Genomic DNA, 144,179 nt, shown 5'->3' with positions numbered 1-144,179 from the left:
GTCTGACACCTCAGGGGAATCATTCAGGACTCTCAATTGGTTTGATGGTTAGTCATCTTATTTGAGCAAATATCTGAAAGTTTATATGAATGATTGAGAATGACAAAGACAAATACGCATCCGAGTGAATGGTAGATCTGTGAATATAATTACAGTTTATTCAACAAAACTGAATGACTCAAATTGTTCCTGGGAACGTCCTCCCACTACCCAGTTAAAAATAGAGTGATGTTCTCATTTAGCGGTGTCTGACAAGCTGTTGTGACACTTTGTGTCAAATTATGCTCTCAAATTACCATGTAGCATTGAACAAAGCTGTTCAATTAATCATTGAGCCAACCAACTGTCATTAAACTTAACATTTAGGGGGCCTAAATCCAGAAAATCTGTGGTTGCATATGTGAATATAAAATCTGATGACTTCACACCTCAAACATTACTCAGCTGTCTACTCAGTTTTTTTCACTCCCTATTAAAAGTTTAACTTTAATCATGGTGTAACTATAATGACAAATTCTTTACATAATTCTGTGGATCATGTAGTTTGTACTAACAATAATAGCCCAGCTGTAGTAAAATGGCATTTGTGTTTTTTTTTTAATTTATTTATATATTTATTTAATACAATGAAATTGTTGTCTCTTCTGTCCCACATGTACCCTGTGGAAGTGTCACCTTGAGGGGTGTCACTTGAAACAAGGGCCAATGCCTGGACTCAACAAATTCACCTGTAATTATTACTTATTATGGAGGAAGGGATGAGTTTAAATAGACCACGTTCTGGAATACTGCAAATGGAGGAAGTGGTGGCTGCGGGGAGAAGATTGCATAGAAAGATCAAAGGGGTAGGTGGGGTGGGTCAAAACAGTGGAAGTGAAGAAAGTGATGGAACTAATGAACCTCGTAGTGATGCCATCACTGGAAGAGACGTCCGGTGAAGAGCCCCATAGAAAATGAGACATATGTTATCTCCCTTTGCTTTACTAATGCCAGCAAGTATTCAGAGGTGGAGAAAAGGGGAGGGCTGGACTTCATGTCTACTGAAACGCAGAGGACACACACACAATGGTAATGAGTTGGTATCTTCTCTGAAGCTTACGTTCAAATGTTTTACAGGACAAGAAATGGTTCTTCAAAGCTGTTATACCAAACCAAATGGCTCACCACAGAAAATGAAGTTTCCATGATGAAGAAGCTTGCCGAATACATACTCTGATAATGCATATATTAATTATAAAGTCCTGCCTCTAATTTACAAAGCATTACTTGGCCTTGCACTTCAAGATCAATGATTTATTGGTTTCATAAACATACACACTGCACACTGACATGAAAGAGGTATTCTGGATTTAAAAGAACCAACTTCCTGCCAGTGTGATTCACATACAGCCTCCCCCAACCTGTGAGCAGCTGTCTTCCTCTCCCTTCTTACTATTCCAAGAGCTGTGAGCATCTATCACACAGACTACACAGGGAAATCTCTACAGCCAACCTCAACTGGAAATAGCCAGGCCTGCCTCCATTTGTCCCTGCATTGTTGGACCAGGTCCTGGTACTTGGTGGCTTTCCTTTCTGAGGCCTCTTCACATCCGTCTTCCTATAGGACTGTCAGCTCAATCACGATGATCCTCTTCACCTCCTCAGACCATATGGCCATGTCAGGCCTCAGGGATGTTTGGACGACAGGTAGAAAGTGTAGTTTTCTTCTTAGGTCCACCCACATCTCCCACATTTGTGCTGCCTCCAGGAGGCTCTTCTTGGTCTTCTTGGAGGAAGGTGGCTTCTCCCCCTCGCTGATGAACTGGATGAATGGGGCTGGTCTCATATGGGTCTGATGCATTTTCCATCTCTCCTGCTCCAAGATGTCAGCCAGTGCTCTGAGGACCTTGTCATGATGCTATCTATATCTCCCCTGGCTAAGTACAGTTTTGCACCCCGCCAGTATGTGTGCCAACGTGACTCTCCCTTCACATAACTTGCACAGTGGGTCCTCCCGCAGATTATATCAGGAAAGACAAGTGAAAGGGCTCCAAATTCCAAAGTTTAGGCCACATGATCTTCTGCTATGGCAGGTCCCACTTTGTCCAGGCTCCTTGTGATCCACGTTCCACAACCCTTGACCTTCGCCCTTCCTTCTCCAGATGTTGGACCATGGCTCTCATATATATCAGAAAGAGGAAGACAGACAGGGGAGTCCTACTTCCTTTGCTGCAGAGGGCTTCAGATGGCATAAAACAGGGTAAATGAGTCAGGACAGTGGCCAAATCATACGGTATTTGCCATGTGACCCTGTACTGTACTGTACTGTTGTCCTCAAACTAATCCATTTTGATTTCATGTTTAAACTTTTTTGAGGATGTGTGTTCTACCCACTAAATAATTTTCTTGCTTTATAATTTGATGGCTTCCCCTCTTTTTGTCATGTAGTGTAAAAAAGGGTATTCATTATTTTAAAAAAAAAAAAGAATAGTCACAATAATATGAATGACAAATAATCTTTTTCATGAGTATTTTATTGATTAATTATGTATATTTTTGACATGTTACCACCGTCCCTGGCATGTGTTACAACTGTCCCAGTGTACAGGGACAGTTGTAACAGTGGAGTGACTGTATTTAAATCAATTGTGTAACCTGTACATATTTCATAAAACCACTTAAATACATTGTTTCACTAGTCGACACATTGACGTTTATAATATAACAAATGGATTATTACAGTGTAAATGGTTTTTGATTTATTGGGAAAATTGCAAAAAGTGTCACAACTGTCCCTGGTCTCCCCTACTTGGCTCTCACCATACACTCTTAAGTATAATTATAGTTCTGCTGTATACAACACTTGTCCAGAGTACAGGAATGTGGTAATGCTGATGAGTTAAACAGACTGAAACTGGTCATCAAAAACTATTACAGAGTTTTCTTCTCTTGTATACTGTATCTTCTTGTACATGCACACACTCAATGTCTCATTGGAGTTTTGGAACACACACTGAAGGAACAGTCGACAGAGATCTGAATTTGAGGAATGCACTATAACCAAGGAGGTTTAATGTTTACCATGGTCACCATATTAGCTTAGTATATTAGGATGCTAACATTTCCTAGTTATCAATAAATACACAACTGGGGCTGATGGGAATGTCCATCCATCCAACAGTTGTCAAGATTTCACACTGGACCAAAAGTATCAACCTTTTGGTTGCACTTCTTGAAAAGTCAGGGCATCACCAAAGTCATTAAGATTCATCCTCTGGTGGCCACAGATGTCTGAACAAGAAGACATCACAATCCATCCTTTGGTTATCCACATATTTTAATCTGATTTTCAGTCTGGTGGACCAACAACCAACAATGCCATGCCAAGAGCCATGCCAATTGTGTGGTTAAAAAAAGGTAGAAAGTTTAAAATGTTTCTCGACGTATTTCCAGAATGAACAAGAGCAAATCATTTAAAGTGGCTATAATTGGCTCAACAGTAGTTGCCATAGTTACAGACACATATTCACAATACATTTGGAATAGAGGCCTTTCCATGAGCCCATATATTGGAACAGAAAAGTCAGAATTTCCAGTTTTGGATTTATAACATCCAGTTAACCTAGTTATTTTGCAAGACAAGGATAGCCTGACACCTGGATTCCAAATTGAGACTTCTTTTTCTCCCTTCAGGTGATACAGAAACAGTGTCATCAGTGTGGGTCTGAAATCAGTGTTAATAAATAAAAGTAACTAATAAAGTATGCCTTTTCTTCACTTTAAATGCACACATTTCACATTAAATCAGCATCTCCTCCATTTTTGTGCCCTACACTACAAGAGAAATCAAAGAAAAGGTGGAGACCGTCACCGTCCTTTTCTATGTCCCTGAAAACACAGATTTGATCCTTTCATGTGATCATGTGAGGAGAGGATCCAAAAGCTCTTTGATGTTTGCTACAGTGATCAGACCCATTCTTCTGATCCAAATGGTTTCTTTTCCAACTCACAGGCACAAGTAATACTTGAAATCTTCAACTGCAACATTTTCAATCAAGGATGTTTTTGTGGAGAAGACTTGAGCGATGCAAAAAGACAGGAACAGGAGTTTGACTTCTTCAGATGCAACATGCATGTGAGAGATGCAGAGATGCTGCGCTTTGTACTCCACATACTGTCAATGTATTATTCAGCAGTTCACTGTGAGTGGTTGCTCTCTGAATGGCACTGAGAGGTCAATGGCTCATGGAGCACCATTAGCATCTCAACCCAGGGCTGACTGTGTGTGCATGTGAAGGGGAGAGAAAGAGAGAGACCTCTGCCACAGTTAAATGTAAACATTTTCAGGCTGTCCACAGGGAGACTTATTCAATTTCTTCAATTTCACCTTTATCTACACAGGGCCTTACTGAGGGACCATTCTCTTTCCCATATGTGCAAACAAACAAAACACAAGATGAAAAATAAGTATTCACTGGTGTGCACAAACAAAACTAAAGGTCTGAAACCACAGGAGTGGGCTTTAGAAGCAGCCATGTACACTGTAAGAAAGTGTCAGATACAATGTACAACCAACAAATCTTCCAAATTAAAATACAAAATACGTTGTTGATCCATGCACCAATGATGTACATACCAGAAAGATACATAAAAGCATTTTCTGATCTGATGCCCCTATCAGCAAGAAAATATCATTTGCCTGTGCCTTCCAAAACTGTTACAAATTGCTGTTGAAAAATAAATCCAGAACATTTTATGATGTGACAACGCTATGGTCGAGTTCTGCATAGGTTGGACCTCCTACCTATGTGGACTTTGCCACTCTATAATAATGTCACCTGATTTACTCCTTTGTTCCCGACATAATTACTTTGACTGCTAGATGGTGCTGACACTTGAACAGTTGTAATTAGTTTGTCTCAGAAGTTGAGACACAGTGCCTTTTTCAAGTTACTGTTCCCTTTAGCTAATGTCTGATCATCACATAACAGAATAGTTGACTAGAACAAGAGGTTGACTAGAACTTTAAGGTACATTTTACCGACAGCAACATGTTCTTTCATTTAATAATTACTTGCCTCTACATTAATGTAAATTCATTATTTAGCAGTCCAGGTTGTAATGATAATGTCTTTGTAGAAATTTGTAGAAATGGTTTATTAGCCCAACTGGTTTAGGAAAATGGAAATTATGAGCTAACTATGAGCTTTATCAAAAAGGAAAGTTTTAATCCTACTCTTACACGTAGAGAGGGTGTCTGCCTTGAGGACCCAAACTGGATGATGGTGGAGAGGAGCCTGATAGTTGAAGGCTCTGCCTCCCATTCTACTTTTGGAAACTGTAGGAACCACAAGTAAACCTACATTCTGGGAGTGCAGTGTTCTAGTGGGGTAATAGGGTACTATGCACTAGGCTCTTTAAGATATGACGGTGCCTGACCATTAAGGGCTTTTTAGGTGAGGAGAAGGAATTTAAGTTCTATTCTGGACTTTTACAGTGAGCCGGTGCAGAGAAGAAAAAATGAGAGAAATAAGATCTGTTTTTCTATTTTTTGTCAGTACATATGCAGCCGCATTCTGGACCAGCTTGAGAGTCTTTAGAGACTTGTTGGGGCAGCCTGATAATAAGGAATGGCAATAATCCAGCCCAGAAGTAATCAATGTGTGGACTAGTTTTTCTGCATCTTTTTGAGACAGGATGTGCCTGATTTTTGCAATATTATTTAGGTGAAAAAAGGCAGTCCTTGAAATTATTTTATGTGGGAGTTAAAGGACATATCCAAGCACAAGAACTTTACTTTTGTCTGAGTTTAGTAGTAGAAAATTTAGTAGCAGGTCATCCGTGTCTTTATGTCCTTAAGGCATGCTTGGAGTTTGGTTAACTGACTGGTTTCATCTGGTGTCATTGATAGATATAATTGGGTATCATCTGCAAAACAATGAAAATGTATGAAGTGTTTCCTAATAATATTACCTAAAGGAAGCATACATAAGGTGAATAGTATTGGTCCAAGCACAGAACTTTGTGGAACCTTGTGTGTCTAACTTTTGTGTGCATGGAGGATTCATTGTTAACATGTACAAACTGGAATCGATCTGATAAATAGGACTGAAACCATCTTAATGCAGTTCCTTTTACGCCAATTAAATGTTCCAGTTTCTGTAATAGGATGTGATGGTCAATATGTGTCAAATGCAGCACTAACACATCTAACAAGACAAGTACAGAGAGAAGTCCTTTGTCTGATGCAATTAGGAGGTCATTTGTAACCTCCCAAGTGGATTCTTATAGGGTCGCATATGCTTCATGACACAGCCAGGTTTTAGTAAGACAAAATAAATCAATATGATAAACATTTAATTCTCCTATTTTGTTGTACTATTGCAGTAGTGGTGTTAATTAGGGGTCAAAGCAGCAAAGCTGGAATCCTATTGTATTTTTGTTAGGATTATTATTATTCTTATTATAATTCTGCCCTAAAAGCACCTGGGGCTCAGAAACCGTAACAGTTGCAGTTCCCAAACTTGGAAGATTGGAAATCTCATGCACTACTCAGCCAAAAAGAAATTATACTGATTGGCCAGATGCTGGCACTATAACACAAACTTTCCGTTTTGGCCTATAACTTTTGAATCATTTTTCCCTGGATTCTGTGGATCCAGACAGATCTATCCATATAAGCCATGCCTATTTGCTCCTTCATAGATTTTCCACCATCTTGAATTTTGTCCAAATCTGTTTTTTTGCTACTCCTCCTACAAAATTTTGAGCAATCAGCATCATATTTGGTACACAGGATATCTGGACCAAGCCAGAAAAAAGTAGGAGTCATTAGTGCTGTGACAAGAATATGATCCCTCATCGGTTTCCCACATGTGAACACTGCCAATTTTGTTTTAAATATCAAAGCCAGGGGCCCAGCTGCTCGTAACGAAACCCAGGCAACTAACTTCAGTTCAGGCTGAATTAATTCAAATATGTAGTTTTAACTGTCAGAAAATACAATAGTACAACAAAATAGGAGAAAATACATGTTACTTTTATGGTTAATCAAAAGATACACCTGCACTTATTATTGTAAAAATATACTTTGAGTACAACAATGAACTTCTGCTGTAGATAGAAATATAGATAGATAGGTCACAGATCCCCAGAACCATGGGAATGATACCGTCAGGGCCTGCGTCCTTGCCTTGGTGGTGTCTCTTATTAAGTCCAATGCTCTTATTAAGTCCAGTGCTTCCACCAGTCCAATTGTCTCCTAACCTGGCCAGTAGTCACAGTAAGGTGGAGGACAGGCACTTCAAAGGTGGGGGGTTTAGGTCCAAGGAGCTCACCAGGGGGATTGAGGGGGAAAGGGTGAAAGATTGGGGGTGGTGGAGGTGTGTGGAGCTGTGATGTGTGGTGGAGGAGACAGCTGAGGGCTGTGAACTAAACCTGTTGAAGACACAGTTTAGCTCATTTGCCCTCTCCAGGCTACTCATTGGTTGTCTGTCTCTTACCTTGAACCCAATGATTTCCTTCATTCCAGTCCACACATCCCTCCCTTTGTTCTGTTGGAGTTTGGTCTCCAGCCTCTTCCTGTAGGACTCCTTGCACTCCCTCAGCTTCACCGTCAGGTTGTGCTGTACACTCCTCAGTTCTTCCTTGTCCCCAAACCTGAAGGCTTTCTTCTCCTTATTCAGAATTACTTTCAGGTCACTGGTGATCCAGGGCTTGTTATTAGGGAAGCAGCGTACAGTCCGGGCTGGCAAAGTAGTGTGTTCACAGAATTTGATGTATTATGTGATGCAGTCTGTCATGCTGTTGATGTCCTCCCCGTGTGGCTCACAAAGCACATCCCAGTCTGTAGACTTAAAGCAGTCCTGCAGTGCCACCTCCTCACACTCCTTGTGGATACAGGCTGCCGTTGGACAAAAGGGACATATATTTTGGTGTCAGCAGGACCAGGTTGTGATCAGATCTGCCAAGGGGGGGAAGGGCTGTGACACTGTATGGACTCCTAGCTTTTGCATACAGGAGGTCCAGTGTTTTATTGTCTCTAGTGGGCCAGTTACCATACTGATGCAATGTTTGTAATGTTTTGTCCAGTGTGATATGATTGAAGTCCACAGTAATGGTTACAAAAGCATTGGGATACTGAGTTTGAAGTCTTGCAACAGTGGAGTGAATGGTGTCGCAGGCTACTGCCGCATCAGCTGATGGAGGAATGTAAACAGCAATAACAATGGCGGACGAAAACTCCCTCGGTAAGTAATATGGATGCATCCCAACAGCTAGCAGTTCAATGTCCGGGCCACAGAAACATTCCCTCACATTAACATGTCCAGCGTTAGACTCACATACAGTGCAGTCCCTCCTCTCTTCTTCCTTCTCCTCCGTATAATGTCCCTGTCTGCCCGACCAGTCCTGAAGCCATGTACAGCTGCACTGTGGTCCAGGAAGTGCAAGTGCAGCCATGTCTCCATGAAACACAAAATGCTGCACTCACGGTATTCCCTCTGGGTCTTAATCAGCGTGCCAAGCTCATCCATCTTATTGCTCAAGGACCTCATGTTCCCCATGATGATCTCTGGAAAGGTTTTTATTTCCTCTTCTTCGCTCTTCACTTAGCACACACACAAACAAGAAAATAAAGTGACAAGTGATAAAAAATCAAAACACACAATGGGAGCTGCTGTTACAGGCTGCCACCCAGCACAGCGCCATTTTACTCTTGATGTACCTCTGTTGTTGGGTGTGTTTTTCACTTATAGAGTTGGACCAGGATTCACAATGGCCCTTCAAGATGGATCACTCAAATGGACATACCAAAGCTTAGAATCTATTTTCTTGAGAAAGAGATTTCATTTAATATGACTTTCTTGCTTCTTTTCAGTTTTACTGGTTAACAGTGTATCTCTGTTTGTAGTCCTTACCTTAATCAATACATGATATAAAGCAGTCTCTTAATAGTTTTTGTTTTTAAATTAATTACAGAGGATTTTTACTTTAGATTTAAACTTGGAGACAGTACTACATTCTCAGAAATTGACCCACAGGGATGATACAATTGGGAAATTGATTTGTACGAAGCAATAACATACTACAGTCTATGGGTTTAGAGTTGACAGGTGCTCCTAATAATTGATGGTCTTGCCTCATAATCATCAGGTTTTCTTTTCAGTGTCAGAGTTAATCTTGTGATAGTTGTCTGTACATTCATGGTCACAGTGGACACAGGAACAGCTAATAGTTCATTCAGCATGATTTTTCATTGTGACAATTTGCCAGAATGTAAGGCTAAAGACAAAGTGCTCATGTGCAGCCCACAACAAACTCACATTGACTCTGTGGCAAACTATAGTGCCAAAACTTAGATGCTCTGAAATTATTCCCAAATAAAAGACAAATAATAACAATAGAAGTGATAACTATTAATATTATAAATTTTTTGACATTACTAAACCTTAGATGCTCAATCAGCATGGTTCTTATATCAACAGAACACTGACATTCTCCTCTTCCTATTCATACACAGATATTTTCCCTGTGTTCAAACTCTGTGGACATACAGTGACAAAACTCATACAATTTTAACTTGCACAAAACTATTTTTTTCATAAAAAGTGTTCTAAAACATGCATAGTACAACTCATATGCAAAGTGATGGCATTTCTCAGTTATTCTGTTGTTGTGGGCGTGACAGGGAATGATGACAAAAGATGCAGCACAGGCAGACTGTGCCAAGTTCAAGGTAATGCTGCACAAACAGCCTATAATAGCCAGTAAAGTTATATTATTACTATTATTATGATTTATCTTTATTAATAATCATACAGTTTCCTCACTGGCTGGTGCAAATGTTCTGTGGCTCAGCAATAGTCTGTGGCCAGGAGTTTGGAGTCATTGCATTAGTACCACTGGGCTAAAATTTCCACTTCTATAAACATAAAACATAATGATTGTAACAAAGTGATTTCTGTGAACTCTTTCCATGTTCAACACCCCATGAGCCCTCCTCTTGTTTCACCCTCAGGCCAAAATGTCAACCATAAACACAAGATATCTCATACTAAAACATGCATATTATTGTGAAATTTGCTGAGCACATTAATGTTGTCAATGAGATGAACTATTTTGACTTTAATGACCTTGTGACCTTTCCTCAGGCACTATTCATGGGACAAATATCTATAGCCTCACTACTGGTGAGAAGAACAAACTCATCAGTTTGTCATTTGCACTTTCCTACATTTTTATATAGTGAGGTGTGATGAATAATGTAGCCTCAGATTTTACCAGAAGGGCCCAACGACTTGATTTTGTTACATAAAAAGTAGGATTATGCAGCTTTCAAAAGCTGAGCATTTGGTGAGGAGGAGGTGTGAGGAGATTTCTGTATCTAAACACAGAAGTAACATGCACGTATATACCTGACACTGGATTTAAATCTCATCTCTGTCATCCAGCAACAAACTGCAGTATTACAGCCTTGAACAACAACGGACACACTTCTCAGTGGCTATGCAGCAACCCTGTAACTGACTGACTGTATCCCATCAGCCAGTTACTGACACACACACACACACACGCATGCGTACACACACTCTGTGGGGGGAAACTGAGAGATTATCTCCTCTACCAACCACCCACATCAGTACTGACCTCTACAGAGTCCCTGAGGGAGGGTTCTGCCACGGTTGTCATTGATCTCCCAACACACACACCATGGTTTTGATTGCAGGTTAGGGGAGGGGACTCACAATCAATAAAGTACAGTTATCTGCAGCACACTGATATCAGAGGTAATAATGTGTTGGAAATCACCAATGTTAGGTTTAATTGTTTTAAGGTCTATAAAGTTGTTGTGAAAGTCTGACATGATTCAGGCTAATAGACAGTTTAAAGTATTCTATTCTGGGAGTGTTGTTTTGCATGGTGAGGTTAACTCTAATGAGGAGGCCAGAAAAATGTGGACTTGCTACAGGATTATTATTTTTCTGATTGCCAGAATGTCCAGTGACTCCGTGTGCTATGTCTGAGAGCCTGCGGTGTTTTTACTCACTTGTTAAACTGCATGGTAGTAAAAACACCACAATTATCAATATCAGTTTTTTTGTATCTGCATTTACATGTGAATAAATGACATACATATTTGGTTATAACACCTAGTAGCAAAAGTAAAACATAACCATCTATAGTGTAGTTCTGAATAGGCAACAACATTCCTATTGTTCAGCTTCTCTGCTACCCAATTTGGACGGTGGTGAATGAATGGCATGAATTTGTTCTAACCTGACACTTGACACTAACTTGAAACCTGTTTGTGGTGGTGTTGGCTTGAAGCTAAGGAAGCTAAGCAGAGGTGTGAGGATGTTTGTCTTGAAATACAGGCTTTATGTTTATGGATATCCTTTTTTTGCAGTTGTTTTCACTTCTAAGAACTGCCAACACCAAGTGCAAAGTTGTATTATATCAATTAATATTGAGGGCCACCACCATATCTTGTTGCCCCCTGCTGGCCTGTTAGTACAAATGCCCAGTATGTGTGCTGAACTGCTGTGTCTCTCACGCTTACAGCGTCCCCACAGGAGGCATGTCTGCTGCGGCGCTTCTGCCACTGGCAGCCCTATCTTTCCACCGCTTTCCCTGTCTATTTCTGCTAAGAACCGTACGCGTCACGCAGAGAAAATAGGCGAGACCTCAAATCTCTAGATGACGCGACGCAGCAGCCTTGACTGCAGGGCTGTGTGGCTGCTCTAACCTGTTAACATGGGCGCCGAAATGAAAAGTAAGAGGTTCCGCGATGCACACATGCTGCTCACGCATCCAGTGTGTCCCAGGCGTAAGGTGGTTGAGAATGATCACGCCTGTAGGACTTCCAGATCCAGACTGACAAGCTAGTGATGGCTAACCAACCAGACATTGTGTTGATCGACAAACAACAGAAGAAGGCAGTGGTGATAGATGTAGCAATCCCAAGTGACAGCAACATCAGGAAGAAAGAACACGAGTAAAGGCAACAGTGGTGCCAGTGGTAATCGGAGCACTGGGGGCTGTGACCCACAAACTGGGAGAGTGGTTCCAGCAGATTCCAGGTACAACATCTGAGGTCTCTATCCAGAAGAGCGCAGTCCTAGGAACAGCTAAGGTACTGTGTAGAGGACCCGAGCTTGAGGAAGACACACCACCACCACCACCCATGGGAGGGGGGTGAGAGAGGGAATTTTTTTAATTTATTTGTTTATTTTTTAAACAACAACAAACACAACAACAAAAACTCCATTTATTTAACACTGGTAATCCTCTCCACAAAAGAAAGAGAAGAAGAAAGAAAGCGGATACAATACACAAAAACAAATTCTGCATGGTTCACAACAAGCATTATTCCTATTCCTAGGTCCATCAATATTTATTCATTTTTATCATAATTATGTTATGGATATAAGCCAATTAAAAATAATTTAAGGTCCAACTGAATTTGTTCGGAAATAATTTTCTCACATGACTCTCTGACCTCTTCCCAAAATGCTTTAATCTTTCTACACTGCCAAATGCAGTAAAATAGTGTTCCTTTAGCCTCTGTGCACTTAGTGCATATGTCTAGTATATTTTTTATCATAATGATTTAATTTTTCAGGAGTTACATAAATTCTCATTAACCAGTTAAAGTGTATTAATCTGAGGCGTGTGTTTACTGTCCGAGTGTGAATTGCAGCACAGGCAGCATTTCCAATCCTCTACTGAGATTTCAGTTCCCAAATCTTCGCTCTAAATATTTAGCTTAAAGAGTCAACTCTGATGAGCAGGATGTGAGCAGATTATAAAACTGTGATACGATGCCCTTTCTTAAACAGTCCTTTGTCATCAACATTTCAATAAGTGACTGTGGTGGTCTCATAAATGTATAATTTTATTTCACTTTTACCAAGCTTCTCAGCTGTAGAAGTTTAAAGAAGTGTTTTCTATTCAGATTAGATTTACACTTCAGTTCTTCAAAAGACATCATAATTCAAGCCCTTTAGAAGCCCAGAGTTTAAATGTAGCATCTGTTCTTCCTGGTATAAAAAACTGATTACCCTGTATTGGGCTATATTGTGACAAAGAATTTGGTTCTTTTATATGCCTTCTCATGTCATACCAGATTTTAATCACGTGTTTAACAATTGGATTGCCAGTCTGCCTTTTTAGTTTTTTCTCTGTGTCAGAGTATATATACATGGGAAGAGGCAGTTTTAGATCGTAGGATTCCATTTCTGTTCAATGGGGAGTGTCATTTGTCGAGAAATAGAACATAAAGGACCTCAGCAGTGCAGCCCTGTAATACAACTAGTTTGGACATTTTAGGCTCCCTTGATCAAATGGTAATGCTATTGCTCCAAATAAATCCCACAAATAATTTTTTGATTTTTGAAAACAAATCTGTCGGCGGTGGCAGAGGAATGTTTTGAAAAAGATAAAGTAACTTTGGTAAAACACTCATTTTTAAAATATTAATTCTACCATTCTACAAAAACAGCTAGGGATGTCCATCTATCAATTGATTTATTAATTCCTTTAATCAAAAGTCGATAGTTAGCACTAACAACATTTTCTATCTTTGGCACAATCTGAATCCCCAAGTAGGTGAATTATTCTGCCACATTAAATTGGATCACTTCAGAATTAGGGTTCCTGCTTTCATTTTGGCTAAGAAGTAATATTGCTGACTTTGTTTTATTCACTGCATAGCCTGAAATATCGCCAAATGTTTTTATTAACTGTAGTAAAATTTTCTTAATTTCGTAATAAAAAATTTATATCAGCATACAGCGCTAGCTTGTGTTCATTCTGTTCAGCTGTTAATCCGTAAATTTGTGGGTGTAATTGTACTACTATTGTAAAAGGTTCAATTGCTAAAGTGAACATCAATGGGAACAGTGGACAACCTCGGCAGTGGCCTCTTTTAATATCAATTGATTGTGGAATATTCCTATTTGTCAAAATTTCTGCTGTTGGCTTTTTATATATCAGATGAACCTACTTTCTTCCACTTACTTCCCAAACCTTTCCAGAACATAGAACAGAGAGGGCCATTCAACCCCTTTCAAAGGTCTTCTCTGCATCCAATGATAGAAGAGCTGTATCTGAGGTTTCTTTGCCGTTATTTATAATATTTAATATTCTTCTAACACTATGAAAGCCCTGCCCTCCAGTTATAAATCCATTCTGGTCTCTATCAATAATTCCTGGCATCAAGTTTTGTATTCGTCTTGCAAAAATTTTATTATATTTTAAGGTCAGAATTTAACAAGCATATTGGCCTCATATTCTCACATTTGTTAGAGGATCATCTAAATAATCATCTTTATTGGCCAAGTATGTTTACACATACAAGGAATTTAATACAATTTTTATTTGTTTTTAGACAAAACCCATGAAGGATTAAGCCGATTCATTTGAAAAACAGAATGTTTGATTAAATAAACTGTAATGAAAGGTCTATATTTAAGAACGAACTGCAACAAGAGTCAGCACATCCTTCATTAGTTAGACTCCACTCTTATTTTTTAATATTTTGTGTGCCCACCTTTATTTTTCTGAACAGATTGGATCCTCCTGGGCATGGATGATACCAGTCTAGAGCAAATCTGTGGAGAGATGTCATTCATTCATGCTATGCAACTAATCTTCTAGCCAACCACCCAACCCACCTCCTCCTAATGTGGAAGTGACCGAATATAAATGTCATCTGAACTATGTTACTTTCCCTGTGATACGTATTGTAGAAATGTTGATATGCTACATCTTAAACATATTGAAATTTAGAGATTAAAGGTATCCGTGGTTTGCAGAAACGTACATTGCCAACATTTTATTCTGGTGACTGGGCTGAATTTTTTCACTTTTTTCCTCTTAAAAAACTCTTATGTGATTTTTGCAGTGTGTTTTGGATCATTGTCATGTTAGAAAAATCCTCTCATGCCAACCTCCTTGAGACTGGGAGTCATCTTTTCACTCAGTATTTGGGTATACAAACTTACATTCATAGTGCCATCTATAAATGTCATCTCCCCTACACCTTTTGCACTCGTGTAGCCCCATATCAGTACACTCCCACCTCCATGTTTCATGGTCAGCACAATACAGTCACTCCTGGCCAGGTCCATGCCAAACTTGCTGGACCTCATCTGATCTAAACAAATTTATTTTGGTTTCATCTGACCAAAGAATGAGCCACCAATATTCATCAGGCTTCTTTTCATGTTCTTTGGCAAGGTTTAATCTTGCAGTTCTGTGCCGTTTTGTAAGCAATGGTTTTCTTCTTGGACGTCGTCTGTAGAGGTTGACTTCATGCAATGTCCTTCGCACTGTTTGAGCAGTCACTGAAACACCACTTTGCACAGATAATTCTTGTGACAAGTCAGAAGCACTTGCCAGTCTGTCTGTCAAGGATGTGTAAATAGGGAATTGTGTATGCCGTCATTTTTCAAGGACGGCCACTGCACATTCTAACAAAAGGTGCGGTGGTGACAGGTGGTCACAGGTGTCATCACTTTTGTTGCACTGAGGTTGTAGTTTGAGGCCTGTGTTTTCAATTTAGTCTATCTAACCTGTTTCTTTTTAATTATAAGTAATATCAAATACCTTACATTTCACCTTAAAATACATCAATTACTACAATGAAAGATGATACATTTTTTTTTATTTTTGAGTCATTTCCTGTGATTCATAGAAAACCTCCTGCATCTTTTTAGTATTGCACTATAGGGGCATTTGAGTGGATACAGTGATTCGTGACTTAAATAGAATGTTGGAGGAGGGTAAAGTGGGGGAGGGGGGCAATGGCCCCTTGGTCACACTACTGTATTCTTTACTGAGAATACACTATGTCATTATCTTATGTGCAGTATAAGATAATACACTATGTCATTATCTTATACTGCACTGTATTACTGTTAACTATTCTCTTTCTGCTCATCTCTATCCTCCACTAATTAGCAGGCCTAACTATTTTTTTATTTATATTCTTTTTTTTAGTAATTCTGCTACAATAGCTTTTAACAAACACATGTTCCTCCGTCTTACAACTACATCTGGCAAGGTCAGAAAAAGAAAGACCAGAATGGAAACAACACTTGAAGTCTTTGCTGAGACGATTAGCAGTGCCCTCAACACAGATGACACCGAGCTTCACTTGAGGATGCAACAGCACAACATGAGCGTTCACACAGTTTCTTGAAAGGTCAAATCACTCCCCACATCCACCTTTCTACCAAGCACCAGTCCAGCCTCCACGCCTTTACAACCCAAGACAACCGCTGCCTCAACATTCCTTCCACAACTTTACCTAACCCCCTCCATTCCGTATGGCTTCACGTCAGCCTCCGCCATTTAACAACAAGACAACCAATCAGCCTCTGTCCTTCCTGCAAGATCTGGCTCAACCTCTACCTTTCAACCAAAGAGACAGAGCGCAATTAGGTCCCAACCACTCCAGAGGGGAAAACAATTTCTTGCTCTCCACTGACATTATATTGTATGAAGATGCCTCCTTGTCACTTCTGTCTGTTAGCAAACAAAAGAAAAATGCCTAAAAGCTGCTGTGTGTTGGGATGCACTACCAGCAGGATAAAGAACCAAGAACTAAGTTTTTATAAGCTGCCAAACCAAAAAACTGAGCCTTTAAAGAAGACAAAAGTGGATAACGTTACATGCTGTGTGCGATGCGGTGGAAGAGACAACCTTGACCCTGAGCTGCACCGACAGCCTGCAGCTAAAAATGACATACCTGGATACGCTGCTAGTCACAGAGAACACACATGAAAGTAAAAAACAGAACAGTTGTTTTAATTGAAAGGTATGCAGTGTTTGTAATAGATGTTTAAATCACAGAATAGCTAACCTGCATTCAGCTGAAATGCTAAGTGTAAAAAGATCCTGAATGGGAACTGATTGCATGCCTGTGCATGTAATTTCCTGTCTATGATTACAAAGTGTACTCACCATATCAACAGTGAAAAGCGTCATGCCAGCCTGTTATGTGGTGGAGTTTGCTATACAGTTGTGCTATCTCTTCCGTAGACATGATGTCAGTCCTTGCATTCATGTATTGCATCCTAATGTGATGGATTTCAGCATATGCTATAAACTACCTTTTCCTCTCTGGTAGAAATAGGGTGCTTTGACATGAAGAAATCTAATGTTTTTAGCTAACTACAGCCCTTCAGCCAGGCACATCCACTGTTCTACTGCCCCCTAAGCACACTGAGTTTACGCCTGCCGTATGAAATGTGCCATATATAAAAAAATTTGACTTGACTCTAGAGGATGAGGAAAGCTAAATAGTTTGAGGAATTAGATCAAAATATTGTGATATGTTTTCAGTATTACAGAAGGATACACTTTTGCACAAGTTTAGCAATTTAAAGGTTCATTATAATTCCAATTTGACACCGTTCTTTCACCTATGTTACAGTTTTGATGTTGCTATGTAGTGTTATTAAACCTGCAGAAATCAGAATAGCACTATCGGTAAACAGAATCATTTCGTTTTGAACATTTGAGTTATGAAAAGAACTCCCGCGCGCTGTCTTGCTTGCTGCTGAAATATTTATTACAACATTTCAGTCTGTCAGCATGGGCAGCATCACAACACTTGATGCTGCCCATATTGCTGGGATATAAGGCTTGCTAGGCTTCAGACAGGGCCGCTCTGTTACACCTACAGTCACCTTTTCTTTAGAAAACTGACACTCAGGCCACTGAGGGAAATGAGGTTTCTGGCATTTTTGAGCTGACCCCAAGGTTGCATTACTAATGATGATCTATTTCAACAGATGGAGCCTGGTAATCTTTGGAGATATAGATGGATTCAGCAGGAAGGTTCTTTGAGTTGCAAACAACAACTGTTCTGACACTCTTCTTGGCATGTTTGAGGAGGCTGTTGAACAGCATGGCTTACCATCACGAGTACAAAGTGACAAAGGAGGGGAAAGTATATGCAATGTATATGATTGAATGAAGGGGACCTGGGAGGGGATGCCATATCACTGGCCGCTCTGTACATAATCAGAGGTAAATGACTTATAACATGCATCCTCAAACCTGTTTATTGTAGGACATCACTTAATCACTGATCACTTCTCCAAGTCAAGGTTTGTTCCAGTTTTCAGTTTTCCCTCTACTCTCACTAGCAAAAAAATCTGTGAGGAATCTGAGGAAACATTTTAAAGGGTGAATGAAGCTTACATAGTTATTAAAATTACATCAAGATAATGAGACCACCCAGAGCACAAAACAAATATCAAAGCACACAATATCTACCTTGTTACTCTCACCAACTTATCTGATAGTCAATCTAACTATCATCCAATCGTCTCTTGTATCCTGTGTCCTGTAAAGCCCTCCAAAAAGGATAAAAATCCTAAAAATAAGGGAGAGTCTCTGGAAAGAAGGGAGTGTAGACAACTATGTGTAACTACTAACTACTAACAAATTGTAAATCTTTAATACGTAAGAATTGAGAGGCTGTGGGTCAATGTTTGGAAATGCGTGGCTGCCTGTACTACTGCTTCTTCCATCACCTAGAGGAGCAGAACTTGCTAGACCCTGACAGTGAGCTGCAGTTGTTTGTAATGAATCATGTTTATCAGCCACAAATTCAGCAGAGCCTTGAAAGGTATATGAATAAATAAATCATTAAAGAAAGTGTGGACACCATGGAAATTTCAAAATATCTCTAGTCCACCCCTGGTACTTTCTATACCTTCAGAAAGTATTGACACTTTACATGATACCTTTGTGACGGCCCTTCAGCTTCAGCAGGGCCTGCTGTGTGTGTGTATGTGTTAACCTTTGTTTCTCTGTGTTGCCATGCAGGTCCCTGGTAGGCAGAGTTCATCAGTACAATTGGGAGCACCTGGCCAGTCTCCCAGGGGTATTAAAGATCTGGCTGTCCCAGTCTACAGGCTCTCTGTCTATTCCTCTGGCACCATGTTCTTGTTTGGTTGGCTTCGGCTGTGTTACTAGTTTAGGTTTTACATCGAACAACATCCTCCATTCATTACCCACCACTCATCCATCTGCTGACACACTGATAACACTGATTAACACACCTTATAACTTAGGTATATTTTGGGTTATTGTATGTTAAGTAATAAACCTTTATACCTTCCAGTTTAAAAACTGTGTATCTCCTGCTTTTTGTCATAGCTCACCCGGCCACTTTATTAGGAACACCTGTGCGATCTAATGCAATCTAATACAACAGCTCTGCCATAAATTCTACATTTACGAAGCTCTTACATTTCCAGTTTTTGTTGACATTGTTAGAAAGGTGATAATTCTACTTTGTTTATTATTGAGGTTGTAGTGGGTGATGGTGGTGGTGTACACTAGTGCATTATACTGAAAAGTGTTCCTAATATTTTGCCCCCCTCATGTATGTTAATGGAATGGACAAAATACTAGACACCAATCAGTATAATGCACTCCAGTACACCATCACCACCACCCACTACAACCTCATAAAGAGAGCAGCAAGTGGAAAATTTTATATTTTCAATTTTATAAGTCAATTTTTTTTGTTGTCTTTACTATTTTTCTACAATGTGGAAAATAATAAGAATAAAGAAGAACACCTATTAGCAATTGCATCTTTTGACTAGTACTGTACATCCAAGCCCTACTAAAAACCACCTTTAACAACACTGACCATCGAAACACTTTGTAACTTTAATGTGAGTCAGAATCTTAACAAGTGAAAATAGCTACTCTTGGAACAAAGTATGAGCAAAATTGTTTCAGGACATGGCAATCTGTCCCCCTAGATTCAACTGGGTTCTCATACATTTTTGCTAATCAAATTGCTTGACTTTCCATAACTATGAAAGTAATAAAGTGCAATATCCATGAGCTATTTATTTTTATGTTCAAATTATGTGAACTTCTAGTTGCTGGATAGCTAATTATTTTGGCAAGTTATAGATAGTTACAACTTGCCAAAATAATTATTCAACCACAAGAAGTTCAAATAATTTAACTCTAACAGCTGCCAAGTAGAACATTCAACATTTACTAATAAAAAAAATAGATTAATTCAAAAAGACTTCATTTACAGGCATAGAAAGGTTTCTGAGGGAAAAAAGTGGAGCAATTGCAACACTTCTGTCCATTGTTGTTGTCCCTTGTGGAGAGGAACATTACTGGCCAAAAACTGAGGATTTTGTTTCAATTGTGGTCAATCAATGCCTTTAGCATTTTATGTAACTTGAATGACATGGAACCACTCTCCACCCCTTCAACAAAATAAATTAAAGCAATACAAAGCCATACTCATTGACTTCAAGTGCCTCCAATAGCTTCTCTCTGAAGATGCTGAACTCCCTGTGACATAGTGGGACCATCAGGCACTCAAAACAAGTTTGAGATGTGAAGTGGCTTTCTGGAGTGTACACAAGAGAAAGGCTCTGTGGCAGCATCTTCCACCCTGTCCAGAACTTCAAAAATTCATGCAGAACTTTTTCCCCAGCTAGAATATAATTTATACAAATAATCAGCAATCAAATTATTCAAGATATTGAGATATTGTTTTAATTTAAGCTAAGTCATCCTCTTACCTCCATTTATGAATGTTCTCATGAAGCCTGAAACTAGAGTGGCCTCTTCATCTTCTGGAGATGACCAACCAATTCTCTCCAGGAGTAGTTGGAAATAAGTGGACAAGATAAAAAAACTGTAAAACCAGGACTGGTAGAGAGAATGACTGTGACTTTATGGTGTGTGCAGAGGAAGATATGCTGATTCAATGCATATACAGAGACAGTGACATGTGACAGTGATAAAAGAGAGAACAGACCTCTTTTTTCCTCTACCTACATGCATCAGTGTCTGTAATGTCTGTTGACATATTACAATTAATGTCAATAAACAATGAACGTTGAGAAGGATGTGTGGAGTCTGCCTATTACCTCACAATTAGAAAATTTGTCTGAACTAAATTTTAAATCCAAGGGTTTTTTTTGAGTAATCACTTGTATTAACATCATATGCCAACATAGACATACATGACCTGCGTATAGCATAAAACAACAGCATAATGTGTAGTTACCAGCTTTGTAAATGTTTGTTTACAAGAAAACTCCACCGGTCACCTTGACTGTTCCATTTCAATTCTTGACTTCATTGGGGAAAGTACAGCAATTCATACACAAATTGATTCTTTTTCAGGTAGAAATGAATCAAATTCTTTTTTGACATTGGAAACAAAACCTGAACTGAAAGAGGAAACATCAGCATTGAAACACTTATTAGAAAAAGTTGTATTGGCACAGAAACAAGTACTGGCACTAAAAAAGGTTCCACTGAGAAATAAAACATTGGCATTAGAAAATTACTATCTTATTTCATTTTGAAATTTTTTGCATTATGATGTGTTTTTCAATGTCAATCTTCAGATTTTTTCTTCATGTCTGTCTTTCTTCAGTGCCTATCTGTCACCGTTTTGGTGTAGAGAAGAGGGCCCTGCTGGGACTGCATTACCTAGTGTGCAGTGCGGTCTGATGATACCCAAGGGCGATGGTTTTGAGCCAGACTGTTGTAATTTTTGCTCTAGGACAGTTAATATGTCACTTAAGTTTTATATTTTTATATTTTTTCAGGCAAGAAAGTAACCGTGTAGATTCCAATATGTGGTTTTGGTTGGGTTTATCCAAATAACGTCCCGTTTTTACATCTGCTGCAATGTTTTGGAGATGTGAGGAGCTGCTGGCCGGGTAAGACCAGCCGGTCATGTCGCAGCAGCAGCCCGAGTCCTGCGTAGTCATCCCAGAGAGAACATGATCTGATGATCTGATCTGTGCAGCTCTTTGGTGTTACTGCTGGCTCTTATGTCTCCACAGCAGCATTTTGATATATGATCTAATTCCTTTTGGAAGATAAATGTTGGTCTCACAGATGAAATCTAACAATTGTAGCTGCCACATTAGTTTGTCTGCAGGTAAAGTGATGCTTCATGTTTTTACTGGACAGAACAACAGTGCTGCCTCTGGGGCTCTATATACACAGATAGGTAACTAAAGCAGTACTACTCATTCCTTCCACAATTATTATTAGAGTGCCTTTGGCCAGGCACAGAACTGCTGAATGTGGAACCAGTCAGAGACAACAACACTGTTGTTCTATTTATCGGCACCAATTGAGAATGAGAGAAGCTGCATGTACAGCAATGTGTCTTAGGGACAAAGCAAGGTTATTATCTGTATCATTATAATATTCCCACACATGTAGCAAGTGCTGTAGTAAGGTATTATGTTCCACAGTGACAATAATGAGTTTGTCATAGCAGTGCCCCCAACCAAAATTCATAATCAGCATGTAAACAGCTACATTAACAATATACTGTATATGCAAAACCTTTCAATTAATTTACAGCTTTTAACTTATGCGGCTTTTAACATCACACACACACACACACCTTTGGTGACTCCATTAAGACTAATGATGGCCCAAGCAGCTATCATGTGTAACCTCTATAGCTGGTTGCCTACAATTAAGATTTATGGCATGCTGCAGGAGTTAATAGACATTAAATATCTAATGTGTGTGACTTTAATGTATTATGCCTCAGTTTATGCCATATTGCTCAGTAAGACCTCCACATTCCCCAGAATCTGTTATCTGTCTCATTTTTTGTCTCAGGTAAATACAAGCAATTAATAAAGATGGGGTGTTTCACGATGATTCATTTATATCTGCACTGATGACTCATATTTTGCGGGGAAAAACAATCTTTCAGAAGCCCCCCCGAGACACTGTTACTCATACAGTAAAACAAGAGGAGAGGAAAACACAAGAGAAAGAGCTAGCACACCATGGCAACAATAATCAACTAGTTTTTCTCTTATCTTTCTGTGTTTTGTAGGATTAAATGACTGAGCTTTTTATTTATGTTTGAAGACAGGCCTCCATATCATTTAAAGAGGCCTGTATAATTAAAATGTGAGTTAAATTGGTCTCTCATCACAATTTTCTGATTTAAATAAATTAAATTAAATGTAGCAATGTGTTATCTTTTTGCCGACTAGAAATAATTTTTTACAGACATAATATTCACAACTGTGTATGAATACTTGCTGAAGAGAAAGTGAATATCAAAATGTATTGCATATACAAAATCAAACAAAACTGCTAAATATAGACTGGTAGCAGTTCAGAGATTACAGAAAGACTTGTGTCTGACATCTGTAACCACACCCAACAGTGATGTCACAGTGTACTGACACACCTCGCAGTACACATCACTGCAGGTAGGCAAGATGTTAAACCATTGATTGTCAGCAAAAACAAGACTTTTATGTGAGTGGTATGTTACACTTTAATAACATCAATAGAAGTAGCAAGCACCAGATACTAGAATGTGACACATACTGTCAATTGGTTATTCATTGGATAGAAAAAACAGTGGACACATTCACAAGGTAAATCATGTCTGACAATATAGTATAAAAGTATAAAGAGTATAAAATAGATACATCACAGCAAATATTATACATTATCTGACATCACCTAACTTTTGAGTCCAGAATTTGTAAGTCAACAAGTCCTCCCAACTAGATAAAGATACAGTAGATACAGTTGTTTGTCTTGTTTTCCTTCCAAAAAGGACTCCTGTATCAGCAGGATGACATTGTTAATCAGTACCTTTCAAAACTATTGCAAAGGGTAAGTAGGTTAAGAAGGTATGTTTACACATAAAAACTGGTAGGAAATGATCATGGTCATAGTTAAAAGAACTTGAGTTTAAGGTTAGGAAGAAGATTGCAATTAATACAAAACCAATGTTGACTGTTAGTATGAACAGCGATCTAAATTCCTGCACACATAAAATTGCTGAAATTCGGTTAGTTCCAATGGAATCATTGCAATCAGTGGATTCACTCGAGGAGGCAGTAAATCTGCATGGATTTTTTGATATTTGTGAATTTGTGCCAAAAGAAAGCTGTCTTGACAATGCTGATCTTTGAGAGAATGGAAAGTGGGAGTCCAAAAAGGAGGAAGCTATTATAGCTTCTCAGCTGTGCTGCACCATTCACTTTTGTTTAACCTCCTGTATCAGGGTAAAAATTGTTCCACAAAAGAGCAGGGATTTCCAGACAGTTATGAGACAGGAGTCTATGGTATAATGCACCTTTGGAATAAACTGTGAGAAGTTATTTCCCCGTTAGGGACGGGGCTAACAGGCTAACAAAATGTATGGGGAAAGTAACAGGAGAGAGGAAATATAAGGAAGCTCCAGGAACTATTGTGACTGACTAGCACTAGCCTGTTCAGGCCTGCTAACAGGTTAGGAGTTAGCTTGCCAGCTACAGTAGTTCACCAGCTAGCCCTGCAAGTAGTCATTACATCACCAAGCTTCCAGATCCACTTATTTTGCATGCACTTTGTGCAATGTCACTTTGTGATGTAGACACAGCATTAGTCACACTCGTTGTTGACCCCAACATCAACCCAGACTTCGGGGTTGATGGATGGATTTTGGTGCTGCACAAGGTTTTAGTGGCCCTAATAATAGCATCTTGCAATTTCTGTCTTTGTTCCTGAACATGAAAGAAAAAAAAAATTCCACTTGTTTGTGATATTTGTTTCTGAGGAATATCACTGTTTTTTTTCATCATGGTGGGAGAGGCCCCAGCTCCCTCTGATGCTGAAGGAAAGTGGATGAATAGAGAATAAATAAAAAATGGTAAATGGCTGCATTTATATAGCACTTTTATCCAAAGTGCTTTACAATGTTTCTGTTCCTCTCTCACTCATTCCAGGTCTCGTACTGGAGTCTCCCAGATCATAGACAACTGCGCTGACTACTGAGCTAAAACTTTACTCAGCACCTCATTGCAGACAGACCTCTACCTATTTATACATCCATAACACAGCGACAGCACACCCTGTAATGTGTAGGGAAGAACCTCAAAAGTGATTCTTGCTTTGCAGTTTTCATTTATTGCCTATTTTTTACAACCTAATTTTGTGGAAAGGAGAAGGGGAACAACAGGTTATAGAGGGTCCCTTGGGAGCACTTTGCGTGTGTCAGTAGCTCCGCTTCATCACTCCCCAACTCTGGGAGTGATGTCTGAATTAGGTAATGTGCGTCATGTAGCAGGTGGATGTGACTCCCCTTGTTGAGACCTGCTGATAGACATAGCAGCAGAGTAGAGGAGAGAGACTGAGATAGCGATGTTATCGACCTGCGCACTGGTATTTGACTTTTTTATTCTTCTCAAAAGCAAATAATTTTTGAAATATTTGTATGAAACAAACATTCGCAAAAAAACCCCACTAGTTGTGCTTTGCCGAATAACGTATTTGTTTTCGGGCACACACTCATCACGCAGGGTGCTGGTGCAACCATCGGGAGCAATTTGGGGTTCACTATCTTGTTCAAGGACACTCCAACATGCGGGCAGAAGGAGTCGGGGATCGAACCACCGACCTTCTGATTAGTGGATGACCTACTCTACCTTCTGTGCCACAGCCACCCCAGAATAAAATAGATATTTTGTCAAAAACACTTTACCGCAGCCTGAGTGTGAGTCCACCCATCTGATTTTGACCAGATTTGCTTGTCTGATAGTCTTTGTCTGTATCAGACAACAGGCTGGCATGGAGACAGGAAATTATATTTTTTTAAAGATGTGATGGATGGGTGAAAACAGGGAGATGAAAACCCGACAGCAATGTTCCACATTACACTGAGCATCTGTAGTAGCAATAAAGGCTGAGTGAAGAGAAGAGCTCCATCTGGACAGATATGAGTCCACACTGGTGTTCCAGTCCCTGCCCACTGTGAACACTGAGGAGTGCTCATTGAAGCTGCTATCTGTAATGCTTCCCAATTAGCAAGTTACTAATCTATCTGTTTGTATGGTGGAGTATGGTTTATGGTATGATTTGGTCTCCACCAACTGGCTCTTTAGTTGTTAAATGCTACACTATGTTTAGGGATGTGTATCGAGAACTGGTACTAAATTGGTACTGGTTCCTGACTGGTTAATACTGAAATATTGATAAGCTCCTGGACAAATGGTCCTGCTATCGGTATTTATATCTAACATAGCTATTTTTTTAAATTCCTAACTGTCCCTTAATGATGATGAAGCTGCAGGTGTCAGGTGCTTACATTTGACGTGGTGTAACTGTGTGTTTACATTCTGTGTTCTCCAGTCGTGGTTGACAGGGCAAAACGTTCAAAAGTGTGGGCTCACTTTACTACATTTAATGAAGATGCCACTAAATGCAATATATGTATATATGTGTATGTTCTGCTGGCAGCCTCACCTCTCTGTCCTCTCCTCTGCTCTCAGAGTGGACAGCAGAGTAGAGAGGTAGACATAGTGAACAAGGTGAAATGAAAGATAATGTTTTACTGGAGTTGATAACAACAACACTCATTACTGTAAATGCAATAAAAGCTTCGCAAGTAACAAGCCAATAAGTACTTTATCAAACGCCTGTTCAACAAGCATAACATGTAGTAATATTAGTAAGTAATATTTTCAATAGCTTTGTCTGCAGTCTGTCATTCATCACTGGTGTGTTCTACACAACAACAGTGTGCTGGTTAAGCTAATTGTGAATTGTTATGAACAAGGTAAAACCAAAGCTGTCTGTGGCCAAACTGTTTATCTTAGTTTGTAACGTATATTAAAACTAATCAAATTCTTGTGAACTTGTGAACTAAAGGCAGGTCTTCCTTCTAAACTTCACCCAGTATTTTGATGTCAGAAATATTATTTATTTTACTGACATTTTAGATTAGGTGCCAGTGCGATAATATTCAAATTTATTTAGTGACTTTGCTTTTGCAAATATTAGCCTACTGCTGCTGCTCTAGAAACAATATTTAGTTGTATTTGTAGCAGTCACCCATTTGTGGGACTTGCTATCATTTCCCTATCTCCCCGTTCCAAATTCGAAAAAGATAGTTGCATGTCTGGGTTGATTGGAGGGTTATGCAGATCACCTGTGTGCAGAGTGTGGGGACTGGCTCCCAGGTGGTGATTGAGAGCAGCTGGGTGCATTCCCCTCTCGGCCAATCAGGGTGTGACGGCGAAGAGAGAAACTGCACACCATGGTCACTGTGTTCTTTCCTCTACTGGTTGCAGACCTCATTTGAAAAGATTGTCAGACAGAAACTCTGGTCTGTTTAGGCCCTTTTGTGTTTCTTTCTGGTCTTTTTCTTTCTGATGTGAGGGTACTTTTGGAGGGAATACCATAACATAACCCAAGTGTCCAGCATTAGTTTCCTAGTGCCATCGTGCAAGAATGGGCTTGCCCCATGATAGCCTAAACACCTGCAGGCTTTATTTTTATTTTTTTACACATTAAAGCGGCATTATTTCATTAAGTGGACGTTTCCCATTGTGCAACACCTTGTGAGGTTCTCCAATTGAATATTATTTGTTTTTTTGTTTTTTTTATTTCTTTATGTGGCTGGGAGCTGGTTGTCCGACTTCTTACAGAAGTTCAATGGGAATCAGTACCGCCACATATTTAAAATACAAATCAACTCTAATCTTGCTCTGAATTTCTTCTTTTTTTAAAAATTTTTTTAAATATAGTTTTTTTAAAAAAGCAATTCTTAATTAATGAAAAAGAACTAATAAGAGTATAGATAAAGAACTGGACCAATAAGGAGAACTGATAAGAGCCTGTGGTGGCTGAAAACAAGGTTGCAGAGATCTGAGTTTGCAGGCCAAAAAACCATATATCAACGAGTTAAAATGGGTTAAAAATCTCTGTAGAGTTGAGGGGAGCCACCACGAGTGACATGTTTCACATTACATCATTTGAGGCATTTTTAATATTTGAAAGTAATGATTAGTGGAGCTTTTAAGGGATAGTCCAACATTTTGTTCAAGCTTATTTGCTATTTGCTCTCTTTTCCAGAGTGAGATAAAAATATTGATGTCAATCTCATGTCTGTGTGTTAAGTACAGAGCTGGATTCGGGATGTGGTTAGCCTAGCTTAGCATAAATACTGGAGGCAGGGGGAAACAGCTAACCTCTGCCTCAAAGTAAAAAATCCATCACCTCTGACATTATGTCTACACATAGTGAGAGCAGTGCAGCAGCAGCTTCAGCACACATACTCATACACAATAACTGTAGATGTGTGTATAAAATGGAATAGGCTTGAGTTGCAGTTACATGCATACATTGCAAGTAAAAAGTGAGCCATTACGCAGCCTGTTTAGTGAGTTGTGTTGATTTTAATATAAAACGTGTCTATTCCATCAGATGTGTGTGTGAGATGGACAACTTAAAAACATGGCTGAAGCATACAGTGTAAAGCTCACTAACCCGTACATAAACATTTGGTATTTTAGGAGCAGTTATTGAGACCAAAACCTGTCCACACACAAGCTATAGGTGGACATACTGTACAGAAGTACTGGGTGGATGGAGAAACTATCATTTGTTCAGAAATGTCTCCCACAAATAACTTTAACAAAAACAAAAGATACATTGGGCCTTATCCTAAAACTCTACTACTTTTCTGTGAGGTTTGCTCATACAAGTGTTCCAACCCAGATTGAACAAACTCTCTGAACTGCCCAAACTTGTCGTAAATTTCTTGTTTTTGGCCTGATAAATATCACCTGTTCATGAGGAGGTAAACTTATCAACACCAATAAAATTACTGTATAAGGTGACCTGTTCTGCTCTGTTTATGGGGAAGTTTCGTTAACAAAAATGTTACCAAAGAGTAAAAACAATTACACCACAAAGCCTTAAGTTGGGTTGTCAGAAATCAGACAAAAACATAATTTAATTAATGATTCAAAATTTAGGAGTGTCAGCAGTACGGGACCCAAAACTAGAAAATATAAGCCGCTAACATGTCATGAGAGCAGCTCTGCACTCTATCTATAACAAAGCGGTCCATGACTGATATGAGAGGTGATCATGTGACAGTCACAGATATGATATGATATGTCACATATTATGACAGCCTACAGTAGGTGATGTTACACTGTCAGCTGCAACACAAGATGATACTGGACAGACAGCTGCAGAATAATTTTGTTTTAATTATATATTTGTTTTCAATGTATTTAAACCTCAAATTCATTCAGATTAGGACATTAGAATTACTCTTGGAAATAAAGTGTGTTTCCCAGCATATTAAACTATTCCCTTTAGGTATGTAAGTCAGTTGATCATGAAGGAGGAAAACTATTACTATAATTATACTATATTACTATAAAAACTATTTATTTCTTAACATTGTCAAATGTGAACAGAGAGCCATAGTATTTTTATAAAGCTGGACAGTATGGGAGCACTTTTATTCATCAGATTGAATCCTCAGCCTCAGAAGAGTTGAGTGTGCTGGGAATAGCCCTGGGTCGTTTGGATCTCATTATGGAGAACAAGAGCCATCTTCGCTCAGCCAGCACAGAGGCCCAGTGACTCATGTCATTTCTATGATTTCTAATCAGCATCATTATTATGAAAGCTTTTCTGGCACAGCTCATTCTCCAAGGCTGAACCCTCCTTAAAACCTCCAGTGAAGACACACATCAGTATGGGCGGCAACATGTCCGATACTGGAGCGATAGACGGGGTAATTAGTGAAAGGGTTTACCTCTTGTTTTTTAAGATGGGTCACTTGAGCGGCAATCTCTCGGCCTCTATAAAAAGTGATGACCGAAAAGTGAGTTTGTATGAATTATAATTCATCTTTCATCAAATCAATTGCAAACCCATTTATGAAGGTTAAGAAAAAACAATCGAAGCTTGGACTGCTTCTCAGTACTAATAGTACAGTGTGGTCTGAATGCCACTGGTTTAATGTAATTTCCTGAACATGCTCCACTAAAGAGGATCACTCATTTTTCAAGATTGTGACCTGCTTTTATGATTTTTTAATTTTTTTTTGCAGGGTAAACTTTTCTATTTCTCTGCAACCATCATGTCTCGAATGAACAGGCAACTGATGGCCGAGCTATTATGACTGTAGAGCTAAGCACTATTGTTGATTTATTTTTAATGAGTTTTCCAATTATGCAAGTAAGAATACCCATTAGAAGTTATCCAAGAGAGCCGGCTGCCTGCGTAGTACAACTTCTGCTTTCAGCTGCAGCATATTGAGACTCCTGGGTCACATTTTGAGACTCAAAAGATCGTATTCAGGTGTGGATGAAAGCGCATTCTGTTCTGTTATTTTCTCACCATTTTCTTTGTTTTATATTGAAAGAAAAAGTTCTGTTCTGTTTTGTTCCCAGGAACACAACCAGCTCTTTTAATATTTTAAAGAAAAGCCGTGTGTATGCATGTGTGTGCGTGTGTGTGTTTGTGTCAGTTGATTCCTGACAGGAACATTAATCATTGACTGTGGGCAGACACAGATCAATGTGGAAAGGTTTGCGTCCAGCCCCTGCTGGGAACATTTCTCAGTCAGAGTGGTGGAGTGACAGGCTGTAAATCAAGGTTTGTTTGTCGGATCAGTGGCAGGTTTAGCGGCTGTTGGCGGCGGCTAATGTCATAAACACTTGAACACTGGGGGAAAAAAAATCCCCAAAACACACAATTCTTCTCACAGTTACCGTCAGTGGCGTGCAGTGAAAACCTGGTGACTGGGGAGGAAGGACCAAGGTGGGAGGATTACTGTGCAAATCAAAGGTCTGCTATTATGTTCTTTACATTGCTCTTTATGATGACATGCCTCTATATGCTTGATGTGCCAAAAAATACAATCAGTGAAGTTGAAGTTACAATCAAAGCCATGAGATATTGCTCCATATAAAAGTCCTCTGATTCACAAATGCATGTCATGTTTACTTGTTGGTGGACATGTTGGACATCTGGCAATATATAAATGTTTTACTAGCCTTACTTACTACTAGTGACTGGAGACTTCATGTCTATGTTGAAAATGGCACATTTGCATTCACAAATCTTTGACTGCTCAGATAGCATTGGCACATTATTTCCAGTGATCCCCAGGTTGGTCATGCGTTTAGTGTTCTCCCAAGATTTTGTCATAAGATATTTTCCAAATCTGAGAGATTATTTATTTAAATCTGATTTGTCTGCAAAGAAATCTTCACATTCTCACCTTGATATGCCAAATGGTTATTTCCCATGCCATAATTACATTCTTTCTCATCTATGATAAAAGGGAACACATTCGCATATCCACTAGGCTTTTTACTGATCAAAAATCGTTTCCACATATGTTGTCTTTTTCTTTATTGAGATGTCTATACAGTTTCATTTGTGTTGGTAAAACAAAAAGAACACCCGCAACAAAGATGTGTGAACACAAATGTACGATTCACAACCTGGACATGAACTCTCTAGTCATTCTGCATTTTAATGAGCTTAAAAACTGATGTTAGTCACCTCAGATTTACGGGCATGGAGGTGGTTAATATACCCAAACATGGAGGGAACAGAGACTATAGAGAGAAGCTTTTTGGATTTGTATTTTTGCATACTCCTACACCTTATGGTTTAAATGAGGATTTTTCTTTGAGATGTTTTTTCAAAGATTCACAGGGAAACCTTTGTATTGCTATTTCCTCGTGTTTCTATTCTGAATTTTTTAGCACTATTCCTGCTCCCATTGATTATGCCTATCTTGTTGACTAATCAGTCTAATGTCCATGTATTACGACCACCTGTGTGTGTGTGTGTGTGTGGTCTGATGTCTGACAATAAGCACAGTGAGGAAGGGCTTGAACCAAAACATCCGCAGGACTGTGACATCACATCTTGTTTCCTAGAAAAAAATGCAGGGCAATTTTGTTAGTCAAAAGGTTAACAAGTGCCTTGAGGTGCAGTGACATTAGTACCAGTCCCTGTGAATACTCACTCTGTCTTGCATTTAACTTCAGCATAAGCCAGTGTGACTCACATATTCAGATTCAAATCCAAATAGAGCGTTAAAGATATAACTTTGTCCTGCACTTCACACAGCTGGCCACAAGAAGCAGTATTGTCTTGATGCATCTTATGTTATATCAGTCAAGTCCTGTTTTGTGTCATATTACACTATTAGACTACAAACAACAGCACTGACCCTCTGCACTGTTAACAGTCTGTGATCACTCTGCTCAGAATTTCTGTATGAATTCCATTGGCCATGTGACATCACATTCTTTTTGGTATTGAGCAGGAGTCAGTTTTGTTGGACTGAAGGTTGTGATCACATCTTAACAGAGTGTTAAAATGAATTTATACAGGATGGAAGGGGTCAACAACTGTTCCACTGGAGGTTTAGATTCATAATTATACAACATGTAGTTCTGACCAAGCAATCTGATTGGTCGACTAGACATTTAGAACATGCTCAAATCAGCATGACAGCACACCTAGCCATGCTCAAATGAAAAAAGCCCCATCACCCATGTATTTCTATGGAAACAGAGATAACACAAGCAATTTTTTTTTTTTTTTTTTTTAGAGCGAACTGCCTCACAATATGACTACATTTTGTTTATATCTTTTATTTTGTTGGTAAATGTTTAACATTTACCAACGCAAGCGCCTCGTTCCTGACCGCATCACTGTCATGCCAATCATGACAGTAAAGCACACCCTCTCGTGTAATGCTTAATTCAGTGTCATATGTCAGCTGTTGATATCACCACTGCAACACTATACAGATGTATCGTATATTGTATGATGGTTTAATTATATTCCCCACAGTCATCGTGTTTACAGTCTTTCATTCACTTTGTGGTAAAGGGTGACAATGGGAAGTTTGTATTGTCTCATTATTAAATCCCAGTGTTTACATTGTTGGACTGTGACACATAGCGACAAGCAGAGGGTTTGCAGAGGAAATGGCTTTGGATTTTGCTCACAGGGATGAAGTATATCTGTTCGTCTCTTTTCCTTTTATCTTTTGGGTATTTTATGCCTTTTATTGAATAGAGATAGTGGAGAGATGACAGAAAGATGCAACAAACCTTCCTGGTTGGTTGGAAACAGGAACATTGGGTTTCATGCTTTAACCTCTTAACCTCTAAACCAAAGGGGTGGCTCTATCTGCAAAAAGTTTTTGTGTTCAGTTCAACTTTGGCGAACACACAAATTTGTGGCGTTGTCCCTCATGACATTGCTGACCTTTGAGGTGACAGAGAGCCCAAAACAGAGGAAAGTTTATATCTTAGATTAGCTGTGTTGTACCATCCAGTTTTTAATCTGGAATCAACGGTACAAATACTTGACTGACTGACTGACTAGCCCCGGCATGTTCCTTACTGGTTAGTTAGCATGTTAGCGGGTTGGCTCACCTGCTACAGCAATTCACCATCTAGCCTTTTGGGCTCTGTGCCTCAGCCTTTCTGAACTTGGAAAAAAAAAGCTGTTCCTTCACTTAAAAATCACAAATCTTACAATGGAGGAGGCAAAGACGAAAAGTTAGCATGAGAAAAGGCATGTATGGCGTGACATCATGAGATCTTTGTCGATTGTGTGACTCTCGTGCTTAATATGTGAGAGTTGGCAGCCCTGGATAATGATGTCATCTGCTTGGAGTCCATATCCATATCAGTGAAATTCCACATTCATTCTGTCAGTTTCACTGTTTGTCGTTGTTCATTCACAGCCTCCATGATATCACTGGCAATATATGGGCAGAAATATGTGTCGTTAGAAAGTGAATTTAAATCATTTATATTTGAATTTGAATTGCTTGACTTGAATAATTGCATTAAAAAACTGAATTTTAACAGAATAATTTGAAATTGAATTTATTAGTTTGGAACTGAATTCCAGTCAACTTGAAACTGAATGTAATATTATGAAATTGCATACATTTGCTCTGAAATTGTATTTGATCCTCATTGTACATTCAACTCTCTATATACTTCACATTCGGTTTTCATGTTTCAAATTCAGGTCTTGCAATTCAGTTTCAGTTCACTGAGACACACATCCGGTTGTTGAGGAAGAGCAATCAAGTGTAGATTCACAGAATTCCTTTTCACGTACGGTAACGACGGGTGCTTTTCATTTAGCCAACGTGTCTCATCGCTTCCTCACTCGTGTCTCTTCCTCGCATCTTAACTCCTCAGAGAGGATGTAAGAGAGATGGGAGGAAGATACGCGAGGATGGAGGAATTCAATTCATCAAACGGGATGTCCTCGCTCACTCCAGCGTCATTTTGAGGGGACGGCAGCTATCATGAAGCACAGCACCTCAACTGTCAAATATGTAGAAGTCAGCTCTCAATATGCAGAAATTATTAAGTAACAGTTTAAACTCTAAAGTTAAGACTTAAAATTCATGTACAATTAATTAACATTTTACACTGTTACTTAATAATTTCAATGTAGTGATAGCTGGAAGGAAAACACCTGATAACTGCTCCAATGTTTTATTTGATTATAGATCTATAGCACCGTCTGGCTGTTACGGAATGAGACACAAATAGACAATTTAAATCCATTAATAACTGAAAGAACAGAACTGATGAAAAGGAGCAATAAAAACAGCTGCAGCCTGCAGAATGTTTAAATACAATATTTAGTTTGTGAAAGCCTGACTGTTCACTGTCCCATCAGATCAGCTGACCAATCAATAGCCAATCAATAAAAACATTTGTTCAAAGGGGTATTGCTGTCAAGTAAAAAACTTACACCTGTGTTTCCTCACTCTAAGCTCCTCCAGCAGTCTCTTCTCTCCTCTCTCCTCGTCTTCTCTGAGGTGCATTTAAGGGATCGGAAGATCCTCGATGATGGCGGAGGGAGATTGGTTTCAGGGTCACAGCCGGAGGACGGAGGAGAGAGGATGCAAGGAAACATAACACTACCCCACCCTTTGGATCAATGGGAGTGAAGGATGATATGATCAAAATAGGTGCTGGTGTGGAGGGAATATGTGCTGACTAGCCAAAAAGGGATTCTATGAATCTGCACTTGATTTCACCTCCTCAACGACCAGATGTGTGTCTCAGTGAACTGAAATTGAATTGCGAGAACTGAGTGTGGAAGTGTGTATATATAGAGTTGTCAGTGGGATCAAATACAGTTTCAGAGCAACATTATATACCATGTATCAGTGGCGGCTGGTGACTCAAAAAATTGGGGAGGACAGGAGGAAAACCAACATGGAATCTTACAACAAATCGCATCATACTACTGTATTTTCTCCAATAGTGGCTGGGGCCTTTATGTACCTCAACTGCAGAGGGTACCAGGCCTTTATTGGAAGCAGGCTTATATTAGAGAGAGGCCTTTATTCCTGATTCCCTCTGTTAAGTATATTTGCTTATATTATAGTACGAAGCCTCCCTGTTTTCTGATCTACTTCCGGTTGCTCTGTTAAATTTTTGTTACTGCATTATGCTATTAATAAAATTAAAAGCCTTAATTTCCTGACTTTTATTGTGAAACATTACACAAACATTTCAATATAACTTGTGTGAAGTATGACTGGTCAAGTATGGGAGGTGAAATATGGCCAGTGTCAATTAAACACTAAACAAATCTGAGGTAACGTTATGCTGGATATAAACATTAATAGCCAGTTAACAGCACAGTCAAACATCAAATATCAATCAGCTGTCTCTCTAGCTCCAAGCTAACTTTCTTCCTCCCACCTCCAGCTAGCCGTGCTCTCCTCTTGTCAGCTAACAGCAGCTCACACCTCTGTTTTTTCCAGTATCTGATTCTTGTCGGGTCAGTGTCAAAAGGTCTTGCCGCTTTCGCTCCTTAATTTTCTTCCACATATTGCAAAACTCTCTTTGAATTTGACGTCAAACTTCCGTCTGGTGGGTGCCATGTTCGCTCTCTACAGTGTTGTGGCATCGGTGTTATGGAAAATCTAGTCACTGACACTTGCATAGGTCCTATATGGTACTTCAGTTATAGCTACCGCCATTTTGTGGCACTTGTACATTACTACAAACCACAGTCACATTATAACAGGCACCAAGAGGAGCGAGGCGGACATTTCTTTTCATTTGATAATGTTAAAAGTAAAGTTAGGCTTTGCTGTCGGTTTCCTAGCTCATTTTAAAAAAAGACGAGAGAAAAAGAGGGAGAGGAGGCTAGAGAGTGAATGAAGAGATGGAGCTGGTAAGAAAGCAGTGAACCAGATCAATAAAAAAAATATCTAATTGTTTCACAGCAGTTACTTTCTAGAGCACAAATAAACACATCCACCCCCAAACACCACCGTACAACCCTGCAGCGGTGCGCAACAACACCTGATTTGGTCTGAATACGGCCTCAATCCATCCTTGTTTTTTCCCTCCCCGGCCTGTATTTGGGGTCAGCCTTTATTTGTTTGTGTCAACCACACCCCCGACCATTTTAGGAGCTTTTAAATGAATACTAAAAATTCAGATTTATAGTATTGTTCTATTGTGACAACAACAAAAATTGACAACATATCATATGATTTACATGTGTTTCCTATGTATTTTCTTAGTACACAGAAATATATAAAGTACCACAAAGCTTATAATCTGATACAGGTTCAGATCAGTGCTGAATACTAGAACAATTGAACACTAAAAACATTCACAGATCTAAAAGTGTAGGTTCACATCAGAAAGTATTAATACCTATATCAAATACATGACTTACACACTCTTATCTATATGCACAACATACAAAATATAGTCTACAAAGCTGACATGTTAACACTAGTTATTCTAGTTACTTTAAGCTTATTACTCAACATACAACTCAGCTTAAAAACGAACTGAAGAAATTGTCACAACCAGCAGCCAGACCTCCTGCACACTCATTCACTAATCACACAACATCAACAGGTGACTGAACAACCACTCAATTAAAAACTGGATCAATTCCAAATGAATGAGTGAGTCCAGACAGCTCACTGTAACTTCAACAAGTAAACTACCCACAACACATTATATCATCTCTGCTGCATTCTTGTTGAGAAGATAAATTCACATTTAACCATCAGAAATGAAATTAGCGACCAAAGAGACAGAGAGAGAGAAGCTGTATCTGACTCACTTATAGTGGGGAGAATTGAAGATGAAATCTGGAAACTATCATTGGACCAACGCAATGTCAATATTGCATTCTGGTTGTTGATTGGTTAGGGAGGACATCCTCCCCTGGAGCGTAATTTTACATGTCTTGGCCAATCATAGATTAGCATGAAAAAAAAATGAAGTACATTAAATTGATGTAGGCGATCCTGCCCTGAGGAGGACAGCAGGTACCCATCCTCCTCAGCCCCCCACTCGCCCTCACTCCCCCTCCACTGCCCCCCACCACCTCTTCACACACACTGCTCTTTCTTCTCCTGCCCTGCAGGTGTCACTGTTGAAGCATTTTAACCAGAATTTCAATAAGGGATTTTTCCCAAAGAAGAGAGAAAAAATACGTTATAATACTGAGATTTGGTAATGGTTTATTTCAACCAAATATTCTTTTTTATATTTTGATCTCCCTCTTGCCTCAAAAAATAGAGGAGGAGCAATCTCCTCTGCCTCTATGGACCAGCCTCCACTGGTGTATATATCCCGAACCATCACGGAACAGACGTTCTGCGTTACGCAGTGGTATGCCTGCTGAGTGGACAGGGAATGCTGGGAAAAAACACAGGAAGTACAACATAATGCATTACTTTCTGCTGGGAAGAGCCACTGGTACCAACAGTGAGAGCATTTATCAAGTATCTTATCTTGTTTTGAGATTATTATTCATGATTCTGTAAAATAGTGGTTTAATGATGTTGGATGCACTTATATAAAAGCCGCATGTTGTGTGATTGTTTTTGTAGGCTTGCAGATGTTGGTGGATTGAAAGCCACATGTGCAGAGCACAGCTTGCTATTCGTGAATTTGGTATGAGACAGTTTGATTTTTGCTGTTTTGTATTTTTGTTTGTCAAATGTGTAAAGTAAAATGAATGTTGCTTTTTTGTGAACTGAAAAGACTGCTAAATTTGATACATTAGTGCTGAGATGCTACAGGGCAGTATGGTAAATGTTTTTGTGTTCTTCTGTTTATAGAGGTGCCACTGGCGTATTTGTGCTGTATTATTACTGTAGTTGTGACGTATTTGAGCCACCACAATTTCTGTGTCAAGTTTTCTGTACTGGAAAAGTACTTAGTTTTGTTTTTGTTTATTTATTTATTTTTTAGCTAAATGTTTCGTTTGTAAATTTGACAACCTGGCCTTTGGTGGAAGCCAAGATTTTTCTGTAAGTTGCTCTCCATAATTGGATAACAAAAATAAGGAGAATAAAACCCCCACAAATTTGCATTTGAAGTTGTGTGTTGACGTTATCCCCAGCTTCAAATATATATATCATATTACGTTCAGTTTCAAGTTTATTGGAATTCAGTTCCAAACTAATAAATACAAATTCTCTGATTCAAATTCAGTTTCTAGTGACACACATTTCTGCCCATAGTAGTACTCATGTATTCTTTGCGTGTCTATGACCAGATCAGGTTACAGATGCAGATGCTGCTGTGCTGTAATAAAGGCTCATGGAAGATGCGGTTTCCTCTCTGATGTACAGATTGACCTGGGGCTACTCACTCTACCTTCCTTCCCCCTCTACAACAAATATTTGTTGATTTCCTTCTTTTCATTATTTCCTTTGTTTAAATCCAAATGATGGTAGAGGATTGTCGGCGGGAACCTATCTGCAAAGGCAGAGGCTGCTATTTTCAGCTGTATCTTATTGATTCTGTTTGATGAACACACATGTACAGTAGGTCCTGCACAGGATTGTGCCTGGGGAGATATTCACACACAGAGATATATGAGGAGAAACAGAGCGAGAGATGAGACAGTGTATGTCTGTTCATGCACAATCAGACTAACAGCATGGCAGAAACACGCTGAGCCTTTATTTCCATGTAATTGGATATAGGCCTCTCCTGCAGATTAGATTTGCAGTAATTAGTCTTCTCATGTGGAGTGAACACAGCCACTGTCTCTACATTGCATTATTAAGCCTCCCCCTTATTAACACTGGTAAACAATGAGGAGAACCACAACAAACACACCAATACACTCCTCATACAGCAAAACTACTCGCCATTATTATGAAGAATCTACAGTTTTCGGTCATACCACAGGTGATGGTGTCATGGGGATTAAAATTGTTGGTGTTGAGGAAATAAAAGGTAGACAATGGCAGCGGGTCTGCTCCTGGTACGAGCTGTTCTCTGTCATTGGAAGCGTTGTTGCAGAGATAAGCTCATGGCTATTATAGCGCAGGCCTGCATCCAGCCTGTCTGACCACCTTATCTCCCACTGCTGTAATAACCCAGCCACACCGCCAGCCTGGACATGGATAAGGGTGTCAGTGTACAAGAGTGTGTGTGTGTGTGTGTGTGTATGTGTATTAGGGTTCGAGCGGTATGAGACTGAAGCTGTGGATAGGTCCTTTTTTTCCAAATTTGATTACTTTCATACCAAAAATGGCAGTTAACTCAAGATGTTTTCTTTTGCTCTGGGTGTGAAATCCCCCAAAACTGCATGTAGAACATCATATTAGAACAAAGCAATTAAAGAATATAGCATATGTGACATCATTCATAATTCTATGTCAGTTACAGGAGTCAGATAATTTAATTAAGCAATATTACACAAGAGGGTGTGCTTTACTCTCGTTGGCACGACAGTGATGCGGTCAGGAAAGCATCACCTCATAATTTGCTGAAACCTCATAATTTGAGGTTTGTGACAGACGGTGAATATTTGTAGAGACAGTAGGGTAATTAATGTAATTCATAGTTCGGTATGATTTCAGTACAGCAGGAAAAAAAATAAAGGTAGAAAAAAACATTTTGGTCTTTTATTTTGAAAAATATAAACATCCAGCAATGGCTCACTGGCCATAACTATTACTGAAACAGTTAAGTTGCTGCAGTGGAAAACAAAAACAATCTGTTTCTTGCAAGGAGTCAGGACACCTGCTGACAGCTGTTTTAACTGTATATAAAGTAGTTGAAACTAGCTTCACCTCCATCAGCTACAACAGTATCATGCTGCTCTAACACTGATGCTTCAGTATTAATAATCTGATGTCATATGTAATAATATATATTTATAATATATGGAAAACTTTAAAGCCATGCTGAAAGTCCATGTAACTGAGAATTGCAACTGCCCTATTTGAGCTGGATTTAGTCTCTTCCTTATTGTGTTTGATGTTTGTATTCCCTATCTGTTTTATTTCTACTTAAACTGTAACTAGTGTGCTGTCTTGGCCAGGTCTCCCGCAGAAAAGAGATTACAATCTCAAGTGACTTCCTGGTTATAAAAAGTTAAATAAAAAAAAAATATCAGTCAGAGGGACCAAACCACAACTTTCACAACTTTTTAACTACATTTTTCTCTCTCAGAACTGGTTCTTATGACATGCTGTCTGAACACATTAGACATCAGATGTCAGACGGCTTCACTCAAAGGCGACTGTCACAGTGACGGAGGGGCACAGGGAGACGTGGTATTGTTTCACTACAGAGATAATGGAGCATATTTTAATAATGGTGTTGCACTCAGACAGTGTTATGGGTCTCTCGGTTGTCATTCTGACAGCAGCGACACCTTGGCTAAGCCGGCTAGCATACACCCATGAGTATGCTATAGCTAAGTGATGTGCTGCCAGAACATTCCAGTTGGAACTCACGCTCTAGAATTATTGTTCCACACGTGGGACTAAGCAGATTATTAAAGTATTTTGACAGTAATTGTTTGGGCCATGTTGTGGCAGAAATTCTTTACCAATTATGTTGTGACAGAAAGAGGTGGCTCAAAGAGGAATCAGTTGGTTGAGACACAGGTGTCAGATGGGGAATCTCTTTATTCACAGCGGCCCTACTAACAACGTTGTCAGAGATATCTTCTAACGTTGCAGAACGTGACATGCCTTTTTATACTGAAGATAGGCTGTGTGTGTGTGTGTGTGTTGGGTGGATAGGTTTCATCCTGTTTACCAGACTCTTTGGCTATCCCAAATCCTAGAGAAGGGTGGGACATTTCTCAATTTCACTTATCTTGGACTTTGACCAAATGTGAGTGGGCGTCTCTGCACTATGTGTGTGTGTGTGGAGGGTACTTCGCCCCTTTCCCAATATTCCAGATGTCTCCTGTTTGGTTGGTGGGCTGATATGTTCGGCATCATAGTGACCTGGCTCTCATTCTCCTACAGTCACAGAGCGTATTCTTTGTACAACTGCATGTACCGAACTGTAACGTCCATTCCGTGACGGTTCAGGTCATATACACGTATCATTACACCCCACAAGGGACACCAACTAAACATTTTTAGATCAATGTAGTTTTAGATCAGTTATTATGTTCTATGCTCATTAGTATAGAAACATAACAACATGAAAGAAGACAATACACGGAATGTAAAAACAACATCTGGAGTGAGTAGATGCTGGACAAATGCATGCTCCCAAGAGGATGAATCTCTTGTCCTCTCCTGTGCTAGCAACATCAGAACTAGTCTATACTTTTAGCTCCATTTCTCGTAAGGCTCTAATAATAGTAAATCATCTGCATCTTTCTCCTTCAGTTCAACATTTAATCAGCTGTTGAACACTGCAGCCTCTGGGGAGCACTAGCTGGGTTTCAGCTTTTAGTTTTGCAATTTATAGTAACAGGCCAACATATGCCAGCATGTATCTGTGTGTTTATGTTGTGTGTGCAAAGTTTTCCTCCGCTCGAGTTTCCATCAGACATCCCATCTAATCAGTTTGCAGCTGGAGTCGCTCATAACTGCCTTACATGAGACTCATAAAATGGAAGCTGCAAAAACAGATGTCCTCATGAATTAGTGAGGCACCTATGAAAAATTAACAGATGACCTAGGACATAAAGCCAGGGGGCTTGTGCTCATTTAATTCTTCCTTCAACATGCAATATGCTGCCTCCAGTCATTGTTTTCACTGTCTGTCCCCGTCCAGCTGCAGCAGGCCTGTTTTTAGATGCAAATTAGTAGTGACAGAAATGCGTCTGTCGAATAAATAACAACATGGGCTCTGGGATAAGTGGTTCCATCAGACTCACTGCTAAATGTCTGAAAAGTGGCTTTGGATAATTTGAAAAGTGATTTCTGTAATACACCAGATCACTGGGAGCTCCAGAGCTGTCTCAACAGGTTGTCTAGAGTAGAGGTTCTCCACCTACACGCCTCAAGCACCTCCTTACTGAGGAGAAGTATCTCTTGACCCAGCTGCACATGTGTGACTCAACATGTACATGAGGAATACATGTGCAAAGCCACATTCAAGCTGTTTAGTCAGTTGAATAAGACTGGCACACTGTATAAAACCAAGAAGGCATCAGGTTGTGGGTGTTCACTTCTGTAAGAGAATGGAAGAGCTCAGAGAGGAAAGAGGACATTTCCCAGCAAACAGCTAATTATTGTTTTTTATGGATGTTCTCACGAAAGGCCCTTTTACAGTGTGTGGTTTTTGGGCTGTCTAAGACAAAAGTCTTAATATGTGAAAGTTGGTCGTCAATGCAAAACAGTGCTCCTAGATCTCACTGTGAGACACTTCCACTGGCAACTGATTTGGAGCTTTGGCGACCAAAGACAGCCTGCTAATTCTTAAATTTAGGACCAAGTTCTTACAACATGTCTGCTGCTACAACCTACATCTACAAACCAACCAATCACAATACGACATGAAATTATGCAGAATTCAAAGGCCAATGAGACATTTCGTAAGTGCCACTGTAAAATAAATTTTAGGTAGGAAAAAATGCACACACAAACCAAAAGGACCAAGGTTTTTTGATTCATAGAAGTGTCAGCACTATGGGCAAAGCTTGTTTATTGTTTTGCTGCATTTTCAAAACATAAGAGCTGCAGATAGATGATGTAAGACGATGACACCTCTGCTCTCATATAGGGTGGGCAATATAGCAAAAATATCATCATGATGTTTTTCAGGCAGGATCACAAGCCACAATCTCATCACAATTCTTTTTCATATTGGTTTTTGGCCAGTCAAGTTCTTCCATACCAAACTGGGAAAAGCATATCTTTATGGAGCTGGATGTGTGTATGAGGACATGTTGTTCATGTTGAAACAGGAAAGGGACAAACACAAACTGTCACATAATTGTCTCACGTCTGATGTTATTATAATCATAACTGACTAATGCTGTATTGCTGTACTACCATTAACTCTTTTTTTGTTGTGTTTTGTTATTGATGCTATAGTATAGTCCAAACACTATGATAATATTCTCAAGCATTGGAACTGAGGGGCCTGCCACAGGGCAAAAAATACACAAAGGTATGTGGACTGGGGTTTTAATAGTTCATCTAATGATTTGCAAGACCAGGGGCCGATACTACTATACTATTCTTAAAGCATGTAAGACAATTTTTGCATTATTCTTTCAGCTGCAACCACGACAGCATTAAATGGTCTTGGGGGCAATTTAAAGAAAAGAAAAACATAATTAAACCAGTAAGTAAGCTTACTTGCAAATCTTAAAAGGTCAACAAGTACAAAGCATTAGTGCTTTAATAAGTCTCTGTTTTAGGATGATATTGGTATACATATGCCTATAGAACAACAAAATGACTTTGAAATTGCTTTCAGCCAATGGGAAACAAATGAAGTGAGGAAAACTGGAGGGGGCCTTCCTCCACATAAATACACTCCTGCTGAGGAGCTGGCCCTCTCCAATCTGGGTCGCCCCTTGATGGAAGGGGTGGAGGGTAGTGGCATCAGACCCTGGTGGAAGTGGCAGCTCCCAGCAATTTCTACAGAGTATGTTTCAATTGGTCAATGTTAAAATACTGGCGTTCTAATAAAACATAATTATATAATATAATTATTATTGTGGGTTTAAGTAGTACAATGTATTTATTTCTCTACAGTTGATGGGGAGACATTGCTGTTACTGCCAACACCAACTCACACACTGTCCCATACAGAGGTAACAGTGATAGTCAGTCATATACACTGGCATATCATCTGTGGTTGCTGATCATGGATTAAATAGACCATTACATGTCTTATTTCCTCAAGTGGAGGCCCTAGATGACCAAGAGTCAGTGTCTGTATGCTCAGAGTGAGTTTTGGGGATACACTTTAGTCTTGTTACCAGTTTTATCCAATTTTCAATTTTCAGAACACAGATGGTGAGAGTGTGGACACTTGACTGTAATTGATTTATCTTTAATTACTGGCTAATGGTGGTAGTCTGCACATGGGACAAATAACTCCTTCTCTATCCAAAAGTGAATCAATTGCCTCCATTGCTATGATGTTAATTTTGCAGGAAGAGGGAAATCTTCCTCCCCCTGAGCCTATGGCCTTCACTTCTAGGCTAAGAGGATCACAAGTGGTAAAGAATTAACCTTAATTTAAACAGGGTGGTCAAAGTGAGATTTGCACCTTTCTTCAAGTGAGCCTTGCAAAGGGATGCATGTTTAAATGTCAACTGTATATACTGTATATGTATTTATTTTATTTGTTTCAGGTTGGAGCAGACAATGTGAGGTCTATACAAGAGGACAGTAGAATTTGAGATTGAAGCTCAAGGTGGAGACACTATAGTATGAAAAGAAGGTATTTCAATAACGTAATTTATTTCCAGGCATGAGAAACAATTAAACTTAAATGTATTTTTCTTTGTTCCCAGGAATGAGAGAACAAAAAATAATTGAAAAATAAAGACTTGACTTTGACTGAATGGAAAAGTCCTGTACTTTGTTTTTCTTATTTAGACGAAAATTGCTTTGAGATAGCCTCTCTCACAGCCCTGCCAGTAGGTGGTCTAGGGTGATAGGGTCCACAACATGAGGGGGTTTCTGGCTGACAGGAGGGGCTCTCTCCTTCCATATGGATGCTCTATATTGTGAAGCATAACACAAGCTGTGACTATTTGGCAAGCCTGGTCTGGGGCCTCTCTGAGCCCACATAGGCAGCTGAAGTGGGCTTTCAGTATTCCAAAAGTCATTTCAATCCTGACCCTTGTTTTGGTAAGGGCCACACTGAATTTATTTTGTGGCCTTGCATTTGGGTTAGGATACAGGGTCATTAAAAAGGACTGGCATGCATACCCCCCTATCTCCTAGCAGCAATCCACTGAATATAAAAAGGAATATTGCCATGATCAGTATCACAAAATGCATTTTAAAAAATTACATGTAATGAATAGTTGCCATACCATGCTCAAATCTGTGGCACAGTGCAGACCACTTTTCTTCAATGCTGGTGACCATGCAGTGATGGTCACAAATCATCTGCAAAAGCATTTGGGGTAAACAATACTTCCACAACATCATTAAAGTAAATGTAGCATCAGTGTGCATTTGAAAGGACTCCATGGTGGAGAGAAAGATAGTCCAACTGTGACACCTGTGCTGTGTGATTATTTCCGTATGTGCTAAAAAGGAATGGCCTTTAATTATCCAGGCTACTGCATTTTCTGCAAACCCTTAGTGTCCATACAGGGAATGTGCCAGTATGACCAAACAATGAGTATCCTCCTTATTTATCCTTTACCTGATGTTGTGGAATGACTTGCGATTGACAAAATCACCTTCATTCTCCCCTAGACGTGCTGTGGTGGGAATATGGGTGCATATGGGTCCAATCACTCTGGGGAACCCTATGAAAGGAGTAGGCTGCATTTAATATACAACAGTAACATTTACTCTTGGGTGTACATTATTTATAGATCAAGGAGTCAACCAAAGTTATTGTCTACCCACTGAGAATCTATATTGTTCATACAGATATCCGTCCGGGAAAGCCAAAGGATTTTGTTGGTCTCTAAAAACTCTTGCCTTCCTAAGAGACCCTCTCACTATTCACGCACCAAGTTCAACGGGAATGGTGATGATCTGTTATCTTGAACATAACCTATTCCAGAGCAGGTTAGGTGTGCAGCATAAGTTACCATGGCAGTATACCCCAGTAAAAAGTGAACCACCATCACTGAAAATCCAGAGTTAAACCTGAAGTTACCCAACTAACCCCAACTCCTGCTTTGTAGTATAGGCCTCAGAACATGAGCAGGCTGTTAAGGCTGGTCCAGTGAGCCTTCAGTTGTATAGCTTGCAGACAATGGTGAACACAGAGTGTGTTGGACTCTTAAAAAAAAACCCAAAAAACAAATAAAACGAACAAAAAAAACCCCCAAGTAATTAAAATAAGAAATCCTATCCCCAAAGAAGGAATCATCTGGCCTGTGCAAGCTAGACTTAATTCACTCTAATTAGGTACTGGTTCATTTAGTCACTAATTGTGTGGGAGTGTGTTCAGTTTTGAGATTGTAATAAACAAACAACAAAGATGGCTCAGGTGTCTCACTTAAATCAGCTGTGGTCAGAGCTCAGGATTTTATAACTTTTCCCTTGAAACTAGAAAGAGAAAAGAATCACTCACAGCTCACTCACCATGTTATCACTTACTCTTGTGTGCTATAACAACACACTCTTATCAAACAACACCTTGTCCACAGTTTGACTCTGGTGTTGTCTAACTGTATGTCCTGCTGTGTAGATTCTCAGTGACAGCTGCCTGTAGGTGTAATAGCAGTTTGACAGAGGACACAAACTGGAAACAGCATTTTGTTCAGATTTTCGGTAAATAAACACAAACAGATGTTTGTGACTAGAGGGGAATGCTGCTTTGAATGCTGTTAAATCTCCTTTGAAGTTTCCTCCCAGCTGATAAATAGTTTTACTTATTAAATCGTGTATTTACACTGTTGCTTATGAATTAAAATTTGCCTATATCATTGCAGCTATTTAATCCTATGTGTTTCTTCAGTAAACATCTGGCATTTGCTTTATTTGCTTGCAAATAGCAGGCATAAAATTTAGGCTCTCTGTGAAGCTTTAGGTTAATAATAAGCAACAGAACAAGACTCAAAACAAGTCATTAACCTGGTGGAAATTCAGATTTAAAGGATAGGTTCACATGTTTTCAAGTCTATCTTGATCCACATCACTGTAATAATTCCTTGTCTATACTGATCATAAAGCAGTCCCTTCCCAACATGCTTTCCATATGAGTGATGGAGAACAAAATTCACTGTCCCCCTAGTTCTGTGCAAAAATGACTTAAAGTTCAGTCAAAGCTAATATAAGTTTTCAGCAGTCTGAATTAACCAGTTTAAGTATCTTCGAAAGTCATTTCTGGGTGAAATTCCAGATTTTTGTTTCCCCACAGTACTTAAAATTTGTGCTACATTTGGATGGAAATCTAACAGAATTTCCAGAAAAACAGCAAAGTTTCAAAATTTCAAATAAATGCACATTACCATCCACTACCGTTATGTGAATATTTGGAGTTGCTTCATCAAGATAAACAGATGGTGGCACTAATTTTCCAGTTGGGTGAAAAAACATGTAGAAAACATGATGTAAATATGTTTGTTGTATGTATTAATTTCGAGTCTCCTCATCACTGATGAATTCATCTACCACTATTTTTCACCTTTCAAACAGAATGACTGTGGATTTTGTCCCACATCTGTTACACTGGAATCATGTTCTAAAGAGATCTCTTCACAGCCAGTATGGACAGGAGGAACAAATACAGAAACCAATAACTTTTTCAGTGGGCATGTCAGTGCTGTTTTAAGACAGACTTGAATAGATGTGGCCCTATCCTTTAAAGTTAGAATCAAGCAGACAGATAATATCCAGCAAAAAACTCAGAAGATGAGCAGTATGTTAGTAACATGTTATCTATATACATGTTATATAGGAATAGATTACTGAGAGGTGAAAGTTGCACATAGACACTGATTGGAGATGAGGAGCTGCTGGGAATGCAGGCAGCAGTTCAGAGCTGATGAGTCTCAGGTGTGCAGGACAGGGAACACACTGAGGACACCTGTAACATTTAGATGAAATCATATTCTCCATTTGTTGGGAGATTCAGAACTACAGACAAGTTGAAATGTTTACCTTTAGTTTTAAAGCACCAGCCATGAGGCGTACTGACAAAAATGATCACACTAGAAAAATGAGTATTCTCAACATGATTGGCTGTTTTGGAGCGAGGGAGAAGGCTTCCTCACACCAAGCTCTATCAGCAGACAGTGATATAACACATCATGAGACAGAATAAAACAGAAGAGGGCTGCAACTAATGATTACTTTTATTATTAATTAATCTGTCAATCAGTTTTTACACTTATCGCAGTTTTCCAGCAGCAATTCTCATATTTGAAAAGATAAAACCAGTAAATGATGTGTATTTTTGCTTGAGAAATGACTAAAGGGTTATCTGAATTTTGCACCATTTTTTATCGTCTAGTCAAAGTAGTGGAGGACAAAGTAAAGTAAAACTAGAAAATACTATACCACACTGTAAAAATACTCTATTCCAAGTAAAAGTGGTGAAACAACAATTTCAAATTTAAATTCAAATTTAACTTTATTATCCAAAAGGAGAGATGCAGTAACAGTAAAAAGGGTAACAAAATATATAATAAATACACAAGGTGATGAAGAGATGCTGTATGAAGTTCAGTGTCAGTATTTCTACATACAGCTGCGTGCGTCACAATCATCACATATTTGTCACCCTAACAGGTATTTTAATTAATTCACCGTATCTCTAAGGAGTTTCTTTTGGTCTCAGGTGAGAATTAAGATTTGAAGGCCAAATCCTTATCTGCCTTTCCTCCCAGGACTTTCTTTTTAATGAGAGATAAAAGTTACCGAGTCCCACAGCTCACCTTTGATGGTACCTGTTGGGAACATTTGCACATGGTAAGCAGAGTCTCACAATGTGCTTTTGACTATAAAGGCAGTATAACATAATCTTGAGACAATAACATCAGCGTATAAGTTTCTATTTGACGGCAGAACCCATAAAACATGTATGCATACATGCACACACATTGATATTCACACAAAAAAATGAATTCATTTAAAATAATCTATATATTATATATAATAACAAATAATCACAAATAATGAATGTATACAGATGTATAAACATCAGTAAAATCTAACTATTTTATAAACTGTTGATAGTTTTCATCATGTTTTTTTATGTAGAATCTTCATTCGTTAACTAGTAACTGTTAACATTGTGCAGGTTCTTCCATACCAGGAGAACATGGCATAGCACCGTTTTAACTGTGATCTAAACCTGTGTTCATTCTTATATGAAACTTTCTTGATGTCCTGACAGACCCCTTTAAGTTCTAACCACTCAGTGCTTTCCTTGATATAAAATATAATCATTTTGCATCACCTTGTGAACTGCTGCCATCTGACCTGAATGGCTCTAACAAGCACACAATAACTTTCAAACCAAGGCTTTTGCAACTAGTATGACACATTCAACAATGAACAAGACCTTTTAAAAATTTGATATGTTTTTAAAACAAGTTCGAGTTCAAAAAATGCCTGTCTGAATAGATGGGTTTTTAGCTGCTTTTTAAAACAGTCCACAGTGTTAAATGACTTCAAGCTTATTGAGAGACTATTCCAAAGCTTAGGGGGTGTCAACTGGAAAAGCACAATCTCTGAGTCTTAAAACATGTCCAAGGTACACTTAGAAACACTGGGTAGAGGACCTTAAAGCTTGACTCATGGTGTGGGGGTGCAGAAAATCCGTAATATACTGTGGAACCTGGCAACGAAGGGCTCTATAAGTGAGCACCAAAATTTAAAAATGAATTTTAAAATGAACAGGAAGCCAGTGCAGTGAGGTTAATATAGAGGTAATATGTGACCATCTGTTGGATCTAAGAGCCTAGCAGCGGCATTTTGTATGGTTTGTAAGCAGTGTAAGGAAGATTTACTAAGGCAGTTAAAAGGAGAATTACAGTAGTCCAAATGTGATGAGATAAAGTCATGTATTGGCATCTCCATTTCATTTCTTGACACAACAGACCTAAGTTTGGCTATGTTTCTTGAGTGAAAGAAACATGACTGAGTCAGTGTCTGTGTGAACATCAAAACTCATGGATTGGTCAAAAATTACACCAAGATTACGCAGAGAAGACCAAGAAGATGAGGATAAGGCACCAATGTTCTGCCTGATTGAGTGAAGATTGTCATGACCAAAAATCAAGACTTCAGTTTTATCTGCTTTTACTGCAGAAAATTATTTGCCATCCAGTTCCTAATTACATTTAAACAGTTGTTCAGTACAGAGAGTTTATGAAGCTCATCAGGTTTAAATGAAAAATACAACTGGATGTCATCAGTATACAAATGGTAGGAGATGTTGCTGAACTACTGATAATCTGTCCTAGTGGCAGCACGTATATGGAGAATAAAATGGGTTCTAAGACTGATCCCTGGGGTACACCACATGGCAAAGCTGCATTGACACAAATTCACCTACAGAGACTGACAAAGAACTATCTGCAAGATAGGAGAACCACTCCAATGCAGTCCCAGAAATGCCCACTAGGTGATTTAACCTGTGGATTAGAATGTGGTGGTCCACAGTATCGAATGCTGCACTAAGGTCCAATAAAACCAAAATTGTACATTCCCCGGCATCTGCAGCCATTAAAATATCATTTGAGACCTTAAGGAGAGCTGTTTCAGTGGAGTACAGTTGATGGAAACCAGATTGAAATTTATCAAACACCCTGTGCGATTCCAGTATTTGAACAAGTTGCTTTTCAACAACCTTTTCTAAAATTTAGGGAAAAAAAGGGATTTTTGAAATTGAACTGTAGTTCTCTGGCAGATGGAGTTCAGGTTTGGTTTCTTTGAACAAAGGTTGAAAAATAGTCTGCTAACAGTAACTGCGGGCATACCCTGATATTGACCATGCAGGGGCTGATAAAGTTAAAAACCTTTATAAACAGAGAGGTTGGTAGGACATCTAGTGGGCTAAAGGACGGTGTCATTCGTCCTAACAATGCTGCAATATCATCTATGGACACAAGTAATTAACTACCTAGAAAGTTAAAAAGGTCGTTAAAATTCTTTTTGGTCAGCTCAGACTGCTGACAAGCAGTATTATTTGACCCCACATGGACTATAACTCATTTGGTCGAGGATGTTTTCAGTTTAGCATAATCCTTTTCACATTCAAAGTAAATTTGTACTTTAGTACTGCACTTGGGTACAGACAATATACTTCATTACATGCTATTGTTTCAATACAAAACAGTACATAAAGGCTACAAAAAAGTTCAAATGTAATGTGCCTCTTTGAGGATCAGCAGAAACCCTGTTGCAGGGGTCGATAAAGTCACAGAGCACTTAATGCCCCTTTAAAAAGCTCATTTGGCAGTTGGATGGTAAAAGCCTGTGTGAAGGTTCAGGTTGGTGGACTGTGCAGCTGCTGCAGGTCATCAGAATCCTGCTCTTTTTCCTACATCGCCTGCTGCAGCAGAAACACAATGACTAGCTGAGATCAGTGCCAAGTGTCAGGAAATGTCATCAGAGTGCCAGTCCATTAATGGCCATTGTCAGGCCTTTGTAGGGCGAGGCACAAGTGGAGACTAATGCCTGCTGATGGTCTAATTAACGACGTGAGGTTAATGTGTCTGGATGGATACTAATGATGTTACAGGCCACTTTTTCCTCACGCTACATCACCCCACCACTGAAGGCACCACTGCCCGAAAATGAGCCTCTCAAGTGAGGAAAATCAACTGAAGTCATCGCAGTTCAAACAGTTATAACAAGCATGAGTCAGGAGTTCATGAGTGGTAAGAGAATCTGTGGGTGTGTTTGACACAGCCGTCATGACAGGCGTTACTGTTCCAAACAAAGTGCTGTGAAATCTCCAAATGTCAAACTGCCATCATTTCCCAGCACATTCAGACATGAATAGATGGTGAGATGGGGATGAAAAATTGTGTCAAATGAAGGTTGAGATGACATCATTAGTCACACACATACAGCTACATACTTTAATGTCATTGTTTTGTGAGAGCTGCATGGGAGTATCTTTCTAAAATTCTTCTAGAACAGTGTCCAAAGCTTTTTTAATGTTTCATGTCAAGCACTGGGGCTTTATAACCACTGTGTCAGCATGCGTACACCACTTGCCATGAAAATGTTGGGATTTATAAATACAAATGTGAATGTGCACAACTCTATGGAGACATTTTGGAGACAGGGGAAACTGGTGACGCAGATGGCAAAGTAGTAAATGAAAGCATATTTTATAAAAGCCCTTGTCACACATTTAATTTCACTTTTTCATAAACATTCAGGTCAGTGGTTTTACATGTGTTTGTGCTTGTAGTAAGCCATAGTTATTTCATAAGCACCTTTAAATTTTAAAAGATACAAGCTAGCTCAATCTGAACTAATTATATGAGTGATTTATTATTGAACTATTATTGAAATATTGAGCATAAGGTTCATAAGGTTCCCTCAGAGTACAGAGAAGAGGAGAGGGCCATATGCACACCTGGTTGTGGTCATTTGTGGAGCATCACAGCACTGCTTAAATGCCATGGTGATGATAGGATGCATCAGGTGGCTCATGTTTCCCCTATTTTAACAGTGAATATCCTGATTCCTTTTCACCTAAATCACATGAACTAACTGCTGAAATTATCATCATCAGTTATAAAAATCTGAGATTGCATCAAATGTCTTAATAGAACAATAGAACAGAGTGCCGATAGATTTTTAATAAAATCTTCTAATACTGTGCATATTTCACCAAGTACAATTTTAATTAATTTTTACAGTTCATAGTCTCATAGTTGAAGATGCATTTTCACAACTTATTGTTACAGTGTAACTTAGTATAGTTGTCTTCATCTTGAGGCACTACAACAGACCATTTCTTCCATAAATGTATTGAGATGTATTTATTACATCAGACTAACTCAAATACAGTTTAGATGTAAGTTGCCATATTTATACCCACCCCATGACATTTTGGTAAAGACAGTCTTTCTCTTGTGATCATAGTCAAATGTCCAATTACATGATCCTAAAATAATATCATGCTACAATTAGGAACTGTACCTTGTTTATCTCATTGTCAGATGTTGTAATTAGTCCACAGCTGCTTGCTGTCCTCACCCACAGAGACCAAATCTCTCCAGAATATGTTTCAGTCTATCGATCGTTCAGTCGATCGTTGTAACACCTCTACCAATAATGAATCTGTCACATGATTTACTATTTAATATACTTCTTCAATCATGGGGACTAAATGCTACTACCAATTAGTAATTTATTACCTTCACCATCAGAGCATTGTCTCTGTAGAGGGCTGAATGTGTAACATGTTTCACCACAGTTTTGATTATTTTTCTTCTATTCATTCACTTACAAAAACATTTCAGCAGGTTCCATTGTGAAGACACTAATGAGTAAATGTTGCAAATGCAAAATAATGGAGATGATTTGCACTTTTTATGTTTGTGTTGCTTGTGCGAGCTGAAGCTTTGCCAGTGATGTATTTTTGAAATCAGCCTCAGCATTTATTAGTCTGACAACTTATGGCTTCTTAAATCTTTAATAGTCAACTCACGCCAACTTGTTCAGATTCTTCTCAGTGGAAGTGTGTAAGTAATTCTAAGCCCATTACAGACACCCATTTCTAATCACACCAAAAAGCACAAGTGCTTTCCTTCATTATTCACTTGTTTCTCATCTTAAGTTAGATTAAGAGCATATTCAGTGTGTCTCACCAGCTATGTAACAGAGGAAATGTCTCTAAAACAACATTTAAATAGCTTTTATATCAGCTGACCCGTGGTCAGTGGCTCTTCTATATTTCTGCTGCAGTTTCACAGCAGGGGAGACCTGTGACATTACAGCTCTGATGGAATCAGCCTCCACCCTCAACTGAGCCCTGCCAATGTCTTGAAAAGTGACAAATGACAACTGCAGTGGTGGAAAGTAACTAAGTAAATTTACTCAAATACTGTTCTTAAGTACAATTTTTAGGTACTTGTACTTTACTTCTATTTCATGCTACTTTATACTCACAAGCTTTTAAAATATAACAAAGATGAAACCAGTGGTTTCCAACTTTTGACGTCTTACTGTCATGGTTCTGTGACAGTATGGCTCTATGTCTGTCAACCAGTCCACCAGAGGCCCTTTGGACTTTTCTCCGTTTTTTTTAGACTAGACTGAATGGGAGTAGGATTCTGGCTTTACAATTATTTTAGTTGCCTTTACTAGTTAGTCTGTTCTCTGTGTCTTCCTGCTGTTTTTCCTCTGCCTCCCAGTCTGTGTGTGTGTGTGTGGTGTGGGTGTGTCTGTTCTTTGTCACTCAGTTTCCCTCCTTTGCCCATCTACACACCTGCCCTGTATCAGCCTCGTTAGCCCTTCCCTACTCTCTGGCTATGGTTGAAAAGTACGTCCTATCATCTTTGCCTAACCACCTTTCCTTGACCACAATGGAAAATGTAATTATTACGTAATTATGCGACGGTGGATGTTATTGATGTGGGTCTGTCATGGTGAAACTACAATGTTCTGATTGACTACTAAAAGTGCATCTTAGATGCTTTGCCTGGTCGTTCTTACCATGTTGTTTCATGCAGGCTATATAAATGTGGAAAATACTGTGGAAAATATTACTTCATTACCAAGGTCAGAACTTAAAAAATGGAATATAGGCTGCCAGTCACAAAACTGAATTTTCACACTGAGAATGCTTGCTCACACTCGCCCTCCTGAATCCCAATTATTGTATGAAAATAAATGATAAATGTATCCAAGATAGACAGAACATGTTAGAATTAAAAACATCATCTGACTAAAAACATCTCATATCCCTTTTTCTTGAAAGACAGACTTCTGTGTTACGTTTAATATGCTGATTATAATCCGTTATTAGCTTGTGCATATAATAGCTTAAGAACCATCACACAACTCAGTAAACACCTTGAAATGTTGTGCTTTGAAGTTGTTATGGTTGATACAGGCTGTAGGTTCATGTAGCCTCCGTCCAAAGCTGTGTTCAACTTGTTGGATAACAGGATAAACAAACATATAATACATTATTTTGTTTTTCCGTTTTTCATGTGAAATAAAAAAATCCACATGCTTTTCCCATTTTCATCTTTAAATCAGCAGCTGGAATAGAAATTAAACCAGAGCCAGAAGAACAAACTTGTTTTTTGCTTTTATTGTTATAACTATATTATCTGCCCCTACTGCATCTCAAAACATTTTCTATAGCTAGGCTCATAGATAGATAGATAACCTCTTGAGATGCAGTAGAAGCAGATAATACAGATATAACAATAAAAGCAAAAAACAAGTTGTTTTCTGGTTTTGGTTTAATTTCTATTCCAATGGCCGATTTGAAAACGACAACGGGAATAGCATGTGAATTTCTGCTTTTCAGTTCACACAAAAAACTCATAGTGCATTATATATTTGTTTATCCTGTTATCAAACAAGCTGAATACAGCTTTGGATGGAGGGTACATGGATCCTTTGTTCAGTTTGATCTGCTCTGTTGTTCAGTTTTGCGTTTGACCTGCCAGCTTTGTTTTTGCCTGCACAATAAAGGAGTTATTCTTCAGCCTCGCTCAGCTTGCGTTTGGGTCCACCTGCTCTGCTCCACTTAACACTAACAAAAAGCAGTGTGTAGTCGGGGTCACATTTCAGATGACTGAGTTGTTAACAGCTCCACCAAATAGTGATTTTTCCCTCTAAACTTCTCACCTGCTTTCATTTCAATAAATGTTCAAATGATCCAAAATTTCACCCTCAGATTTATCTGCTGACCCTTTAAAGGGGCCCGACCCCTAGGTTGGGAACCACTGGACTAAACTAGCTAACTGTATATAAAGTAGTTGAAACTAGCTCCACCTCCAGCAGCTACAACAGTAACATGCTGCTCTAACACTGATGCTTCACTATTAATAATCTAATGATGTCATATTTAATAATATATCAGTCAGAGGGACCAAACCACTACTTTTACTGCAATACTTTAACTACATCAAGCTCATAATACTTATGTACTTTTACTGCAATACTTTAACTACATCAAGCTCATAATACTTATGTAGTTTTACTTCAGTGGGATTTTTCATGCAGGACTTTTACTTGTAATGGAGTATTTTTATGTTGCTATATTGGTATTTATGTAAAGGACCTGAATCCTTCTTTCACTGCTGGACAACTGGCTCAAAATGTGTTGTCAGAATCAGAAATACTTTATTGATCCATGAGTGGAAATTGGGTCATGTTCTCGTTCTCTCTCTCTCTCTCTCTCTCTCTCTATATATATATAGATATATATATATATCTATATATATATATTAATGCATTCATAAATGTGTTAAGATGCAAGAATAGTATAAAGGAGAAATATTAGTTGAAATATACAGTTTAAATGTAGTATTAATGCAGTACAAATATTACAATATAAGTATTGCAGAGTTGAATTATTGTAAAAAATGATTGTGCTGTTAAGTCAGTATTGCACAGTGGAAAATATAAATTATAAATAACAGAAGGGACTGGAGCACACTGATTAATTTGCAGCTTTTAATTGTACTTAAGGTACTTTTCTTTAACTCTCTAGAAGGGGTTTTATTCTGTTTTTTCTTTTTGTTTCTGATATGATGTTGTTCCTTTGGCATTGATGAAGCACTAAGTATGTCATGTTTCTTCTACTTTGTCACTTTTGATGGATATTTGTGCTTGGATTTGATGCATTTTGTTGGTTGTGAGTGGTTTGTGCTCTTTTGTTCCTGACATGTGTTGGTGGTGTGGCACTCAGACACTGACCATGGCAACTCCCACCCTTGGATTCATTATCCAATGGATTTGAAACCCTGTTCAACCTATTATCTAATTACAACTGCACACCTGGTTCAGGTTGATTACATATGTTGTTTTCCTCATGTCTTTGTCCACCCTGACTCTGATGAAGACACAGTAGTGTCGAAACGTTAGTCTTTTTGCACAGTTACAGGCTGAAAATTAATCAGTGTGCTCCAGTCCTTTCTGTTTTTTGAAGTCTGCTGTCATCAAACTGAGAAGTACCTGATTCAGCTGCTTTTTGTTGGAAGATGTGTGGAGAGCCCTGTTTCTAATAAATTCTAAATAAATTATGAGGTTATGAAACTGCTGACAGGGGTGAAGTAAGTCCAGTCCAAGGGCCAGTCTTTTGACTCAGAGTGTCTGACACTCTGAGGGAGGAGTTGAAAAGTTGGATGGCTTTGCGGACTTGTTTGAATCTTTTGGCGACCATTACCGTCAACCTGCTGCCCAGCAAACAGGAGAGCTCTGGCCTCCACAGACTCATAATACATCCTCAGCATTGTCTTGCTGATGTCAATGGACCTCAGCCCCCTTAGAAATTACAGACAGCACTGGCCCTTCTTGTAGAGGGCTTCAGTGTTCATAGCCCAGCCCAGTTTATTGTCAATGTACATTCAGAGGTACTTGTAGACCTCCACAAAGTTCACATTGACCCCCTTGATGGAAAAAGGGGTCACCGGTGCCTTGGCCCTACTCAGATCCACAACCAGCTCCTTTGTCTTTGTCACACTGAGCTGCAGATGGTTCTGCTCAAACCAGCCCTGTACTCAGCCTTCTCACCCTTGCTGATACATCCAACTATAGCAGAGATGTCATTGTCATGAGAGAGACAGAGAGAGAAGGTCATATATTTAAAAGACCCACTACAGTATGTTAATCTTTTGTTAGATTTTCTCTTCTGCAATAATGGAGGTTACTGATGAGCTCACCTTTGCTGAGTCTGTTACTATGGTAAATAATATACTGGTAATGCAAATAGCTTTCTACCGTGAATATTTTATTAGTAAAGCAGCTACAGAAAGTGTTAACTTTCTAAGTCTAAAAAAGTGACCTTCATCTTATACAATCTGTGGTCAGTAGATCAGTTATAAACTTTGTTGGAGGAATGAATAACAAAAATATGTGGTTAAAATAACTAAATTTAATAATTTGCAGCTGAAGTTCGACCTTGTTGAAAATTCTTAAAATTACATCTACTCCTTCTCCCTAATTGAAAAATATATGAATATGCAAATATTTTTCCTGCTGGACACAAGTTGTCTCCTCCTTCTCTGTTAAGTCCATTTTCAGTGTTTGTGCACTGGAGGCTTCAAGTTTCCACATCACACTTCTGTAAGTTGCATACTGGACCAGGATAGGCTGCAAACTAGTGATGATGTCACAAATCGTCCTCATAGTTGCATACCTTAAACTGAGATTTAAGGTGAACACAGAGAAACTTTCCCCCAGCAGATGAATGTGAAAACAAACTCTGCACATACATCATTCTGCACAGTGAAGAGAACAACATTCTAGTGCAGAAACAGTTTTGACCAGAGACTTTGTTTGTACCTTATCTTTTACTTGCCTGTTGCCCAGATTTGCGTGCCCAGATGGTGTGGTTGAACTGTACTTACATGGAATTTCATCTCTTTAAGTAGTCCCCTGTCGCCTAATAAATTGTTAACACAAACCAACCAAGTGTCTCTGTGACTCCTGTAGTACTCCTATATTAACTGTATAAAAACATGTTTTTACCATTTCAAACTAAAGCAGAGTGTCAGATCCACATTAAACCCAGGTCAGGAGCAGGATATGAAACCATCTTTGATCCATTGAGACCAACTGACAGTTAGCATTTGTTGATCAGTGCTAGTGGACAACTTTTGACTCACAGCAAACTATTTGTGAGTAGTGGTGGAAGAAATATGCTGATGTAAAAGCCTTGCATTCAAAATCTGACTTAAGTAAAAGTACAGAAGTAGCTTGTACTTAAAGTATCAAAAGTAGAACAACTCATTATACAGAATGGCCCCTTAACCCCTAACCCTATTATACTAATGACTGTTATTAAACTTGTTTAATCTAGTCATGCATAATGTTATAGACTGATGATAATCACATGTTTTGTACTTAGAAATCTTAATCTCTGAAATAACTAGTGACTGCTGCACAGGTATAAAATGTAGTGGAGTGAAATACAATATTTCCAATATTGACATTAATAATAATGTAGATGAGTTAAAGTGTAAAGCAGTAGAAAGTAGACATACCAAAGTTAAGTACAGGTACATTAAAATTGCACTTAAGTACAGTACTTTGAAATATGGTCTTATTCTTTATATAGTGAACCAAGTAACATCACAATGCTTAATTGTACAGAATCTGGTGAAAATGTGTTAGCTCATGGTAAAGGAACAGATCAACAGTTTGGTATATTATATTATTTACTTGCTTCACACATTTAACTCACTAAATAACACGTTATATCTGCTTTGTTGAAACAAACAAAACACCAGCACTCATGGATCTATCTTCTTCTTATTTATTGTGGACAGAAAAATAAGAGGATAGATCTGTGAGTGCCAGTGTTTTGTTTTGTTTCATCCTTGCCACAACCTTCCACCTGATACCCGATAGCAGGGAGATATATGTGCTGGAACTATTTCTGCCATAGAACCATAGAACTTTGCCAGATAGATGGTGAGCACAGGTTTTGGTCTCTGTACCGGCATGATGACAAGACTCCCACAACCTGAGCACAGTCCCTGTTCACCAAGAAGCTCATTTTCACATTTCTGTTTATGTACAGGTCTAACAAACAAGATGCATTGATTAGTAAGTTTTAGAGGTGTTTATAGGCGCATGTAACGGTTTCCCCCTGCTTAGTCTTTGTGCTAAGCTAGGCTAACCATATCCTGACTCCAGACCATACTTAACACAAAGGCATGAGATTGATATTGATTGTCTCATCTCGAGAATTCACATTTCCCAAAATGTTAAATTATTCCTTCAAGGGTTCCCCATAGAGATTTTATAATAATACAAAAACACAAGGAAAACATATCCCTATCTAACCATAGGTTTAATGAAACATGATGAATCACAATGTTTGATTAAATGTAGTGATAAAACATGACGACTTTATTTTATTATATAGATATGCTTTTATTAGAAATAAGACACATTCATTTTGTGCTCTGAAAACTGTACATTAACAAAGAGGCGACCCCAGTAAAATAAAAAGGGGAGTGAGGGAAGGTGGGAGGGTGTGTGTGGCAGGGTGGGGTGGGTGGGGGGTTTAGAGGTTTGGAAGTCAGGGGTCAGCGATCAGGGTTTTGACAAATACAGATCTGAGGGAGTGACTGGCGGTGATATCAAAACACACACTGTTACATTGCGATACAGAACACTCGTATAGTCCAGTACCCTGAAAGGACAGGGGAGGGAATGGGAGGATCAGTATCAGAATAATCATGTTCATATTTATAATAATGATAACAACTATTCCCCAAGCACAGGTAAGAAAGATATTTATAGGCTAAAATCCATTCTGTAGAACTCTGTGAAATAATTACAATGCTGTACATCAGGACTCCAAATGAGCCTTGTGCTTTCTCTGTGTGCGACCAGCATCCCTCTGACGAACTCTGCCTTGTACAGAACATCACCTTTAATCCTCATACTATATATATTTATAGATATAGTCATTTACTCATATTCCAGTGCTCGACACACACGCATACACACATACACAAGTAACTTTTTCCTTAGCGTCATCAAACACCCCCGTCATATTTTGCATTTACTGTACCAAGCCTGCTTGTACATCAACAAACTGACACAAACAGCATGTATTCGTCCAATGTGGCTCCTTCCGGACACGCCGACAGTGGCGTCTATGTTGTCCCTCTGTGGGCTGCGTTGAGGTTGAGGGCTGATTAGAGCACAAAGCCTGCTAGCTGGCGTCTCTGAGGTGTCCGTTGATGAGAAGGCAACCTGCCATTTTGGCTCAGGGTGACATATTTGATTTTTTTTTTACCCCCCTTTCCCACCTGGCTTGTCGCTGCAGGGCCGACCTTGCCCCACTGGGATCAGGAGGGATAAAGTGGTGGAGCCAAAAGGATTGGGGTGAGCTGTAGGAAGGAGAGAACTGCATTGAGGGGCACATAAGTGTATGTTTGGCAGTCTGCCTCCTCAAACCCTTGTTGTTATTTTTTTGTCCATGACTGATGTTGAAGAAGAGGCATCTGAGGCCATATACAACGTCAGCGTTGATCAGGGGAAAGAGAGAGCGGAACAGTGATGCAACAATACTTCAAACAGTTAAAAAAAAGAAAAAAAAAAGAGACATAATCATGACTATTACATTGTAACCATTTAATACAAGGGGTAAACATTGCATGATTACCTTTGCTATGCTGTTTATTACATGACTGTATGATGCACATACAGTAGCTGAATCTGCTACTTTGGCAATCTGTCTTGCATGTGAGCCAGCATGGTATCCAAGACCATATACAAGATGACCAGTTTTTTTCTGGTGAAATTCAAACATCAAACATCAAATGAAACAAGATAGAAAGAGACACCATGTTCCTGTTCTCTCTTTAATTGGTTAAATTGATTTTATGATATTGTGACACTTCTCTCTCCTCCTTGCCTCGCTTTCCCCTCACATTCTCGCAGAGGGCTCCCTCCAGCCTTTGATTAGAAATACAGAGCAGGGCAGTGTATGTGGTGTGTCTGCTTGTTTGTCCAAGAGCATTTTGGGGAAAAAAGGGAGTTGTGGGTGTGAGGCAGCCCGTCTTGATCACACCTCTGTCTGCAGGTCCATGATCTCCTGGCCCACCAGAGGAATGGTTGCGCTGGTCTTCTCCCACTCCACTGTCTGCATCTCCAGAGGGGAGGCCACCACTGTCTCCAGGTCCTTCCTCACCCAGGATGGGGGGGAGTGGGTCTTCCTAATGCCCTCCCATGCCCTCTTACTCGGAGTCTGCTGCTTGTCCTGATGGCAGGAGGAGAGGGGGAAAAAATCTTGTTTGGCAAAGATAGTAGTAAAATCTGTGTTGTATCTGAGTTCTTTTGGTGGACCTCTTTCATCTAAAGCTGCTCTCTATCGGTCTAGCTCAGTAATTTTCTACATTTCTTAAAGGAATAGTTGGACATTTTGACAAATACACTTATTTATTGTCTCACCAAGAGTGACATGAAAAGATCAATACCACTCGTGTATGTTTGTCAAATATGGAGCTGGAACTAGGAGGCTTAGCTTAGCATAAAGACTGGCAAAAATGTTGAATGTGGTTCAGCAACACAACATCATCAGGCAAGGCACTACATTGGCCAAACAAACTTCTGTACAGTGTTTTGCAGTCTGATAAACCTTTAAACACATTAATCTGTAGCCCTGGCTTGACTTCCTGGATCATATTTCATTGTTTCACTGGTGCCTTAAACACCACACCCCCACCGACGCAGCTTGCATTGTTTTAATGCAGGGCTTTTTTAGGTCAGGATGCTGCCTTACAGTTTGTATGCTAAGCTTAGCTAACTACCTCTTAGCTCCAGCTCCAGACATTAGAGTTGATCTTCACAACTTACTCTGATACTCAAATATGCGTGTTTCCCAAAAACTACTCAAACTATTCCTTTAAGATTCCTTTTCACAAACTCCTATAAAATGGATGTGAACTTGCTGATTTAGTCAAAAATGAGTATATGCACAAAAATCTAACTAGCTATGCTAATATGGATTGGGATGCATCTATGATTGTATTGTAGGATTCTATTGATTGGCACATCCTCAAAACACATCTTGTATCCACCTTGGAGAAGTTGATCTCTCTGCCTCTTCAATTTGTATGATCAATTTACAATGACATGTTTTTTTTTGTTTGCTTTTTTTTCTCTGGAGAGTGATTCTGCAGGACTATCACAAATATTGGTTTGGGTTCTGAAACTATAAGTGTCCAATAGCTGTGGCCTTGTCTTTAAAACTTGGACTTAGCCCTAGGCCAGAGGAGACCCGACTCCAAAGCCGTTCAACAAACGGAGCTGAGGGGGTTATGCAGTAGAGGGGAAATGGTGCCATAAAATGACTGCAGTTATAAGGCCAACATGGATTCCTTCTGTACCCAGTGCTGGTGACATTGTAGGGAGACTAGCTTCCAAGCAACCAAAGCCCAAGCTAATTTCCTATTGTTTAGTGGGATAAAGACTGTGTGAGTCAGCTAGCTAATAGCCTTGCCAAGGAATACAAAAAACCAATTCTCCACATAACAAATAATAATGTCTTGAATCTCAACTCTACAATTAGCTATAGCGTAGCAAAGTGGGTGGACATTCCTGCAAAGACAATGTTAGCTGACTGTTGACGTTGAGGTTGTCATTGAGGTTATTGGGTATTGTAGAATTCAGCCATTAACCACACCAAACTTATGTAGAAATAATTAAAACTGTTGGCCAAAACATAAACCTATCATATGATTAAATTATCAAGAAGGCATGAGCGTCTATGATGAAGAGCACTGTGGATATTGTTAAAACAAAACTTTCAAATAGGAGTTTTCAGTGGCTTTAGTTCACAGTTCTATTTTGCCAAGCTACATGTAGCAGTTTAGCAGGTAGCCAACCTGCTAGCTCATACTACTAGTGGCACAAAGCTCTATAATCATTGTTAGCTTGCCAAGCTACACACTAGTCATTGCGTATCTGCTTAAACACATGACATACACAGACACAGAATTGGCATGGTCAGAGAAAATGTAATTACTTGATGAAAATAATCAAACCTAAACATGCCATTGTTGGGCAGCAGAACTTTAGCCTATGCTTAGTTAGAGCCTATGCTGCTATCTCAACAAAAAATAACTCATAAGACTGTTGTTGCGATGCGTTGTCTTGTAACAAGTTGCATAATTTGAGAGAACCTTCAAATATTTGCCACATTTAGACTGACAGTGTGTCTTTAGCTAAGTTTGTAGTTGTAGTTTTTACGCCCACCAACAATTACGCCCCTATGCCCTCATGGCTAATTTGCTCTGGCACTGACATTGTGAACAGATTAAAAATACTATCTTCAAAATGAATGCACTTATAATTAAACAGGCAACTCCACTCAAGTGTGGTGATTTATGCTAATGATAAGAGAAAAGGAGAACAACATTAGATATAGGAGGGGGAGGGGGGGGCAGAACAGAATAAAGTTAAACTCTTTACACTCATGTTGGTCTTGTCGCTGCTGGCAGAGGACACACTCCATCTTTTGGCAGCTTTGGCGTCAACAGGTGGAGATTCTCTATCCTTGTCTGCACTGTGAATCTTCCTGTTCAGGTCCTGAAACATGTCCTGGTGGCGTTTCCGGGTGTGCATTATCTTCTACACAGGAACATTGCACGTTATGTACAAGGTAAACAGCACAGGCTACCATCAATCCTACTTTATCCCCTTCACATTCAATGTCTCTTATCTCAACACTACAGTCACAGCCCAAACTTTGAATAATAAATGTATGCAAACATCTAGAGGTCTGAGTAGCTAAGAGACATATCAGCTTTTTGGTCTAAGTCTGAAAAAGCTCTGTAGGAATCAAAGAGACTAAAATTACCTCAAAGTCAAGCTCTGCATAGCGTGATTTTCGTCTCTGGGGGAAGATGAGACAGAGAGATTAAAGATGTGTCTTGATATTGTGTGCCTTGTGAGCAGACAAATGCTCAAGTGTTTCTTAAGTAATTCATTCTGTATCTCCACATCAGCAAGGTGTTTCTGGGGCTCAGAAGAGAGCCATGAGACATTCAGGGAGGAAACAAGGTTTGCTGCTGGTCATTCTGACCCTGTTGGCACAAGTTTGCAGTTAACAGATTGTGACCGAATGACCTTTAAGTCCTCCGTCATGGAGTGGTGAAGGAAAACCTGACCTTCAGGCTGCTCGGTTGCTGTAGCAGCTGCCGCTTCGCACACCATTATGGAAGTGTGTTTTGCCCCGAAGTGAAAAGACACCAGCAGGCAGACGTCCAGGCCACTGTGTGCTGATCACTGTGTCGTCTCATTCTGCCACTGCTGTCTGCACTAGTAGCTGAGTGAAAACTAACCTTTTCACAGATGCTATCCTTACATGGGGCCAGAAAATGCTGGGATATTTTTTGTGATGCAGTGTTTGTTATGGATGAAATAAAGGGGCTTGTTGCCTTATTTAAAGCATCATAGAGGGGATGATCTCTGTTAATCATTTCTTTTTCTAAGGAGAATGAAATAATGCTCTGTCGCTAAAACAAAGCCTGTGGCAAAATACATGCCACATAGATGATTCTAGCACAATACTATAGATTATCACTTGTTATTATACAGTGTTGACTATATAAATGGCTGCATTTCATGCAAACTTATAGATGATTAAACCAAAAGTAAGCAGTCATGACCAGTGGAATCGCTGACATTGATATATGGGTAAGACAAGAAACTGATTTATGGTTAAACAGTCCCTTTTTTAAAACTGTGATAATAAAGAGCAGATATGATGAGACGGAAATGATGATTAACACAATGATACTACCATAAATTCTCAAACAAAAGCCAGTATTTAAATAATGGCCAAGTCTCAAAAAATAGCTACAAATTTATTTTATATAATTTCCACAATTGCACAGGATTATTCTATCAGTACAACAGAGTCATGTCATACTCACCCTGCTGCTGTTGAGTTACTCTTTTAATTCGCTCATCTATTCCAATCACTTCTACTTTGTCGTTTTTTCGATCTGTGTTAAGCTACTATCAATGAAACACCACTTCCTGCAGATGTTATGGGACAGGAAATGATTATGCCCTATGAGCTGCTGGAAAGATTTTAATGTGTGAGTTTTTAAGTGTTGAGTTTTTTTGAAAGAAGCTTCACTGAAAAAATGGGAAATTAGAAGTGAATGGAATTAATTACTGATTGGGAACAGTAGTTTTGTTAAAAAATAAACTCAGAACAGTGGAATGGTCTGTATGGCATGATTCTGTTGGTGCTGTGTAAATTTATATTACTCTGAATTTATCAAGAAAACTGTTAAATATGGTTCAAGTGTTGAACTGCCATTAACAGCAAATTAAAAATGGGCAGATCAGAAAACAGGGAGATGTCTTATAAAAATTAGATAAAGTATATTTCATCTGTGGATATTCCAGCATAATGGTTTGTCTATAATCTTGATTTTGAGCCTAAACACGTTTCTAATAACGGGTGTCTTATTTCTGCAGTTAAAGTAAAAACTTTTTTTTTTGAGAATTTATGGTATGTAGTTGCAGCAGGATATAGAAGAGACTCATCCTCACCCAATGACCCTGCTTTACATGCATGTCTTATCTCTTATTTTAAGTATGAAGTATGAGGCTGATAATGTATTGCTAGTAATATACTAATTAGTTTACTGGTCTCACCTCCAGCGAGCTCATGGACAGTGTGGAGACGGTCTCACTCTTGGACATCACACCGGAGTTTCCGGAGTCTCCTCCGTCACACATGCTGTTGGCTACCTGGGAGTCTCTGGGTATGTTCTGCAGGTTGTGCGCAGGTGAGTCTCTCTCTGAGCATGACACACTGACCTGGTCAGCAGGCAGGCTCTTCAGCCCAAAGCCAGGCACTGGCTCGCTGTTGGCAGGGTTAGCCAGGTGGATGAGCCTCGTCTGAGGCAGCTGCTCAATGCTGATGTTATACTTGGCTGTCTGCTCCTCTTTCCCCTTGGCTGGCTTCAGGGTGCCTGTGTTATTGGTTGGTAGAATGACGTACCCCGGGCCTTTGCCAGTGCCCTCAGAGCTGCTGCCTTCGCCATTCCCTCGAGGCAGCTCTCCGTCCAGCTGCTTGAAGAGTTCGCCATCGCAGATATAGATGGATTTGGCACCCGGCAGCTCGGTGCTGATTCCCTTAGTGGCTCCCTTCTCCCTGCGCAGCGTCAGAGTGTGGCTGGTGTAGTCGGCCACGTTCTGGAGGTGAACCTTGGCCATGCTGGCTGGCATGGTGTTAAAGTTAGAACCCTTCTGAAGGGTGAGAGTCCCAGCGGAGGCTTTTTCTTCCCCCTGGAGGGATGATCGCTTCATAGTGCCTGGAAGCAAGACAAAGACAGGAAACCAGTCTCAGATAAAGGGTTGGACCATGGATGGATTTACCCACTTGGGATCCCTGGGGCATATAAAAACTGTGTCCCAACTGATCCCTGCACCCCCTCACTGTGCATTATGTATTCTGTTGTCTTCCAGTAAACACATTAAACACATATGTTTATATATTTATTAATAAACACAATGTGAAGCAAACCAATGTCAGTCTCTAGTAAAACTCTATAGCTATGAACTATTGTGTATAAATATAATATAACAATTTAAAGCAGTTAAATGCTTGTTTAGCTATGGGAATCACTATAAAAACAAACTAACAGAAAATATGTTTGCCAGTAAACACAGATAAGTCAATTTTGCAACTGTAAAATATTTTGGCCACAATTCCTAAAAAAATGCATCGAGGGAATCCTCATCAAAAAAAAAAAAATTGCTTATGTTATCAAATATCCGCAAATAATGTATTTTGTTATCAGATTTCTTTAACTGATAAATATTGGGGCAGTTGCTACCATGTTATCAACTGTTGGACAAATTTATATTGTCTCATGACCAAATCCTATATATTAATATACTTGGCTTTAGTGGAAAGCCAAGGATAGTGATGCTATTTTCAAGGCTGTTCAGCCCTGCAGGGAAATGATGCATACACATGATAATGTGATCCAGCAGGCAATATCAGCAGACTCAATCCAAAAAAAAAAACATTGCTATCACCCTTCAAACACCCATATTGGTCAAACCCTGCTGAGTGGGCTGACAAATCAGAAGATCTCTAGAAAGTTCCTGTTTTTTAATATATAATAAAAAAATGACAGTACATGGCTGCCATCTTGCCTGCTGTTACCTTGTGACCCCAAACTCATTTCACCATAACAGCTGTTGGCTTATGGCAGAATGCATCACCCACACCATATCCAGGCTGCTAAACAGCATCAGACGCTTTTATTCACAAGACTAAATATCTTACAGTCGCTCTCTGTGCTCCCTCCTCCTTCTTGACATAAACAAAGAGAAAAAACAATCATCTCTCTTTGTTCTTTTCTGTCTTTTCTCGATCGGGCCTGTCTGTGTCTCAATAGCTTTTCTGCTCCAGATGCTTTTCTTGATATCCTGTCTCAAGAGATAATCAGATTTTCACTCCCAGCGGATATCAGAGCAGAGCCAGTATCTGATGCAGCACTGTCGGGAGGGACTTAATTGTGCAGCGGCAGTGTAGGAGAGACTCAGACAGCCCTATTTATCTGCATATAACTGCTCAGCACACGTTCGTCCCACTCCCATCAACCTGGGCTAAACTGCGTTATGCAGCAGTAATGTGTCGTATCTCTTGTCAAAACAGCTCCTTGGCGAAGGGAGTCTGCTGTGATGTTGATTGTAAGACACAACTGCCTAACTGAGGGGGAACATGCCTCACATCTGTTCCTGCAACGCTGAGGAATACAGAGAGGAGGCACAGAGAGACATCTGTAGCTTTTGAACAGTAGTCCCCAAAGTCAAATCAAATGCACACGCAAACACAAAATCCAACAATTTCTACCTGGAGCTTACCTGATCTGCAAGCCATATCAACGTCTTTCTCAAAGTCAGTCTGAGGACAGAAAAACAGTAAATATTGTATTTAGTGCACACGCCCATATTCAAAATAACATCTGATTATAAAAAAAATAACCCAACATATTCATACCATGAGCTGAGCATGGCCATTCTGGAAAGATCCTCCTGAATCTCCATTCGTGTCCTCCTGACGGTCCACCACACGGCACTTCACTGCCTCCTGAACCTGTTACAGATCATGAGAGCATAAAGTAGATTATTGTACTGGTAGGGTATACAAACACAAATACATCAGTTTGCAAATACTAAGCATGTGTCCTCTATTAAATAAAGCTCAAAGCCTACAGCCCCTAAAGTCTGTAATGTTTATTACAGATTGAATTAAAGAAGTATTAGATGTGACAACTGGTGTATTGCTCGTCTTAGAGTCTAACAAGTAGTGAGACTAAAAATGTCCGTTTTGATGGCAGCCAAAGGTCATTGGGATCATGTCCATTTTGATCAGGGGGAAATTTGTGTTGCTGATGGATGCTCGGAGAAAAGTCTGGGGTGCACCAAAGTCAATCGGAATCGTCCTCTGGCAACCGTGACTATGGACATCAAATTTCATACCAATCTGTCCTGAAATTGTCGAGATATTACGCTCTTGACCAAGACATTGAACAAATGAACAAGCAGACCAACTGATCTACCAACATTCACATGCTGGTGGTAAAAATGTGAATCTGGTCGAGTCTGCGTTATTCACCTCTGCCATGCAGTTTGACTTGTTACATATTCAATGTAATGCAAGTATTACGAGTAATGCGGTAATGCGAGGTACCTCTCTGCGCAGGATGCAGTGCACCATGACAATGACGAACCCTTCCAGTGAATCAAAGACAGCAAAAAGAATCTGGAAGAGCGCAGAGCGCCGGTCAGTGATTGCGAGGACGGCTGACATCCATGTAAGGGCCAGGAGGGGCAAAACCACACAGGAGCTCCACAGTGATGCCCTGCAGGGCGGAAGGGGAATGGCAGTCAAAAAGAGCACTGGTAAACCTTTTTACACAGGAAAAGCCTATGGTGTTTTCTAACAATTATGGTGTAAACTGTACATATGATTTCATTTAAATACATTTCATATTTGTTATTAGCTAAGAAAACAACAAAAGAGAAACTGTATTTCATTTCTTTCGTGACATCTAAAAAAGTAGAGAATGTAATGTGTAACACAATCCTAAACAAATCTCCTACTTGCTCTTGATAACTGTCCACGCTGATAACATAGTGTTAGCAGCCTTCAACTCTAACCATGCATAAGTACATAACATCACAACAAATAATTATGTTACTATCACAAACAAAAACATACATCCATTATTTTCAGATATATATGTTCGTAATTCACATATATTACATGCATGTATGTTTAAGATGGTTCAATCAAACCATAGAGGATATAGTGCCACAGGAAAGAGAGGGAGGAGCGAGGGTGAGCAGTGGGGAAAAAACAAGTGTAATGAGGCTGAAACAGAATGCAAAGACAAACAGAAGAGGCAGAGCAGAGAAGGACAGGGAGACAGAAAGAGAGAGTCTGAAGAAGTGTCATCCTCCCCCATCCATGTTTTTGCTCCCACTTTGCTGTTCTTGTGTTTTTCTGACTCATTCCATTTGTTCTAATGTGCAGATAAGGAATAAACAAGAACAGTAACTACTGTAATGAAAGGATCTTTCCCATTTAACAGGTGTTCACATTAAATTGGAGAATATTCCAGAGGTGGAAAAAGACCTTTACTTATGTAAAATTATATGATGCATGCAACAATGGAAAAAGACTCCATTATAGCCAAGAGTAGTGCATTCAAAGATTTTCTATGTTTCACATGGTAAATTTGGCATGGCATAATACATTTTCACAGCACTAATTCCATTGATACAACAGTCATGTCATACTTGCCGCTCTGAGTTTCTCTGACTATTTCTTATCAATTCTGCTTTGCAGGTTTTTTTCAATCTGTGCTACCTCCTGCTGATGTTTCACATTAAAAGTGTATCAGAGAAGAGAGTGATTTGGCCCCTGAGCTGCTTTAATGTTTTCAATGCTTAACATGTGCAGGAAGTGTTGAGTTTTATTGACAGGAGCTGAAGACGGATAAAAAAAAAAAACAAACAACAAACTGCAAAGTAGAACTGAGAGTTAATTAGTCAGTGAGAACTGTACTTATGTTAAAAAGAGTATGACGCATCTCTTGTACTGATAGAAATAGAGCTGTACAATGTATGTTATCCTGAATTTATCAAGACACATGTATAAATATACTGTAAGTTTAGTTATTATTTCATAAACCTATTAAAGGTATTTAATTGTTGCAGCTGGTTTACTCCTTTAAGTGGACACATACACATACACTTGCCTGAAGACACCATTGTCTGACTTACAGTGTTTACATCTACGTCCAAATATTAATCATGGCTAACATATAAGGCAGGTTAGCACACGTTAGAAAAGCATGCACTAATAGAGATTTAATGGGGGAAAATAACAATAAGCATTATTTACTGTCTATCAAGACAGAAGACATAAACTACTTGGCTTTGAAATAGTGTCTAATTGTCAGAATGTCCTGTTCAAATTCTATCAATGCATTACATTTTCCAAAGCTCATCAATTAGTTTGCATTTAATAATGTATTCATTAATAGAATATGAAACATCAAACAAACATATTAACATAAAAAATAATGTCTAACAAATGGAAAGCCACAAAGCAGCAGTATCAAAACTCTAACTGTACTTAGTTACTTTCCACCTCTGGTATTAAATGGGGCTAAAGCAAAGCCGTCAGTATTTGGGTTTGATGATGTTGGTCATTAATTTCCTTGACATCATTTGAAATTTGATGTGTCCCATTCTGTGAATCCTGTTTCAGAGGCTTTCCCACCCTGCCCACAGTAACACTCACAACCTCAAAGTCAGTTCTGGTATGAAATCGGTCAGAGTGTAAAAATGCTGAAAACTGGCACAACATATCAGCTTCAAAAGGGCTGAATGACCACTTATTTTCAATCTGGAACTTGTTTTCCATACCAATTGTTTATGATTATTATTATTTTACTGTAGACCTCCTTCTTCATTTGCAGGGAGTGCTGTTCTCAGATACCACCAGTAGCAGGAAATATAAAGTTAATCCTAAAAGTGATTACAACACATCCACCCACCCAGTAACACCCACATAGTGTTAGAGATACTACTGAAACTGCTGTGAACTATTTTCATGTGTTTTTTTCAGTAAATACAAACTGCAGAGTGTCAACGTCTTAGCAGTAATTAGCAGTCTTTTTTTCTGCTGACTTCAGTATCTTCATCTGGCATTACAAACTAGTGAAACATATCAACACAAGAGTAACAAGAGTGGTAACATGCAACAAGGAATTTACTCATGTTTTTATGATCGATATAATGCTGATTAAATCTTGTGTTTACAATAGACATAGACATCTAATTGTGAAACTTGTGAATTCCAAAAGATTTTATCATTTGATTTTGTTTCATATGCTGAACTACAGTTTCAACGCAGGGGCATATTGTATGATTATCCTCAGAAAGGAGCCAGTAAGCGAGGAAGGTACAGTGTATAGGCCTTAACAGTATTATCTGAATATTTAAGTGTTGCCTATAGTACAGTACTAGTACAGACCTACACATATATAAGGAGAGACTCTATAGTAAGCATGGCAGCAACAAAAAAAATCATGGGACCACAATGGGACCATCAGTATTTGAATATTTAAAAGTGTTGGCTATTATATTTAGATCTACCCATAACATTTAGAAAGAGACTCTACAGTCAACAAAGGGAATATATACTACTACTGAAAGACGACTGAAAAGGTTGAGGTTGGCAACAAAAAAAATGGAACCTTTATGAGACCAGAATTATTATTTGAATATTTAAAAGTATTTCCTTTTGTATTGAAATCTACACATGTAATTTAGGAAGAGTAAAAAAAGAATCAGGACTAAAATGTGACGGGATCAGGACAGGACGAGGTTGGCAGCAAAAATAGTCATTGCACCATGATGTGATAGGAATAAACATTATAACTTCAATATTTTAAATTAGTTCCCTATTGCATTTAGATCTCCCCCGTGTCATTTAGGAAGACACTCTGTCAATACACAAAATAGATAACACACAGGAGCAGAACGAAATGAAATTGACAGATCTGAATTTGTTGCAGTAGCATGTGGATGATTACATTTTTTCCACATATTTCTGTTTATATTTTTGATGTTTTTTACTCCTTGGAGTATTTGCAACCACTAGCCGGAAAAAATGTAGGCCTATAATGTGTATGGTGTGTGATGGTGGCAGCAATGTCACATGACAGAGTATGAAGTGAAATGTTCTGTGATAATTGTTCAGTCCCAGCTATTTAAAACCTAGAGAAGCTGTGTCTGTGGACTATAACACAGAGCAACACTCTCTGCAATCAATGTCTATAGTTATGATGAGACTCTTTTAGGAAAATAGCTGACGGTAGGAAAAAAAGACCCAGGTTGAAAATAATGAAAAAGATCCATATAGGCACTCATAGATCCTAAACACCAACTGAGACAGTCAAAGTGTATTGCTTTCCTCTCTGCATCTATAGCTATGGCTTCCTCAACATTTGTTCTAATCAGCTTTGTGGCTCTGCTGGTCTCTAAACACACAGGAACAAACACACACACATACACACACACACGCATGCATGCACACACATACACACGCACACAAGCACACAGACACACACACACACACACACACACACACACACATACATACACACACACACACACACACACACACACACACACAGACACTCTTATTCAACCATCAATTACATATGCAGATTTATATACATATACAGTAAACATAGTTTGTCTTCAGGAGCCTCTCATACTGAGTGAAATCCTCCCTGCCAGGCCATCAGGGAGAAGAAAAAATGACAGAGGGATAAAGGAAAGAGAACCAATCAAGTGAGGGGGAAGAAGGGAGGCGTACAGTAGAGAAGAGAACAGAGGTAAAAAGAGTTAAGGAAAAATAATTAGCGGGACTAACATGGCGTTACTGGTAGCTGTGGTGGAAACGTCAGCCGAAGAGATAACTCCGCACTTGGCACATTTGAGCGTCATATTGTACAGTGGCACTGTCATCTGACTGCAAAGTCAAATTAACACGCTGTAACATACACAAACAGATACAATGCACCTACACACAGACTTGCACAGATGCGCGTGCGCATACGAGCACGCACAAACAGTCACGCAAACAGTGAGTCACAGTGTTCTCACACAATCTCTCTCTCAGGGCTACGGTCCAGCTCGGAGTTTTGTGTGTGTTTTTGGGGTTTTACCTGTGTGTGTTTGACTCGGGGGACAGGGGAGATGGGGCCAAGACATAGCCGTTGGTGTATATTGTAGATTTCACATGATGTCTGTTTCTCTTCACAAACCACTGGTTTATTTGCCTGAAGGCACTGGGACTCGCTCTCAATATTTTACCCACTCAACCATTTATCTGCTTGTAATACAAAAAGCCTTCATCTAAACACCTAATTCCATGCATTTCATCTGCCTGCTGAGGATTTACATCTCTGCTGCTCTGATGATAACAATGTGCTAGATGTGCCTCACCCCTGCTCATCCCTATCTGTGGTGACTGCTTATAGCGATTGATACCAAGCTCTAATGTTAAGGCTTACACCCAGATACATCTCAGACCTCCACTCTCATGAATCCACATGCACACATGTACAAGTAACAGGCTCTATCAGCAATCACAATGAGCACTCAAAAAGAAAAAAAAACCCTCAGTTACAATGAAAGTGGTTTATAACATCAATTAGTTCAATGTACTTGTTTAACTGTGTGTTCCCTCAACCAGCAAAACCAGCCAACTCTGGTAGAGTTGCAAAGTGGGAGGAGGCATTTTTGTTGTTCAAGGTTCCGAAAGCAAAATTAATTGTCCACATAGACAACAAGGTTTTCTGACAATTGGAGCACTTCCAAGGCATGAAATGGATAGGCTTGAAACTCTCCCAACTGAAACATCAATACAAAGAAAAAACAGCTGTGTGAGAAAATATTTGGTTCTTTGATTAAGAGACAGAAGTACAAGCCTATACACAATCAGCAAAGTCATTGTCCAGATCTTGGGATACTGTGAAATCCCTAAAAATAATAGTCAGATGACAAAATCTATTAATTTTAACAGTAACCTTCATTTTCTCTTCCAAACAAGTTTAAGGGCCACATACATTCCAAAACAGAAGTAGATACACATGCTGTTCTGTTTATAATATTTTGGCGGTATGCATATGTAGATGTGTTCACACATGAGCTACACTTGCATGGTCCACGTAAACCTGCATGAACATAAGGACATAGAGAGTGTAATTTGTGTTCGACCCAGGGGTTTGTTTACAACCTGTCTGATCATCTGACTGCTTGTGATTTTTGCCCTGTTGGAGCTATTTTTAGCAATATTGCCGCATTTGGAGATCTCAGCAATTACTTTGGTGAGCACAATTAGGCAGTGACCTCATTTAGGATCCTAGTGGCCTGAGGGTAGAAGCTCGTCCTGAGCTTCTCAGTGCTGGCCTAGTGTATCCAGTACCTTCTTCCTGGCTGCAGCAGCGGTCGGGAAGAAGCCTTATTCTAGCCTTATTCTTGTGGTAAATATCCTTTAGGCAAGGTAAGGCACTGCCTATTGTATGTTCAGCCAAACAAACCACTCTTTGCAAGGCCTTGCGGTCCTGTTCGGTGCTGTTTCTGTTCCAGGCAGTGATGTTCAGGATGCTCTTGATGGTGCAGGAGTAGAAATTCCTCAGTATTTGAGGGGATACCCAGAATTTCCTCAAGCGTCTGAGGTAAAATAGTCTCTGCCTCACCATTCTCACCACTGAGTCAGTATGCAGTGCCTAGGTCAGGCCCTCGGTGATGTGGACACCAAAGTACTTTAAGGTGTTCACACTCTCCACCAAGGACCTGTTGATATTAAGAGGCGCCACTATCAACTCTTTAGTCTTGCTGACGTTCAGGAGTAGGTTGTTGTCCTGACACCAGAGGGTCAGGTCCTCTACTTCCTTTAGGTAGGCCTTTTCATTATCTGTAATCAGGCCCACCACAGCTGTGTCGTCAGCAAACTTGATGATGGTGTTGGAGTCGAAAGTGGCTACAATGGTGTGTGTGTGTAGAGGGAGTACAGAAGGGGGCTCAAAACACAGCCTTGGGGTGCTCCAGTGTTAAGGATGAGGGTAGAAGAGTTGTATCCACCTACTTCACCACATGGTATCTGCCCGTCAGGAAGTCAAGGACAAGCCACATGCACAGAAGTGTTTAATCCCAGGTCCTTGAGCTTTGTGACGAGCCTGGAGGGAACTATGGTGTTAAAGGCTGAACTGTAGTCAATGAACAGTAATCTCACATAGCTCCCTTTCTTCTCCAAGTGAAATAGGGTGGTGTGGAGGATGTGTGCTATGGTGTCTTCTGTTGATCAACTGGGACGGTAGGCAAACTGTAGTGGGTCCAGTGTGCTGGGTAGTGAGGAGCACTTGTAATCCTTGACCAGCCGTTCAAAGCACTTCATCACTACAGAGGTGAGTGCCACTGGGCGGTTGTCATTCAGGCAGGCTGGTCTTGTTTTCTTGGGCACAGGAATGATGGTGGACTTCTTGAAGCATGTGAGTCTGACAGACTGAGTCAGGGACAGGTTGAATGTCATTGTGACCACCGGCACTAGTTTGAGGATCCTCCCACTGATACCATCTGGTCCTGCTGTTTTCTTGGTGTTCACATGCTTGAAAACCCTCCTGATGTCAGAAAGGGTGATAGGTGTGAGAGGTTCACACACCCATCCATTAATCTCTGCTTCAGCTGTTTTTGCTTGTTGGCTGCTGATGGCCTCATAGCAAGCATAAAAGTTGTTTGGCTCACTTGCTAGAGATGCATCAGCACTTGACAAGGAGGGGCCGGTCAGCTTGTAACCTGTCATAGTTCTTACACTTTGCCACATGCTTCTGGGATTGTCCTCCTGAAATTGTAGTTCCACTTTCTTTTCCATAATTCCTTTTTGCCTCCTTCACTGCTTTTCTTACATTGTAGGCTGCTGTTTTATAATTGTCCATGTTTCCAGACTGCAGCCCTAAGTTGTAGGCTGCAGTTCATGTGTTTACGGTTCTGGTATTGCACGATTTCTGGTTGTGGAATGTTTTAACTGTAGTTTTGGGTACAGCTGCTTCTATTGTTTAACAAACTAAATCCAACACAGACTTGCCAGTGATATCCAGGAACTTGCATCAGACTGCGTCATGTAGTGCAAACTCTAGGGTGGCCTCTGATTGGCCTGACCATTTTCTGACCTCTTGTGTCACTGGGGGCATGCGTCGTAGTTTGTTTTGCACATTTTGATGAAGATAACCGCATGTTTGTTTCCCCTTGTGGCGCAGTCAATATGTTGGTGGAAGGCAGGCATCACCTTCTTAAGGTTAGCCTGATTGAAGTCTCCAGCTACAGTGAGCGCAGCATCAGGATTACCAATCAGTGAGCAGTTAAAGTTTTTGCAAAGATCTGACAGGGCAGTCTCTGTGCACACTTGTGGTGGGATGTAGACTGCTGTGATCATGACTGATGTAAATTCCCTTGGTAGAAAGTGCAGTCTGCATTTGATTGACAATAACTCCAGATCAGGTGATCGGGAACGGGATAGCATTTTAATATTCCTGCTGTCACACCAATTGTTATTCACCATAAAGCATATGCCTCCTTCTTTTTTCTTCCTCCTCTGTTCTGTCAGATCAGTATACAGAAAAAGAGACACCTGGTTGAATGGCGCTTCCCAGTATTCCATTATTTAGCCAAGTTTCGGTGAAACAAAGGACATTACAGTTCCTGATATTCCATTGGAAACTGATGTGGGCACGGAGGTCATCCAGTTTATTATCCACTGCTTATACACTGGCTACCAGGATGCTTGCAGAAAAGATCCATGTGGCCTGGATTGCAGCCAGTGTTTAATCCCTCCATGTTTACTTTGCTGTTTCCTCCAATGTTAAAATGGATGCAGAGAGGGTCTTGCTTGTCTATGAGGTCGAGATTGTAGCTGGTGGAGAGTTTACAAAGTGGTGAGTTGACTAATTACCTGTCCTGATGAGAGACTTGTAGTCATGTGTTATCATTGTCCAATATTATTCACAAAAAATGCAACTAATATTGTAAAAATAAGCGTAAAGAGCATATATTTGCATAAATTTAGTGGAACTAATGAAGACACAACTGGTTAGGACACGCCTTCTTTTCCAAAGCAAAAGCGATTGTATTTCCGTATTTAGAGCAATTTTCCATATCAAACTGATGAAGTACACAGAAATAATTAAAACTGACAGCCATGATATAAACCTATATAACTGTTAGATCATCCAGGAGACCATCCGTGTTTCTATGTTGAGGAACTTTGAGGATATCAGTGAAATAGGGCAGTGCGATATGACGATATATATCGTGTGACAAGAGAAAAGCGTGTATCATTTCATATGATGCTCGATCATTTATTTTCTTGTGACGCAACTCACACTCTTTACGGTAATATTTTTCGTCATTTGGAGTCTGTCTGTCTTTTGCGCTGATTACACTGATAAATTACTCTTCTTGGTTTTTTACTTGCAAAGTTTGTATTGCACTTATAGCAACGTAATGAGTGACTAACTATTTATTCATTGAATTAAAATGTGCTATATCAGGATAGGTATCATTATCAGGATATGAAATGACCTATATCGGGATATGAGATTTTGGTCATATTGCCCAGCCCAGCAATAAAACCTTTCAAATGCAAACTTACAGTAGAGAAGAATAGTTTTGGAATCCTATCATCCTATTTCACAGCTCTATTCAGTAAGTGACTTCACTTTGATTCCCAGATACTTTCTCATTGAATTCACATAATTCCTTCTCTGTGTCTTCTGAATGTCAGTCTCTTATATGGACTGACACCAAAATCTGATATTTACTATTGATTTTCTAGAAATACATCAGTGCCATGCCATGTTGTCTGCCTGTGGCCAGTTATTCAGGAAAATGCGATAAAACTACAAAATGGACCCAATGAAAGCTGTTTTTTGGGTGGATTTTGCTTGATGAGTTCACTGAAGGATATGGTATTGATTTTTCTATATGTATTTCCAACAGCATATGCATAAAAACAGTAACAGATGATTTCCTGGTATGATCCCAGAGAAACCATATAACTTTATATTCCCAAAAAGCCCCAAATCACCAGGGTTCAATTTATAAGTCTGCATATCCCTCCACTCTCGTAGCTAGACAAAGACTGAATACAACATTGGCGATATTGACAAGTAATAACAAACTAATCTGTTACCATATGGCCTCCTGCTAAACAACAATTAAAGCTGAAGAGCTGAGGGAATCGATTTTTGTGGCCCCTGGATGCCTGGATTAAAAATCACATAATGGAAGAAATTCAATTTCAAGTAAAAGGGCAATACAGCCACTAAATGTACGCTGTAGGCAGTGATATTAAAAAGCAATCAACACTTTTTGAAATACAACACCATTTCCCCAGACTTAAGGATTGAGAGGCAAAAGGTGGGTGGTTGGGTGGGTGGGGTGAGATGCATTAAGCTAAATAAATAGATATCCAATAGGGACAAACATCAAATGGATCGGGTACAATTTAGTCCCTGAGTCAAACATAAACCTTCTCTGTGCTTCACAAGGTGTTCAAAAGCTTTGCATCAAATGGAATGCTAGGAATGGGTAGAACTTGTTTAAGCTAAAAAGACCTTTTTGTCTAAAAGCTTAATGTTTGATTAACATACTATTACAACCTGTAAATAGACAGGCTTGACGATTGAAAGCATTTAAGCATTTGTTAAGGAGGAAACAAACTCCAGTGCTGGGTGGAATTAGGCCTCTCCTGTCTGTTTTAATTTTCTCAGTGAATTAGCCTCTAATTTTGGGAGGTGGTGAGGAGGGGGTGGCAGCGGACTCAGCAGCAAGGCCTGTCTCCGAGGTGTGAGCCGACCTGTCTGGTGCAGATGCTGCTGTGCGCTTAATTAGATGCAGCACAAATTAATTAGCTTCATTAAACATGTTTTGCATTTGAACCTTGAGAAACGCATGCAGGAGAGGCAAGTGGGTGGAGAGTGGTGGAGGGTCAGTAAAAGGGAGGAAAAACATTTTCTTTCCTTTTCTCTGTCCACCACATAGTCAACTACAAGCAAAAATAAAACATCAGTCCAGACCAGTAAGATCATGTTCACATACATTTCAAGTGGAACTCCACCAATTTTACACATCAAAGGTGTTGGGGAGTACTACTACATATGCCTCAAGGGCTGTCACTTGAGTCAGTGTCAGTTGGGGCTGAAGATACAAGTTTGAAAATGGGGGTGTGGGGTTAGAAAGATGTGAGGTTACTGGACCTCTGTAGCCCGCTGCTCATCTCTAATAATGTACCTCAAGGCTATATTAGCTGCTACTAGCATAACACACCAGAATGTCTGACTGAACTGTTGGTGGCTGAGTTGCATTGTGGGTAGTGGCATTGTAGGCACCAGGTTTTGGCAAAGAAAAAGAATTTGTGGAATAAAAAGACAATATCTCTGATTCTGCTGCATTGATTTTTACATTGATTTTGGACTCACAATTGACATTTTTTTAAAAATGTCAATTGTGAGTCCAAAAGTGTTATAGAAGTGCAATGCTAAATCTGTGCAATACCAATAACCAAAAATGTATTATTCTGTAATTTGTAACTATCGTCGTTCTGACCATGATAAATTAGTTAAAATTTGACTCACTTCAAGACATGATTTGTCTAAAATCTTCAATCTAATCAAGACAGTCTTACTTGAATAAACCTATTTATTGTTCATCTCAACTGAGCTAGATTCCCCTTTTCCATTTATGCTGATTCAGAGGTGAGTTAGTTATTGCCCTTGGTGTGAGATCACACCTTGGGAGACCCTTTCCAATGCCCCCTGGACAAGAGCTCACCCTCAGAGACAACCTGAGGAGCTCTGATATCCACAAAGAACACAAAGAAGAGTAGAATTGCTGATAGGAGCCAGCTGAGGTGGTTCATCAAAAGATGTGTCCTAGAAGACTCCATGTGGAGATGGCAGGAGACCCCAGGGAAGACTCAGAACACACTGTATGTCTCCATCATATCCTGGGATCATCCACAGATCCTTTACTTAGCTTGATGCCACTATGACCTGGACCCAGATGTGTTTCCTGATTTACACACTGTGGTAATGGCCATTGATGTTGTGTGCCTGCTGATTGTCTAGTCAGTGAATTACAACAGCCAGATACCTGCTGAGAATAGTAAGATGGAAGTATGTGAACATATCTTCCACAACTTAAAGACAGGCCCCCCCTCGGCAAGGACAACTGGAGAGTTGTATGACATCACATGTGACAGCAGTGGAGAGCACCACTCCAAGAGACCAAATGAACACCGGAAACAGATGACAGGTTGACATCAGCTGTCTGTCAGTGCGTTTCCATCCACCTCAGTGGAATCAACGAAGTTCGAAAAAAATGGTTGAAACATCGCAAAAAATCTTTGTGCTTGGCTGAGGTGGAAAAGTTGGTGTTTTGATGAAAAGAAAATGCAATGGAATAAACAGTAGCGAATAAATCATGATGTTCATGAAGCATGCAACTTAAGCGTCCAATGAAGAGACTAAAAATAGAGGCACATCAGTGTGTGGATCAATGAGACTGTAACGTTTCTCAAATTAATACATTAAACAAAGATACATGTCATATTTCCATCATGTTCATCATTTTACGCCATCTTATTGTCATCTTCTTCTGTAATGCTTTATTGGCATCCAACTAGAGAATCAGCACCACCAACTATTTATCTCAATGATCCCAACTCCCATAATATTCCCATAACAGCTATTTGAACTTGAGTTGTGACAAATTACTACACGAAATTAACCGAGGGGAAAACTGTCTTAAGTGACATTCACACTGAACATGAAAGAAAATCATTTTAAGCAGCAATCTCACCAATCTTCACTGTCAGACAATCTATGTTTCTACGAATTACTTCCTCAGTTGAGTACACACACTATAGATGTCATTATTACTACCATACTAACCTTGCACACACACGCATTCCCACACCATTCAAGTAAATAGGAATATTAATACTACTGCAGTGCAGCTAGCATTTGTTATTGTTGCAAGAGTCAAAGTTTCTCTAGAAGCATTTCAGCAATGGTCAGAGCCTAAGAATTAATGTATTATGTTCTACCCAGCTAACAGGAGGTCAGATATACTGCAAGGTCAACAGTGAAATAGTGAGGTAAATATGCAGGAGGAGTAATATTAAGCCAATCAGAGGTGCTTGCTAGAGGATTCAGCAGGTTTGGTGATGGGCAGGGCTGGTAGCCATACTTTAAGAAGAGGGTGGGATGGGCAGGTATTTTTACCCAATCACTGATGACATGGGAGGGGGCTTCTGAGACTGATGTATTCCTGATTGAAGAGCCCTGAGTGAGAGAGAGGGGATTCTGTGCAAACTCAAACATGACATTTCAGACAGCAAAAACAGGTACAGTTGAACAGAGAGATCATTGAAGAAAGCAAACATTTTTTTCAGAGAGAGAAAGAAAATAACATTTGAATGCACCAACAATGCCAATGGAGACAGAATAGCCTGCGGGGTAAAGGGGAGCAGGGTGCATGTGTGCTCTGTGGTTTGACTAATGGCTTTTTGAAAGCTGATACCAATAGCCAAGTGACATTTATCACAATGCTCATGCCACATAAATCATGTATTATTGGAATATTATGTGAAAAAATATAATGTGCAAATAACGATTTTTCAGGGTAGGTTTTCTAGGTGCTCGTAGTTATAGTAAGGACGTTCTAGGACAACCGATAATTAAAGGAACAAATATGCCTGCTTACTGTCAAAGCCACAGTCGGTTGAGGAGATTGATACAAATCTCTGGGAAGTTTTTTAAAGTAGCTTGGAACAGTTGGAAGCAAGGGAAAATAGCTTCCATTAAAAGTGAGTGTTCCTTTCAGAAAAGGCCAATATCAACCCCAGTGTGTAGCAGCAAAGTGGTTTGTCGGGTCAACCTTATCTCTTTTTATCATAACTTCACTGATCTGACCTGTAATTTAAGGGAATGATAATGACTTACAAGACAAGAAGATTTGAAAGGAAAACCATGGTTTATTACAACTTATTTTTGTACCTATATATCAGTTCTATTGGTTATGATAGCATTGTTGAGATCTCTTTTTTGTTTTGTGTAATGTCACAACATTACAAGATTTATCAATTACTTTGTTGAGTACAATAGTATCATAACCAACAGAAGCAGTGACCAGAGCTACCAAAATTACCAAACCAAAAGTTGTGATAAACCATATCTTTCCTTGAATACACTTTTTAGTGAGATCTTGCTGTTTAAAAGCCCTGCTTCCCTTTACAGGAAACAACCAAACAGGTAGAAAAAAGACACAGATGGATTTACAGAACTTTACATCAATAGCAACACCTGCAAACAAAGAGCAGCTGGAGGAAAATGCCACACATTTGAAACATAAAAGAAAGCAATGAGATGAGTCATCATCTTGCTCAGTCTGTGCAGGACCAATAACCAGACAGCCTTCCCCACATCTATCTTGTTCTTTCTTTCCCTCTGCTAGTCTCCATCTAGCTCCAAGTCAGAAGCATTGATCATAGTCTTAGCTGGATGAGAAACACATTTTATTTTTGGTCTATTATCTTATTTTTGATTAATTCAGTCACATTTCTCTATCTTTTTTTTCCTATCCCTCTCATTCTGCTGGTGTTAAAAAATTGAGTCGTCATCTTCAGCCAATTTGCCTAGTCTGGAGTGATGGCCAGGGCGTAATTTCAGGCAAAGAGCCAATAACTGCATGTGTTCCTCCCCCTAAGCTGAGCCATCAGGCTGGTTATAGGTCACTGTGTAAAATGGATGTGTGGTATAAGGCATACCCCGCCCTCTCCTTTAGTTTCATATCAGTAATGCCGTCTTTGGACACCAGTTTGTTAAAAACGAGAATCCCAATAACCATGTTAACCTGCCAAAGAGAAGAGGCACAGGATTAAAGCAGAGCAAAGACAGTTTAATTTCCTCACAACATGCAGCACTACTCTGATGATGATAGATGATGATGATGTTCATCATGACAAGATGATGACGGCAGCATGCACATAAAATAGTCACTCACATCACACACACGCTAGCTGTACTTACTGTAGGCTCTGCACTGTACTCTAGACACTACCATCTTAAATGTTAGTGAAAAAAAATATCAGGCACCCAATGAAGCATGAGAAGTATAAAAATAAATGAAAGGATGGATTGCTGACATATAAATACATTTTTAAATATAGAAAACATGCTTGAAAAAAAAATCATACATTGAGTATGAGCTGCGTGAAATTAAAGGCAGGGGACTATAGTAATTCCTGCAATTTCAGCACTTTGAGCTTTCACTGTCTATAAAATTCTCTTGTAAAGCCAGTCTGATGCAGCTCAGGGTGGGCCGGGCCTCCACTATGGCTGCCAATTGGAGCAGTAGCTCTTCATTAGAGAAGCAACTTGTGTAAAAAGCAAACCCAACACAAGCTGCTCACTTGTAGGTGGGAATGAAGCGCTGGGAAGTGAATCACTGAAACTGCAGCAAATGCATTTGATTACTGAAAGAAGCACAGACTGTCACTGCAGTGTGTGTTCTGCCACTCTTTATATCTGTGATTTAACTCAGGTTTAGGTTGAATATCAGGGAAGTTGAGGTGACAATTTATAGATGAATTCATCTCCAATATGATTTTTATAATCGATGTAAGTCTTTTGCTTAACTTATACTCTTTTTTTTTTTTTTACTATATTTTCTATAATAAAGCCATCAGATATCATACAGAGAAGTAAGCAATTATAGACAATGAACTTCTCAAATTGTCCTGATATATTAAAGTAATTGCCTCCAAGTTCTTATATTCCATATTGGTACAACTTGGGAGTGCACTATTAAACTTGTACTATAGGCACTTCCTAAATGAGCTGTGTTTTACTTGTTAGTTAAGTAAGGGATAATACCCAACAAACTGTATGATTGATGATATCTGACAGGTTTGAAACTATATTTGCATTGTTTACACTGAGCAGCTATTTCTTTTTGGATTGGTTACACAAATAACACTAGCTCCAAGCTCAAGTCATGTTGTTAGCTTAGCAGATACATGCTGTAGATATGCTTATTAAAGGACGGGTTCACCATTTTTTAGGTCTGTCTTGAAACAACAGTCATGTGCCCAAATGAACGTTGAAATAAGTTTTTCTTGCCACAGTCATTCCTCCTGTTCATATTGACCATTAGAAGATCCCTTCATAATTACCCCCATCACTTATGATGTAAGTGATAGGGGACAACACAGTCCTCCCTTTGTACAAAAATGTATTTAAAAGTTTATCTGAAGCTAATGTGAAGCTTGAATGTGTAGATATCTTTCAACGTTACAGTCTTTTTAGTGCCAAAGTCCCTCTTTTGTTACTATACTCCCACCACAGCTCAACAGGGAAACACTGTCTGAGGAAACACAAAGAGGGAATTTGATGCTAAAAAGACTGTAAATGTGTCAGATATCTACTTGATATGACTAACTCAGACTGCTGAAGACTCATATAAGCTTCACATCGACTTTTAAATGACTGTGTGGACACACTGTGGATTTTGGCCTCCATCACTTCCATTGAAAGCACATTTGAAGGATCTTTTAATAGTCAGTATGAACAGCAGAAATGATTACAGCGAGGAAAACCTCTTTCACTGTTCATATGGACACCTGACTGTTGTTTAAAGACACACTTGAAAAATTGTGAACTTATCCTTTAAAAAGAGTTAAATGCTTTTAAACTAGGGAAGGTAAAGAGAAGGCAGGGGTGGGAAGGAGGAAGTAGGTGAGGAAAAGAGGTTGCAGGGACAAGAAGAAAGAAGTCTTAAGGGAAGAACAGAGATAAATAAGGAAAAAGAAAATGTAGGAAGGAAAATAGGAAGTAAAGGAAGGAAAGAGAAGTATGCCAGGAAGACAAGGAAACTATAAAAGAAGGATGGGTCATTACATCACTGTGTAGCACATGAAGACACACTGGTGCCACACTTGAAAGCTCTTGGTGCAGTTAGTGTAGTGGTGAATAGGCAGACCACTCCTTCATCTCCCCTCTCAGCTTCACAGCTTATCAATCTGGGTGATGGGGGCACCACTATTTTGGTGTATTGTTAATTAGCTAATGTTTCAGGTACATTTCGTTCGATTTGTATGTTAATGCAACAATTTATTTGCATGCAAGTTTTGTTTATGTTATGCTCGATTTAAATGTGATTGAGGTTAGTAACAGACTAACGTTAGTAGGCTAAACTGTGATAACAACCTAACTAAATGAACTCTGAGCTGTTAGCTAATGTTATGTAATGTGATCTACAGTTTTTGATATGGTGACCAGGCAGACAGCAGGGCATCCGACTAATGGGATTACAGCCCAGGTGTTGATTTTATCACGGCAGAGATTTCTTCATTCATAATTACTATGCATTACTTTCTGATGAAGTTTCTTTAATTTTTTTCTTAAAATTCCTGATAGCCATGAAATGTATGCCTTTCTTTTATAGCTAAGGGTTAGTTTATAGCCTACCGATGCACAATTTATAATCAGAGGAGGTTTGTAAATGTTTCATTTGAATATGTGATATTCCCATATAGCTATTATTAGTAACCTGTCAATCATTGTAAAACTGCCTCTGGATCAAAATAAAAGGAAGAGAGAAGTCATGAAGAATACAGATTTTGTTAACAATATTTATTTATCCTAAACTAAATATTTTATATTTTTTTAATAAATATTATTTAATATTTTTGTGACTCGCCATGAGCCCTGTTAAGTATGCCTAAATCAGTCAGTATTCTCTGAAGTGTGTTCTTTCATTTGGTAGAGACCTTTCATCATCAAAGGTCACATGACGTAGATATGTTGGGTTTTAGTGTGTTTCTCCATGCATCTCCCATAGGCTAAAACAGAACTGCCAACAAAGTCTGGCAGAGCATTAGCTCATCGACATAATGACCCTTCCTTCTTTCCTATAGTTTCCTTGCAGGAAAAGAGTAAGTAAAAAAAGGGAAAATTAAGAGGTAGGAAGAAAAGGAGGATGTAGGGAAGAAACCAAAAAGATAAAGAGGAAAAGGAAGAGCTAGGGACAAAAAGGAGGAAGTTAACGAGGAGAGGAGGAGGCAGAGAAGTAGGGAAGGTAAAGAGGCTTTTATTTATTTTTAACTTATATATATATTATATATATTATATAATATTTTTTACTGTTATTACATAGTTGTAATAGTTCTGATAAAAACTATCATATGACTACATGTATAAATAAAATTCTATCATATTAAAAATAGCTAAAATAATCAGTTTAATGTAAAATATTTTAAAAAGTTTAACGTGCTAACAAGGTAGGAGAATTTGCTTTTCTGAGTTTATTTATTGTCCCATTTTAATCTTGTGTGGTGTTTAATCTTTTAATCTCTTTATTATATATTATGCTATATATTTTACTATTTTGTACAAAAAAAAAATCACAAAACAAACATTAATACGTTAAATAACATTATTACTATTATAAACCACACCATGGATTGCTTTTGAAAAAATTGTTCATGAATTTATGGAGGTATCCAAACCAAATATTGAATTGAATATATATTTTTAAAGTGAATAAAAACTGTTACATGATGAAAGCTAATGCTACTACTAAGCTTAAGTTCCATTGTGTGCAGAGGCTTTAAAAGCAAACCAACACAGACGAAGAGGAAAGAGGAAATACCAAGACTACAGCTGCAGCAGGTCCAACAAATGCATAGAGAAGACCTCCTTCCAGAGACAGCCAGCAGCTACGAGAGAAGAGCAGGAAAACACGGATGTAGAATGATATGATTAGAAGGATTGGAGGTGATGGAGAAGCAAAGCGGGGAAGGGAAGGGGAGAAACACATGAGGGGTTGTAAGAGCAGGGAAAGAATGAGGTGAAAGGTAAAGGGGAGTAAGCATGAGTAGGAGGATGGTAAAAGATAAATGAGACACAGAAAGAAAGAGGTTAATTATGCTGCACACATAAACCCCCAACCATGTGTAATATCCCTGCATAAATAGTTAAAGAGCATGAGGTATACTATAGTGAATCTATAGGAAAGCATGCTTACTAGCTCTGTGTTCCATATCCCTTTGCCTTAGTGAATCCCACTGAGATCGCCACCACGAGAGCAGGGAGACCTGGGAGGAAAATAACATTAACATAAACACAGGAGAAAGACCATGAAAAAAAGAACAACATGATGGACAACAGAAAGAAAAAACCCACCCCAGCCAAGACATAGGAAACGCTTGCGTATGATGCGATTCCTGAGACGACCTGTCACTGCCATGTAGGACTGCCACGCCTCTGTCAGAACCCAGCAGAACGAGGACAAGAAGAAGAAATGAAGAAATGCCGCGATCAAGGTGCATAAGACCTGAGACAGAAGACGAACAAAAGTAAGCAGGATGATTCTTAATAGATCGGGCGAACTGTGATCATATGTTATCAAATAGATTGGGATTGGTCCTTACCTTATTTCGTGTCTGTGTCTGTCCGATGAGAATAAGAGCATTGGAGGAGATGATGGAGAGGCAGAAGTTAATGAGGATGACTGAGCGCTCAGAGCGAATGTACCTGCAGGAAGACGAGAGGAAACATAAAAACAATGAGTGTAGTACTTACTGAATCCCTAACATGGCTCCACCTGGCACCTGTAGCCAAGATCACAGTGATCAAGCTAAAGCATGCATTTTATGTTCTGACGTGGTATTTCAGTCACTCCCTTGCAAGCTAGGTTAGGGGCAGACATCGTTCACATGGGCCTGATGATCAGACTGAACTACTTTTTCATTGCACTTCATTCATTCAGCCAGTGTGTTGTGTTCATGTTAGCCAATTTCATGTTGGGAACAGGGGTGTTTTGTTTTTCCCCAACCAACAAGACACAAGATGTATCCATCCCAACGTCATTTATAGCAGACTAAGTAGCTTAAGATTTATCGCTAGAAATACAGAATACAATTTCTGAAGAAATATGCAGATTTAAGACCTGCAATTCAACTTACAGCAACTTGTACAGCTGCATCAATCCCACCCACACTCATCGCTAGTTTTGTGGCTATATTTCTGTTGGATGGAGGGTCACTAGGTAGCTACATCCATGTAGAAAGATGTACATTCCAATCTTTAAGTGCAACACACCCCGGCTGCATTCCAGATTGTCCTGTTATTTCATGTGGGTCAACTGACGGCCGTCGCAGGCACTGAACATGTGGTACAGCTAGAAGTAGCAGTTAAGGTACAGCAGACAGGATGTGCTGTTCCATGGAGCAAATGTGATAAAACTGCTGCTTTTATGGAGAGTGCGCCAATGCTGGGAAACAGGACAGTGTTTTATACACAGCCTGTATATAAAGGTGGATGTAGTGACCTTCTAAATAAGGAGTGTGGGGTGTTACCTTTCACGCTCTGGAAACAGCCCCGCTACCTCAGACCCAAGCTAATGTTAGCTTACTGGGAACACCGAGCACTGCACACTTGGGCTGACGTTAGCTATTTCAGCTAAATTGTGCTAACAGGGCAGGTATCGTAATTAAGTAACATTAAACTTAGTGAAATATTGCAACAATAGTCCAACTCAGTGCAAGTCCTGGAGCCAGGGAGAGCAGCAGGCGAGCCAACTGTCAATCACAGCTGTCAATCAGCGCCCACACAGCAGACATCAAAGCAAGTATAAGTCTTCAGATCTTAGTAACGGAGCAATAATTTCCAAAATGACCACCAGCACACTTATTAGAGGCCCCAATTTAGGAGTTTACGTGCATAAATCCGCAATGATGCTACATGAATCAGATGCATTTGGGCTGCACAACTGGTAGCCAAAATACAGTGAACTTTCATCTTTCTACACAGTCAAGTTGTACAACAAAAATCATTCATTAATTCTGAGAACTTTTAGGTTTTATATTGAAACTGCTCCTCATTGTTTTTTCAAAGTACATGCTGACAGGTTTATCTTGAACTTTCTTCTTACTCTCAGTAATGGGATAATTTTCTAGGTCCCATTTTTTTCTTATTTTGCCTTATCTCACCTCCAGACAGACACATAGATGATGATGAGTAGCAACAATGTCAACGAAGACACTCCACAGCCCACGATCAGCGTCACAGACGGGAGTTGTGTCTTATCCATGTTCTGAAAAAAGAAAAAGAAGGCAGACGAATATGAAAAAGTGTTCAGTGTGGTCATGTCTACAAACCTTATGACACGATCGAAATTCATCAGTGGAATCCATTCTATGCATCACATCACCCATATCAACAGGACAATGAATAGAAATATTATAGTGAAAAATGTCAAAACCATCACTGCAAAGTCCGAGAGCAGCTTTGGCAGGGTCATGCAGATCTGTAGTGTGTGCAGACTTTGACAGGAGCTGCCAGCAGACAAATACAAAAACAGAAAAATTCCCCGTTGGCTCGATTTGCTGAGAGCTCACCTCCTAACTGGGTCATTCATGGTTCAAATGCAGCGGACTACATTTTCCATACCAGCATTTCAGTTTGATCTTTTCAGAAGGCCAAAGTTCTATAGACACTGTAGCTCTCACTTACAACCAACCAACCATGAAGCCTTTTATTAAAACTCTGGTTTGTTTGTTCATCTCAAGAATGTGTGACCAAATTTAAACTGCTGCCATGTGCTGCAGCCATACTGGAACTGATGTGGGCCAGTTTCACAAAAGTGAACAAAAACAAAACAGATGAATTTGTCCACCTCATGGCTGCACCCAAAATTTGCTTCTCCGAGCTGGAACTGATGTGGCAAGACAGTTCAATACTCCATTTCCATCTGGTATTAACATGCAAACTCTATATAAACATCTTAATTAGGTCAAGAAAAAACATATTAACGTGGGTGCAGGGTTTCCTGCAGTATCATAGTGGAGGCGCAGATTAACTGATCACTTGATAGACAGAAAATTAATCTACAACTATTATGAGAATAAAATAATCGTGTCATTCTTTAAGGACAAAAAGCCCAAACATGTGCTTGTTACAGCTTCTGAAATGTAATGATTTGAAGCTTTTATGTATCATACATAATAGTAGTGAATACATTTAGATTAAAGACAACAAGATATTCACGTACAAAAGACATTTTTCTCTAGTTTCGGACATTTTATAGACAAAATGATTAATGATAAAATAATCTGCAGAATATTCAGCCCTAAGTAGATGATAGATGGTAAAAGTGCATCCCAGGATTTAAAGAGAAGCATGACAACGTGTTGAAAAATCAGTGTCAATCCCTGCCATGAGGTGAGATGTTAAACCACTGGAGGTACGGTAAGCAAAAAAATGTGCGTGATAAACAGTGTGAAAAGTGTTCTCTGTGTAGCAAAACACACTGCGTGCTTGTGGCTCATTATGTGTTTGCTTCAGCTTTCACGCTGTGTAGTTCTGTGGACAACAATGCAGAACATACAAAATGGCAATTGACAATGACAATTCAGCTTGAGAGGCTGATGGTTTGACTATGATTAGAGTCAGTGAGTTTAAGTGTGTAGCCCCAGTTGGCCGGCTGTACAGAGGAGTGTTTATGGTGGGAAGTGGAGCTTTAAAGGTTAGCAGGATGACTTCATACACCCACACAAACACATACACCCACCCACCAAAGCACTGCTGTGAACTCTAAAACTAAAATAATTGCACTGATATAGCTTTATAGGAGAGGCTTTTCTACCCTGACGAGAATAAAATTCCGTGAAGAATACTGCATGCACGCACGCACGCACACACACTGTTAATGCAGGTATCTGGTGTCTGTGGCTGGAGAGAAGTCAGCAGGCTGGCTGCTTTTTGAGCCTTGGTTGCAGAGCTAGATGAGTTCAAGGTGACTCAAGAATAAACCAAAATATCTCAAATCAGCAGACACACACACACACACACACACACACACACACACACACAGTGATGCATGTCAAGTCAACTTCACATGACCACATGTTCACCATATACTGCGGACATTTTTCCTTTCCTGAAAAACCATCCCCATGTTAAAGCAGACATTGTCTTGGTTGTCACGGCAACACTGTAACATGGCAGCAGAGAGCATGAGTGTTGTGGAAGGGTGTGTGTGTGTTTATGCCTGTGCTGCTTGGGATATGTCCAATTGCCAATATTAATCTTTAAAAATAGGCGCAGTAATTAAGAATTATTATCTTTACTACTGACTAGTTTACTTTATTATGATTTTTATAATAATCATTATGCCCTATTTATACAGCACCTTTCACACAAAGTACATAACACATTTAAAAAAGAAAAGAATAGACCATTTAAACAACAGTTAGAATATTAAGGTATTTATGTAACATCTTACTGTGAAAGATAACTGGTAACTCTGAGTGGCAAAGAAATGTAGTGGAGTAAAAAGTACAATATTTCCCTCTGAAATGTAGTATTAGACATATAAAGTAGCACCAAATGGAAATATTCAAGTAAAGTACCTCAAAATTGTACTTAAGTACAGTACTTGAGTAAATGTACTAAGTTACCTTACATCACTGCATGGTGAGAGACCTAAAATAGACAGTTTGTTTAAAAAAACTAAAACCTATTTGAACAAGGAAATGTGTGCTATCACACATGGACTAGCTAATACATGATAGAATACGTGTTTGTCAAGCTAACGTCAGCTTAATCAAATGGCTTCACCACACATAGGCATGGTCATAAATCATACTAATAACAACAGAAACAAAAGTTTCTGGAAGCCTTAACAGTTAAAAGTTTCTGTCACAAACAACAACGACAATCACTCTTCTGCCCTCGTCCATTCCATCATTATAGTGTTGTTATTAATGTAAAGGCATGTACAGACAGTGCAGTCCTAGTGTAGCCTAAATATCCTCCAGCTCTATCACTAGTCTCCTCTATCTTTTGAACAATTCCACCAAGTTCTATTCTAACTCTTATTTGTTACTAACTGTATGGTACAACCTATATTAACCAAGTTATAGCATGATATTAAACTTTAAACACTGAACTGATTCAGAGCTGAAGATAATGTACAACAGCCATGTGACATCATGCTTCACCCATATCCAGTCATCCTGCATCATTCCTGCTCTAAAGTGGACTCAGTAGAGCTTCAACTGACCACATGATACTTCTGAGCATCATGTTTTTTTGTTTGTTTGTTTTTATTTTATCAGCATTAGTTAACCTAATCATACTTCCACTTTGAACAAATGCTGGTAAGAAAATTCTATTGGAGCATCTAGGATATCAGTAGCTATGTAGTCTGGTTTCTAGAGGAAAACATGAAAGCCATTCAATACAGATTTAAGTTGTCAATGGCAAAACATGTCATGTATTAAAAATTACAAAAGAAAGCAAAAAAAAAAGAGTGAAGCCACTGATGCTCAGCTTACTTTCATGAGTAATCATCAAAAACCAATGTAGCTTTATACAGCTGTCCAGTCCTAATGCTGGTGTGTTGTGGCCACGTGAAGAGAGTTAAGGTGAGGTGAGAGGACACTTTAATGAAATAAACTGTGTGGTGGAGGTGGACATGAGCCCCCCACCCCCCCACCCCTTCTAGCAGGAGATAATTGGCTGAGTTTATAGCCTGTCTTGTCTGCAGGTTTGATGTGTGTGCTGGGGCTAAGTTAATTAAATCCTTCTGATTAATCTGCACCGCATTTAGTTCCTTCTCTAAAAGCAAAGATTACGAGTGCAGCAGAATGGAAAAGCGTCTGCTGAGACAGACAAACTTTTACTTCCTCTTCAGCCAATGACGGAGCTCAGTTGGAGTTCTCACACAGCGTCCAAACGAGAGCAGCCGAAATAAAACGGCCAGACTGTATCATTCCACATGAGCAAAATGAGAGAGACGCTCCAGCTATCACCACTAAGGAGATCTCATTTCCTCTAGAGGTCTATCAGATGAAGCTGCTGACAATAGTAAACAAAGATTGCTTCAACACTGGTATGAGAATGGATCAGTTGGATGATAAAACTATTGATCCAAATACTAATCAAAGTAAAGTCACTCCTCCTGAAGTGGGGCTTGTTGTAAATCTAATCAGCTAAATCAAGTCAGAACGATAAATACTAAAAATCAAATCAAAATCAAACAGCTTCTTATAAACTACCTCACTCATAAGACATGATCTGATGTTAGAATTGCATTTACACAAATTGGTTACTATTTTGATAATTTATTCATTATAATTTTTATAGCAAAAATGCCAAATATTCACTGGTTCCACCTCATCAGATGGAACTTTACTATGCTTTGCTTATATAAGCAAATATATCACAACAAGCAATTTGGCATCCATTGAGTTCTGATGGCCATTTTTAACTAGTTCTTTACATTTTACTATTTATTATTTTCAGTTTAAATGAAAAAGCAATAAAATCAAATTAATCAATAAAATAATCAGAAAATTACTCAATAATGAAAATAATTGTTGGTTGCAAATACTTATTCAACAAGCTAACAAATTAAACTGAGCTATTCAGAAAAAGTCATATTTACAGATGTGGAATATGAAACGGGGAAACAACTAGCTCTACTCTGTCCAAAGTTCAAAAATACACCTACTAACACCTCTGAAGCTCACTCATTATTTCATTGTATTTTGTTTGTTTCAGCAGTGGTTTAAGGGGATTTACATACTGGAACTTAACAAATGACTTTGCGCAGCTTCCTAGAGTCTTGTCATCACCTTGTCAGACAATTAGCGGGAACACCAGGAAGTCATTGCTCCCAGCCAAGAAATAGTCCTGCACCTAACCACTGATAAAACCACAGCGTGTCTTTTTCACACTGCAGTTGCTGAATGGATTAAACAAACAAGATATAACATGTTAATTAGTGAGCTATAGAGATGCTGGTAGGCAGATTTTGTTACCTTTGGACTGAGCCAGGCTAGCTGTTTCCCCCTGCTTCCAGTCTTTGTGCTAAGCTAAGCTAACCAGCATCTAGCTCTAGCAAAAATAGCATGCAGACATGAAAGTAGAATTTTATTTTCTAGTTAACTTTTAGATTAATTGCCAACTATTTTGATAATCGATCAAATGTTTTGAGTCATTATTTTAAGAAAAAATGTCCGAATTCTCTGGTTCCAGCTTTTCAAATGTGAATATTTCCTGGTTTCTTTAGTCTTCTATGACAGTAAATTGAATATGTTTGGGTTGTGGACAGAACAAGGTATTTGAGGACGTCATCGTTAGTTGTAGCCCTAAAATTTTCTCATCTAAAGCAAAAAGCAGGAAGGGAAAGGAACAGCAGAAAATAAAGGAAAGCTAATAAGTGAATTTCTGTCACATCCTGCCTGGACTTCGTTTGGTTTTTGGACTTTTTGTGTTCTTTTGGGTTTCTGGTAGCTTAGAGTATTGTGTTTTTTGGTTTCCTGGTTTCTCTGTGTTTCCTCCTCCTGTGTTCGTGTGCTCCTCCCCACACCTGCCCTGTATCAGTCTCGTCAGCCCTGCCCTGGTCCCTGTGTTTCCCTCAGCCAATCACTCCCAGCCTACCCTTGTGTCTAGTCACCTGTTCCCCATTCCTTGATTAGTTTAGTTTGTATGTAAGGTCTGGTTTTCAGTTGAGTCTTTGTTGGATCGTCTGTTTTTGTCTTGTCAAGCCTGTTCTGTTGGAGGTACACCTGTCCCGTCACCTTTTGTTTGTATGCTCACGTCAAAATAAAGCATTTTTCTTCAGTCCTGCTTTCTGGCTCTGCATTTGGGTCCACTCACCCCTGCTTCATCCTGACAATATCCCCAAATGTTGAACTATTCCTTTAAGATGACAAAGTCTGAATACATCCCAATATTCACATTGATGAAACAGTGTTACAGGAGCAAAAGTAGCACATCAGGTTATGTTTAACAGAAATAAGCACCATTCTGGAAATAAAACAAAGACTTCTCTTCTGTAAAATATCTGCTTTGCCCGTGAAATTCACACAAAACAGAAATATTCTATTTTATCATGTAAACACATACTTTTCTCTCATTGGATATTCAGCAGAGCCATGTAGATTAGATTTATTTGCCAATTTAAGTATGACTACCATGGATATTTCTGGTGCCCCTTAATAGATAAAACACTGTGTATGATGACCTTGGTCTTATTTACTTATTTATTACTCTCAGAATGTGGGCTACCGACCAAAGCTTGTCACTGCATCTGCAAGCTCCTAACAGCACATTCAAACTGAAGAAAAGGCTTACGCAGGCTTACAATATCCAAAATGATAGAAGCACAAGCACTCTCATTTATCCTCTTCCCCCTCAACACACATAAGTCCAGCCGTAGCAGTGAACTGGGCTCAGGTTTTGGGGCTTTTGCCTTTGACTGCAGTGCATTTTTTTTTTTCTCTGTTTTTCCTTTTAAAAGCCTGCAGAAAAGTTGGACTGAGCAAAATGGACACAGGAGGTGGCAGCGAGAGTAAATGATGGAGTAAGCAGAGGGAGAGAGGGAGAGCAAAAGTATAATGCAGCATCAGAGCATGAAAAATGGTGTGATGAAGTGACTGAGGGGTAGAGAGAAGAGGGATGGGAGGAAGAGAGGAGCGAGGGGGAGGACAGAGGAAAAAGAGGTTGGGGTGTTTATCATGCTGGGGCTGTCGGAGGCTAGCTGCAGACAGAGCGGCTGGGCCATTTAGAAGCTACTATGTGTTGCAGTCGGAATAATTAGCATGGTAGCCATGGATGTCTCACAAAATAATAGAATGTGGGGGAAGGGACAGCAGAATGAGGAAGGAGAGGGGTTGCCTTTTCCTTCATTCCTGGCAAAAGAAGCCGCCACAATTTAGCTTCTCTCATGGCACAACGGAGCTGTGAACAGACTGTCATCTGCACAGGTGGAGGCAGGCTGCAGGGGAGACAGCACACTGAGGACGCCCTGAACTGGTTATCTGATGATTATTAGCTGATCATATTTCACAAGTACCTGTATCTGAACAAGCATAAGAGTCTACAGCCATGCTAGCTGCTCTGTGTGGTACACTGGTGCTTTGAGCTAAATGCTACTGTTAGCATGACAACATACTCACAGTGACTATGCTAACACACTGATATTTGGCAGGTATGATGTTTGTCATGTTCACCATCTTGGCATGCTAGCAAATAAGCACTTACAAAGTACAGCTGAGGCTGATGGGAATGTCATGGTAGTCAGGTATTTGGTTATAAATCGAAATACTGAGCAAACTGAAATTTTCACCATGTAATGGCACCAAATGACAAGCCAGAGGATCACCAAAGTCAAAACAATTCATCCTGAAGGGACCATGGATGTCTGAACCAAATTTCATGGCAATCCATCCAATAGTTGTCCAGACATTTCATTAAAAAACAAAGAAATGTCACCAGCTCACTAAAGCCATTAGGATTAGTCCTCTTGGAACCATAATTGTCTGTACAAAGTTGTGTGCCAATCAATCGAATGGATATTGAGATGTAGCCTATCTCAGAATAAGTGAAAACTTTGACCTGATGGTGGCCCTAGATGAAAAGTCAGGGCATCATCACCATCATTAAGATGCATCATCTTGGCACTATAGATAACTACACAACATTTCATGACAATCCATCCAATAGTTGTTGAGACATGTTCACTGAAAAACAAAAATGTCAACCTGCTGGCACGGCAATCTATCAAATATTTCAGTCTGGACCAAAGTGATGAACTGACAAACTGCCATATTGGTCAGGGCAACATGCTATAAACTCTCAGAAGACTGGACTGGTAAGATGCTTGAATCGTGTTCAGCTCAGGGATGCACAAACTGTCGCACAATCTAAACCAGATCTTGGGGAATTAATAGCGTTCCAGCAGCAAAGCTGACAATACAGTCGAAACAAGCAGAATGATATGCGATTTTTTTTTTTTTTTTTTCAGAATTTTATCACCAATATTTTGACTATTGTTAGCATTTTAAGTTTAAGCAGACAAAAATACTCCAGTTTGGCAAGTGTGCTGTCATTGCCTCAAGTTGTGAGGGCTGTGGAAAGCCATGCCCCCAGTGGTGCAGTCAGTAAGCACCTTCTCTGGGGATACAAAGATCCAGGGTTCAAATCCCTGGATGGCCAATTCAAACTTTCCCGCCATGTGGCAATTTATGCATTTGATAGGTTCTCATTCTTCTGGAGGTCATATTATGTTCAAGACTGCTCCACTGTTACCTCCGGCTAACAGCTAATGGATGACAACTAACAGCATCAACCATTTTTATGTTTTCAAAAGAAGTGAAAAAAAGTGTTTCTTATTAAAAAAAAAAAAAAAAAAGACGAACATCTAACGGCTGGCAACAAACGCTGCCAACATTTCAGCTGCGTAACTAACATTATGAATCTGACTATAACGTTAGTTAGCTGGATAGCAGGCTATTTCGTCATACCTTCATACCATCCTGACATCGGGGTATGCAGTAGGCTATATGACGGCATTTGTGTTAGGAGCGTGGAGGAATATCTGAGGAGCCATGAGTGAGGATACACAAGAGCAGCCTTCATGGAAGTCTTTCACTGGCCCACACACCCCCTTATTGGATATCAATTACTGACTAGACACTGCAGCTCACACTGTCTGAGTGGAGACAGATTAGTGATTAAACTCAAGCATATCACTCCCAAATTTTATATTTAACTTGTTTTCTGATTCACCATCTAGTTAAATATCTGTTAACTGTTATGTTGGTCTGATCAACAAAAGAACCACAAACAAAAATAGATAGGAAATAGAACCCTTCTTCTATAGATTCTTGCTGGAAGACCCGACAACACTTGTTGCCACAGCGGATACCAACCCCAACCCTGAACAGTGGGTTGAACAAAGATGGTATGCTGGTGGTCAGACTGGCAGTTGAATAAAATCATGTGGCTAATAAACTGGTTTTGTAGTTGGAAGAAGTCATCTCAAGATAAAGTTATATGTAGCATTCAGTACGAAACCCAAAATACTCCCAAACAGGAGCATTTTTCTTTCTTATTAGTCCTGTAATTTCATCCCCATCACTCGTAGTCGCTATCTTTCTCTGCCTGTTCCACCAATAGAAACTGACCTCTGGTGGTGCGTGCTGTGCACTACAATGCATTATCTCAATACAGCATGTCCATATCAGTTCAATAGAAAGAGGAGCATCTGTATTTTTGATGGTATTAAAAATCATACTTTTGGGGATTTCTAAATACCCAGTTATACAATATAATACCTTGATACCACCCAAGCCTACTGGCTAGCTAACTTTTCTTACAAATTGAATGTTTCCCAAAGAGAGAGTTAAGGAGGCAGTGGGAAGAAGCTGTAAGACGGAAAGGTTTTCCCACCAGTGAGTCCTACGTGCTCTGCAGTGAGGACTTTGACAGGACAGGTCATATTGTCAGGATTAGAGATGGAGCTAAACCATCTCTCTTCAGTTTCCCAACTCATCTCCAAAGAGCAGTGTATCACTAGGCTATAAGGATGTGATAGCTGGTCAATGTCACACTTTGCGGAAAATGTTTTGTTTTTGTTTTTCTGTTCTTTCTGAATGTTTAGGAATCAATAATAAATTGTGCATTACACTGTGGCATACTTAAACCTGTTCAAGTTGTTTGTAAGTATTTTTTTTTCTTTCACTTTAGCCAGTGGTAACCAGGACAACACAAGCCTCAAGGAAGGCTGAAGAGAGCCTGTCAGTGGACTGTTCTCTGTATTTCCAAGAGACTGAACCTCTGCCTAATGTTGTGAGTATTTGTACCAGCTATGCCCCAAACAACTGTGAGCATCATGGCCCTGGTCATATTCAAACCTCTCTCTCACTTGCTTTTTCTCTCTCTCTCTCTCTCACTCGCTCTCTGCAACTCTTTTCAGATACACTCACACATACGCAGGCGCACACATGCACACATTGAAACATGCTGGTGTTGAATATGTGTCACTGACACACACACACACACACTCAAACCCACAGTGCTGGCAGTGGAATTGAGGGGTCATGAGATCAAGTAGGTGGGCCAGCTGATAGTAAATTGTGCTAGCTATGCACCAAACAGCTGTGACTGTGAGACATGTGATATAAACATGACTCAAAACATTTTCATCCTTCTTTCTACTAGTACAACTCCTATGTACTGCCTGCATCTTCCACTGGTTTAAAGACCAGCATCAGTGAAACCTTGGCTAGGGTGGATAGTCTGGAGCATGAGATGAGGAACCTGAAGGACCCAGAACAGAGGGCAAAGAACATGGTGCGTGGTCTTCTGGAGGATCTGAGGGGGAAGAGCTGAAAGAGAGGCTTGATATCTACTCAGGTACAATAAAAATAAAGCTTTATGTAGGCTATACCTTATGTCTACACTTTCTCATCTTTGTTAGACTTCCTAGTTATTATTTCAAGGGCACTTATTAATTAGTCTGTGCTAACTGAATTTCAGATCTTCCGATAGACCTCCTGTCAAACCAGGGCCATGTGTACACAAAAGACCAGAGGGAGTGTGCCCTCACTCTCCACCTACATGGTCCAAAAGATTTATAAATTATCTTTTCAAAGAAGTCTTTGTCATCTGAAAAGAGCAAATATCTGCATTAAGTGTGTGTGTCGGGGGGTGGGGGGTGGGGTGTTTAGCGGCCTGGAATAACAATCCCTCTGCAGGCCAGTTCCAGGCCATTTTCCGCTGTCTCATGATCCGATACGGTGTCTCTCCAAGCACTTCAGGCAACGTGGCAGCACAGGATGAGACCGTGTCCCTGTCTGCTGTTGAGATATCCTCTGCAGCAGAAGAAACTGAATAGCTTCCATCACCTTTTTGTTAGCATCTATGCAATTGTGTGTGACCATAGCTACCTACCAACCCGCTTTGGTGGCCTTGCGGACAATGCCCTTGTGTACATATCAGGGGTTGTCCTTCGACAGATTTTGAGAAAGTTGTCCTGTGATGTGTGCTGTGCTAGCTTGGTGACAGATGCTGTAACGGCACCATTTGATCAGAGCTACCACTTGCTTACACTGCGAAACAAAGGAGAGCTGATGATTCCTTCTGAAGGTACAGTGAAGGTGGTCAGATCAGCTGAACGATTTATTCACCAGTCATCGTTGGGGCAAGCCGTCAGAGTGTCCTTGTCTGATTTACTATTTTTATTTCATTATTTACTATATTATACTACATATAGGCTACTATTTACTATACTACACCTTACCGTACTTACAGGCTATTAATTAGGGCTGTCACGTATTGCAGTACCATGCTACAGACAAGCCAACCACGGTGGATGGCAAGCAACCGCCAAACCATGCTATGTCCCCTTTTTTTCTTTTTTCATGAGGCTAGGCCCTTCCTGTTTTACACTTCAGTGCGTGTGTATTGAATTTTTGGCGGCTCCCCGAGTTCAGTCTGTCTCCGACGGCTCCCACAGTTCGGCCCGGTGGCTCCTGAGGATCCTGCCCGCCAGCTAACCTGGCGTCTAGCCCTCATAACAGAGCCAGCTAAGGGTGAGCTGACTGGCGGTCGGTGCTGATGCTCATTAAAAACGTGTATAGACATGTTAAAAACACGTCTGTAAGAATATTCTGTCTCCATTATGTGTTTAAATTCTCCCAGGTAACTATGAGGCCATGCAGGTAGTCATTTAACGTGTGATGTAGTCCAGCCAGATTCCATTCATAAATCCCAGGTTTAAGGGGACTCGGCTGTAGGCCTGTACTATACTGTATAACTGCACAATATACACAACAAATTATATATGCATTATATGTATATCTACTATGCTATTATTATTATTTTATTTTATCATATTATACTATTATTAATCCAATCACTATTTCATTTACTATTTTTATTTTATTATTTACTATATTATACTACTATTACACTAGATATAGGCCTACTAGTTACAATTATTAATCTAGTATATTATTATCATTATATTACCACCACTAATGTACTATACTGTATATTGTTGTGCTACTACTACATCCCACTTCATACTATACACTTTATACTTATAGTCCATACTATTTATACTGTACTATATTTTTCTATTTTTACCATGTCATGTAAATTTGTTATACTGCTTTACCATCTGAATTTCCCCTCTGGGGATCAATAAAGGCATATCTCATTTTATCTTTTAATTGTGTTTGTCTGTAACTGTCTGTCTTGTAGTATATCTGTATCCTTTCACTACTATAAAAAATATAGAAAGTAGACTGACTGCTAGTGTCTCACTATTTGATTTGTATTTGCCAATTTTGTTCCATTTTTCTCACTGATCATAAACCCTTCAATATAAAAACTCATTGAAATTGGTTGAGAAACGTTAACGTTATAGTGCTTTTTATCCAGAAAAATGCAGCTCCACCATTTACTACAGTACATCTGTTTACAGGCCAGTCTTGCCCGGACCAATATGGCTGGTTGACGTATCACAGCAACAGGCCGAAGCTATGAGTCTTTCCTACTTAGAAATTCCACAGAAGCAGATCATAAGATGTCGGCCCCTTATGACCCCTGTTGGTAAAGGCAATTTAGTTAAACTAGACCTGAAACAATTAGTCAATTAATAATCAATTATCCGATTAACAAAAAAATAACCAGAAACTATAATAATCAACGAATCCTTTACGAAATCCTTTAAAACCTTTAACGCAATAAAGCCAAACATTTGGTGTCTCCAGCTTCTAAAATGTGTGACTGAGCTTCTTTTCTTTGTCTAATGTGATGGGAAGATGACTGTTGATCAGACAAAACAAGCTGTCACCTTCAGCTGCAGGAAATTGTGGTGGACATTTTAGACCAAATAATGAATTGATTAATTCAGAAAATAATTAAATAATAATAATAAAATAATAAAAGGTTAATGGACAAGGAGAATAATCATTATAGATCAAACCATGGAACTATTAATTGAAAGGTAATCAAAAGATTAATTGAAAATGAAAATAATCTTTAGTTGCGGCCCAAACTAATTTGTTGGGAACAGACATCACTTCAGCACAATATCAAATGAGATGAGCAGAGCTTTAAGGCTGGCCCTGCATGATTACCTCTCTCTTCTAACCATGGCAAACATTTACATGAGGCATATTCCTAAATTAATCATATAGTGATTATTTTTGTTATCACTTAGTCTTACTTTCTCTATCAATCGATTAATTATTTGGTCTATAAAATGTGAGATTCAGAAATGCCCACCACCATTTCCTAAAGATAATGTCATCAGATTACTTGTATTGTCTGACTAATGGTCCTAAACCTGAAAACATTCAGTTTATGATGATATAAAACAAAGAAAAGCAGTTAATTCATGTACTTTAAAGGATTGTTTGTTTTTGCTCCATAGCCAGCAGTGTTTGCTGTTCCTGCTGCTGTCAGTGATGCTGGTGAAGCTGCTCAGTGTGTCAGCTTGCAGCTTGTCAAGGTGTAACCCCCCCACCACCCCACCCCCCTCAGCCACAGCTAGAGCCCTGCCTAGACAACACTACCTCTGGGATGAAGAGGAATGTTATGGCTGTGACCAAGGACCATTAAGCCTAAAAATAGTCAAGAATCATGTCAAAAACACATCATACATTAGACAGACAGCATGTGTGTTAAAATCACTATTGTAACTATGGCTGTCCAATGGTACAAACAGCAAATCATAATGATATGAAGCAACTAACCAGCTATAACCATTATTAGTGTGATTATCTTTTACTGGCAACTGACTCAATGCAACACTTCAACATTGTGGGAATTCTCTCTTTTCAAGAGTAAAATGAGAAGATCAATACCAAGCTAATGTGTGTGCATTAAGCTGGAGTCAGGATGAGGTTAGCCTAGTTTAGCATTAAGACTGGAAACTGCTTGCCTGGCTTGTCCAATAGAAATGTGACTGAAGCTAAAGCTAAAACAAAAATGTAAAAACATCCATTTGTGAGTTCAGGGGATGTTGCATTGTGGAACCATTTCTTGGTTAACAACAGCTGGGCACAGTGACTGTGTGCGGCCCCTCAGAGTCTTGTCATCACAGTGAAGTTGTCAGTACCATCACCACTGGTGCACAGAAATATCAAAAGCTATGCTCATCAACTACAGCCACCCGTGCTTTAGCTGGAGACGCTGCACAGATATACTGTTGTTTGTCAAGAAATAGTTCCAACAAGTAACTCTTCATAAAACCACAAATTGACATTTATGATTGTGTACAGATAAACGAACAAGATACAAGTGTTAATCAGTGAGGTTTAGATGTGTAGACAGACATTTTTATGTACCATGGACAGAGCCATGCTAGCTGTTTCCCACCTGCTTCCAGTCTTTATGCTATGCTAGGCTAACCACGTCCAGCTTCTTCACACATAAACATATTTTCCAAAACTCTTCCTGTAAAATTGTCATCGACCAAGTCTCAGTCAGCCGACTAATATATTGATCAACTGATCATTTCAGCACTGAGACAACAAAGCACCGATGGAACACACGACTGCAGCCTCTCAGCATGAGGACAACAACCACGTTCAATACCGAAACCTTCGCTCACATCCCTCACATCACGCTCGTCTGTTTTTAATCACAACCACGTGAACAAACAGAGACATATACTGTATGTTTGCAAGCTGAAAACAGTTTCATTTGTTTAAACCACAGCAGCTTCCTCTGGCCTATAGCCTTCCTTCTGGGCCGAGCAGGCAGCAGGATGAACAGCACGCTGCCTCCTATGTCTTTAAGAAAGCCTCGTTGCCCATGCTGTTACCAGGGCAACTAGTGAACAAACTGCTTCCGAGGCAATTTCCAGTCTAATAATAACTAATCGCACTGAATGAAAATTCCCCACAAAGACACTGCCCTTTTCCCCACAGAAACTGGGGCAGCTTTGAGTCACTGGGATTCTGCTGTGGCTGCCTGCATGGCTCCCTGTGTCCAGCTGCAGACTACATTGCGAGGGAATTGTGCTCTGTATCCAGCTGTAGCTCCCGAGTGTTATTAAAATGTTTTTCATTTTTTCTCACATTAATGGATTGCCATGCAGCACCTTCTCCACTGGGCCTGGTAACCATGGAGACGCCATTGACAGTCAAATATGTTAAAATATGCTAATATGAACATCATTTGTTGGTGTTCACATGGAATAAGAAAAGCAGAGGAGGAGGGGGGTGCATGCAGGTATGATCATATAATATAACATGATCTCACTCACCATGTCATGTATGAATATCAGTACATCTGAGCCTGTGTATTCAATACACAGGTTAGCACACTGCTGCCCTGCCTGTGTGCATTTCCTCTTGAACACATAAACAGCCTGTCTCCTTCTAGGTGCAACGTGAATAAAGAAGCCTCCAAAAAATCATTTTCGTTGGCAAGTCTGCAATTACCTTTTACAGCATGGTTTTGGCATGTCGAGACAGAGAGAGAGGGAAGGAGGGGGGGTGGGAGAGAGGGAGGATCTGTTGATATGTAATGACAATGACGCCCTTTGGAAAAAAAAAAAAAAAAAAAAGAACACAGCTGATGCATTCACACACACAAAAAAAACCAACAAAAAAAACACCGTCTCCGCTACCTTTAACGTCAACGAAGTCAAGGGAGGTTGTCGGACTTACCATTTCGGGATTTAGCCGTGCTAAAATGGCGAAGGTGGACAGTCTGTCACACACGCATTTGGTTCTGAATGAGTCGACTAGCACGGCTTTGCAGCCCCTGGCAGACCAGGATCCCAACAGAGAGGAGCTGCACGGGAGAAGCACACACACACACACACACACACACACACACACACCGGCAGACACACACAGACACACACACACACACACACACACACAGAAAGAGAGAGAAGCGATGCGGTGAATATAGAGGCAGCGCCGGCAAAAAGGCAAAAGAAAGCGGTTCAGATCCCGCCGCGTTACACCGGCTATTTAATCCACTTTACATCTCCGCCGGTTGCAGAAGGCGCAGAGAGTGAAGTGAAGGCGGTGATGAGGAGGCTGTGAGGCGGCGTGCTGCGGGTCTCTGCCTGGACACATCACACCAACACACTGCAAACCCCAAAGCCCCACTTATATCATTAGTATTATTATTATTATTATCATTATTATTTATTATTATTTATTTATTATATAATTATTATTATTATTATTGTTATGTTGTAATAATATACTAAGCTAGCCTATTTGGTGTTAAAAATAATTACGACATCAAATGTATAAATATCCATTATCCATAATTACTATCAGTATTAACACATTTTTTGTAATAATAATAATATAATAATTCATAATAATCACCATTTGTAATTACCATTTGTAAGCCTATTAAAGAAAGTGGAGTTTGTAATGTGTGTTTCCATGGTAACAACCAATCACATCCGCTGACAACTGACAATAGATCATATCAAAGTACACCACAGGTGTAATTAATAACATTAATAATGGCTGCACTCTGTTTGGGTTTACAGTGTTCTGGTATTAAGCATGCTGTCTCACTGACATGACTTACTGTCTGAGACAATGAAACTTAAACATTGTTATTCATTACACCTGTGCTTTTCCTGTTTTGACAAGTCACAATGTCTGCAGTGAAAAAGCTAAAGAGGTCTGGCTTTGTTTACAATACTGTGGAGCTTTCATAAAGAGGAAAAAAACAATTTAGAGACATTTGCAAGTCCTTGGAACTATTTTTATTTCTCCTGCTGTGACTCTGAATGTTCTTGTAAAAAAAATCCTTTAAAAAATCTTCAGTGGTTGCTCAGTTTTTTAAGGATTACAAAGAATATGAAAAACTTAGACCTACACTGTGTACAGATTGCATGTAACAATAAATATATTCTGACCATATATGGGTATGTATATGTACGTGGGTATGTTGTGTTATTTTTAAGTATTCTTCAAATGTAAGCATGAGTAGTAAAGCACTTAATTTTTGAGTGTGGTGGAAATTAAAGACACGGATGACTTCTTTGAAAAAATATATTTTACTTACTTTCACATATATTGTATGGCAGCCCATTTGTGCCAGGAAATAAATGGGGGGAACAGATGAAAAGTCAGGAATAATAGAAATACTGATAATAAGTCAAATTTTATGACATAAGTTTGACAAGTATTTTCTTAATTCCACACTCACTAAGTCAAAATGATGAGATGTTATTGACAGAGTCATAAGATTATATAATTATGACTTTTTGACTGTTCCTGTTGCATTATTTTGACTTAGAAAGCCAACATTTTGACTGAACATCTCTATCATTTGTTTTCTAACCTTCCCAGCATTTCTAGTAGAAATAGACTTCCACAGTTTCTAAATTTGACATTGGCCGTAGAGTTCTAAAGACACATATTGATTTGTCTGAGCACTATCATTTCCTGTACAAAATGGCAACATACATCATTTTATTGTACTAGGTAGTGAACTATCACAGTTAGTACATGGCGTATCTTTATAGTATTAGTAGATAGTGTGGAACTGGGATGTTGGACATTCTTCCGCAACCAATCAAGCAACACTTAACATAACCAAGCTGAAAGCCACAGATAAAGCAACAATCAAATTGTTAATAACACTGACTAAATTATAACAATATGTGGTCAGTCATCATTTATGGTTTCCTCTTGGTACACAGAATGTCAGTAATGTAAACTGGTTTCAAAGTGTTGTTTGTGAATCAAAGCAGTTTGACACACTGTTGCTGTAGGCTTTGGTACTTTGACACCTTTGGCAATTAGACAGCAAAAATCCATTTGACTAGGCTCCTGACACAGACTGGCCTTGTATTACCGTGCTTCAGCGCACACAGAAATTAAGCAAATAAGTCAAATTGATGAAAAAGCAACCAAGTGTTATTAATTAACAACAAGCAGCAACAGGCAACAGACTTAAATTCTCCTCGCACAAATTTACATCCACTTGATTGACTTGAATTTACATCGACTTGATTGAGCAGCACGCGGGTTCTGACTAAAACTTGTACTCCAGCCATGGAATCCAAATTAATTTGTCAGGCACTGACAATAGCAAGCATTTGAAATGTCAATCATCATGCTGCATTTTTGAAAGACGTTCAGAGAGATCTATAGACTGAATTCAGGCCTCACATAGACCAATCGAATGAAGGACAGCACAAGATGCCAATCTTTTATGTAAATGTCTTTACTGTTACACACATGAGTCAGAAATACATTTCTATATAACTGTATAACTGGCTTCACAGGGCTGTGTTAGTCCTCACAGTGCAAAGACTCATGGGATTATTCCAAAAATGATTATACATAATTTATACTTACAATTTATCATTTTTCATATGTGTCAAAACATGACCTAAAGGAACACCCCCCCTTCACTGGTCCATTTTGCCCATGAGCATCCACAACCTGCTGGCTTACAACACTGCATAGTGTTATGCATCATCTGAACCCCAATGTCTTCTCACTGGATACATAAGCGTATCTCTATCTTTACATGGCAGGTCTACGGTTTACGAAAGCAGCTCGTGTGGAATTCACTTGTATGAATATAATGCCTATAGTTATTGAAAAATTGCATGTACTTAATATTTAATAATACATTTCATAAGTTAGTGACTTAGTCTTAGGAGCAAAACTCTGAAGCAGGAGAAGGACTGCCACAGTTTTCCCTTTTAACATTCACAAAACAGGTAAAGTAGCCTGTCGTGTTGTCATCAGTATGCCTGTAAAGCACAAAAACTGTTGGCAAAACAACTCTTAACCATAATCTGAATGTTGCTGCTGTGAAGACTGAAATGCGTCAGAGTGGACATTTGATCCCAGCCAAGAATTTTAGAAATTATGTTTATATCTGGCAATTCTGCTCCTCATGATTTATGACCAGTTCCAACGTACAGTACCAATGAAGGAAGTAGTGTGTTCTTTATGCATTGAGGCAAAAAGTAAAAGTGTGGGTTAGGGTCGGGTGAAGTGTGTCTGACTTTCATACAGGAGAACAGAGTTTGTGTTCCGTCAAAAACAAGAAATGAAGCTTCATCTTTTTATTACCTGTGACCATGATCTTTCCCACACCTTAACCAAATATTTTAGTTGCCTAACGCTAATCTTAACCTTGTTGTTAATGTCATGCACAGATATTATAGAAAGAAGGAAAGAATTTAAAAAATGTTGGCATTGAAAATATGAGCATGTAATCCATGGTTTTGCAGAATCATCCATTAATAATGTTACTGTCTGGCAATAGGGTTGTTTGAGCTACTATGGCAACACGCTGCAGCTGCGTTAACCTTTTCCACAAACTTCAGACAGTTATAAATACAGACCAGTGACAAATCCTAATATGTGGAACTCCACTTGGGGGATGAACTGCATTCTTGTGAAATTTATTTTCTCATTTAGTGTTTTGATGAAGGTGGTGGAGACTAGTGCTGTCATGTCAGTATGTCACCAAAAAGCAGCAGGTCTACAGTCCACTCCTTCCACTGCACTGCTTGATGTACAACAGGCTGTATAACAGCTACAGCCTCAACAATATTAAAGGGTGAGGAGGGCAGCAGGTGACCTTTGTTAATGATGGTTTAGCACAAGAATATTTAACTGTCACACCCTCAAACATCAGTTGGTTTCTTAGTTCATACACATAAATGTAGTCTTCAGAGTGTGTGTGTTTGTGTGTGAATGTAGGGTGTGTGTGTTTGTGTTAGCCCCAGGAGGTGGCTCAGTGCTGACATTAGCACATCACCTCCAACAGAAATCCAATATATTAGGACTCAGTGCAGTTCCTCTGTATGGCTGACGTGATTAGGCCTCTCTCTGAGCCACACAGTGGCCTGCAGACAGTCTTGCCCCACCGTTTAAGTGGATAATTTAGGTGCTGGTCCAGCAGCCCTGCATGGAAGAATGTCCTCTGCCAAGAACAGGCCACATGGATGAAAAGCAGTCTGCCAGCACCGAGGAAATATATAATCACGGGCTGTTATGCAGAAAGCTAGGGAGGGGGATTCCTGCATGAGATTCTCTGCTTACAGGGATGATCTATGATACAACAAAATTCAAATATTATTATCTTGGACAGTTCAACCAATATCTGGACTCAAATATATATATTTTGACAAACAATGTCTTGAACTAAATTAGCCCTATTTGTAGCACTGTTAGCATGCAGCCTTACACTGGCATCTTAACATTGCATTCAATTTTAGATTTAGTTTAAAGGAGCACTCCACCCATTTTACATGAGGATCAGTTGATTAGTCACGGGGAGTACAACACAGCCAATAACCCTGATGACTATCATCAGGGTTATTATTGTAGCCATGATGACGAAGGTGGTCTAACTTTAACGAGGTAGTACCTTTAACCCACATCACATGTTTCTCTAACCTTAAAGTGATCATTTTAACTCAAACCATGGTCTTTCCCTAAACCTAACCAAGTGTTTTTTATGCCTAAACCTAACCAACCTCAACCACAGCGTTGTCACATCATAAAACATCATTATTTTTGAACAGTGATTTCTAATGGTTTGGGAAAACCCAGACAAATGTTGTTGTCTTGCCAATTATTGCTGATTAGAAGATTAGAATATGCTCCTATATGTCGTTTGGGAGTCACATGATTAAATGACATATTTGGTCATTTAATTTGGAGGACTTGTTGGTTTACAGCTTGTTGCGCTGTCCAGTTAATGCATGTTTAAGAACGAAATGATTTAATCTCTAAACTTGTAACAAGCTGCTATTTACACATTATACCTATATCAAAGGCAGTTATGTCCTGGCTTAGGTGAGTGCTTTCTAAATGAGAGGATGCATCAGTAAAGCACATGGATAGATAAGCTAGTACAGCTGAACTGTGGCCAGATACTGTAGCGAACACTTTCAGTAATTAAAACTCTGACACATGACTTTGGTCCATGACTTTCTGTTTCATTCTCAGGGTATTCATCAATGTCCTGTGCTTTAAAACAGCTGGTAGCTGTCAAATGAATTTGAATGAATTAGCATGCTCTGAATATAAATACAGTAGACTGTGAGCAGTCTGCGCCTTACAATAAAGCCTCTCTCTATTCAGAAGTGCTAGTAAACAAACATGGCCCCTGCCAATCAGGGATGGAAATTAGCAGCGGCTACCAGCCAAATGCCAGTGAATTTATGAAGTTGCTGGTGAATTTGTTCAACCTACCAGCCATGGTGGCTGAACTGTAACATTACCAGTCAATGGTGAGTCTCTGCTGCAATTCATATCATTTAATTTCAGCATGTGTGTGACTATGACATTACTGTCTGTGCCGCTGTGTGCGTGATGTGAGCCGTCGTGTGGCACATGTCCATATCTGACTGGCAAAAAATCAGATATATGAGACTGATCAGAGTCGGTCACCAGTCATGGCCAATCAGCTGGAAACCATCCGTTTTCGAGCGGTGGCCAATCAATCAGTGCATCTCTACAAACAATGGTTTTATTTTAGGGACTAAAAAATTTAAAATTGGTGGAGGATCACAAAGCCTCCACAAGTAGGTGATCTGCACTGACAAGGAAAGTCGGCTTCGGAGAAAACGGCTGCAATGACTGAGTGTGTGTGTGTGTGTGTGTGTGTGTGTGTGGGTATGACTTAAATCACTTTCAGGGACACACCAACTTAAGACCAGTTTATTGGGGATGGCTTGTGACAAAAGCTGTGTCCCCTATTGGTGAAACATTGGTTTTTGGGTCAGTGGTTAAGTTTAGGGTTACAAAATGGTGACTGGTAAAAAAAATATGAGTGGGCAGTAAAATTTAGTATCCACCAGCCAAACACATACCAACACAAACTAACTGAGACAGCAAGGTTGCTTTGTGTGATCAGATGTAACACTGATAAGTGGCTGCAGCCTGATAAATATGTCGATGTCAATGTCTAGCCTATATGCAGCAATGTCTCTATCCTGAAAAAATCTCCTTTCACCTAAACCCTACAGTGCCTCTTTGACTGTATTTGTTTTCTGATATGTATGTTGAACCACCCAAATCTGGATGTTAGGATACAAAGTAATAAGCTCTCTTTGACCACAAACTGAATTTACCCAAAATACTGCAGTGCTATACCCTGCAGGCAGCACTTATATCAGGGCCTGCATGATGATGATGATGGGAAGTGGCAAAATTAGCTATAAACCTGTCATGTACGCATTATAGAAAATAAATTGCCATCCAAACATACAGAACTGTGTGTTTAAAATTATGGAAAACAAGATGTACCATGGTAATACAGCAGACTGTAATCAACAGCGACACACTGATCAAACAGCTACTTGCTGACCTCTGGAGAGGAGAAGTCTGGACAAATCTCATCTTCCATGGAACATACTAGACTTATAAACTGGCTGCACTTTATACAGGATCACTGAACTCTATGCACTTAATGGATGTTTGCACTTTGGCACTGGTTGCACTTTATTGCTTCATATACTGTATTTGTATATATATATATTTTACTTAGTTAATAATGCACTGGCTTGACTTTTTCAGTCCAGAACATACAGGGCTAATTTCCAATAATTAGACTGATTAATGGAATTGCAAATAAATGCTGTGTTACAAAACTGTTCCATTTTCTTTAGTACACAGTGAAAAGAATAAAGGAAAGGCAAGTTTTAGGAAGATTGTCCAATTGGTCAAAATTGTTGGCAAGCACTAAACATCAAAATCATCCTCCAGTTTCTTGTGTTGATGATAGGAGGCTTTGTTGAGTCATAATAGTCCAGTATTCAAAGTAGGTAAATCGATAATGTAGTAATAACATATTGTGTGCTTGTCGATCCATGAATGTAAAAAAACAATACTGCATAGTGTAATTATTGTGTAATTATAGTTTTATTATTATTATTTTGGAACTATTTATTTGTAAGTTACTATGTGTTTATCCACTGTGTAGTGATTTCAGTTTACATTTTCACCTTGCTTATGTACACAGAAAGTTGCTGCTAGTTTAACAGTGTGTTATTTTTGTATAAACCCACACTTTAGATTAGATTATATAAATTCAAACTAATTTGGTCGCCAGTTAACAGTGACAGGCTAACAAAAGAGACACAACTCAGGCACATCGCAGCACACAACCTATGAAAGACAAACAGCCATAACAGTAGTAACACTTACACACAGACTAAGACTTATTCTAAGAGGACATTAGTGTAGTTCAGGAGCCTAGCCACTTAATCAAAATGTGTTCTCAAGCAGTAACAATCCAACGTTAAGACAATTTAAAGACACATTTGAGCTTCCATACAAAACTGAAACGTTTTTGCATTTCATTTAGAGGTGATGCAAGATTGCAGACTTTCTATTATTCAATACCTTGTTTTAAAAATGTTTCCAGGAAGTTATGCTAACCACTTGGTCAAAAACATCCAATATTATACTGTATGCCCTGTGATCAGGGCATCCTAACGTTTGGACATGTTAAGCTTCAGTCTAGCATCTCAACAAATCTGCTTTCTTAAGACATTTGATGCATTTTTACATGCTTGTTTAGTCTTACTGCAGTTGGGGGCGACTAATTTGTCCAATGGTTAGGGCAGCATTATTTAATGCAGCCTGTCTTTATTCAAACCCTGTTATTTTCACTGTATTATCATTACAAATATGTTTGACAAAACATGCAAAACCACAAAAGACGAAACGAGTAGATAATACAAAACAAAATCATATCATTCATCACTTCAATGCATAATGTTACAGTGCATGTAAGAGTTTAGCTAGCTCCAGATCCATCACCATTAAGTGATGCAGTTCCAAAGCTATTTAACTCTTAGCTACTGTGCCTAATAGTCATGTGACAGACACATATCTCATTAACAAGCAGACGTCGTGTGCTTTTTTAAGAGCTTATCAGGAAAATGGACAAGCAGGACAATATAGTAAAAAGTTTTGTATTCGTATGAAATTGTTGAAATTGTCAGGGCAACTGCAGACTGATACAAAATCCCATGTAGTTCAAGTATTAATTGTACATCAGGTAAGACATAATGTAAACAAAGTTAAGTAATCATGTGAGTGTGAGTGAGAAAGACAGAAAGAAGCTGCTGATGTTCTTGTTATTGATTTCAGGAGATTGAAGTGTGGTGCGGGTGAAGGCACAGGCTGCGTCACAGCTCTTATCAACATGACAAGGACGCCTCCTCAGATTCCAATTTCTCTCCCAAATATTAACTCATTAATCATAGCTGCTGTCCAAGATGGATTTTAATTTTGCATAGAACATGTCTCCCCCAGCCCCAACCCCACACCCCCAGCATCAGGAGATTAGATCCTTTGTCCTTGGTATGTTTTTGTCCTTGTGTCAGTTGTCTCTTTTTCTTGTCAGTAGTGGTGACATTCAGGAGGTGACTAAGGTCAGTATCACTCAAAAACCTTCACAATATCTCAAAGGTAACATTTTCATTAGAGCGTCTTTAGACATTTTATTGAACCAATATGAACAGTAGTGCATGTGGTGTAAATTTTTGTAAAAAACAGCCAATATTTAAATAAAGCTGAGACTCAGATAATACAGTATGAGCACTAATCCATCAGTACAACAAGAGTCAAATCATACTCACCACTCAGTATCTTTTTTTTTTTAACAAAAATACCATTTCTGCTTTACTGTTGCGACGTTGTTTGAGCAACGTTCAGCTACTATCAATGAATCTCAACACATTCCTGCAGCTGTTCCACAAAAACAAACCTATGAGGAAAGGTTGCAATGGTGCCCTTTGAGTCGCTCAAAGGCTGTTGTATGTGAAATATCTCTGCAGGAAGTGTAATGCTTAATCGCTTAACAGCTTAAAAATGATCAAAAGAATGGCAAAGTAGAACTCACTGAAATTAATCAATGAGTGAGAACAGTATTTCTGTTAAAAAAAGAGAAATTAAGAGCAATAGAATGTTTATGCTATGATTATGTTGATTATGCGCTGTGGAAACAGTATTGTGAATTTATCAATGTGAGGAACGTTTTGAGTTTGCATTAAAAGCTTGGAAAGATTGGACAAGAGAGAGGATGTTTACTTAAATATGATTAAATATAGACATTAAAGTAATGATCTTAGTAAAGAATTAGTGATAAAAAATTTGAAATAAAAGCCCAGGTTTCTTTCTTTCTTTCTTTTTTTCTCCCAAAATCATCTCTGTCTCTGTATATTTCACTCTTGCTTCAGGTCTATATGTGCCAAGCTAAACCTCCTTTAATCCCTTGACTGAGGCAATGAATGTTCTGCTCTTTTGTCTCTGAAACACAAGTGTACGCACCCATCTAAATGCAAATGTCCAAAGCTGCAATGCAATAAGTCTGCAAAATATTTCCCTCTTTCTTTCTCCCTCTCTCTTTCCCTCACTCAAAGCTCACGCTCTAACACGCACACACTATTTTCTTGTCTTAAACAAATAGGGCACTTAAGAGCAAGAAGCAAATGGGTAGTTCTTTAAATCTGGCCACAAAAGCAGTAGAATTGAACTGTTCAATATGTGTCTTTTTCTCCTCTTGTGTCCTGCCATTCTCACCGCTTTCTCCTTCTCTCTGTCTGTTTCTCTCTCTCCCTCAGTAGACGCTGAACTACTCTCTATCGCACATGTTGATGTGTCTGCGTGGGCTCGGATGGGGAGGAAAGCTGTGAGCGACACTTTTAATTTTCCACATGCTGCATCAGTGTCGTAACAGTGATAGTGTGGGGTTAGCGTTGTCCCAGACAAGAGCTGCCGAGCTGTCCAACACACTCAGCACCTTTCACTGGGGACTGGTGCACTGACTTTGTCAAGATTAAAAACACTGTGGCCAGACACAGAAGTTGCACAGGGAACATTGTGTTTCTAAAATGCCCACTTGGAGAACCAGACACTACATTAGGAGCTCTACACTGAATGTGGTTTGCCAATATTGAAATTAGGATAATTACAAATTGGATCTGGACCACTCAGTGTAAGCACCTCCTGCTAGATATTATGCAGATTGACTGCTTATCTGTGCATAGAAATAACTTGACAATTTGAAGACATTGCTAGATTAAAAAAAAGAAAAAGTTGAGTTGTGATTTGTGTGTGATTAAAACTGTGCGCTATGTTGTTTCAGATGGAAAAATATTCAAAACGTGACTAAAAGTCTAAAGCTTCACTAGTGGCTCTTAGAGGCTGCAGTGTTACAGTGACAATGTTGTTATTTTTACTTTTAAAAGTTACCTTTACCAGTAGTGGAAATAAAATGTATTTATAGGGAATGGTGCTTGAAAGGTCACTGGATCATGAAAAGGGTTCATCTTCTACCAGTTGGAATTTGATAGGGAGGCTTTGGTTTGACGGTGGCACTAAAAGGATGATCATGAGATCACCAAATGAATTAGGATTCATCATCTGGGGAAGATGAATATATATTTCATGGAAATTTAGCCAAACAATATCTTGCTCTGAACCAAAGCGTTGGATGGATGAATGGACAGGTAATATAACTCAAATTTAAAAGCAACTGGCAACATTAATCCAAAACAACAATATTGCCCTTCTTCCATATCATGTCAGTATTTGGTATGAACTCTTCAATGTGTATTTTTGGCTGAATCTATGAGTACTTGTGTATATACTGTATTTTCCCATTTCCATCAAGACAAGCAGTTGTAAGGAAACATGGAACAAGAAATGGCATGAAACAAATTTCAAATGATCGAATACCTCCTCAAAATAGCATCTATTGGCAGGTTCGGTCCAACAAAATATCAGTAAAAAGATCAGCCTTTAAAGATTCATATCAATCCAGATCAACACAAGGCAAGTTTGGATGCATGCATGGTCAAATCAACAATAGTGGATCTTACCTGTCACTCTCATCCCAGGATATACAGGTTTGATTGGTTGTGCCCTAATGGATGGAGAACAGTCACATGATCAATATGAGAAAAACAAAACAAACAACAAAAAAAAAAAACACAATTACACAAACTCACTTGGAGACAAGAGTTTATTTGTTACTCACATTGTACAGGTGAGAGAACTCAACTACAACCGGAGCAGAGAGGGAAGCAGGGGAGGGCTTGATGGCCACTGACAAAACCTTGGAATTAAGCACTGTGCTGTTTCTACAGAGAGACAGAAAAAACATTGGTGTCACAAAAGTTAACAAGACAAGAGTCATGCTAGCTGCTCTGTCAGGCTTACATGTAGGCACAGTGGTGCTTTGAGCTAAATGCTAAAGTCATCATGACAACAAAAACAATAATGAAGCTGATGTTTAGTAATTGTAATGTTTACCATGTAGACCATCATAGTTTTGCATGTTAATTTTAGCTAATTAAAACTAAGTAAGGTACAACTGAGGCTGATGTTAATGTCACTATTTCATAAACAAAATACTTTTATTGGATAAATAAAAAGTTTGACCTGATGATTGCGCTGTGAAAATTCTGGGGACCACTAAAGTCACGAATGTCATGAACATAAATATCTACATTTCTAATCAATCTAGCAGATGTGTCACTGGCTAAGTTAAAACTCTGACACACTGGGAGGATTCATCCTCTGGGGATCTTGAATGTCTGCACCAAATTTCATTGTGATTCATCCAATACTTATTGAGGCATTTCACTCTAAAACAAAAACATTAACCCAGGGGATCAATAACAAAATTAGGATACATCATGGTAGAACCATAACTGTCTGTCCAAAATGTTACGCCAACCCATTTAGTAGTTGTTGTAAGTGAAAACTTGCTGGTGGCACACTAAAATGATTAGGATTCATCCTCTGGGCACCGTGAATATCTGTACCAAATTTCATGGCAATCTATCTAATAGTTGTTGAAATATTTCAGTAAAAAAAACAAACATATCAATCTTATGATGGCACTAGAGGAAAAGTTAAAGGATCACCAAAGTAGATAGGATTCATCTGGGGACCATGAATGTCAAATTCTCCTCACAATCTATCCGATTACAAACAGTGACATCTATAGAAGATCTTATAAAAGGCAACATGTCTAAACAGTAAGATTTGTACATTGTACATAGATTTGCACATTGCTGACAATGCTTTTAGTTTAGTGAAGGTTTGACAACTGTCACAAAATGCTAAAACATTTCATCAGAGCCACTGTCAATATGACAGTTTGTGTCATTGTGGCATCAAAATCACATGAGCCAAAGTTGTTCAATCACCAAATAATATGGAGCAGATTATGGCCTCAGATGTTTCTGATGATCTTACCAGAGTCTGTGTGTTCTGCTTCAAAGCAAACACATAATCCTAACAACTAAGTAAATCCTTAAAGGTCCACGGGTTTTTCCCACATCTGAGTCACTCCACATTGTTTTTCAATAGCTTATCTTATAACAATTTTTGGGGCATTTTATTTTACATTCTCCCTGCCTGCTTAGTATGCATTGCAATTTCTGCTTTTCATAGGTACTATCAATCATGTGGAATGAGACAATCAGGAAAAAGTGAATTGCTACTGGAAGTACTGCGCTAAAAGCTTCCACTCGGCCAAACATGTTCAACAGCCCATGCTCCGCTTTCTGGTTCCTCACATCATCACTGTATCCTCTATGCACAATCGCCCTCTCACTACTCCAAAACACAATCAGTCAACTTAAACTTTTGTGTCATCTAGTCTCTTGCCTCAAACTCATCTCATTTTCCTTGAGGGGGGAATCAAATGCAGAAAAGGAGAGGAGACAAGGATGAAAAGAAAAAGAAGAGCGGAGAGGAGCTGAGGAAGATGGAGAGCGGCAGTGATCCAAAGATTCAGAACAAACATGTGGGAGGACTGAAGAGAGCCGGGGTCTGCTTCATTCTCCTGTTTCCGTATGCTACAGTCTCAGTTCATTATGTGCTTTCACCACATTATCATAATGGTGAGCTCCTTACCACGGCAACCAGAGCCATAGATAACTGGGTGTTACTGTATGCATACTGTATGCACACACACACACACACACATATACTGTATGTATATATATATATATATATATATATATATATATATAATTACATACAGCTACTCTTACACTGCTGTGTTAAAATGTATGTTAATCATGATATGAGCAGCAACAGCAACTTCCTCCAAGAAATCCCTTTACTCACGGAGATAACAGACATACATGGGGCCACCCACTGCTAGTGTGCTGCTGTTTCTGCATCAAATCCTTGTTTTCATTCAACTGGGAACATTCACTGCAGGCCTGATGTAAAATGCCCTGACTGTACCGTGACCATCCATAACACCCAGAACGGAATACAGCTTGAAATTTGGTTTTACTACATTTCGATGTGTAGCTGCTTAATAAAGAACATTTTGAACCAATGTATAACCATTATTGGAGCATAAAATATTTTCAGTTTTAAAAGCAAATATAGTTAAACCTAGTTGCCTGCATGTCTGATCACCAAAGTCGTGCTCACTAGATAAGTTGGAGTAATTTCATAGCTATACTCATACTCATTCATACTTTCCTGGTTTAATAATGCTATCTTTCAATTTGTCTCACAGTCCACAACATTTTATTTTAACCCCCCTATTAAGCATTTGTAAACAGTATGTAAAGAATTATTAAATGGTATGCAACACATAACACACTATAGTGCAGTTGTAAACAGATGTAATGATATTTTGTGTTTATCATGTGTGAACAACTACACCTCCTTATGGTGCATTCATAACTGTTGATGTTCTGTTCTGTTTTTTGTCAGGTCTTTTTGAGAGTCCTTCTTGTTCCTACAGTTGGATGTTTGAGCTTCACTGTGCAGAATGATGTATGTGCAGAGTTTGATATCACATTCATCTGTTTCTCTGTGCTCATTGAAAATCTGATTTTAAAGGGTGGGTCCTATGAGCATGATTTGTAACATCACAACTAGTTTTAAACCCAATCGTTTTCCAGTTTTCAACTTACGCAAGCATGATGATGAAGCCTCCAGTGCAAATACACTGAGGGGTGAATTCACAAAGAATGGATTTCAGCTGCTGATAGCACCATGAATTGCGCATCACTTGCAACCACTATCTGCCCCGTCTCAAGGTCTGATTCACAAAAGATATTGCACTAATGATATTACAGTGCAAACACACCCATAAAGTTTTGCAGCTGAGTGCAGTTTGCCCTTGTTTTGCATCTGATTGCAACTATCCATGTGGAAAAGTATAAATGTTGCCTTTGCACCAAGAACACAGCAGACAATGGCAGAGAGAAAGAGAAAAATTCAATTTTCAGGCCACCAGCTACAAGTCCTGACCGACGAGGTGCTGACGCATTCCTTAAAACTTAATGCAAGGAATTTAAATGTTACAGAGAGAAACTATATTTGGGTTTTAATACCCCAGTCTGTCAGTGTTGTTGTTTTTTCCAAACACACCTTCAGACTGCAAAAGAAGATGGCATGATTTGAGGAGGAGGACAAAGGAAAAATACTAACATTTAATACCTCACAAGCCTCTCAAATGGGCGGCGCAATGATCATTGGAAAGCCTGCGTGTGACAACCCTTATAAAAGTGCTTCACTTACCACGAACTCTCTGAAGACACCAATAATTTTACTCTGACTGCATGTGGCTATTAGGCTATTAGGTCTTTGTGAATTGGACTGTTTTTGCAATGAGGCTCATTTGCATAGAAAGGGGCCAATTTTATCTAATTTAAATACATGCAAATAGCAAAGGAGCACAGAGAAGCTATTTGCTTGGTGATGCAGTTTGTGGTGTATTTCACCCTTTGCAGGTGCTTTGTGAATTACATGGTTTCTTTTTGTCTTATTTGTGCAGGTTTAGTGGCTGCAAAAGCTGCATAATCCTTTAGTGAATTCACACCTCAGAATGGACTTTACAGTGAAGTGGGAGTTAAACTTCTGAAATGAAATATATTTGCATATTTATAGATTCTGGATGTTAAGGAGGGAGAAGGAATAGATGCCATTTCAAGGATTTTAATGTGGTATTTAGACTTCACAATATCAGACACACAGTATTGTTTCAAGCACAGTATTTCTACATGTCTTAATACATGTCGGGAGGGGACCTTTAAGACAATCCTCCTCTTATATATTGCACATTTCTAAAGTCAGCAGACTCATGAGGGACATTTTCTTTTGTCCCTGTAGTTTATTTCTCTGAAGGCATACTGTGCTGCATTACCCATGATGCAATTAGGCTTTCCCTATGCCTTCCATGTCTATATGTCGTCTTTCTGTTCTGAGCTTTTAAAAAATCTTTCTCCAGTTCAAGTTTTAATTGTAAGTTTTAATACTGTCATTGTCATATTTGTACTGCAGATATTATAGTGTCACTTTACTCTCTTTACTTTATTCCCCCAATTTGGCATTTAAAAGCAATATATAGACATGTAATAAATGGTTTATTCATTATCCATTACAACTCAGCCAACTGCACCCATCGAAAGCAACATAAAAAAGTTTATTATTAAAAAGTTATTTTGTTAAAGCTGTAACTTTACAGTTCACCCAGTACATCCTATTGTACTACTAAGGGTCACATATCCAAAATAAAATCCAAATCAAATTAATTCTGTTCCATCCTAGTACTCCATGTGGCCTGGTGCTCTGAACTAAACTATAAAATACATTTAGATATATTCTTGTAAACTCATTTCTCTCACATTTCCCTGGGGATTTATCAAGTTCCCTCTTGAATACACCTCTGCAAATTCCCCTGATCCTGAGTTTTATTACCAGAGGAAAGCCTGGGTAACAATTAAAGAAGCCACCAATCTTTCAGTTTCATTTAGAAAAAAATCTGAAGTCTTACCTCTGCAGATTCAGAATGCTGCCCAGGTTTCTGTACAGAACGATGCCTGTCACAAACGTTGAGGAGTCGTCTGAATCTGAGGAAGACACAGAAATACACACACACACACAGAGCAGAGAGGTCAAAGTCATATAAGACAGGACTGTTTTGAGGAGAGAATCCAGAGAGACTGAATGGTTCAGTCCTTATTAGTACAGTGGCCTGCTGTAGAGGAGCATGGCAGGTCTGCCATGCTGCCTCCACTCCTCCAGCACCCAAGAGCTCTTTACACTGGAGCTGGCCTACATGACTAGTCAGCTATAAACGCTGTCTCTTACACTGCTTTACCGTCACACATTTTTACACACACACACATGCACGCACAACTGCACACTCACAAATACATTCAGGCACGCGCTGACATTAACACTGACAGATATCAAAAGTTAAAAGCAAAGCTAACTTGCTGCTTTGAACACATTACAGACACACACACTAGCCATTAGCACATACACACAGTATTGTCCTTGTTGATCTTTTTATCTGATATGACACAGTTAATTTCCTTCGTAGTAGATAGTGGCAGCATAGCCTGACACTGTCCTCACCCTGGAAGAAAACAATGACTAAATTTAACTTCAGCAGTGGAGGAGTAAAGAAACTGGCTTGGCTGAAAAGTCTCTGAGCTAAGTTTTCATCAAACTATGGTCCAACTTCTTTAAGGATGTACAGTGTTCCTGAAAAAATTGGGGTTTTTTGTTTGTTTGTTTTCCCCATAACAACAACTACTTCTTCTGATTTATTTCTTTATGAAACCCTGAAACTATAGCAGACCAATTGAGGACTCATGATCTAATGTGCGTTTAGGTTGAGTTACTTCTAGGTTGAAAATCACTGTTGTGTGCAGTAGTACGACTGCTTACAGTGATAAAGGTATAATCCAAATTATTTCAGTCCTGGTTGATTTGATGATAGCTGGAGGTAATAGCAAGTTTGTTTTAATAACACAGGTCAGGTGTTGAGTTCCATTCAAAATGACTTTTGTATCAACTCAGACCAGTATCATAGGAATTACCTCCATATTGGACAACCATAATGAACCATTTTGCCAATTTTCGGTGCAAATTCAGGAATTAGTGAGCACTTTGTGTAGCAAGGCAGAAAGTAAGGGTGTGGAGGTCAGCGTGATGGATGTGTGTAATATTTATCTACCCTGAGGTCAGCTAACACTGATGCTGCCATGGTAACCTGAGTGACACCTGACTGCATGCACCATTGACCAGTCAGGAATCCATCCTGTGAAATAGTGATCATCCAATCACAAAAGACTTAAAGTACTTACAGTTGGACATGTATTGGATTGATATTGATCTGTGCATGTCTACATATGGCTGCGGCTCTCTGTGGATGAGCTCCCAATGCTGTAGTTAAGGGACAACAGAGTCGTGCCAGCATGGGAAGAAATTTGTCAAAACTTGACTGCTGGACTACATGAATTCACAGACAGGCCCGGGGCGAGGAGAAGCCTTCTCTTTCCGGCTGCAGTGTCAAAGGCGAAAAAAACACAACTCCATCTGCCGGGCCATCTGAAGACATCCAGCTCTTCTGCTTCACCACACTACATGGCAGCCTGAGAGCACACAGCAGTGTGCCAGGCAGCAGGCAGAGGCTGTAGCTCCCAGGCAACAGCTGAGCTCCCATGGGCATCAGGGGGGAACCGAGCAAGACATGTGCATGTATGTGTGTGTGTGTATGGGGGATGAAGTATTATGTGTCCTACTCATCCACTCTTTGGCTGGCCCATGCAATATGCTCAGCCAGACTGTCTGTGCCCAACAAGAGGTAGCCTGGAGGGACTTTAACCAGTTCTGTGTCTGTATGCTGGAACTGAAACAGCCAAGTGACTGCCCTAATACATTTGTTTGTATGATGAATGTGCTGATTATTTGTTTGCATATGCTGGAGTGTGACTTTGCACATGCATGTAGTGAAACATGAGCCTTAGTATTCACATGGCTTCACATATGAAAGGACCAATCAAAGCTTCATGACACAGGCTTGACGCTGCTAAGTCTGTTTCCTGCTTCTACACCCACTGCTCTATCCACTTCACCTTTGTTTGCATGCATGCTTTGCCATACTGGGGGATGTTCTCAACCAGTTTGTGGGGAGAAGAAAAGGACTAGAAACGCCTTTAACAGCGAGTGTGCACTTATGCTTGCCTAATATACTCCATTACCTCTTAACAGAAGCCCGCATGCCAGGAATGGAGTAAACATCATACAAATTTAACTTCTGTCCTGCTACTTTGTCAGATATTATTGTGATCATGCACACGGACATTTGCTGTAAGTTGCTTCCACTGCCATTTAATAGAGTCTTTAAACAACAACAACAACAGGAGGTTGAGGTGAAGTTAAAAAAAATATCACTTTGCCCCTAAATTCATTTGACTTGTCATGCATGCTGTTTATTTTATTCTAAGGCATAGAAATGTGATAAGAGATGTGATTTACTTGCAGGGAGACAGCACATGAAACAACATGTATATAAGCAAAGTGTCTGTTGGTGTCCATGGTGACTGCTGGTTCCTGCTTATTGTGGGCGATGCCAAGTGTGTCTCACAGTTTACCTGTTACCGTCTTTACAGTGAGAGCCCTCCACTGCTGTGAGTGTGACTTCATGTGGAGAGACACTGTAGTGGAAGACAAGTGATGAGGTAGCAATCTGGGAGAGAGCCTTGAGGACCTGATTAGCGTGACCATTATATTCCTAAAGAATTATATCACAGTGGTATGAGCAGGGTATGGCTTTTAAACAGTTAAACACAAAAATGTTCGCTAAAAGCTAAGTTTAGGCATGTAGGCTATGTGTAGCTTATAGGGGAATTTTTGAAAGAACAACACACCCTTGCTTAATTCAATTCACTAGAGTTTGCAGCAACAGCCTTAACTGGTCTAGTATGACCACTAGCTTATGGTGGCTAATGTCAGCAAACTTAACCCTAACATAGGCAACTGTTCATATTCTGACCCTTCACAGTACGGAGCGGGTCATTTTTTACCTGGCTCAAGTACCCCTTTATAATTTGTCCCTGTACCAAATTTTGAACAACCAAATCAATGAAATAGGGGCTCAGGTACTTTTTATAGTCCTATGAAAGCTGCCCTCCACTATAGGGAGGTCTATGTTGGGCAACCACTCTGTTGGTTTCTTGGGAATTTATGGATTTGATTTGTTACTTTGTGCAGGCTTGTTTGCAGGTGCAGATGCTGCGACAGTGTCAAGGCACCTAATGACCTTGTGTCCCTATTGTATGTACACCATATATGATGATGCCTATTCACAGTTTTACTCTTTCACTGTTTCACCTCAAAGGTCTGCAGGGGCCCGTGTAGGTGGAAACCCAAATGTACTGTAGCAATGTGGTGGAACATGGGCAGTTCTCATGGCAGTGTCAAGGTCCCGCTTGAACTCTGTCCCCATTGTCCCAATGACCCTATGGTTTCACTGTTTTTAAAAACCTCTTTAAATAAATATAAGTAAAATTTGACTCGGATCACCCTCTATGTGCAAAAATGTATACCAGCTGTACAAAAATAAATAATTTAGAAATATTTCAATTTTTGTAAATTCTGCTTTAGGAAAAGTCAAAATTTCATGTCATGAGTGTTTTTACTACTTTCAAACTTCAAAATGGGTCAATTTTGACCCAAAAAGTGTATAAGGGGTAAATGGATATTGTTGTGAGAGTTATAATTTCAGTTTGCTATCTTACAACTCTCATCTACTTGCAGCACTGCTGTGAAAGGACACAAACAGTTGTAATTTTGCTTGGGGTGGCTTGAACTAATGTGAGAAAATGTTTCAACTTGAGCTAACAGTTTGAGCTTATCCTGAGGCTAAAACAGTGAGAATGAAGAGCTGAAGTTCCTGATGAGTTCTGATGAGATCAGTCTGATCACATACAGTACACAGACATATTGCACACACATTGGCCGGTGCGTATGTTGCTAGCAAACCGCAGCTGATGTCTGTACAGTTGGGACAAATCTACATGGACTCTAAAAACACTCCAGCAAATTTGGCGGCTGGAGTCTGGCTACCAAATTTGTGTGAATAATGTGAAGCAAAAACACTGTACATCTTTACACTTAGTTCTAGCACATCACAGGTAATGTAAAATAAGAAAAACCACTAAGTCTGGAGATCTAATGATGATGTATTTAAAGTAACTAACTCACTTGACTTTTCTGAACAAAAACAAAGCAAATTTATCAGCAGACTCTTGAAACTTGCAAGCTTGCTTTAGTTGTTTCCTCCATCACAGTGAATATCCTTCAAGCCACCATATTTGAAAATGATCAGAAAATTTAAAATATACATGACTTGTAAAGAGCTAAAACTTGAAAACATAGGGTTGGAGTATTTAGTAAATCAAACTGCATGTTCCCTGATATGTCTCATAGCATAAGCAGCAAAATTAAATTTAGAAAATGATTCACACATTTGGTTGTACCAGATTAATTCATCTTCTTTCTTTCAGTTATTTAATAATTAAGGTGATTGCTGTTCTGTTGCATGTTTGCACATTGCAAAGGGGAGGCTAATCAAATTCTGCCTGTAGGCCCAAAACACTGTTTGGTTGCAACATCATCATTTCATGTTCAGAAAACACATTTCTCTCTGTTCTTTTGTAGCCTACAGAGCATGCCTTTTGTATTTTTCATCTCAAGAAAAAAGGCTCATTTCAAGAGACGTGAGAGGGGACCAATCAATCAGTGTAAACAAGGCATCAGGGCAATTTTAATCCGTGTAAGCAAGTCCAAGCTGTAAACATAAGGAGGGCTGGCTGCTAGTGTGACATTGCCACTGTGGAGACACATCTCCCAGCTGGGGAGGAAATTGTCTCTAATTGCTCCTGATTGGCTCCTGTTGACTCTTGATTAGGAGTGACGGCCTCATTAGCATGCTAGCCGTACAGGACAGTCTTTTAACGGTCGAAAAGCACAAATAACTTTACTGCTACTAAAAAACAGTGTACCTAGCACCTGCCTGCAGACAAGAGTCAAGCTGAGCTGGTGGTCTTCCCAATAATGTTCACGACTCATGACGCACAAACCTCCCCACTCCTAAAACAGAATATTCATATAAAACCCCTGATTATATCCAATGACAATGGCTTTATATATTCACTGCCAATGGCTATTGATCACTAATTACTACAATATTGATGCATGGTGTCTATAGTATGTTTAAAGTTAACTAGAGTTTAGTTTAGTTTTAGTTTTATTTCTGTCATGCCAAACATTTGGCCCATCCCACTTGGGATTACAAGATGCCACTCTTTTACAAATAATACATCTTCCAGTATTGCATACACAAAGTATATGGAAAAAGGAAAAAAAGAAAGATAAACGAAAATAAAAAACAAAAATTCCAGATGAACTGTTCACATAAAGAACTGTTATGTACTCTATCTCTGGATCGTCTTTTTTCCTCTTCTCCCAAGCTTTTTCCAGATAACTGACTAATTTATATATTTCATATGTGAACAGCTACCTCAGTCTTAGTGCATTATCCATATTTACAAAATCAATATTTATTTTTATCTTACTAAACAAAACATTGCGCAGTTCACAATAAGGACAGTAGAAAACAAAATGGATCTCATTTTCTGTATCATCTAGACAGCACATTGGACAAATCTGCTTTTCTTCTTTTAGATTAACATGTCATCCAGTTTCAACAGTCAGAGGTAAAATACCAGATCTCAGCTGGACACACAAAGATTTTTGCTTTTTAGACAAATTATACACAACATAATTCTCCATACTATATTCAATTTTTATCATTGTAAAAATATGCAGTTTTGGTTTAGTCCATATATCATCAGCCCACTGCCCTTTGTTCTGAGCAAAGCAAACACAGATTCTCTAAACGAACAAAATGTTGAGCTTTTCATTAAAAAAAAAAAAAAAAAAAACTCAACAAACCCAGAGTTGCAGAACAATGAGCACACGTCTTTAGACCACGAACCAATAATTTGTTTATCTCAGATAAATATTTGTCTTGTCAACCTACTTTCTTCCATATCAAGTAACTGATTACATAAATGAGCTATATATCTTCCAACAAGCCTCACATGATTCCCATCCCATGTCCCCACTATAGCCAGCATATTTGTGCACACCCAGAAAATACCTTATAGCGCTGATTCACACAGGTTCTCTATGTTTGTTTACAGAATCATCCAAAGTGGCTCTGGGGGGCATCTCATCCACTTATTTTAAATAGTCATCAAAAGAACCTGTCCTGCTGAAATCTCCACAGACAAAAAATGCCTCAACTCCTGAACATAAATAAATTTGACTTAAAAGATGATTAAAGAAAAACAAGGCATCCTTTCCCCATACAGCAGGATGATTACTTTATCATCAAACAGATGCATCTAATTCAGCAAAATTATGTCTGGTTTCAAAGTATGCAGAATTACAGATCTTAACTTACAGTTTCCTACTGTCAACCCATTAACATTGCGGTGTGCTAGAGTAATAGACTCCTGACCATGATGAAGGGCCAAAGAAATAGTTCATCTTCTGTAATCTGAAGCACAGCGCCAATGATCCTCATCTCATTTCACAATCTGCCCATTCCCTGTTACAACAAATCCCCGAAAGGATCTCATTTAAGACAGTTCAAATCCAATAGTATCTCCACATGTGATTTTGCTGAGCGAGTGTACACCTTGTTGTATCGATCGTCATCTTTTAGTTTCTTCTTCCTTCTCAATAATGCAACTTTATCCCAGACTGAAGCCAGCTAGATCCTGACCAGGCCCAGTCCACGACCTCTTGGCTTTAGCCTCTCCACTGCAACCAGGCTGTATATGGGGTCGCAACGCAGCCCCTCCAACAATAGCCTGGACCCTGTCTTCTCCACCTGTTCCCCTTCCTTGAAAGGCAAACCAAAAACCATTCTGGATTGAAGTCTGTTGTAGCTGTTTTCCTGATGTTTTGTTCCATCCGCTCAATACGAGCCGTCAATATTCCAGTTTCAACATCCAAACTGTTCTGCATCTGCCATTCCAATACAATGGAAGTGAATAGAATTTTGATTGTGGTGCTCAAAGCAGTGAACAAAATTATAGTTTAAGAAACTCAACTGCTGTGTAGGCAGATCGTTGCAGTGTCAGCTGTAATGCAAGGGTCACACTGTACTGTCATGGTGAAGATGGAAGTGAACCTGAAGGTGAAGCTCTAAATTTATCAGTCTGTTCCAATCCTCACCTACAATTATGAGTTTTAGAGTGCCAATATTAGGCTGGGATGGATGAATAGATAAAGTGCAACGTGTTTTCATAGGGACCTTCTATTTGGTACAAAGTGTCCCAGTGGAAACTGTCCACACTCTCCAAAAGTTGCTGTTAAGTTTTTTGAAATGACAACTTAATCTGAGTTACAAAGGTTACACTAAAAGGAGGTTGTTTTTTTAGAAGGTGTACTGACCTTTTGAATAAGGGACATGGTTTTTGCAGCACACATGCACAGACATATACTCTCTACAGACATCGTTTCTGGCCTGTAAATCTGTAAGAATATCCTGTATACAAACTGAAAATGTACTTATTTGTTTCCCTTGCATCTGTTATCTTCAAAGTTATATCCATATTCTGTCTTTCTTTCAGAATTCTCTATAGTTATTTTACACACCCTTTATTCATAGTGTTATATGTAAAAATATTTTTCAACGATAATCAAACACAATACATTTGAGAACAGTTATGTTTAATATATTGTCATCAGCAGAGATTACTGGCTTTGTTTCAGAACACAAGGTAAGAAGGTTAAATTGTAAGGCTGCAAGCTTCAGCTAATGATTATTTTCAATCAATAATACTCAGAAATTTAATTGATAAATTACAGATGCCTCTCAGACATCACCAGAGACCAATGTGATTTGTCTGATCAAAACATCAAAGGTTCAATTTACAATAACATGAACTGGAAGAAAGCTGGTTCTTGTATCCTAAGGTTTTCCCTACTTTAATACCAGCGTTGTATAATTCCCTTTGTCTGTAAGAAACAAATGAGTATGTAAATGTTCATTTTTGCAATTCAGTGCCATCAAATTGTTAAGTCAGATGAGCTTTGTATTATATTTTATGGAACTTACTCTGGCCTTGTGATGTAAAATGATTTTGTTATTCTCCTGCATGTTTTATCAACATTAAATACAACCATCTCTGCATGCGTTCGTCTGAGCAGAATGCTTTGCTTTGCAGATTAATGGCAGTAAATACTGTTTTATAAATCAACTGCTGTTCTCTATTGCTTTTTGTCTTGAAGGCCCCCTCCTCTCCCCTCCCCACCACACACACACACACACACACACACACACACACACACACATTCTTGAACTCTTGTCCGAAAAAGAAGGCAGACGGCCCTGCTGTAATCAGTATTTGGATTCTTTCTCTCAAAAGAACTCATCTATAAATTATCCAAGAGATTCATTATTTTGTCAAAGATGGCATTAAATTAATACAAACAAAACAAAAAAACAGTTGTCAGTCTTCCCTGTTATGTGTTGGTGGGTTGGGGTTGGAGATGCAGGGTTGTGTGTGTTTGTAAGGTGTGTTGCAGCTCTCACCTGGCTTGCCAGTGGACAGGATGTTCTTGGGGATGGTGACTCTGTCCTCGGAGCTGCGTGCCCAGTCCACCATGCCCCTCCAGCCCTTCATAGGGAAGCTGATATCTGCATGACCCACCACTGGACGCTTGTGGATGCTTAAAACTGTAACAGAGAAACATTGACCACTGAAACTGTAAATATTTACTTCATTTTATATGGTAGCAATTTATTTAATTAACGTTGTCATTCTGGTTCTCCATATTAAAACTTTACTACTGCTACTTTGTAGATACAGCAGCTAATGCATATTTATTTGTCCTGGAAAAGGCATCCTTCCTCTGTTGCTCCCCCTGAGGTTTTGCCTCTATTTTTCCCTTTTAAAGGCCCTAAAAATTTATTTTCTCAATTGGCTTCCTGCCATGATTGATGGGGCCTTACTGGAACATAATATTTTCTGCTAAGGTTAGAATAGATTTGGTTATTTCGTGTGTGAGATTTCTGTATTTGTGTTTTTTTCTATGCTCTTGTCACTGGTTTGAAGTGGGAGGAGCACATTTTGAGAATATTAGCACAAAACTGAAATAATGAAGGTTGTAAGGCTAGATTTTGACATAAAGACCCTCTTCTAAGAGAGCCAGACCTACTTTAAAGCTGTCTGTCTACAGTAAGTGGGCTAACATGTGTAATACACTATTTCATGTAAATGAAACAGTTCACTGAGTGAACTCAAATTACTGTTAAAGAACATGACAGAAAAGATATTGTTTATTGACGTAATCTCCCTTCTAAAGAGAATGATAAAACAACACATTTAAATAAAGAAATCACTAAACCAACAAAACAAAAAGACAAAACCCAGAACAAATAAATAAAAATAACCCACATCCTATACAAGCTGACTGCTTTGATGAGCTGGAGGAGGAAACTCTGAGCTAACTATATGTTGGCAGATGATGTCTTTGTCTATGTTTAAGGTGTGGGGGGGCAGAGGAGGTCAGCCGCCCCAGGGGAGGACTGCTGCTGGTGTGGGCAGCTATTTGGCTCCAGACAGCGAGGTGGCAACGCTTTAAACAGGACCTCTCATCACCTCAATTCCCACATACTCTCCCTGACTCAACTCAAACTCTGCCTCGTTTTTATCTGGAGATCATTGAGAGCAGGAGAGCCTCTGTGATGACTACAGTGTGTTATTTTCCCCCTATTTCAGAAAATATAGAGTGCTTACAGTCACTGGGCGATGGAAGGAGGCAGCAGGTGGTTGTGAATGTGGATTCTGGATCCCATGAGACACATCTAAAGACCTGCTGCCCTGGGGAGAGCTAATATTTACTGTGGTTTGTTCACTTGATGTAGATACCAGGGAATTAAAATAGAATGCCACGGAAAAAACAGTCCTCACTGCCTCAGGACAATCAGATTTAATTAGGTGACACTGTGAGAGACATTGGGCAAACCCGACCCCCCCAAAAGCAAAAGAGCTAATATTAGCTGAACCATGCATGGGGGGCCCAACCTTCCTGACCCTTCACAGGCATCATATCTGGCTTGTAAATCTGTAGGAATATCCTGTACACAAACTAAAAATAGACTCCCTTGACTCCAAGCCAACCTTAATTTTACAGGTCTCTGGTCTGTATAAATGTAAGTACGATTTGTTTGTACCTGAGAGCAATGTGTGCTGCAGTTTTTGTCAGCCCATTATTGACTTAAATCCTAATGACAACCATAACTACAAAATAGCATAAATGGGTCTAATTTACTTGATAAACTTCACTATAGGGCCAAACCGCCACCTTCTTTACTGAGGGATCCAATGATGTTTGTTGCTATGGATACCATGCAATACTTACAGCTTACAATATACCTCAATAATTTAAAGGCTTCACTGTATTATTATTAAGAGAGAAATTGCACAATATAGATGCAGAGATGCCAAACCAATGCATAGACAAATGCAGTGTGGAAGGTATGTGCTAAACTAACTAAAGTTGGGGCTGTCAAACACACCCGGTGCAAATCGTTTTTGAATTGGATCCCATTTTCATTCACTGTAGGTTCATATGAGGACCTAGATGTCTTTTGTGAAAGAATTAATATTTTATTTCTGAAGACGTGTCATTATGAATGAATTAGAGCCTGATCAACACTGAAGTTTTAAGGCAGAAAAAATGGTAACAATATATGCATAAGCATTTTTCATTAAAAAAGTCATTAAAGACCAAATTAGGGATCCTTCTGACTAAGATATGCACTGAGCAAGACATTTTACAGTTAATTAAAGCAACACATTTTAGTAAAATTCACTGGAGATTAGATACTTAAATACACAGATACAGCAAAGATTGATATGAAATAAGGAAACAGTATAAACAAAAAAAATATAATTATCTATACTGGCCTATAATACATTTTACACAAGAAGATAAGTAGTACTATTCAGAAACTTTGTTAAGACTGAGAAAATAACCCAGATGACATCATCAGGTGTGTCTCAGCTTGAACTTGAAGCCTTCTTACAAACTGGGGTTGTGGGGTTGGAAAGCATTTAAAAGGCAGGGATGGTCTAACAGAAGACACTATCATGATAGTGTAATAAGTGTGAGATCCAGTGTTTTTGGAACTTGACTCAAACTACAATCTCAAGTCATGATATCTCTGCCACTTCAATTTTGACCATTCTTTGGTTGATCTGTCTCTCATCAGTCCCCCAGCTTTATAGAAGCGTAATACTGAATCTCTGGAGTAGCCATTTAAATGAAATAGTGTGAGGTGTGTGCAATACTGTATTAACATTAAATGAATATTTGAGATTAGTGTGTCACTAATAATTACTTCATCTGGATGTACATTTATCCGTCATTTTTTGCTTTTCTCTCTGTCTATATGATGAAAGCTAAAGAATAGCTTAAAAGATAATGATCTAGTGGACATACTATCTAACGGTGACACCTTTGACATTTCTTGCATTTTTGCAATTTCCTGTTACTTATCAGCCAACATAAAAGCTTTAATTGACTGATAATATGGATGAATCTTGGTTGTGGACACGTGAAACATTGCTTGCTGTATGAATTGTCTGTCTAACTATCAGGCCACCCTCCCCTACCCTCCCTTTTATGTTTTGTAGTTGCATTGTATCAGTCACGATCAGAGAAATAAAAGCAGTGATGAGTGTTGGTTTTGATAAGCAATGATAGCTGTGGATATCTCCAGGGTGGAGGTAAGGCTGACCTAGGTTATCGGTGACTTCATACATGTCTTGAAAGTCTTTCATCCTCAGACCAATGACGTCCACAAAGTCCTCAACCAGACGGAACAGTTCTTTGATGTTTGGCCCCAGCTGAGAAAATAAAGACACGTGAAAGTAGCATGAAAAAAAGGATTATGGATTTTAGGTGAATATTTGGAACTGCTGTTGAAACACTTGATACACAAAAGGACTTATAGCTATATAGCTTATAGCTATATACTGTATATAGCTGTATTGCTGGAAAACATTGTCACAATATCCCTTATTGGTTCAGTGCTATTATTTTTCATAATCCACTCAGCTATGACCAACATTTACATTTTGTGCATCATGGTCTTCCTCTTCACTTCTGCTGACAACCATTTATGCAATGCACTGTATGGATTTGTTTCTTCATCTTTTTTTTTTCAAATTGGCATTTGAGGAATGAGCAAAACATATAATATGCTATGGACATTAGTAATGTAAAAACTGTAACCCTCAATCATGAAAGGATTTTGTGAAATAGGGTAAAGGTTAGAGAGTTACATTTAGAATTATGTTGAGCAAATTAAAAATACCATTTTCAAAGTATGCTACAGTGTTGATTTTTGAATGTGTTTTTCTACCATCCAGGCTGCCAATGCTTTCTATCTATTTACATACAGTATAAAAATCTATTTGCAGAGAGCTAAAAGTTGCTTACGATAGTTAAACCATCACAGCATCATGTCCTTTACTTTCCTAATCATTTTTGTAATATTTTATTATCATTATTATTACCACACACTGAAAATATAACTTTGTCAACATTGATCTGTATTTGCTTGATTTGGTGTCATTATAAGCTTAGTCAAATTTGTGCCCTCATCAGACACAATCAAATAGGCCCAGGGCAGAAATGTGCTGTGAGCTTCTTTTGATTGCCTTCCTATTACTCATGTGCATGTGTATGTATTAAGCATAATTTTATTTAGTAAAATGCACCATGTAAGCACAATACAAATTTAAAAAATAAAGGCCAAAAACTAGATTTTAACCCAGGGCTCATCTTCATTTCAGTTTATAATGTGCTTTAGTGGTGCATACAGTACTGACAAACAACTGTGAAATTAATTAAATTACCAAAAACTAATTGCCACATGGTTAACATGTAGTTTTTGGCCCCACTGTGGCTCTGGGTCTGGTTGATAATCCATCTTTGGCCCTGATAAAGGTCTAAAGACTGAAAGCTTGACTTTTTGATTAAATGCCTTCCTTTAACTTAACAATGTTAAAAGCGGACATGGTGCCCCTTGTGATGAATTCCTTGTAACCCAACTTTCAAGTCACTGCAAGTATTGATTTTACCATAGAGAAATAGAGGGACACCTCTGGCTGCTTGGAGGCTGGGACATACACATACAGAAATATAAAATATCACAGCCACATTGGAAACAGTGATGTAAAAGATGTGTTTATATTAAATCACTGATTTTGGTCATGGATAAATAAGAAAACTATTCCTACAAATTGTATATAATGTAAATTGGCATGAGCTAAGTTTCCACAGTTGAAGGTAGAATAAGAATAATAGTGGTGTAGCCAACTTCTACCACCAGCCACTTCTTGTGCACAAAGCATGTTATTTTCATTTTAAGACAGCATTAGCATTATTCAGGTGCCTTCATGGTGATGGATGGACAACTGGACAACTGGATGGAAGTGACGATAGTGATGCACAAGTGGATGCATTCAGCAGCTGGATAAGTGGGTGTTTGCTTTGACTCAATTACTCATTAGCTATAGCTATTTCTGTTCCTTCAGCATCTCTTCTCTCCCTCTACCTCTGTCAGTCTGAAAATATACAGGTGGGCTGTTTGTCCACCTGTGTCTTTGTTACTCATCAATTATACACCACCAGGGTTTTAATTATTACTGTAAACCGAGTTCTACAAAAGGTGCAATTACAGATGAGGTGACGACGGGAATCCTGTTTTAGAAAAAAGGGTGATACTAACCAGTTGCGCTTCCTCCCATCTCTCTCTGTTCTCTTCCATCAACAGATTGCTGACGGACTGCACAAAGTTCTGCAGAACAAAGAGAAAAAAAGATTTCAAAAGCTATCAGATTATTACCTTTCCATAAGGTATTTACAGGCTAAGGTATTGTAATGTATTTTAAATTTTTCTTATTGTCTTCAAATCACCAAAGCACCGAATACATTTAGTCCTCAGCTGAAAATAGTCTACTTAATAAATAGTGAGTGAACTAAATAGAGTTACTTTTGCTAAAAACTACAGTTCCCAGCTGTTTTAGGAAGTGATATGGAGTGGCACTTCACCAATCTTACACATGAAGATCAGTTTACTTGTCCTGAGGAATACTACTCGACCAGTAAAAAGAGTTCTATCTTGCCTACAGTAACTCTGAAGGCAGCTTCCTAATGTCTGAGAAAATAACCCCCTGATGATGTTCTAGTGATGTCATCAGGCTTATCTCAGTTTGGATCTTGAGACTACATTTATAACGGAAAACCTGTGTTAACCTGTGCTAACTGGGGGCATGGAGTTTGACAGATGTAAGTGTTAACCAGGCAGGGAGGGTCTAAGGAAAGATGGATTTCTACTATGGAGTTGTATTATGGCATGCATTAACTGTAGGATCTAGCATTTTTTGGGGCTTAAACTCTATGGCAAGTCCCCTAACTTTAAAAATACCACTACTGTCACAGAGTAGGGAAGTTGGAAAGTATTTAGACAACGTAGAACATTTTCGGTACTGTTGTCATGGGATTTCCTGACACTATGGGCTCAGTCACATAAACATTTAAAATGGCAAGATTCTGCAGGGAAATCAGTCAATTCCAATGGATATGCTGTAATCAGTGGATTTGCTCATGAGATGGAACAAAATCTGATCAATATCCCTGTCAAGTTCAACTTCAGTGAATTTTGACAAGCAAATTTGCACTGTTGACCTATAGTAAAACATCTTGACAGTGCTGGCCTTTGAGGGAACAGAGAGCCTAAAAAGGAAGAAGGGTTTATTATCTTATTAGCTATGTTGCACCACTCAGCTTACCAGAGTATACAAATATCACAGTAGAGTTGAGGAATGTGATAGTGTGTTAGTGGTTAGCTCGCTAGCTACAGTAGTTTACCATCCAGCCCTGAGAGTATGTAGTCTCTGTGTCATCAAACTTCTAATACCACATATTTCACAAAAAATCGGTTTCTGGTGTGACCAGGGGCCACATTTATAACTGTTGCGTTCATACATAAGAGGGTGTACACCACTTTCTAAACAAACTTTGGGATTCATAAAAAACAAACTTGATGGGACAATGTGCTGTCCTCCACGGAATCTCTGACCCATGCGTACGCACATAAACTGGAGAAATGAGAAACTGCCACAAGAAACATAAGAAATGGTGTGAAATTGATACCATTGTGTAAAATAAATTGAAATATTACCTCTCACATATTATATGAAGAGTTCACTTACAAAAACAGATAAAAGCCATTCTTAAAATGAATAAACAAACACCTGTTTGATTGATAAGACTTTCTGTGTTCTGTCCCTATGCCACCTTTTGATGTGAATCGTGCGCAGTTTTATAAATGAGGCCCCAGGCCTTAATGCCATCCTTGTCCTTTAATCTGGTTTTTGTCCACATAAGATTAGATCAATTTTGAAATTTCAGTATTTTGTACTTTCATGATTTACTTCCTCATTTTTACCAAACCTTGCTATAAAATGTCAAGTTTTTCTTCACACAAAATGTAATACTGCTAGGGCGGAAAACACCCTCAAACAGAAGTACAAGCAACATAACAATACTGGTAAACACATATATCAATTCACCCTCATGTCTGCACTGCTGGGGCTGTAGTACGCCCTTCTGAAGATCTCTGTCATGTTCTTCAGTACGTCAACAATGGCCAGCAAATCACCACTGTAGCTGGTCCCATCACTGGATGTCACCCTCAGCTTAGTCATCACCTCTGAAACTCCATCTCCCACAAGGCCACGCTGTGCTTTAGACAAATGTTCCCGAGTCTGACAGAGAGAGGGGAATCTGTTAATTTTCACAGTTAGTGATTAATACCACAACATTTCTGTTTATGGTAACAGCTTAGGCCACAATCAGATTTTTCAGATGACCTATGTTTGTAACAGTTTGGCCCCAAGTCTTTTATTTACCCAGCTTAATGTTGCAGGGCTTTGTAAGGGCATTGGCAATGTAACACAGCCAGCAGGCTTTGACACAATATCTTGTAGAATAATATGAAAATCTATTGAAATTCCGCACCTTTGTGCCCTGACATAGAATTTGAAAAGCCACAATCAGTTTCTGTATATTTCTGTACTTCTCGCTTCTCACCAAAGTTTGTATGCTGCGATAGTCATTGGAAATGCATTTCATATAGGTGGGATTCTCCCAGTAGGCGATGCCCTCCTCGTCAAGGGTGCAGCGGCGCAGAATAAGCCCTGTGTGGGGACACATGCAACAAGGGTCCTTTATAATCAAAGTTTATAATCCAACTCCTAAGAATACCAGTGGGTATTTGAGTGTTATGGATAGCAGGGTGTAAATGTACATATGGCAGGAGCTCACCCATAGCATTTGGAGGACAGCGTACTGCTGCTGTATCCCCAGCTGGAGTTATCTTCCATACCACGTTAGAGAAGTTGTCCTCCCCACATATTTCATGAGGCTCTGTTCACAAAGGAGTGTTAATAAGCATCAAGCTGTTACAGTAGGGATCAAAAGTAGCACAGGTTTCTGTTTCTGATGTAAAACTGCTGATAAAGCAACTTGTGCTCCCATTCACTGACCTGGACATCTCTTTTCACTACATCGCCGGACCTCCTCTTGTTCTCCAGGGCAAGGCTGCCCTCCAAAAAAGGGCCCATAACAAATTCTGTTTCTCTGCTGGCCCCCCCCTCCACAGGTCTTAGAACAGCCAGACCATAAAGACCACGGCTGCCACTTGCCATCCACTGAAAGGATGCATGCAACATGAGACACACATACCAGTCATAGTGTTTTTATATATTTTAATCCATTTCTTCCAAATTATGTATCACTGCAGATGAAGCGCCACTGGTTGTAATTATTTCCCTTGATTATTAAGATGAACTAGCAGAGACTTGGAAGTTGCTCAATGCAATTCATTGATAGTCAGTAAAATATAAGTAATGTAATGTATATGTGATTTGTAGTAAATTTGGAATCTTGGTGAAAAACAGCTGCACAAACATACCATTGACTGATTACAGAATACGGAGGCATAAACTGGACGGAGGGTTGGAACACAAGATTGACTTGTCTATTTACCAAAAATATCAATGGGGTCTTCTATAATTGAGCATTGAAGAATGGTGTTTCTTTTCAAATTCCAGTAAACTGCAAGGCCTTGAACATTTTAAAAACTAGTGCTGCTGATATGATATCTGAGTTTCGATAATTACACCAATACCTAACTGAGAAATACATGATGTTTTTCTACAAAACCCCTTTTTCATTTCACACTTTAATAGAAGCCAAGTTTTCAAATGTGAAATGTTATTTAATCAAAAGCAGCCATACAAGAACTTTGTCTGAATAAACTAGACTAAGCTTTGAAAGATTTTAATTCATATCAGAAACTATCTGATCAGAGAATAACTAAACAAGGCTTTGACTCTAACCAAACATTTGATTCCAACTTTCTGTACTTTACAGTTGTCAATCTTGGTGTTATCAACAGATTTTGGTCAGTACCAGAAGGGTATTGAGGTTCAATATTGAGGTGGTCTGGATGAATACTCTTTTCTGACTGGCCAGCAAGTGTGTGTTAAAACCATTATTGCACACATAGTTCGACTCAAGTTTAATCACCATTCTAAATTCATCTGCTACCCAACCTGTATCCATAGCAACATTAAAGAGCACAGCTGTCAAAGCTTACTCATTATGAAGTTTTGAAGAATGAGACGCGGCAGAAGAAAAAGAAATGGAGAAGAAAAGAAAGCAAAAAACGGCACAAGGAACTGACACCTGAAGAGCTTAAAATGATAGAGGAAGAGAAGGATGAGATTAACACAAAAAGGCAACAAAATGGGTAGTTAACAGACAGAGAGACTTTCTCTACCAAAAACAAAGGAACACTGATTTGGAGACATATTCTGTGATTCTGCTTAATGACACCTTACATGAATTTCCACAATGATGAGCTCTTGCTTCATAACCATTTCTGAGTGCAAAACATTTGCCAAAAATTTGCGAATGCTTTTATTTCATATTGTTGGCAAATGACAGTGGTATAAGTGGACTATGGTGGTTCATGCTTTAAACCATTTAACGCACACCTACTCATTGATTATCCCTTACATAACACACAATACAAACAGAGTGGACCAGCTGCAATAAAGTGGTCCAATAAGTTACAATAAAATACACTGAAAAAGAAAAAGATTTAGGTTAATTTATATACTATTCAGTACCCTGTTTACATAGTAGTTCTTGGTCTTCCTGTAAATCTGTAAACTAACAAACAATATATTTTCGGTACACAGTAAATCTTTTAATCAGAGTGTGACCCTGTCTCTCCCATACCTGGGCACTCCCCAAGGAAGCAGTCAACAGTCTCCAGCCACTCTCCTCTGCACTCGGAGCCTCCATACGAGGGGCCATTGCACTCCCTGGTTCGCTGCATGGTCCCATTAGAGCAAGAGGCTGAGCAGGAGCTCCAGCTGGACCACTCATTCCACACTCCATCCACTGAGGACACCAAGGCCACCAACAGTCAAACAAAAACAGCACACAAAAAGGTATGTTTGTTATTTATGTTTATGTTTTTTATGGGTTTATGGTGCTCTCTGCGGAATATTTCTGCATGGACATATCAAATTGTTTTATATTATTTATGTGTAATCCTGAGCAGGAAATTAATACCTGTTTTTTTTGTTTTTTTTTTAACAAATACAGTACCTATCAAAAGTTTGGACACCCATTTCTTTTAATGAGAAAGTGTGTCAAAACTTTTGACTGGTACTATACATGTCTATTACAAAAAAAAAAAAGCCTGCTATAATAGAGGGATGAGATATGATGAATCATACAAATGAGGATAACATACATTTTCAGCCAGTCTCTCCTCAAAGGTAGGTGTTATTCACATGGTTGTACACATGAAAATGTATCTAGCCATTCACACAACTACTTCTGCCAGTCACATTTTTAGTTATTCTACATTGGGTATCTGCAGACATGGACATCTTCAAATACAGTCTTGTAGATCCTGTGCAGCCTCGCAGCCTCACAGATGTGGTGATTTTTGGCTTAGACAATGAAAAAAGAGGGCATGAGTGAGAAGTTGAATCCTGCCTACTAATGCAACTATTAACAATTGCTGCGTATGTGGGTGTGATTGTCAAATTGTAGGTTTTGGAAAAAAATCCCAAAACCACCGTCAGAAAGGAGCCTGTTTGACAAACCAACAAGTACTGTGAAGCATGCTGATGCCTTTCAAAATTGCTTTTACTGCATATGCAATGAGCAATCACTTTCTGCATTGTCCTGTGGAAGCATTTGGGTAGAGACATTAGATTGGTTGTATGAGTCTTTGTACGTGTATTGGTGTATTTCTCACCTGGACAGACAGCTATGTTGCAGAATTTGGTCTGTTTCTCTGGGCCCTCGCAGGGATCTCCCCCAAACTGAGGGGGGGTGCAGGTTCGTGTTCTGGACCTGTAACCTCGGCCACAGGTTGATGAACACAAACTCCATGGTGACCATTCATCCCAAGCGCCGTGCACTGCAATCAGAGCAGCTATGGTATGATTTATAGACAAACACATGTTCCCTTAACACACCAAAACAACACAAGAGAAGTTGCCTGACACTTTCTGTGGTAATATCACTTTCTGAGTTGAGCAGTCTCCCTGTCTGTCTGCGTGTAGGGGAGCCGAAGAAACACTGTGGAATCTCCCATACTATAGTGAGAATCATTCTAAACTGCAGGCAGGGCCCTTTCTGTAAGGCAAGGGTAGAAATCATCCTTGGGGCCACAGATTTGCTAAGTGCTTGAGGAGGGGAGTCAGGTGGGTTTTGTATGGGTGAGGCAGGGTCCAGGAGAGGGCTGGGTGAGCGCAGGGAGGTGGCTGGAGAGGGTGGGATGGGGGGCTTACCTGGACAAACAGCAGAGTTGTTGCAAGGTCTCTGCTCTCGCAGTGGCCCACTACACTGGGTGCTGTAGGAGGAGGACACACAGAAACGAGTGCGACTCTGCCAGCCCTCCCCACACGTGGCAGAACACACACTCCACGCTGACCACTCCTCACCTGAAGCTGAGTCTACTGAGGAGGAAGGAGTGGGTAAAGGATGGGAGGATAGGGGGAGAAAGAGGAGGAAGAGGAAAGGAGAGGGCCATAACTAATTAGCATGCAGGATGTAGCCTCTGTGGCCAAAAGAGGAGGGGTTGTGGTGTGATAAGGGGTGGATTCTAGCTGTGTCACACTTCAGGGGCCACCTCCTTCAAAGTCCTGATATGCCCTAACAGGTTGATGCGGTTATCTCATTCCAAGGGGTCCTCCAAATATGGTTGAGAAACATCACCTTCTTTTGTGGACATAACTAATGTATCCTTAATGGCCCTCAGTAATCCAAACACCTTTTCCAGGTAGTCCCTTGAAAAGACAATGACAACAAATTCCAAGGACACCTAAGTCTTCTGTAGATTGTTTCATTTGAGGAGGAGGCGCAGGTCCAACCTTTTAACGCTTGGTCCAACTTCAAATGCTGCACCTATCAAAGAAGGAGGCCTCTGAAATGAACCCCAGCTTCTGTTCTGCTAGTCCTTCTTCATCTGTAGGGCTCTGATGTCATATCCTTTGCATTGACTTCAAGGTGAAGTGAATGCCACTGGCTTAGGATATGTCAGTCACATTTTCAATGGCCATGACTGCCCATACAACGGGTCAGTTGACCGGTAAGGAATAATTGGGCAATCACAGCTGGGGTAGCAGGGAGAGGAGAACTAAACAGGATGTGGGGAATTAATTAGCCAATTAAAGAGATACTCCACCCAAAATCTGTGTTTGTCGTATTAAACATTCAAACTCTGCAGGCACTGTAATCAGCTTAGATTTTAGATAGAAGTTACAATGGATTCCGATAGTGACATGTTTTCCCGGTATCTAAAATATCTAACCATCAAAAGTAGCCACTCCTGTAACACAATCCACTTCTAATCTGCTAACAGCTAATCAAAGACTGTTCACAAACACCTTTTTAAAGTAATAGTTCAACATTTTATGAAACACTCTGATTTGCTTTCTTTACAAGAGTTAGTTAACAAGAGCTTCACCACTCTTCTGTCTGTGAGTTAAGTATGAGCTGAAGTTGGAACCGGGAGGTGATTAGCTAGCTTGTTAGGAAAAGTTACATTACAACAGCCAGGTGCAGTGACTTCCTGGAGCTGTCATAGTGAGGTTGCCATGTTTGTTACTATGTTTGTTATCTTTGTGCCTAGAGACCTCTACTAAAAATAGGGGTCAGCCCTATGTTCCTTCAGCCCTATGTTCCCTCAGCATCAGAGCATAACACCCATAATGCCCTGTTTGGGGTTCCCAGAAGGGTGGGTTGGGCTAGGGTTTGAGGGTTAGGGTTAGGGTTAGGGTTAAGCTCAGACAGACAGACAAACGAACAAACAAACAAACAAACAGACAAGCAAACAAACAAACAAACAGACAGACAGACAGGGGCGAAAACACCTCATGGTGGAGGTACTGATCTGAGGGTACATAGGGCTGAGGGAACACAGAAACACTCCTGCCAGAGATGCTGAACAAGAATCTGTTTTGGTAATTGTATTTTTTAATAGAATCAGGTTAGCTGTTCCCCTTTGCTCCTAGTCATGCTAAGCTAGGCTAAATAAATCCTTATTCTTGCTCCATATTTACCACACAGACATGATTTGTTGTATTATAATTGGAGTTGTATTTCTGGGAAAGAAAGCAAATAAGTGTATCTCGTAAATTGTTGAACTACACGAACTTTAAACCCAGAGGGGTGAGCGTTTACGACTTCAGATTTTGGGTGGAGTATCACTTTAACAGAGAGGGGGTACTCCATTTGATATTGTGTTTTACAGACAGGGCACAGTGTCCTGTTATGACCTCACATAAAATACAATTTCACTATGTTCAGTCAGGGTCCATGTTGGAATTAGTCCATTGCGGAAGAGGCACTACTTTGGGAGATTTTGATAGATGTGTGTATTAAAAGTTGTGTTTGTCATTTTGTAAGTGTTGTACAAGTGTGGTGGTTACCCAAGCTGCCACAGTGACTGATGCATGGGATCCCTCTGCGTCCCGTTGTCTTACCTGTCTGAGGGCTCTGTTGTCCACTGCGGGGCTTGTCTACGTCATCACGCTTGCGGCTGTCCACCGAGCGAAGCGATTGGCTGCGAGAGAGATGTCGACCTTTGCCTAAAGGGGGGTGAGGCAAGGCCGGGGGGAGGAGGGGGCGGGGGTTAGCAACCAGAGCTCCTTCATTGATTGGTTATATTTGGGACACAACCGTGACGTTATTGGTCACCCAGAACAGCATCAGCCAAACTTGGGACTTTTGATGTGCTGTCGGTGTTAATGTGCTGTAAATGCGTGCTGTGCTCATTTTGTGTTTTCACCTGTTGTATAATGATGTTTACGTGAATCTTCAAATGCCCCTGATGGTATTACTAATTGAAACAAAAAAAAAACATATAAACACATCTACATTACCGACAATCTGCTGTTTACTATTTGTCAGACAGAAATTCTGTATAAATTAAGAAAGCTTTATGCAGTTAAACAATCCTGTGAAAGCACTAATGCTTCTTGGTAAATAGCTTCTACATAATAGTGCTCAGATGTTAATATTGTGTCCCTTGGGCCATTTGCGAGAGTAATGAGTTTGACACACTGTGCATGCATGGTCTTTAAAACAGTTGACCATGTCATTATTATTTTTCATCGATCAAAGTCCCCTTTCCAACATGCACTCCTTAAGTCAAAAGACTGACTTATAGATGATGAATACACAAACATATGACCACAATGTAAAAACAGAAAGGTTAAAAGTAGCTGTAAACACACACGTTGCACACAATGCATGCTCAAATTTAACCACCAAAGCGCAAAAGGGAACTTACTGACAGACATGGTA

General features: G+C 39.3%; 2 protein-coding genes and 1 long non-coding RNA gene across 7 annotated transcripts; 1 reads left to right on the top strand and 2 right to left on the bottom strand.

Annotated features, from left to right (window-relative positions):
• Positions 1-59,802: 59,802 nt before the first annotated feature.
• LOC137191974 (adhesion G protein-coupled receptor B1-like) lies at positions 59,803-121,232 on the bottom strand. Of its 5 annotated transcripts, XM_067602497.1 has the most exons (18): positions 121,162-121,232; positions 116,383-116,485; positions 116,225-116,268; positions 105,042-105,168; positions 89,550-89,653; positions 87,990-88,092; positions 87,742-87,892; positions 87,584-87,653; positions 87,209-87,275; positions 83,325-83,410; positions 73,368-73,466; positions 69,105-69,276; positions 68,412-68,507; positions 68,276-68,315; positions 66,050-66,711; positions 64,236-64,271; positions 63,848-64,006; positions 59,803-61,634 (listed from the first exon to the last, which is right to left on the bottom strand). In XM_067602497.1, exons 4-18 carry the CDS (start codon positions 105,042-105,044, stop codon positions 61,440-61,442), a joined length of 2,043 nt encoding a protein of 680 aa, XP_067458598.1. In that variant the 5' UTR covers positions 105,045-105,168; positions 116,225-116,268; positions 116,383-116,485; positions 121,162-121,232; the 3' UTR covers positions 59,803-61,439. The 5 variants fall into 5 exon arrangements, with proteins under 5 accessions (XP_067458598.1, XP_067458600.1, XP_067458595.1 ...); XM_067602499.1 differs by lacking the exons at positions 116,225-116,268; positions 116,383-116,485; positions 121,162-121,232 and adding an exon at positions 105,368-105,447; XM_067602494.1 differs by lacking the exons at positions 73,368-73,466; positions 116,225-116,268; positions 116,383-116,485; positions 121,162-121,232 and adding an exon at positions 81,781-81,840 and having other exon boundaries at positions 105,042-105,162.
• Positions 98,941-101,556, top strand: LOC137191975 (uncharacterized). The gene is made up of 3 exons (XR_010930473.1): positions 98,941-99,201; positions 99,574-99,768; positions 99,892-101,556. It is a non-coding gene; the product is annotated as an uncharacterized lncRNA (long non-coding RNA).
• On the bottom strand, positions 115,669-138,030 carry LOC137192023 (adhesion G protein-coupled receptor B1-like). The gene is made up of 11 exons (XM_067602588.1): positions 138,024-138,030; positions 137,604-137,705; positions 137,370-137,476; positions 136,850-137,044; positions 135,004-135,072; positions 133,006-133,114; positions 129,793-129,936; positions 121,162-121,237; positions 116,383-116,485; positions 116,225-116,268; positions 115,669-115,720 (listed from the first exon to the last, which is right to left on the bottom strand). The coding sequence occupies exons 1-11, from the start codon at positions 138,028-138,030 to the stop codon at positions 115,669-115,671; spliced, it is 1,008 nt and encodes a 335-aa protein (XP_067458689.1).
• Positions 138,031-144,179: the final 6,149 nt, after the last annotated feature.

The sequence above is a fragment of the Thunnus thynnus genome, chromosome 10 (assembly GCF_963924715.1).
Source record: "Thunnus thynnus chromosome 10, fThuThy2.1, whole genome shotgun sequence".
Taxonomy (NCBI): Eukaryota; Metazoa; Chordata; class Actinopteri; order Scombriformes; family Scombridae; genus Thunnus; species Thunnus thynnus.
The sequence above is the reverse complement of the archived record's forward strand: the minus strand, read 5'-3'. Positions and strand labels throughout refer to the sequence as shown.

Coding starts and splice junctions, on each gene's coding strand:
- LOC137191974 (XM_067602497.1), bottom strand. Junction 69,277..73,367: donor ACAGCTACCAGTAACGCCAT/GTTAGTCCCGCT, acceptor TCCGCCCTGCAG/GGCATCACTGTGGAGCTCCT. Junction 66,712..68,275: donor TGATATGGCTTGCAGATCAG/GTAAGCTCCAGG, acceptor TCTTGCTTCCAG/GCACTATGAAGCGATCATCC.
- LOC137192023 (XM_067602588.1), bottom strand. Junction 135,073..136,849: donor CCAGCAGTGCAGACATGAGG/GTGAATTGATAT, acceptor TTTGTTCTGCAG/AACTTTGTGCAGTCCGTCAG. Junction 129,937..133,005: donor TGAAGTCACCGATAACCTAG/GTCAGCCTTACC, acceptor TCTCTGTTACAG/TTTTAAGCATCCACAAGCGT.